General features: G+C 39.2%; 4 protein-coding genes across 5 annotated transcripts; all 4 read right to left on the reverse strand.

Moving 5' to 3' along the window:
* Positions 1-909: 909 nt before the first annotated feature.
* Positions 910-2,136, reverse strand: LOC142177236 (uncharacterized). The gene is made up of 2 exons (XM_075245707.1): positions 1,637-2,136; positions 910-1,408 (listed from the first exon to the last, which is right to left on the reverse strand). The coding sequence occupies exons 1-2, from the start codon at positions 2,134-2,136 to the stop codon at positions 910-912; spliced, it is 999 nt and encodes a 332-aa protein (XP_075101808.1).
* Positions 2,137-19,170: 17,034 nt separating this feature from the next.
* Positions 19,171-33,248, reverse strand: LOC107832588 (tryptophan--tRNA ligase, cytoplasmic). 2 transcript variants are annotated; one of them, XM_075245386.1, is made up of 12 exons: positions 32,761-33,248; positions 28,359-28,810; positions 28,075-28,260; positions 27,469-27,520; positions 27,320-27,385; positions 26,883-26,969; positions 24,127-24,219; positions 22,425-22,505; positions 20,716-20,787; positions 20,438-20,506; positions 20,183-20,293; positions 19,171-19,581 (listed from the first exon to the last, which is right to left on the reverse strand). In XM_075245386.1, exons 2-12 carry the CDS (start codon positions 28,697-28,699, stop codon positions 19,531-19,533), a joined length of 1,209 nt encoding a protein of 402 aa, XP_075101487.1. In that variant the 5' UTR covers positions 28,700-28,810; positions 32,761-33,248; the 3' UTR covers positions 19,171-19,530. The 2 variants fall into 2 exon arrangements, with proteins under 2 accessions (XP_075101487.1, XP_075101488.1); XM_075245387.1 differs by lacking the exon at positions 26,883-26,969.
* Positions 33,249-38,456: 5,208 nt separating this feature from the next.
* On the reverse strand, positions 38,457-43,586 carry LOC107830564 (tryptophan--tRNA ligase, cytoplasmic-like). The gene is made up of 6 exons (XM_075245388.1): positions 43,453-43,586; positions 41,768-41,848; positions 40,006-40,077; positions 39,728-39,796; positions 39,473-39,583; positions 38,457-38,867 (listed from the first exon to the last, which is right to left on the reverse strand). The coding sequence occupies exons 1-6, from the start codon at positions 43,555-43,557 to the stop codon at positions 38,817-38,819; spliced, it is 489 nt and encodes a 162-aa protein (XP_075101489.1). The 5' UTR covers positions 43,558-43,586; the 3' UTR covers positions 38,457-38,816.
* Positions 43,587-57,442: 13,856 nt separating this feature from the next.
* LOC107796179 (DDB1- and CUL4-associated factor homolog 1) lies at positions 57,443-71,184 on the reverse strand. Its single transcript, XM_016618923.2, has 14 exons — positions 70,699-71,184; positions 68,011-68,092; positions 67,792-67,908; positions 67,525-67,703; positions 66,557-67,439; positions 66,376-66,473; positions 65,826-66,246; positions 65,057-65,653; positions 64,795-64,974; positions 64,123-64,719; positions 61,080-61,190; positions 60,093-60,211; positions 58,380-59,994; positions 57,443-58,245 (listed from the first exon to the last, which is right to left on the reverse strand). The coding sequence occupies exons 1-14, from the start codon at positions 70,959-70,961 to the stop codon at positions 57,562-57,564; spliced, it is 5,946 nt and encodes a 1,981-aa protein (XP_016474409.2). The 5' UTR covers positions 70,962-71,184; the 3' UTR covers positions 57,443-57,561.
* Positions 71,185-144,179: the final 72,995 nt, after the last annotated feature.

The following is a 144,179-nucleotide window of genomic DNA, read 5'->3' on the forward strand; positions in this document are numbered from 1 at the left end:
CTAGTTTGCTAATATACTTCTAGGGCCCTACTCCATGGGATGCACCGACAATTTTGGTGCTCCAATTGTCTTTAATCCCATGTTTTGCATTGATCACCTCTTTCCATAGACTTGGTTTACATGTGCCATTTCTCCATAGCCATTTCATTAGCAAACCTTTATTGTGCTTGTCTAGATATCTGACCCCCAGTCCACCTTTGCATTTAGGTTGCAAGACCTTATCCCATTTAATCAAGTGATACTTGTGAGAGCTGTTGTTTCCTTCCCATAGAAAGTCCCTCTTGATCTTGTCCAGCCATTTAAGTACCTTTTTAGGGATGGAAAACAATGACATAAAATAAGTGGGTATATTGTCAAGCACACTACTGATGAGAGTGAGTCTTCCTCCCATAGAAAGGTATTGTTGTTGCCATGAAGTCAGTCTTTTCTCAAAGTTCTCCACTACACCATTCCAGATATCATAGCTTTTGAATTTAGATCCCAATGGAAGACCCAAATAGGTAGTAGGCAATGACCCTATGCTGCAACCGATGATCCCTGCCAACTCCTCAATGTTGCTCACATGATTAACTGGATATATAATACTTTTCTGCTTGTTGATGTAAAGTCCTGATAATGCTTCAAATAGCTGGAGTGTAAGATTCAGGTACAGGATTTGGAATATATTTGCCTCACAGAAGATCAGTGTGTCATGAGCATATAATAAATGGGAGATAGTGACTGAGTTTTCAGTGTTTGTGCCTACACTGAATCCTTGAATCCATTGCATCTGTCTGTCTTTTTCCATCATTTTACTTAAACCCTCCATGGCCAGTATGAATAAGAAGGGAAAAAGAGGATCCCCTTGCCTAATTCCTTTCTGAGGTGAAAAGAAACCATCACGACCTCTAAATAGATAGGAAGACCAGTTTAATTGATCAAATGCCTTTTGTATATCCAGTTTACACATAACACCATGTGTGTCAATTTTAAGCCTCCAGTCCAACACTTATTAGCTATGAGAGCTGCATCAGTAATATGTCTGTGTTTAATGAAAGCATTTTGATGAGAAGAAACCAGCTTCCCAATAACCTTTTTCAATCTCTCTGCTAACACCTTGGCCACAATCTTATAAACACTACCAATAAGGCTTATTGGTATGTATTCCATAAGCTCAATAGATCCCTTCTTCTTAGGTATCAAGGCAATGAAAGAGGCATTGCATGATCTCTCTATGTAACAGTGTTGGTGGAAGTAATTTAGTGTTGCCATAATCTCTGGTTTGATGAAATCCCATGACTTCTGAAAGAATGACATAGTAAAGCCATCTAGACCTGGGGCTTTATCAGGGGCACATGATTGAATGATAGCATAAACTTCATCTTCCTCAAAACCTTTTTCAAGCAGCTCACTTTCCTTCTCTGATAGTCTGGCAACATCTTCAAAGTTGGAAGATGGCCTCCACTCTTCATTCTTTGTGTAAAGAGATTGCTAATAATTTAATATCTCCCCCTTGATCAATTATTTATCTTCTGTAATCTCATCGTTTATCTTGAGCTTGTCAATTGAGTTGCATCTCCTGTGAGAGTTGGCCAAAGTCTGAAAGTATTTAGTGTTCCTGTCCCCTTCTTTTAACCATCAGCATCAAGATTTTTGCCTCCAAGAGATTTCTTCAGCTTTAGCGATCTCTTCCAACTCCATTCTTAAAGTCAGAAACCTTTGTTTTTCTGCTTGAGCTGGAGCTCTGCTTTCAGTTGCTTGTTCTAAGGCTAAGAATTCATCAAGAGCCATGCTTATCTTAGTGTCTAACATGCCATAAACTTCTTTGTTCCATTTGGAGATGTCTTTCTTCAAGCTCCTCAACTTTTGAATTAGCACAAAGTCTGGGTTGCCACTTATTGTGTAATTTTGCCACCACCCTTTCACCATATCAATGAATCCCTCTCTTTGAAGCCACATGTTCTCAAATTTAAAGTAAGATGTTGTTGAGTCCCATTCTCCACTTTCTAGCAATAAAGGTTTGTGATCTAAGATGACTCCTGGGGATGCTAGTTGCTTGATGGATCTAAAACTTTCATTCTGTAGAGACCAAGAACCTGTCAATTCTTGAGGCTTGGAAAATATCATCCCCTCTTGACCACGTGTATTGGTCTCCATGTAAAGGCAAATCCATTAGCTGTAGGTCCTCAATTGCTTCAGAGAAGCATCTCACAGCTTTGGTCCTTCTATAACAGTTCAATCTTTCAGATTCATACATACATACATTGAAATCCCCTCCAACAACCCATTGCTCCTCCCAAATGCCTCTGGCTGATCCCAATTCCTACCAAAAATCTTCCCTTTCAGCATTGGAGTGAGGACCATAAACACTTGTAAACCCCATCTGAAGTCCTCATGAAGGCTTTCAAGAAAGCAAGTATTAGTAAAGCACCCCTGGTGAGAGTCAATACACCTACACAATCTCTTATCCCATAGAATAAGAATGCCACCCCTAGTGCCACTAGCCTTCAACTCTGTCCATTCAGTCCACCTATTCCCCCAAATTTGGTAAAGCATATTGGTTGGGATATTCTCCATTTTGGTTGCTTGGAGACAAAGAATGTCAGCTTTCCACTTCCCAACTAGTGATGTGATAGTGCTCCTTTTATCCCTGGTATTGAGGCCCCTAATGTTCCAACTTAGAATTTTAAATTTCATCTGGAAAGAGTCTTGACTTGCCTGCCCCTTTCCTTTTTATTACTTCCTTCATAGTTGATGCCACAGATTAAGTTCTGAACCTCACTTTTCCCTCTTTTCCTCCCTTCCCCTTCTTACTAGTTGAAGAGGGTGATCCCCTTTGTTGTAATTGAACCTGTCTTTTCTGGCCCATTCTCATGATTAAATCAAACATTTTGTGCTCAAATCCAGCTCCTTTGATCTCGAAAGCCTTGCATACTTTACCCAGCACCAATTTGGTCCATTTAGAGGTTTCTACTGTTGTAGGTTGTTGAATTCCTTGCCGGAATCCCTGTAATTCCAGTTTTTCATCATCGTGCCATGGTAGAGAAAGTGACTCAGTGTATGAATCTGTTTCTGAGCGCACTAATGCAGTAGAGGCAGCATCAGACCAGCCCAGTTGTTGAGGAAGACCCCTTAGATTAGAAAGAAAATTTTCCGGTTCATCATCAGCTTTCAGCTTCTGAGTGTGTTACAGGGGTTGCATGCGTGACTAGAGAATGGCACTATGGATTGGGTCTGCTGATAGAAGGTTGAAGAGGAAGAAGGAATAACCATGTTGGAATTAAGTCGTAGATCCAGTAGAGGCCCTTTAGCACGCCATTCCTAAATAATAGTGGGTTTAGTTGCCTTCATCTTTTGTTGGGCCTGATTTTTGGGGTTTTGTAATAATTAAAAGTTTGTCCCACCATCGTCTCTTTAATGACTCCTGAGGTGCTTTCTTTACTGGGCCTGCGCTGGCTAATATTATTATTAGTCTGTGTATTGAGAAGGGATGGAAGTGGGCCCAAAAGATTTGAATTACAGTGATCCTTTGACAGTTGTCCCTCCACGTGCTTTGAACTGATAGAACACCCGTCGTTTTCCCCCAAACACATCGCTGAGGTTTTGGCCTCTGTTTTTGCACCGGCTGGCCGGAAAGGTTTTGGCGACGCTGCTACCTCCTTCATAATTGATATTTCGAAACTCGAACACTCCACATCGAGCTCTATCTTATCTGGACATTCATTGTTAACACAGATTCTTGCCCAGAGATAGTGATTCTGGTGCCTCGTATCTTCGTCAATGTCTATGAAGCCACCACATATGTCGCTAATGATTCTAAATGTCTCGAGTTTCCAAGCATTAATGGGAATTCCGAAAGCCTTAATCTATTTTTGACCGATCTCTGCGAGCCTAACTCGGTTCCCGCCACCGGCGACCACCACTCCAATGAAAGGCGTCGACCGTTCCAGAACCAATCTCCAGCATGGACTCTCGCTGCTTCTTTTCTTGATGGAAATTCAAAGAGGAATTAATTGTGGGAGATTGGAATTACTTTTAGACCCTCGCAAACCTTCCACCTATTCAGAAATTATTTTTGTATCACCTCAAGGTTGGGGCTGTAGTTGAAGGGATCGTTGAAAGTGTCGACTAAGCACCTTGAGAGAAAATAGTGATTCCTATAATCTGCGCGTGGGTTAGCTGCATTGACAATGTTAACCATCCTGTCAATTCTACCACATACATTTCTCATTATCTGTCAATTGTATTACTAGCGGCACTTTAAATGCATCCTGGAAATATCTAAACACAACAAAAACAAAATAAATTCACACAAAAAAGAAAAAAACTTCTTTCTAAAAAAAATTGCAAACACGTCCTCCCGTTTAATTTAAATACTTGGTGAACATGAAGGGGATAAGGTGACCCAAATGCAACGCTTCAGAAGAAGGTCCTCTGCATGAGTATAAATAGAACTTTTGCCTTTTTTTCATAAGCATCCAATATATCATTGAAATCACGATGTGCGAAGAAAACTCCGCGGCGGAGGAAAACGTGAGTCTGTCGATTCGTGAGGCGTTGAACACGCTGGATTAAGGAGTCGACGAGCCTCTAGAAACCAAATTTATCGATTAATTTGTCGTAGTCAATCTTGCCGCCGTCTTTTGTTGATACTTCCCATGGGTTCACTACTTACTCCTCGTCATCCACCACCTCTTTCGCCTCCTCCCTTTTCTCCATTGTTGTAATGTTGTTCGAGTGGGTTCGGAGATATAGAGAGAAAGTGGAAAACCCTTAGAATGGCTGAAGGTTAATAGTTAAGAAGGTTTTAAGTGTCACAAACTGAAACCTGTGGGGGGAAAGGGAGCGTCATTAAACTTTGTTATAATATAAACGGCAAAGGGTCAAATATACCCTTTCTAAAATGATCTAAGAATACCCCCCGTTATACTATTGGGTTATCTATACCCCTGCAATCATACTTTGGGTTCAAATATAACCCCTCATTTAAACGGAGGGACACGTGTCATAGTCTTGTTGCTCAATTCTAAATATCTCCTAATCTATATCCATATTATATTAAAATTACGAATGCCCTTAGCGAAATATCGTTCGCTTTTATACCCTTGAAAAACTAATTCCAGTTTGGACAACGTAGTAATTTAAGTTATTTTCCTAATATATAGGTATAGTTATTTAATTATTTCTCTAATATTTAGGACGTAGAAATTAACTAAATATGCATACTAAATCTTTCCTTATTTAAACTATTATATATGCGAAAATTCTAATATTTAAGGTTTAAATTAATTAAAAATATACCTGTATAAATTTTGTTCCTATTTGAACAAATAGCTAAATTTGGACGTTACCTTCAGGGATGTATATCACATTTTAAAGGGATGCTATTGATTTATGAAACAAAATATAGACCATATTTAGATGTAATTAGAAAACCTTAAAATTGTAAAACTAGAACTTTAGGACACAAATTGGTAGCAAATTTTTTGTTTCTAACAATATTGATTTCATCATATTTTTCTCTATTTCTATCTAGATATTTTATCAACCAACTTATAAAAATATTTTCTACATTTTTCTTTCGTACTTTGACACCGAAGAATTGATATTTTCTTACGAAACGATTACAAATTTACTTTAAGACCTACATTCTTTAAAGTTACAGAAATTTAAATTTCCAATGGACTACAACATACGTTGGACATTGAAGTAAATTAAAAATTTCTCAGAACTATTGGTGCTAAAAAGAGTAATATATATATATATATATATATATATATATATATATATATATATATATATATATTATTTATTTTTTTAAAATCCCTTGCGGTCTCTCTGTTATAAGTTTAGTTTTAGTATAGCTTTTACAAAAACAATATCATATATTTTCTGTACTTATAATGTAATATGCATTTATAAATCCATTGTCTTGGCATATACTCTTTTAAAATGATATACGTGAGATGATACGTGCCTTTTTTATCCTTTAAAAATAAATTTTATATATTTTCAAAAAAATAATTATAGACAAAATTATAATTTAAATTACTTATTAAATATTTAAGTCTTTAAAACTAACTAAAATTTTTCTTATTCAAGCGTTCCTTATTTGAATTAATATGTAAGAACTAATAACTCTGGTATCAAAAAGTTGTGATGACCCAAAATGTCATCTTTAAATTTAATGATTAATTATGTGATCTAAGCACTATTTACCATTACTCGACTTGCGTGTGCAGTCCGTATAAATTTTTCGGGAAATTTTCAGGTGAAGAATGAATTAAAATGTGAATTTGATGTTTAAAACACAACTGAGTTGACTTTGGTCAAGCGTTCCTAATTTGAATTAATATGTAAGAACTAATATTTATGATTTTAAAATCAATCAAAGTTCATCTTATATAAACCTTTTGCTAGAATTTCAGTACCATAATTGTATTCTTTCTAGGACAGCCAAAGAACTTTCTAAAAATTGGTATTTTTAAGTTTAATAAATTGTTACTTCCATGCTACTTTGTAATTTATTTAGGTTTAGACGTTTAGTTTGTTTTGTGTATATTTAGGGCATTGCACGTTATACGTGGCAAAACAAAAATTACGCTTAAAATTGCAATAGCTACTAAATAATTTAATTTTATTAAAACAAATACCTTAACATACTCAAAATATATCAAGCAGACATATATTCTCAAAGGAATATATTAAGTTTAATTTTTTTCCTAATTGAAAATATTACTTCTTCTATGTTTGAATATTCCTTTTCATAGAATTACAACCCATTAATTCTTAATTATGGATTTAGAGACGACCATAGAATTAAAATAAATTAATTCTATATAATCGATTATCTTAGTAAAAATAAAAAATAAAAATAGAAAAATATTTTTTTTGTAGCAACTTGTTTGCCGTATTTTTTGTGGAGTTCAACTATTGTTTTCTCGATCAATCCATCTCATATTCTTATTACTTTAATAATTTATTTTTTATTAATTATAAGTTTAATAATATATATAAAGAAAAATAATTATTATTTTCCTTCATAATTACACTTAAATATTTTTAAATTGGGATGAGCTAATATAAGAATCTGAAAAAGGTAAAGAATTATTCTTTAGTGTGGAAAACAAATATAGTTACTTTTTTAATTAACTGATTAGCAAAAGAATTCAATTCAATTGAACTACATATTAAGACCTAATATTTAGGAGTTTAAAATTATTTAAGATTAAAAATGTTCATTATGATATTTCCATAAATGCGATAATAATTTATTTACATATGACTTTCTACATATATTCCAATACATGAGGTATTAATGATACTCTAGGTTTAGTATTCTTTTACCATAACCGAATAAAATTCTTCGAAGCTACATGATATTTGGTTGGTTGCAAGTTGCGATAATACAAAATATATAGAATTAATTTCTCAAAACGCTATATCATCTTTTCATCTAATTTAAGAATACCCCTCGTTATATATATTATTGCTTTTACCTAACCCGCTTTTCTTTAATAATAATAAATTATATGATAAATAGTCGTGAGTGTGGATAAAATTTCTATCTTTCTTTTCAAACTTAATACAATAAATAGAGGGCATCATGTTGGAAGACGTTTAATTGTATAGGAGTTACACGAAATTGTAAAAGTTGGTGCAATAAAAATTGAAGTTGAAAAGATAGAAAGCAAAAAACATATCAAGTAGACCAAAAGAGAGGAAACAATAACAAAGTCTCAATTTAGGACAATAGAGATAATAAAGTCCAACAGGTATCATGTACTATTTATGGGGGACAACTTCGTCCAGCAAAAAAGATTGAGCAGGCATTTAGATTTGAGTAAGTGGTTTGGGGTTGAGGTGCCATCAAAGTATCTTCTATTCCTCTTGTTCCATAAACACCAAAGAATAGTTGCAGGGATCATAAGCCAGATCTTCTTGATGACCTTATCAACCTCCCAAACACTCCAGCTTATATGTGCCTCTATCAGGCTCTGTGGCATGACCCAACTTAAGCCAAAAATACAAAAGAACATGTTCCATAGGTCTGTGGCTACTGGTAGTGTAGAAGTAGGTGATTAATTATTTCCTGGTGTCTCATGCAAAGGTAACATCTGTTGACCAACTGAAATCCCCTTCTGCATAGGTTATCTTATGTTAAGCAAGCTTCGTGAAGGGCAATCCAGTTGAAGCATGTCCCTTTCACAGGTAATTTTGTCCTCCATATCAGTTTTCAAGGCCATGAATGCAATACCTGATTCTGATTGTTAAGTTGCATGTAACAATCTTTAACAGTATAAAGACCTTTACAATCCTATCTCATACTGTCTGGAACATTCTCATCAATGTTGTAGGCCTCAAATCAGCTAGCATTTCCATCAAGTCTTTTATCTCCGAGTCTTGAACAGCTCTCCTGAGATGCACATCCCAATTATCATTTGCCCAGTTATGAGCAATTGAAGAATTATTGTCCAAAGCAATGTTGAATAAGCTAGGATAGTCCTCCATGAGAGTAGTGTTGTTTAGCCATTTATACTTCCAGGGCCCTACTCCATGGGATGCATTGACAATTTTGGTGTTCCAATTGTCTTTAATCCCATGTTTTGCATTGATCACCTCTTTCCATAGACTTGGTTTACATGTGCCATGTCTCCATAGCCATTTCATTAGCAAACCTTTATTGTGCTTGTCTAGATATCCGACCCCCAGTCCACCTTTGCATTTAGGTTGCAAGACCTTATCCCATTTAATCAAGTGATACTTGTGAGAGCTGTTATTTCCTTCCCATAGAAAGTCCCTCCTGATCTTGTCCAGCCATTTAAGTACCTTTTAAGGAATGGGAAACAATGACATAAAATAAGTGGGTATATTGTCAAGCACACTACTGATGAGAGTGAGTCTTCCTCCCATAGAAAGGTATTGTTATTGCCATGAAGCCAGTCTTTTCTCAAAGTTCTCCACTACACCATTCCAGATATCACAGCTTTTGAATTTAGCTCCCAATGGAAGACCCAAATAGGTAGTAGGCAATGACCCTATGCTGCAACCGATGATCCCTGCCAACTCCTCAATGTTGCTCACCTGATTGACTGGATATATAATACTTTTCTGCTTGTTGATGTGAAGTCCTGATAATGCTTCGAATAGCTGGAGTGTAAGATTCAGGTACAAGATTTGGAATATATTTGCCTCACAGAAGATCAGTGTGTCATGAGCATATAATAAATGGGAGATAGCGACTGAGTTTTCAGTGTTTGTGCCTACACTGAATCCTTGAATCCATTGCATCTGTCTGTCTTTTTCCATCATTTTACTTAAACCCTCCATGGCCAGTATGAATAAGAAGGGAAAAAGAGGATCCCCTTGCCTAATTCCTTTCTGAGGTGAAAAGAAACCATCACGACCTCTAAATAGATAGCAAGACCAGTTTAATTGATCAAATGCCTTTTGTATATCCAGTTTACACATAACACCATGTGTGTCAATTTTAAGCCTCCAGTCCAACACTTATTAGCTATGAGAGCTGCATCAGTAATATGTCTGTGTTTAATGAAAGCATTTTGATGAGAAGAAACCAGCTTCCCAATAACCTTTTTCAATCTCTCTGCTAACACCTTGGCCACAATCTTATAAACACTACCAATAAGGCTTATTGGTATGTATTCCATAAGCTCAATAGATCCCTTCTTCTTAGGTATCAAGGCAATGAAAGAGGCATTGCATGATCTCTCTATGTAACAGTGTTGGTGGAAGTAATTTAGTGTTGCCATAATCTCTGGTTTGATGAAATCCCATGACTTCTGAAAGAATGACATAGTAAAGCCATCTGGACCTAGGGCTTTATCAGGGGCACATGATTGAATGATAGCATAAACTTCATCTTCCTCAAAACCTTTTTCAAGCAGCTCACTTTCCTTCTCTGATAGTCTGGCAACATCTTTAAAGTTGGAAGATGGCCTCCACTCTTCATTCTTTGTGTAAAGAGATTGGTAATAATTTAATATCTCCCCCTTGATCAATTATTTATCTTCTGTAATCTCATCGTTTATCTTGAGCTTGTCAATTGAGTTGCATCTCCTGTGAGAGTTGGCCAAAGTCTGAAAGTATTTAGTGTTCCTGTCCCCTTCTTTTAACCATAAGCATCAAGATTTTTGCCTCCAAGAAATTTCTTCAGCTTTAGCGATCTCTTCCAACTCCATTCTTAAAGTCAGAAACCTTTGTTTTTCTGCTTGAGCTGGAGCTCTGCTTTCAGTTGCTTGTTCTAAGGCTAAGAATTCATCAAGAGCCATGCTTATCTTAGTGTCTAACATGCCATAAACTTCTTTGTTCCATTTGGAGATGTCTTTCTTCAAGCTCCTCAACTTTTGAATTAGCACAAAGTCTGGGTTGCCACTTATTGTGTAATTTTGCCACCACCCTTTCACCATATCAATGAATCCCTCTCTTTGAAGCCACATGTTCTCAAATTTAAAGTAAGATGTTGTTGAGTCCCATTCTCCACTTTCTAGCAATAAAGGTTTGTGATCTAAGATGACTCTTGGGGATGCTAGTTGCTTGATGGATCTAAAACTTTCATTCTGTAGAGACCAAGAACCTGTTAATTCTTGAGGCTTGGAAAATATCATCCCCTCTTGACCACGTGTATTGGTCTCCATGTAAAGGCAAATCCATTAGCTGTAGGTCCTCAATTGCTTCAGAGAAGCATCTCACAGCTTTGGTCCTTCTAGAGAATGGAATTATGGATTGGGTCTGCTGATAGAAGGTTGAAGAGGAAGAAGGAATAACTATGTTGGAATTAAGTCGTAGATCCAGTAGAGGCCCTTTAGCCATTCGAGAGGCTATGGAACTGTGCGCCTTTGTTGATTTCAAGGTTCTAAACAATTGTCTTTATATTCTATCACAGATGGTGAGGACACGCACAACTGGATCTTATGATCAGACACCTGTGCCCCCTGTTGGAGCCGCAAGAGGTCGGGGTCGGGCTAGAGGTCGAGCCAAAGGCCGAGGAAGATCACGTGGTGCAGCCAGAGCACCTGTACGAGCTGCTGTCCCAAAGCCGCCGGTAGCTCCAATTGGTGAGCAGGCACCTGAGACGCCTGTTACTACTCCTGCACTCCACGAGACTCTTGCCCTGTTTTGAGCATGTTTGGCACTCTAGATCAGGCAAGGTTAATTCCACTTGCTCCTGCCACATCTCAGGCCGGGGGAGGAGCACAGACTCCCGCCGCCCGTACTCCAGAATCACGGGCCCAAGTTGACCATGCCCCAAAGGTTATACCAGTGCATCCAGTTGTCCCAATTCGGCCTGAGATTAGAACAACAGTTTCAGAGGGAGAGCAGCTCTGGCTCGAGAGGTATAAGAAGTACCACCCTCCCACTTTCAGCGGTCTAGCTTCAGAGGACGCTCAGGGTTTTCTAGAGGAATGTCACCGTATCTTTCGTACTATGGGTATTATGGATTCCAGTGGGGTTTCTTTCACGGTATTCCAGTTTAGAGGAGCAACCTACCAGTGGTGGCGTGCATATGAGTTGGATAGTCCAGCTGAGGCAGCTTCACTTACTTGAACTCAATTTTCAGATATGTTCTTGAGAGAGTATGTTCCTCAGAGTCTTAGCGATACTTGGCGCACAGAGATTGAGCAGCTGCGCCAGGGTTCTATGACCGTGTCAGAATATGCGGTCTGATTTAGTGATTTGGCTAGGCATGCACCGCCTTAGTTGCCGCTGTTTGAGAGCGGGTTCGTAGATTTATTGAGGGTGTTCACCCTAGTATCAGATACAGTATGGCTCGGGAGCTAGATATGGACATCACATATCAACATGTGGTGTCAATTGCTAGGAGATTGGAAGGTATGCGGACTCGGGAGAGGGAAGAGAGGGAAGCTAAGAGACCCCGAGATTATGGCACATATAATAATTCTCGTGCCCCAGTTGCAGCCCGTCATGGTAGAGGTTATGTGAGTCATCCTATTCATTCAGCACTTCCAGCTTCCAGTGGTATTCCGACTACTCCCAGACCTTAGGTTCCATATTATGCACCACCAGTGTCTTTTGTACCTCCTGTACGGGGTGCTTTAAGCGGGCAGTCTAGTAGATCAGGCCCAAGCCAGTCCCAGCAGCCACGTCCTCCGAGTGCTTGGTAGTCCTCCGAGGGCTTGTTTTGTACCTCCACAGATTTCTCAGGCCCCACCTATTCCATAGGGTCCTCCGGCTTCTCAAGCCATGATTACTGCACCAGTTGCCACTTCACCTGCACAACCAGCTAGAGGTGGAGGTCGGGCAAGTATAGGTCACCCTAGAGGGGGAGGCCGGGCCAGATATTATTCCCTTCCTGCTAGGACAGATGTTGTTACATCCGATCCGTTATCACAGGTATTATTCCGGTCTGTCATAAAGATGCATCAGTCTTATTTGATTCAGGATCCACTTATTCTTATGTGTCATCTTATTTTGCCCCGTATTTGGGTGTATCACGTGATTCCTTGAGTTATTCTGTTTATGTATCTACACCCGTGGATGAATCTATTATTGTGGACCGTGTGTATCAGTCGTGTTTAATTGTTATCAGTGGTTTTGAGACCATAGCTAATTTATTATTGCTCAGTATGGTGGATTTCGATATTATTTTGGGCATGGACTTGTTGTCGCCCTATCACGCTATTCTTGATTATTACGCCAAGACGATGACATTGGCTATGCCAGGTCTACCGCTGCTAGAGTGGAGAGGTACCTCGGATCATGTTCCTAGCAGGGTTGTTTTATTTCTTAAAGCTCAACGAATGGTTGAGAAGGGGTGTGATGCGTATCTGGCCTATGTGAAAGATGTTAGTATTGATGCTCCTACTGTAGAGTCAATTCCTGTAGTAAGGGATTTTCCTGATGTATTTCCACCAGATCTTCCGAGTATGCCACCTGACAGGGATATTGATTTTGGTATTGATTTATTACCGGGTACTCAGCCGATTTCTATTCCACCATACCGCATGGCCCTACCATAGTTGAAAGAATTAAAAAAACAGTTACAGGAATTGCTTGATAAGGGTTTCATTCGGACTAGTGTATCGCCTTGGGGTGCTCCTGTCTTATTTGTAAAGAAGAAGGATGGTTCTATGCGGATGTGTATCGATTATCGCCAGTTGAATAAGGTTACAGTGAAGAACATGTATCCATTGCCACGTATTGATGACTTATTTGATCAGCTCCAGGGTGCTAGGGTATTCTCTAAAATTGACTTGCGTTCAGGCTATCATCAGTTGAAGATTCGGGAGCCAGATATTCCGAAGACTGCTTTCAGGACTCGGTACGGTCATTACGAGTTCCTTGTGATGTCTTTTTGGCTGACCAACGCCCCAGCAACATTTATGCACTTAATCAGGCTATCTTGATTTCTTCATCATTGTGTTTATTGACGACATTCTGGTGTATTCCCGAAGTCGGGAGAATCATGAACAACACTTGAGGACTGTGCTTCAGATTTTGAGGGAAAAAATGTTAAATGCAAAATTTTCAAAGTGTGAATTCTGGCTTAATTCAGTGGGATTTTTGGGTCATATAGTTTCGTGTGAGGGGATCAAGGTTGATCCAAAAAAGATTGAAGCAGTACGGAGTTGGTCCAGACCGTCCTCAGTTACGGAAATTCGGAGTTTCCTTGGTTTGGCTGGGTATTATCGCCGATTTGTAATGGGTTTCTCTTCTATTTGCTGCATCTATGACCAAATTGACCCAGAAGGGTGCTCCGTTCAGGTGGACCGAGGAATGTGAGGAGAGCTTCCAATAGCTCAAGACAGCTTTGACTACAGCCCCAGTATTGGTATTACCTACAGGTACAGGATCTTATACTGTGTATTGTAACGCGTCGCGTATTGGTCTTGGCGCAGTGTTGATGCAAGACGGTAGGGTGATTGTTTACGCATCCAGACAGTTAAAGGTGCACGAGAAGAATTATCCCGTGCATGACCTAGAGTTAGCCACTATTGTTCATGCCTTAAAACTTTGGCGGCATTATTTGTACGGTGTCCATTGTGAGATCTACACCGATCACCGGAGTCTACAGCATCTGTTTAAACAAAAGGATCTTAATTTGCAGCAGCGAAGATGGTTGGAGTTGCTTAAGGATTATGATATCACCATTCTCTATCATCCTGGGAAGGCCAATGTGGTGGACGATGCCTTGAGTCGTAAGGTGGAGAGTTTGGGCAGCTTAGCATATTTACCGGTAGCAGAGAGGCCTTTAGCCTTGGATGTTCAGGCCTTGGCCAACCAATTTGTTAGATTGGATGTTTCCGAGCCAAGTCGAGTTTTTGCTTGCGTGGTTTCTCAGTCTTCTCTTTATGATCGTATCAAGGAACGTCAGTATGATGACCCCCATCCGCTTGTCCTTAAGGATACAGTTCAGCACAGTGATGCCAAGGAAGTCACTATTGGAGATGACGATGTATTACGGATGCAGGGCATGCTATGTGTACCTAATGTGGACGGCAGCTCACAGTTCGCGGTACTCCATTCATCCAGGTGCTGCGAAGATGTATCAGGACTTGAGACAACACTATTGGTGGAGGGGGATGAAGAAAGACATAGTGGGGGTATGTATCTCGGTGTCTAAATATCAACAGGTAAAATATGAGCATCAACGACCGGATGGATTACTTCAGAAGTTAGAGATTCCAGAATGTAAATGGGAGCGGATCACTATGGATTTCGTTGCTGGGCTCCCACGAACTCAGCGGAAGTTTGACACATTTTGGGTGATTATGGATAGGCTGATCAAATCAGCTCATTTCATTCCTGTGATTAATACTTACTCTTCAGAGCAACTGGCTCAGGTTTATATTCGCGATATTGTCAGACTTCACGGTGTACCAGTATCTATCATCTCTGACCGGGGTACACAATTTACCTCACGATTTTGGAGGGCAGTACAACGTGAGTTGGGTACTCAGGTAGAGTTGAGTACAACATTTCACCCTCAGACGGACGGGCAGTCCAAACGCACTATTCAGATACTGGAGGATATGCTTCGTGCATGTGTGATAGATTTTGGGGGTGCTTGGGATCAATTCTTACCACTTGCGGAGTTTGCTTACAACAACAGTTACCAGTCAAGCATTCAGATGGCTTCGTATGAGGCTTTGTATGGTAGGCGGTGCCGGTCTCCAGTGGGTTGGTTCGAACCGGGCGAGGCTAGACTAGACTATTGGGTACAGACTTGGTTCAGTATTCCTTGGAAAAGGTTAAGTTGATTCAGGATCGACTTCGTACAGCCCAATCTAGACAGAAGAGTTATGCGGATCGGAAGGTCCGTGATGTTGCATTCATGGTTGGTGAACGGGTATTACTCCGGGTTTCGCCTATGAAGGGTGTGATGAGGTTCCGGAAGAGGGCAAGTTGAGCCCTAGGTATATTGGGCCTTTTGAGATTCTTGAAAGAGCTGGAGAGGTGGCTTACAGTCTTGCGCTACCACCTAGTCTCTCTGCGGTTCATCGAGTATTCCATGTTTCTATGCTTCAAAAATATCACGGCGATCCGTCTCATGTGTTAGACTTCAGTTCGGTTCAGTTGGAAAGGATCTATCTTATGTTGAGGAACTAATGACAATTTTAGATAGGCAGGTTCGAAAGCTGAGGTCAAAGAACATTGCTTCCGTGAATGTTCAGTGGAAGGGTCATCCGGTCGAGGAGGCGACTTGGGAGGCCGAGCATGATATGCACAGCCGTTATCCACACTTATTCACCATCTCAGGTATTTTTTTTTCTAACTCCGTTCGAGGACGAACGTTTGTTTTAGAGGTGGAGAATGTGATGACCTAAAATGTCATATTTAAATTTAATGATTAATTCTATGATCTAAGACATCGAAAAGCACTATTTTTTATTACTCGACTTGCGTGCGCAATCCGTTAAATTTTTCGAAAAGTTTTTATGGGAAAATGGATTAAAATATGAATTTGAGCTTTAAAACTCAATCTTTGTTAGATTATCCGAATCTATCGCTGTTTTTAACAATTAATTGGTGATTTAAGTTGGAAAAATTCGAAAACCCTCTTGGATAGATTTGAGGATTTGGGGGCCGAACTATTATTAGAATTTGGTCATTTTGGTATGGTTAGGCTCGTGGTTGAATGGGCGTTCATATTTCGTAACTTTCGTCGGATTCCGAGACGTGGGCCCCACGGGCCATTTTTGAGTTAATTTCGGATCTTTATTGAAAAATATAGTATTTTCTTACAGAATTAATTCTATAATTTTTGTTGACTATATCGAATTATTTATGACTAAATACGAGTCGAACAGAATCGAAAAATTGAGGAAAAAGCATATTACTTAGTTAAATTGGAGCAAGTCGAGGTAAGTGACTTGTCTAACCTTGTGCGAGGAAAATTACCCTAGGATTGGTATTAATTGTAATGTGATGAAAGTCGTGTATACGAGGTGACGAGTGTGTACACAGACTCAATGTGAAGGATTATGTGTTTAAATTATGAAGATCACTGTTACATATTAATTAAATTATTAAATCATGTTATATTCTCTATTATTGATTGATTTATATATCTTAAATTTGCTTGACCTTTCCCTGCTAATTGTTTTACATGTTTAATTAAAACTTGATTTCTTTTATACTGTGCATTATTTGAATGTTGATTATCTTTAAATTAAGTATTATTAATATGAAGTATTTGACATTCTAAATTTGATATTGAAACAACGTATTAAAGATTTTGAATTATTATTTTCCTGAATTATTTATTCCTAAATATTTCGTAAGATTTTTGGTACTCATTGTGATGGAGCTGTGAGCTCTTTATTGTGCAAAAATATTATTGTTGAATTATTTTGGCATGAGCCGTGAGCACTTTATTATTGAAAAATATTATTGTTGATTTATTTTTTGAAAATTGAAATATTGGGCACTTGAGGTGCAAATTGTGAGATATTGTGATATTGATACGCATGCGGTGGTATAAGGTCTGGGTATTGAAACACATGTGGTGAGATAAGGGTGGCTTGATACGCGTGACTAGCAGGGGTGACTACTAGAATTCATGCGGTGTGATAAGGGTGGCTAAAACGCGGGATGCTATTTCGGGAAAAATATTTTTTTTAAATAAATTGTGAAGGCTCCCGCAGTGATATAAGGAAATGAGATATTGTGAATTTATTTATGATTTGGGACTACGAGGCGGTACCTCGGTAGTACCCTTGTTGATATTGATTTATGGCCTTAGTTGCCTTCGATTAATTGTTGTGATTTTCATAAAGCTAAAAGGAAATTGTTGTGATACATAGAAATATTGAGAATAAATTTTAGAAGCTTGTGACTTATTTCTACCGGTTTTTGAAAGTTGTAATTATTTGAATTATAGTTTATTTATTTTAGATATTTATGATTATTCCGCATTGATAGGCTTACCTAGTCTTAGAGACTAGGTGCATCACGACCTCCTACAGAGGGAATTTGGGGTCGTGACATATATACTTCTCATTACAGAAGTAGCAGAGACCCTTAGTTCTTTTTTCATGCATTTCCTCCAAACTCAACGTCCTCTTGTTAAATCCCTTGGAGCTTGTAGAGTTACTATAGTTGGGAGTTGGTAATAAGGCCCTACTGCTAATCCTTTGGTCTCCACTTCTTCTGGAGGAATTTATCGGTGAAATTGCCATAAGTGAGAGTTGCCTGATAGCAGCAAGATAAGCTTCTTGCGTTCTGGCATTCTTATAGACTTGTGACAATGTGGTGGGATGTGTGATTTTTACTGCAATGTTCAATTTGTGTTTCAAACCATCAAGGAAACAACTGATGGCTTTCCTTCAAATAGATTGACCATGGTGAGATGCCTTTCAAATATAGCTTGATACTCCTTGACATTACCTGTATGTCTAACCTTCTTGAGTTCTTCCATAGGATCATCAAAGTCCACTCCAAGCCTTTCCACCAAAGCCACCATATATCCAGTCCATGTAGCGGGTTGGAGGTATTATATGTACCTCATATATGCTAAATGCTACTGAATGACTTCTCCTTCCATCTGCATTGCAGCCACTTCCACTTTTTCTTCAGTTGCAACATTCTACATGGAGAAGAATTGTTCGATTTTGAACAACCAAGACATTAAATCTTCACATGAGAATCTCAAAAATCCATTCAAGACCATCTAATGAAGTTTGAATTATGGTGATTGCAACTGGCAGGGCTCTTTTCCGTCTAAGGTTTCCATCAAATGGTTTATCCTCCTGTTGCAATGAAGTCTTATCACTTCGATGTTCTTCTAAAGTTGCAATTTGTTCCTATAAATAATGCACTTTTTGATCCAACCTTTTGAGGTTAGACAACTCTCCAGCAATAACCCCATTATCAGAGATCAACTTTTCCATTATTTCACGTAATTCTCCTACTGCTATCGATAGAAGAAAACTAAAGAGAGAGAAATTGCCACTGGAAAGACAATGAGGAAAAAAAACAACAAATGAATGTTCCATTACTAATCTCCCATAGATTGTTATTCTCGATCGTCCCCCTTTATATTCATTTCAATCTTATTCGTCTTCTTTATTTATCTTGTGTTTTTTTACAACTAGTGTTTGCCTTTGTTTTTCAGTCAACTAAAAAGTTGTAGTCCGTATTAATATTTTTGTAATTTGATACAATGGTTGGAGTTTCTTTCATGTGTATATTCTTATTAATACTGATATTCTCTCATTTCTGCGATGCAGTATTATGATTTAATGATTAAAATAATCAAGGGATCATTTTAGGGCATCTAATTTTAATGTGTTTAGGGGTCGGGTTGTCTTTGTGCAGGAATTAATACTGTACAGATCAATAATACATAAATTGTAAGGATTAGTAATGCATGAACTAATTCTAGTTGAATAACTAATTTGATATCTACATTATATGCTTTGTCTAGTTTAAAATATCTGTTACCTTTCAAACAAAATAAAAAAAATTGTTATCATTATGAGAGTTAGTTTTTTCATTTTAGCATTTTAACCCATGTATTACCAATACTCATTATTATTCCCCATTTTACACTGCATCCAAGTAATATCTCGATTCACACATAACTTGTGCATATTTTATTTTTGCTATATTGCTAAAGAATTTTTCAAGAAGTCTCACGGCGTGCATCTTATAATTGCAGTAACTTTAAGTAAAGGCAGAAAAATGCTCTCCGAAGTTCAAATAAACTAGCCAGAAAAACAAGAGACTTCATTAAAAATAGGGAAAAGGGCCACAAATGCAAGAAAAAAAGAGATACAAGTGATAAGAAAATAAATCATGTTAAAGTTACCACAAACCCATCTACCAAGCTTGGGTTGTGGTAGAAAATATAGTACTTGACCAAACTTGAACCATTAGGGTCCTCAAATGGTGTAAATTTCAACAAGGAAGAGTAATGACACCTTCATGACTTTTAATTTACGAGTTATAAAAATGCATGAAAAAAAGAAATTACAATTAAAGAAGAAACACCTCTCAGTAAATCGAGAGAAACAATGACTAGTTGCCTCAAGAAAGAACATATCGACGTGACGAAAATTCCCCTATTCAGTTGAACATATTAGGAAGAGGTCTAACGGCCATGAAAGCATCTACCATCTGCAGGAAAGACCATTCAACAAGCAAGTAAATTAGTGGAATTGAAAACATAAAGAAATAGCAAGAAAAACATAGAGCACGTCGAAAGTGAGAAGCATAAAAAGGAAAATGGGATACAGTAATTCGGACCAGCAAAAGATGCACTAAAGAAGAACACTTTGAAAAAGAAGAACCTCACAACCCCCTTAGTTTTTTTATCCCTGAGCGCACATAATCGAAGAGGCAGCAAATTGAGTGTTGAAATAACTGTGAAGGAATGTCATGCTCATAAGAGGAGCAATTTACACCCTTGAAATATCTAGTGACTTGTCCGAGGAAGAGTAAACAGTGAACACCACTCAGCAACAATGAGTTAGGTAAATGATCCTATGTAGTTAAAGAAAATGGAGAACTGGCGCTAATTTCAATCTCTGTGTTCACTTAAGCTAGCAGACCAAGCTGTATTTTTTGGCCCCTAAAGAGAAAATTATGTCATTTGAAATTGAGATAGTCAAGACAAATTGACTTGATAATCTAAGGGAATTTGAAATGGAGAATGAGTACTTTAAAATTTGGAAGAGCTAGTTCACTTCAGGTTACACCAGAAGTTAGTGTTAGTTACCTCATCAGTCACCAACGCCCTAGCCCGTCGATGTCTTTCAACTAGATCTGTTAGAACTTCAGTAAGCCTCTTTTTCACTTCACCTGTTAGCATACGTCCAGACCCATATTCCTGATAGCGAGCGTACGACCATTATTGGTAACTTCAACTACTGGTTAGTCCTTGTGTGAACTAAATTAAACACCAAATGCTGGAGTTCTACCAATGAAAGTTTTGAATTGTAAAGAAATGAGATGACAAAATATGTACACTAACCTCTCTAATGCGTTCCAGCTCAGCATCATCGTCCAGGAAAAAGCCTAGATACTTAAATGGTATATCAACCTGGACAATATCCAAGATGAGAGGTTTTACTTTGCTTTCTTCTTTTTTTCCCGTGGCTAAAGATGATACAAAATTATAGCGATCCAATCGAGAAGAGAACAGGCAGAGACAACCCGCAGTCTTAAGATGCTATATTCAGGCACATACAGTTATTTGATAGAAATGCAAGTCCTAGGAATTAGCTAGTGGGCCCATATAAATTTGGTTACCTCCAAGTTCGCTCCGTACTTTCTGTGCAACTCAATTGAGTCTTGCCCACCAGAGAATGCATATCTGTTTATCTGCACATAGTTACAATTTAAAGGATCATTTATTCTGCTTTGTCGAGATAAGTTATTTAGCATAGAGTAATCAATCTGGATAATATCCATGCTAGGGCACAGTCCCCCCCCCCCCCCCACACACACACACACAACCCCCACCCCAAAAAAAAAAAAGAAAGAAAGAAAAAACCCAGCTCTTCCCTCCCCGCGAACAAGAACTTTAAAAAGAACACATTGATTACAATTATTGTTTAAAGTCATCTACTATTTAGAAGTATCTTTATCATCAATTGTCTGACAAGATTCTTCTCAAGAGTGCCCATCATAAATATCATTTTTACTCAACATAGTGCAGGTTCTTCATCTAAAAGGCATCGAGGGTCAAAATTCACTATCAAGCACAGCAACAGCAATTGCTCGCATTTACAGAGAGACTTCTTAACATCTAGGATTGGAACCATAGAGTAACTTGACTAAATCCGAGTTCTCACCCTAGCTTCTTAACTTCTCCCCTATCTTAGCTTATTTTATCTATTTGTTTAATTAGTGGTAGCTGAAACCTGATCAGTAGCTAACCAAATGTTGAAATGGGTTAATTTTATTTTGAGAAGGTAACGGATTTTATTATATTAAAAGGTAGTCCTTCGCACAAAGACTGTGCTAAGGAGTGAAATCAGTGTTACAAGACCCAAAAAGTTGCAAAAACAATCTTGTAACAGCTACAAGGAACCAACGAAATCTACTAGAGAATCTACATCTTATACAAGGTCCCGTGTTGAAATGGGTTATTAATCGGGTGTATGGAGATGGCGAGAGAGTAGAGGTGGATTATTAGTTTATTAGGTAGAGAGGAATGTATTTTTCCTCATTGCTCTGTTGGATCCCTACAACACAGAGAAATGTGTGTTTCTTGGCATGGTTGGCAGCAAGGGGAGTGATTTTGACAGCAGAAAATCTGCGAAAGAAGAGGATCACATATATCAGTTGGTGTTTCGCGTGGAAAAGCTCGGGTGAAAATGCAGATCATCTCCTATTGCACTGTCAAGTGGCAACTCGTTTATGGAGGATGGCCCTTAATTTGTTTGGGCTGGAATGGGTGATGTCAGGCACAGTAAAGGAAGCATTGCTTAGTTGGGCTCATAGCAGGGGAAAGAGAACTCCGAGGGCTTGGATTCTTGCTCCATTAGCAATCATGTGGGTTATTTGGAAAGAGAGAAATAAGAGGGCTTTTGAAGGGGTGGGACAAGATTTTGTAAAATTGCAAAGTAGTCTTTTGTTTCTAGTTTCTTTTTGGGGTACTTATGAGATCCCAACTTGTATAGAGGATAGGGCCTCTTTTATTGAGAATCATATTTCGGTGTAGGTTCTCTTCTTTTTGGTATACGGCTTGTATATGGGGCTTCCTCAATTGTAATGAAATTATTTACCTTTATAAAAAAAAACTGTACAATGTGTTAGATACCAAAAGTAAGAGAGCAGCAAAAGAACAAAAAAGCATATCCTTCCTAAGCATGTAGGGGTTCTAACAAATCTAGAACTGCTAACTCATTATATGGTGATGAATGTGAGATGTGTAAAATATATTTTTTTCGGAAGGAATTATTTTCTGAGAAGGTGTGTAATAATATAGTTCACATCATAAAAAAAAACCCAACCTTGTTTGTTATCTCTTTTGCTGAATCGGTCACATAAATGGCAGAATTTGGATCACTAGCAGACATTTTTCCATTCTCCCCCTGCAAATGTTCAGCAAAATGTAGAATATTAACAGAAAGGCAATGCAGAAGAATTTTTACAAGCAGACACATTAAAAATCAGAAGCTGAAACATGTGTGCACAAACTAATTAGACAAGTAACAAGGATGAGAAACAGTTGTATTTCTACTTATTTGGAATCAGACAGATTACAAGCACGGAAGTGGGCACATCAGAAAAAGAACAAAGATGAAATGAAACAACCGTTATATAGTTAGTAATCCATTTCATTTAAGTTGGAACTCAAGAATCATCTACAATTGCACTAATTAAGAACCAAATTCCACTAAGAAGAGCGTGAAAGTGGTAAAAAGAAAGGGAAAAATGAAAAAAAAATGTATAGATTTTATTTTGACATTTTGGAAATGTGAAAGATGATTTATTAGTCAACACACATTTCCATCTGTTAGTAGAAGACAAACATTTATATGGAGACTATTTGCAATATGGACAACAATGGTTCTAGCAAACAGTGTTCCAACTAGGACGGATCCTTTGTGAAAAGGTTATTGAAGATGTGGGGCTTTGCTCGACTGAATTGAACATCTAACAAGGAAATTCTTTCTTGAGTTTCCTTGGGGACTGTCTTACACAGGCTTTATGGAATTTTCATTAAACAGTTTTTTGTAATCCAGAAATAACATTCTGAATAGATTAGCTTAGTCTCTTATTTATTTTGTAACTTGTTAGCTTCCTGCTATAGCACAGACAAATGTAATGAAGCAACACCTCTTTTGTACAATTTGCACCTTCTTGATGCCAGCAATGAATCTACTTACTTCATCAACAAAAAAAGAAGAAGATTAATATCGATTGAGAAGTTGATGTCTTATGGTAAGCTTAAATGTTTTTAACTTCTTTGCATATCAATTCTATGCAGGAGGCAACTAGTTTTCCTAGTCGAGAACTACTTCTCTAGCATGAAGAATCATGATCCAGATGCTAGGCACAAGCAGAATTCCAGGGAGAGAATAAAGCTTTCAGGAATGCTGCATTACTCGGTCTATACAAAAATTAAATGAATAAATTAACAAACTAGATTTATGTTTTACAGGTCTAAGACCAAAATATGCTACATTTATTGGTCTATAAGCTATGACGAAGCACATGCAGTGAACTTTCAATTTTTTGTCAATCAGAAAGATGAGAAGTTAAACAGTTCCAACTTAGACGCTGAAATACTCATATATAACCAGAATGAAGCACCAAAGCAGAACATAACTTTCATTTGTAAGAAATTAGGGTCTAAAGACTGTCGCAGCTCAAAAAGATCATACCACAGGGCACAGACAGGTGCTTTAGATTCCAGAATGATGGGTATGTGAGAATGATGGGCGATAATGATTCTATCTAACTGTTTGATTATTGATGACGCAATATCTTTTTTTAATTATAGTAGTGTCTGGGCCAGCTTGCAGCCAGAAAAGTTAAAACCTTGTACCAACAAGAAGTTGAGGACGGATAAATAAATGTCATAGAACAAATTACTAATTAATTGTAAAAGGCGAAGTCACAGAAGCATCGTCGTAGTGAAACTTCATTGTAAATTTGTAACAGAACTAATATTGTTCAGTCACTGGTCTATAAGAAAGGAAAAAAAACCTGAAGGGCAGGAAAGAAAGATGATTCAATCAAAGCAGGCTTGTGATAACCTATCCGGGGAGCGACATCTCGAGTCATTCGGAAATAAGGATCCTGAAAAATCATTTACCGATGTTAGTTTTAGTTTTTCAGTAGAAAGGGGGGGGGGGGGAATCTATCAATAAAAAAAAACATGGCAGACATTGCAGAGAGAAAAAAAGAAAGAAATGAAGCAGCAAAAACCCAGCATGATTCCATCTTTTTTTTAAGTAACATGATATTGTCTATCTAGCATCTAACCAGTTTAATTTCAAGCAAACTAGGAGATTTCCGACCTATGCGACCTACTTAATTAAGCAGATCTACATCAAAGATTGAACTTGCTAAATGATGTATCAATAAGCACAGCCCACGAACTAGCCAATTTACAATTGTTAAAGAGTATTTGAGCGTAACTGTAAGGTTAAGAAGTATAGTTGAATCAACAGTTTAATACTTAAAAAATTAATTCTTTTCCGAATCAGGGAGACAAGCAACATAGTTCACAATTCTTGAGCAGAGATCAACCAAAGATCGTACTGGTATTAGAAAAAGCATTAAACCATCTCTCTGATTTTCATTTTGTTTTACCGTCGCATAGACCGAAAAGGAACGTTACTTTGTATTTGATCAATGTTCATCTTATATGATCTCGTATTTACAACAGTTCTTTGTCTGCCAACTTCTAGAAAATATAACGAGACAATAACTCGAATCCTAGAAATATTATACCATCATTTGAGCAGGAATATGACATGGCCCATCCGTCATTTTCCTTTGACAAGTCAAATATCTTTAGCAGAACATGTTGAAGAGCATCATCTATCCGGTCAATTCAGTTCCAAACTTGGAAGAGCTTGCGGAAGTAATGTGTTGTAAGGTGGGCTCTTTCCCTAAAACATATCTTGGTCTTCCACTGGGAGCTAGACACAAAGCTCTGGGTATTTGGAATGAAGTAATTGAAAATTTTGAAAAAAATTGGCTTCCTGGAAAATGCAGTATCTCTCTTTGGGTGGTAGAATTACACTCATCAACAGTGTGTTGGATAGCATTCTTACCTACTTCTTGTCCCTGTTTTCAATCCCAGCAAAGGTCCAGAGGAGACTTGATCAATTAAGGAGAGATTTTTTATGGGAAGAAAATAGTTAAACTCACAAATTCCATTTAGTTAAATGGCCTCCCCAGAGTGCATGGAGGGCTAGGAATAAAAGATCTCACTTTACACAACAAGAGTTTGTTAATGAAATGGCACCAGAGGTGCAACATGGACAACCCTGGGCTGTGGATAGTTGTAATACAAGCAAAATATGGGGTGGCAAATAACTGGTGTACTAGACAGAGTAGACTGCCACATGGTTCTAAGCCATGGAAACACATTTCAAAGTTATGGGGTGACTTCCAACTCAAGTCATCACTCAAGCTTGGGAATTCTCATATTTCTTTCTGGAAAGCCAGATGGTTAGGGACAGAGATCCTGAAAAACGAACACCCAAATCTATTTTTACTGGTCAGCAACAAGGAATCCACTATTGGCAAGATAACACATGGGCACTGCAGTTCAGAAGAGATATCAAAGATTGGGAACTAAATGACCTGCTGAGATTGCTTTCAAAATTATCAAATGATAAGGTCAACCCTCAGGTGAAGGACAAGCTGGAATGGGGGGATTCCAAAGATAAAACTTATATTGTCAAAAGAGGATATGACAATCTATGCTCCAATAAAGAGCTGATTGACAAATGGCCATGGAAGCTTATATGGAGAACCAAACTCCCTATAAAAGTAATTGGTTTTATCTGGACAAGCCTGTATGAAGCCTGCCTCACTCAAGACAACCTCAGTAGAAGAAGCATTCCGACAGTGAACGGATGTATTATGTTTTATGTGCCAGGAGGAATTTGAGAGTGTGAGACATCTGTTTCTCATTGCACAGTAGCAGCTGACATATGGAACATGTTTTTATCAGTTTTTGGACTTGATTGGGTCATGCCTTACAATATCAAGGATGCTTATGAGAGTTGGTGCTCATGGAGAGTTGGGAAATCCATCAAGAAAACTTAGCAAATGGTGCCTGCTTCTAATTTTTGGTGCATCTGCAATGAGAGAAATCGTAAATGTTTTGATGGGATTTCAACTCTTAATCACTCTCTTAAAGCAACTTGTCTAATTAATTTATTTAGTTGGTTCAAACAGGCCCATGTAACTAGTTTTGAATTTTTTTTGGATTGTGTCTGCTCCTTAGTTATGCAGTAAGTTTTTGTATATGAGCAGCCACAATTTTGTTGTATATTTTTTGCAATGCATCTTCTTGATGCCATTTAATAAAATTATCTTACTACTTCATAAAAAAAAAAAAGATATCACATAAAGATGTTGCCAACTTAACAGTACAATCAATAAAAGCCTCTCAATAAAACGCATAAATCAAAGAAGAACTCTTTACATGAGCTCAATGGTTTATTTCATAGTGGAGGTTATAATTAGGATGTTATGAGGAGATCCTTGTGCCAATCAAGATTGCTTCTAATGATTGGGAAATAACCATCACTCTCAGACAAAAGACACTCATCCGACTATATAACCAAAACTATTTTATTAACAACAAAACATATTGCTCCACTTTATAATAATTGCAAAACAAATTGCTTAATCATTCAAATATAATTAGAAATTTGAAGGAACCACAGGTCAAAAAAATTGAAGAAATCCGACAAAGAAATATAGGAGCAAGAACAAACCTGGTCTATGGCACATGGAATCAAGCAACGAATGTTATTATTGCCAGAAAACAGATGAGGAAATGAACTTGGGAAGGATGGAACAGCCTGCAATTTTGTAATTCAGCTGTCTAAGTTTCTCCATCATTCTAAACCAAATTCAAATTCCTCAATTTTGAGCCGAGGACAAGTCCATATAAAATTCAAAGGCTACTATTCAGCTTTTTCTTTTTTGGTTAGAGTAAGTTAATAGACAGACTATGGCTATCACATGGATAAGGTATACTATTCCAACTTCTTCAGGCTCTCAACTTATCTATTTGACATGAAAATAAGAAAACAAATACGAAACATAAGGCACATATACTTCACTAACTTTGGTATTATAACAAAATCTAAAAAAAAGTTAGAGTAAGTTAATAGACAGACTATGGCTATCACATTGAGGAGTAGGCTACCTGAACTGGTGGAAAACTAACTTTCCCAATGTGATCTTCACCTGTGAAACCAAAAATGCCAACCACCTGAAAAACAAACCGCATAGCGTAATAGGTTATAGCCTTTTAACATAAGATGCTCATGTAGATGTAAAGGAAGCAGTAATCACCTTATTGTATGTGACACATTTTGCAACCTTCACCATGTTCTTGTAAAAGGCACTGTGCAAAAAGTTCTTGTTAGAAACGGACCATAAAACTATGTAAATACAACTCCTGGAGATGTACGCACACCTTTATCTCTACCTTACGAAGGTGGAGAGGCTGTTTCCGATAGACCCTCGGCTCAAGATTAAATTCTACTTATGACATACCATGTAACGCTAAAATTATCATTCTAAAAGGCAACTTTCAGTCTATTCACTTTCATAGCAACAAATGTAAACATGATAACCAAATAACAAATTCACCTCCTCTCCCCGCCCCCCTAAAGAAAAAATATTGTTACAATGAGGACACTTTCCATAAAAAAATATCCCAACTCTCATGTCATGCTTTATCAATTGCTTCAATCATCTGTTAGACATTATTTTCAACTTTTTAACTCAAAATATCACCAAAACAGTATCTTTATAATGTATACAACTCCTTGTATGATTACCATATATATCCTTGCTTGCCTACTAAACACTTAGAAATATCAAAAAAGGATTCTCAAGATAAACAATTTCCGTAAGAGTACCAAACACAATCGGGAAAAAAACAAAGTTACTTACCCACCAACATAATCGAAATCTGAGAAAATGAAAGTCTTGGAAACATCAAATCCACAAGCTATAATATCTTTAGCATTCTCACGAGCAAGTCTTTGGCTTTCTTCCACTGACAAATTCTTCCACATACATTTCTCATCATCTGTCAATTGTATTACTAGCGGCACTTTAAATGCATCCTGCAAATATCTAAACACAACAAAAACAAAATAAAATCACACAAAAAAAAGAAAAAAACTTCTTTCTAAAAAAAATTGCATACACGTCCTCCCGTTTAATTTAATTACTTGGTGAACATGAAGGGGATAAGGTGACCCAAATGCAAGGCTTCAGAAGAAGGTCCTCTGCCTGTGTATAAATAGAACTTTTGCCCTTTTTCATAAGCATCCAATATATCGCTGAAATCACGATGAGCGAAGAAAACACCGCGGCGGAGAAAAACGTGAGCCGGCCGATTCGTGAGGCGTTGAACACGCTGGATTAAGGAGTCGTCGAGCCTCTGGCAACCGAATTTATCGATTAATTTGTCGTAGTCAATCTTGCCGCCGTCTTTTGCTGATACTTCCCATGGGTTCACTACTTGCTCCTCGTCTTCCACCACCTCTTTCGCCTCCTCCCTTTTCTCCATTATTGTAATGTTGTTCAAAAGTGGGTTCGGAGATTTAGAGAGAAAGTGCAAAAACCTTAGAATGGCTGAAGGCTGATAGTTAAGAAGGTTTTAAGTGCCACAAACTGAAACCTGTGGGGGAAAGGGGAGTGTCATTAAACTTTGTTATAATATAAACGGCAAAGGGTTAAATATGCCTCTCTACTTTCGAAAATGATCTAAGAATACCCCTCGTTATATATATTATTGCTTTTACCTAACCCGCTTTTCTTTAATAATAATAAATTATATGATAAATAGTCATGTGTGGATAAAATTTCTATCTTTCTTTTCAAACATAATACAATAAATGGAGGGCATCATGTTGGAAGACGTTTAATTGTATAGGAGTTACACGAAATTGTAAAAGTTGGTGCAATAAAAATTGAAGTTGAAAAGAAAGAAAGCAAAAAACATATCAAGTAGACCAAAAGAGAGGAAACAATGAAAACCTAATAACTTATAAAAAATTAAAATTGGAAAGTAAAATTATTATTCTTTAAATAGCATAAGCTCTAACTCTTTTTTTTGCCAAAAATTTACAATTTTTTGTAAATACGAAGCAACTTGTGCTGACACATTATTTAACATTTTTAATCAAAACTATTTCAATTCGATTAAAACACGACATTAATATTATTTATATGATAGAAGAATATAGTTTATCAACAATTTTTTATTATTGACGCAACAAACACGTGCAACGCACGTACTCTAAGACTAGTATGTGTATAAATATATTTGTTCTTTTGTTCTCTTTATTCTAGTTTATATATTATATTAAAAGCACGAAGGCCCTTAGCGAAATGTCGTTCGCCTTTTTTGCCTTTTAAAACATAGAGTTCCCATAGGACAATATAGTAATTTAAGTATTTCATAAATATTTAAAAATATTCACTTAATTAATTTAGTTTTTCGAGATTTTTTGGTAAATATTTCTTCAATTATTTCTTAGTAAACTTTGCCTTAATTAATTGGTTAAATTTTCTTCACGTTTCTTACACAAGGAAACTTAATAAAAAAAAATTCCTAAACTTTCACTCTCATTAAGTAACAGATCCCCTTTACTCTTTGGAGTATTAAATGAGTTATTATGTTGCCTTAATTATTTGGTAATACATATTTTCTACACGACTGTTGCACAAGGAATGTTTTTTAAAGAATTTGACTAGGAGGACGATGCAGTGGGAAGCCATAATTGTGATTCTGTTGCACAAGGAAAGTTTTTTAAAGAATTTGACTAGGAGGACGACCTTTAATGCAGTGAGAAGCCATAATTGTGGTTCCGTGTGGTTACACAAGGAAATATTTTGGTAGAAGTTTTTATTATTTGGTAAATTTTTCTTGTCTCTTTGACCTACACATAAATTTACTTTATATAATTTCTTTCATGTGTCAAATTGTGTACCATAATACTTCTATAAATGAAGCTACAATGTCACAATTTAATCGTCAAAGTTCGCCATATTCCAACATCGTGATTTCAGGTGTTGTTTCTTTTACTAATATCAACATCTTTTGCTACTTCGTATTTTGCAAGCACGTTTGCATGCACCAGTTTTTAGTGTTGCATCAACAATTTATTTTTATTGTTGCATCAACAAATTTTTATTATATAGTTTTTGTTTCATGTTTTGGACTTGGCTAATTTCACATCTCACGTAATTTACAAATTTAATACGGGTTATTGAACAATTGCAATTCATCACTGAAAATCGGTTAGACATTCGATCTAAGTCTTATTACTTAAATATTAGTATTATTTTTTCCTTTGTTTTATAATTGATAATACTTATAATTTCTATGCCAGCTCAAGTTGCTTGTTTTAAAAAGAATTAAAAATTAGATAGTCTGCTTTAATTCTGTGTGATATTAATACTACATGATTTGCGTCATTGCAATTGCCATGCTTGAATCACTTAGATTTCAACAATTACATCCGTTCAGGTAAACAATCTTCCTTATATCATAAAAATAATCAATTATTGAATTAGTCACTTTGATAACTTATAAACCTCTTATGCATGCTTTATTTTAGGTACACCTGCAATGGCAAGTGAAAAGGAATTATTAGACCAATGTGTCTCAATTAATAGTCTAAGAGTATCTGATTCATGTTGGGTAATACGAGTGTTAGTATTTGGGAGTGGAATAGTAAAAGAGTTCAACAATAAAACAAATCAAGGCACCCGAAAAATTGTGACATTAGTTGACGAAGAGGTAATTATTATTTTATATCAATATTTTATTTCATGTCTTATCATATTATAGCTTTAACCATCAGATTAACTTACAGTGAAACTTTTTTACAGGGAACAAAAATTCACGCTAAACTTTTCAATGGTTATATTGAGTTGTGGAAAAATTATTTACAACAAAACAAGATCTGTTATTTCATAAACGGACACATCAATAGTGTTAATCCTAATTTTCAATCAGTGCACAAGGAGCTTGAGATTGAATTTAAGGAAAATACTTTAGTTGAAGAAAGCAATAGTCACTTTTCGGCCATTGGTTTTTCAAATAATTTTATTTCATTCGATGAGGCATCAAAGTGCACCAATGGAACAATTTTTGGTAAGTTGTTTAGATTTCATCCAGTAATCTTTCACTAAATATACAAAAATAAAAATAAAAATTTACTTCTACTCGCCTTATTATTTTTTGGGTAATATACATATATTTGTTTTGATATTCTTTCTAGATATAGTTGGAATTTTAGTGGATGTTAAACCCTCCATGGGAGAGGGTTCAAAGAAACGAAGGGAGATAGTGATTATCAACGAGATGTAAGTTGGAAGTTTTAGTTCAGCATGTTAAATGTTTCTTCGTAATTAAGATGTTAATGGTTTAATATATTTAATTGTAAATCTCAGGGTTGATAGAAAGAATGTAACCTTATGGAATGATTTCTCAGAGATAGACGGTCAAGTGCTACAAAAAATGATTGATGAAAAACCTGTTGTTGAGGCATTGTCACACCCCTTTTTTTCCTCACTTAACCCTCTTAGAAATGATAAAAAGATTTGTAACCTCAAAAGGGTTTTCCAATTGAAAGTGACAAAGTTGTGTTTTAAAAGATATTTCAGAGTCACCACCTGACATTTGGTTTCGGTGTGCCGGGTCACCATTTTAAAAAAAACAATTCTCCTTCAAAACACATTTGACTCTAAAACTGACTGCACCAGAAATTCCAAGTAAGGGGGTTCATTTGACTCGGGGAAAATGTGTTAGGCACTCCCCAAGTCCCGTAACTAGTACGGTTGCATACTTAATCTAGTTAGTTTTAAAGAATACTCAAACTGAGGCAAAAACGCACAAAAGAGAAAACAAACACACAAGAGGCTCGAGGTTGTCCCCACCGAAATAAAAGAAAAAATAAAAATAAAAATATACTCAAATTCTATAATAGCACATACCAAAGCTTCCTCGATGATGTCCTCCTTTACTTCTATTTACATATACTACGGGCCATTCCCCTGAATAAAATAATATTTACAGATTTTTCGGGGCATTCCCCTGAATATAAACTAAAGGAACAGCCTCTCACCTCGAATAAAAATGAAATAAAAGACCTAAGGTTTGCCTACCCAAGTGGCCGGCCTAAACATACTCCTAGCATCTTAAAAATTCTATCAACAAACAAATATGCAACTCAAAACGTCACATACCAAACAAAAATCCAATTGAAATTGTCACTGAACCCAATATCATTTTAGCCTAATACACTTTCATGTTTACCTACAAACCCCACGATCCAATTAGTTTAGTAATCCAAACCAGTTTATCTACTCATGTAATTTGAACTATCTACTCATGTTAATTATTAATTTCCTAATTTTTACTATCTACTCATGTAATTTGAACTATAACAGAAGAGTATCAAGAGTTGAGTACAATCTGCAAATAACTCATTTAACATTCATTTCAATTGATCTAAAGCAAACAAAAATTAAAAGAAATCATCAACTCATTTAAATAAATCATGTAGTCACACAAAATATATATTAAAAAAATAAAAGAAAGAAGGTAAGAAATTTGACCTTCAAGGGTTTTCGCCAAACAGAAATTCGGATCTAATTTTAGACCGCGATTGGAACCTCAACGAACAACCTCGATCTCGACCGCATCTCAACCACGGCGGATGAAAATGAATTCGAAAATGAAGAGCAACTTCTTTATTGTGTCCCTGTATTCGACCCCTTTGAAGCAGAACTTTGTACTGTCCCAAATGAAGTGGTAGATGAAACTACTACAATTAATGACTTAGACATTTTGTTGAACAGTGATGATGCATGTGATGATTTAGGGATTCCTTAGTTTCTTTCTTCTAAAATTGAACTTGCTGAATTTGCAAAGAAGAAAACTAAGGTTTTGTCTTTGTGAGTTTGTTAGGCGAAGAGTTTAAAGTCGTAGAAGAAGATGAGCGATGGGTGCGGCGCTGATGGTGTGCGGCACGAGGGGGAATTCTGCTAGGTTGGAGGAAAAATTGGGTATTATTGGGTATTTTATATGAAAGTGGTAAAGTACCATGGCCATATTGTATTAGAAGTAAATAAATGGCTAATATTAAATCTTCTATTTTAAGCTAAGAGTGGGCTAATGGGTTATAAATAATGGGTATTTGTCTTGTTGGGCCACTAAAATTCAAAAATGAGCTCTCAATTCTCAATGAACAAAAATAAAATTAAAAATACTATTAAAATATACGAATTAATCTTAGTTAATAAGAATAAACTATTAAAGTGAACTATATATAAAAATGAAAATATTTTTGGTATTGTTTTTAAATGTTATAAAAAGATAGAGAAAACTATGTTAAAGTAATGGTAAAATTAAAATATTATCGTTGTAAAATACTAATAAGCTTAAATAAATAAAAAAGAATAAAATAAAAAGATATATAATAAGAGAAGAAATATTATAAAACTATTTTTTGCGTTTTTAAACTTATGTTTTAGAATTAAAATTAAAAGTTGACAGAAATCCGATTAAAATAAAGATAAGTAAATATTTTTAAAATACTGCTTTCAAAAGTTGCGCGGGTCAAAAATTACGTGCTTACAACTGTCCCTCTTTGCTTAGAAACACGAAGAGTTTTCGGAGCAAAGAACAATAAGCAACGTAATTGATTTATGACCCGACGCTTATTCAAAAGAAAATAAAGATGACTAAATAGATTGTGACCGAGCCCTGGTATTTGAGCTGCCTACATATCCTTGGCTATAAAGGAATCAGGTCACGTGTAGTTCAAAAGTGAATGAAATGATGGAGTATGTAGAGATGATGAGAGAGTCGAGTGAGGTACCGTTCGAGGTTCCGTTCCGATCTGCGATTTCTGCCATTACATCAAAAATAAAAGAGAAAATTACAACAAAAATAAAAGAAAAAATAAAAGATCCTATCTACTTATTGTCTCGAATATTCCTTGAATCTCCACTTGATCATTCAACATGAAACTGAAAATTCACCTTATTTTTCAGGTGGGCATCCTGCTCACTTGAATTTGAAGAAAACTAAAAGTTGACCATGTTCTTCAGGCGAGCATCCTGCTACTTCTAACTTGAACTTGAAAACTGAAAGTTGACCCTGTTCTTCAGGCGAGCTCCCGATGCTTCTATGACTTGAACTTGAAAACTGAATGTTGACCCTGTTTTTCAGGCGGATCCTAATGCTTCTTGATCTTGAAAATTGAAAGTTGACACTATTCTTCAGGTGGGCTCCTTATGCCTCTCTCACTTGAACTTGAAAATTGAATGTTGACCTTGTTCTTCAAGCGGGCTCATGATGCTTCTTGAACTTGAAAATTGAAAGTTGACCCTGTTTTTCAGGCGGGCTCCTAGTGTCTTTCTCACTCGAACTTGAAAACTGAATGTTGACCCTATTCTTCAGGCGGGATCCTGATGCTTCTTGAACTTGAAAACTGAATGTTGACCCTATTCTTCGGGCGAGCTCTTGATGCCTCTCTGACTTGAAATTGTAAGTTGACCCTGTTCTTCAGGCGAGCTCCTGATACTTCTCTAACTCGAACTCGAAAACTGAATGTTGACCCTATTCTTCAGGCGGGATCCTTGTGTTTCTTGAACTTGAAAATTGAAAGTTGACCCTGTTTTTCAGGTGGTCTCCTGATGCCTCTCTCACTTGAAATTGTAAGTTGACCATGTTCTTCAAGCGGGCTCCTGGTGCCTCTCTGACTCGAACTTGAAAACTGAATGTTGACCCTATTCTTCTCGCGGGATTGTGATGCTTCTTGAACTTGAAAATTGAAAGTTGACCCTGTTTTTCAGACGGGCTCCTGATGCCGACCTGACTTGAATTTGTAAGTTGACCTTGTTCTTCAGGCGGGCTCCTGATGCCTTTCTAACTTGAACTTGAAAATTAAAAGTTTCCTTGTTCTTCAGGCGGGCTCCCGATGCTTCTTTGAACTTGAAATTGTAAGTTGACCGTGTTCTCCAGACGAGCTCCTGATGACTCTCTAACTTGAACTTGAAAACTGAATGCTGACCATGTTCTTCATGCGGGCTCCTGATGCTTCTTGACTTGGACCAATTTCTGAAATATTGCCCGTCGTTCTCCAGGTGGGTGCATGCAATCAAAACAACACAACAAACAAATTTTTCTGCCTCAATTTATACTAGGAAGATTTCTGAGTTGTTAACAAAACTGTAAATCACCTATGCTATTGATACAATGTTGAGAGTAAAACTAAAGACTCGACTAGGATGTGCGTCTCATGTGAGTAAAACCAGGAAAATTTGGCTAGCAAGTGCGTCTGTTAAAAATAAAACTTGAATGATCTGAACTAGGAAGTGTATCTCCTAGGGATGAGCTCAAATGACCCATACTAGGAAGTGCGTCTCCTAGGAGTGAAATCTCAATTGAACCAAACTAGGAAGTGCGTCTCCTAGAGGTGAAACTTGAATGACTCAAACTAGAAAGTGTGTATCATAAGGATGAACCTGAATGACCAAACTAGGAAGTGCGTTTCCTAGTGGTGAAATCTCAATTTAGGAAGTGCGTCTCCTAAAAGATTAACCTGAAAGACCTAGACTAGGATGTGCGTCTCCTAGGGGTAAAACTTGAATGAACTAAACTAGGAAGTGCATCTCCTATAGGTGAAACTTGAATGACTCAAACTATGAAGTTTGTCTCATAGGGATGAAATCTCAATTTAGGAAGTGCGTCTTCTAAAAGTATATCCTGAAAGACCCATACTAGGAAGTGCGTCTCCTAGGGGTGAAACCTTTAACCTAAATAATAATAATAAATAAATTTAAAATAAAACATAGTACTAACATTAAAAGTTCTCTAACAAATTTAAAGCCTATTCCTAACTAGTAAGTATCACCTATATAGATCTTTTTCTTCCTTTGTGTCCTATCTTTAGCTAAGTCTGCACCGATTCCAAAAGATTTGTAGGTTTTTTAAGACAACTTCCAAGGATTTGTAGGTCTCCATTGTGCCATATGTTTAGCTAAGTCTACATGGACCATCTGATTTTTTTTCCTGATTTGTGGACCATGTGATTATTTTTTGTATGCTATTTGTACCTGCAAGTGCTAAAAATAAAAAATAAGACACTAACTTCAAAGTTACGACTAACTCAAGAGGATGTAGCAAATTGTTTGTGTCTGATCTACTGAACAAAATAGGAACTTGTTTACAAATGATACGAAAGCAGGCGGAAAGTTTGTACATGCCATAAGGATAATCACATAGATAAACTGTAGATCTCACTTGCTTGATGCCTATCGCCAAAGGCAACTACGACATTAATGTATGGTACTTTCTTGGTATTCAAACCCCATGAACAAAGCATAATTCATAAACGATATTTATTAAAGTCTATTTTGTATAGAAGCAGGTTAAAGCACTTGCTCCTTTGGTTGACTCAATTCAAGGCACTTGCTCCGTGGTATTCAAGGCATGGATGGATATCTCCACTCGCTCCTTTGGTTGACTCAATTCCAACCATTGTTCCTCTAGTTCACCCACCACTTCTTCTACTGGCAATTGCTCTCCCTCATACTCTTATAATTCAAGTAGGTATAATTGTTTCAGATTCTTGCATTTGTGGCCAACTACATACTTCTCATTACAGAAGTAGCAGAGACCCTTAGTTCTTTTTTCATTCATTTCCTCCAAACTCAACGTCCTCTTGTTAAATCCCTTGGAGCTTGTAGAGTTACTATAGTTGGGAGTTGGTAACAAGGCCCTACTGCTATTCCTTTGGTCTCCACTTCTTTTGGAGGAATTTATCGGTGAATTTTTCATAAGTGAGGGTTGTCTGATAGCAGCAAGATAAGCTTCTTGCGTTCTGGCATTCTTATAGACTTGTGACAATGTGGTGGGGTGTGTGATTTTTACTGCAATGTTCAATTTGTGTTTCAAACCATCAAGGAAACAACTGATGGCTTTCCTTCAAATAGATTGACCATGGTGAGATGCCTTTCAAATATAGCTTGATACTCCTTGACATTACCTGTATGTCTAACCTTCTTGAGTTCTTCCATAAGATCATCAAAGTCCACTCCAGACCTTTCAACAGAAGCCACCATATATCCAGTCCATGTAGCAGGTTGGAGGTATTATATGTACCTCATATACGCTAAATGCTACTGAATGACTTCTCCTTCCATCTGCATTGCAGCCACTTCCACTTTTTCTTCATCTGCAACATTCTACATTGAGAAGAATTGTTCGATTTTGAACAACCAAGACATTAAATCTTCACATGAGAATCTCAAAAATCCATTCAAGACCATCTAATGAAGTTTGAATTATGGTGATTGCAACTAGCAGGGCCCTTTTCCGGAGGTCTTCCATCAAATTGTTTATCCTCCTGTTTCAATGAAGTCTTATCACTTCGATGTTCTTCTAAAGTTGCAATTTGTTCCTATAAATAATGCACTTTTTGATCCAACCTTTTGAGGTTAGACATTTCTCCAGCAATAACCCCATTATTAGAGATCAACTTTTCCATTAATTCACGTAATTCTCCTACTTCTGTCGATAAAAGAAAACCAAAGAGAGAGAAACCGCCACTAGAAAGACAATGAGGAAAAGAAACAACAAATGAATGTTCCTTTACTAATCTCCCATAGATTGTTATGCTCGGTCGTCCCCCCTTTATATTCATTTCAATCTTATTCGTATTCTCTATTTATCTTGTGTTTTTTTACAACCAGTGTTTGCCTTTGGTTGGAGTTTCTTTCATGTGTATATTCTTATTAATACTGATATTCTCTTTTCTGCGATGCATCATTATGATTTAATGATTAAAATAATCAGGGGATCATTTTAGGGCATCTAATTTTAATGTGTTTAGGGGTCAGGTCGTCTTTGTGTAGGAATTAATACTGTAGAGATCAATAATACATAAATTGTAAGGATTAGTAATGCATGAATTAATTCTAGTTGAATAGCTAATTTGATATCTACATTATATGCTTTGTCAAGTTTAAAATATCTGTTACCTTTCAAACAAAATAAAAAATTTGTTATCATTATGAGAGTTAGTTTTGTCATTTTAGCATTTTAATCCACGTATTACCAATACTCATTATTATTCTCCATTTTACACCGCATCCAAATAATATCTTGATTCACACATAACTTGTGCATATTTTATTTTTGCTATATTGCTAAAGAATTTTTCAAGAAGTCCCATGGCGTGCATCTTATAATTGCAGTAACTTTAAGTAAAGGCAGAAAAATGCTCTCCGGAGTTCAAATAAACTAGCCAGAAAAACAAGAGACTTCATTAAAAATAGGGAAAAGGGCCACAAATGCAAGACAAAAAGAGATACAAGTGATAAGAAAATAAATCATGTTAAAGTTACAACAAATACATCTACCAAGCTGGGGTTGTGGTAGAAAATCTAGTACTTGACCAAACTTGAACCATTAGGGTCCTCAAATGGTGTAAATTTCAACAAGGAAGAGTAATGACACCTTCATGACTTTTAATTTACGAGTTATAAAAATACACGAAAAAAAGAAATTACAATTAAAGAAGAAACACCTCTCAGTAAATCGAGAGAAACAATGACTAGTTGCCTCAAGAAAGAACATATCGACGTGATGAAAATTCCCCTATTCAGTTGAACATATTAGGAAGAGGTCTAACGGCCATGAAAGCATCTACCATCTGCAGGAAAGACCATTCAACAAGCAAGTAAATTAGTGGAATTGAAAACATAAAGAAATAGCAAGAAAAGCATAGAGCACGTCGAAAGAGAGAGAAGCATAAAAAGGAAAATGGGATACAGTAATTCGGACCAGCAAAAGATGCACTAAAGAAGAACACTTTGAAAAAGAAGAACCTCACAACCCCCTTAGTTTTTTTATCCCTGAGCACACATAATCGAAGAGGCAGCAAATTGAGTGTTGAAATAACTGTGAAGGAATGTCATGCTCTCATAAGAGGAGCAATTCACACCCTTGAAATATCTAGTGACTTGTCCGAGGAAGAGTAAACAGTGAACACCACTCAGCAACAATGAGTTAGGTAAATGATCCTATGTAGTTAAAGAAAATGGAGAACTGGCGCTAATTTCAATCTCTGTGTTCACTTAAGCTAGCAGACCAAGCTGTATTTTTTGGCCCCTAAAGAGAAAATTATGTCATTTGAAATTGAGAAAGTCAAGACAAATTGACTTGATAATCTAATCGAATTTGAAATGGAGAATGAGTACTTTAAAATTTGGAAGAGCTAGTTCACTTCAGGTTACACCAGAAGTTAGTGTTAGTTACCTCATCAGTCACCAACGCCCTAGCCCGTCGATGTCTTTCAACTAGATCTGTTAGAACTTCAGTAAGCCTCTTTTTCACTTCACATGTTAGCATACGTCCAGACCCATATTCCTGATAGTGAGCATACGACCATTATTGGTAACTTCAACTACTGGTTAGTCCTTGTGTGAACTAAATTAAACACCAAATGCTGGAGTTCTACCAATGAAAGTTTTGAATTGTAAAGAAATGAAATGACAAAATATGTACACTAACCTCTCTAATGCGTTCCAACTCAGCATCATCGTCCAGGAAAAAGCCAAGATACTTAAATGGTATATCAACCTGGACAATATCCAAGATGAGAGGTTTTACTTTGCTTTCTTCTTTTTTTCCCATGGCTAAAGATGATACAAAATTATAGCGATCCAATCGAGAAGAGAACAGGCAGAGACAACCCGCAGTCTTAAGATGCTATATTCAGGCACATACAGTTATTTGATAGAAATGCAAGTCCTAGGAATTAGCTAGTGGGCCCATATAAATTTGGTTACCTCCAAGTTCGCTCCGTACTTTCTGTGCAACTCAATTGAGTCTTGCCCACCAGAGAATGCATATCTGTTTATCTGCACATAGTTACAATTTAAAGGATCATTTATTCTGCTTTGTCGAGATAAGTTATTTAGCATAGAGTAATCAATCTGGATAATATCCATCTAGGAAACCTATATAAGAACTTCTAAAGGGAAGCAAACTCCAGTAGCCTCAGTTTCCGGTGTTACCTAGCTCAAAAGTACTGTAGTGGGACTGGACTCCTATGCTAGGGCAAAGTCACCCCTCCCCCCCCTCCCCAAAAAAAAAAAGAAAGAAAGAAAAAACCCAGCTCTTCCCTCCCCGCGAACAAGAACTTTAAAAAGAACACATTGATTACAATTATTGTTTAAAGTCATCTACTATTTAGAAGTATCTTTATCATCAATTGTCTAACAAGATTCTTCTCAAGAGTGCCCATCATAAATATCATTTTTTACTCAACATAGTGCAGGTTCTTCATCTAAAAGGCATCGAGGGTCAAAATTCACTATCAAGCACAGCAACAGCAATTGCTCGCATTTACAGAGAGACTTCTTAACATCTAGGATTGGAACCATAGAGTAACTTGACTAAATCCGAGTTCTCACCCTAGCTTCTTAACTTCTCCCCTATCTTAGATTATTTTATTTTATCTATTTGTTTAATTAGTGGTAGCTGAAACCTGATCAGTAGCTAACCAAATGTTGAAATGGGTTAATTTTCTTTTGAGAAGGTAACGGATTTCATTATATTAAAAGGAAGTCCTTCGCACAAAGATTGTGCTAAGGAGTGAAATCAGTGTTACAAGACCCAAAAAGTTGCAAAAATAATCTTGTAACAGCTACAAGGAACCAACGAAATCTACTAGAGAATCTACATCTTATACAAGGTCCCGCGTTGAAATGGGTTATTAATCGGGTGTATGGAGATGGCGAGAGAGTAGAGGTGGATTATTAGTTTATTAGGTAGAGAGGAATGTATTTTTCCTCATTGCTCTGTTGGATCCCTACAACATAGAGAAATGTGTGTTTCTTGGCATGGTTGGCAGCAAGGGGAGTGATTTTAACAGCGGAAAATCTGCGAAAGAAGAGGATCGGGTAAAAATACAGATCATCTCCTATTGCATTGTCAAGTGGCAACTAGTTTATGGAGGATGGTCCTTAATTTGTTTGGGCTGGAATGGGTGATGTCAGGCACAGTAAAGGAAGCATTGCTTAGTTGGGCTCATAGGAGGGGAAAGAGAACTCCGAGGGCTTGGATTCTTGCTCCATTAGCAATCATGTGGGTTATTTGGAAAGAGAGAAATAAGAGGGCTTTTGAAGGGGTGGGACAAGATTTTGTAAAATTGCAAAGTAGTCTTTTGTTTCTAGTTTCTTTTTTGGGGTACTTATGAGATCCCAACTTGTATAGAGGATAGGGCCTCTTTTATTGAGGATCATATTTCGGTGTAGGTTCTCTTCTTTTTGGTATACGGCTTGTATATGGGGCTTCCCCAATTGTAATGAAATTATTTACCTTTATAAAAAAAATCTGTACAATGTGTTAGATACCAAAAGTAAGAGAGCAGCAAAAGCACAAAAAAGCATATCCTTCCTAAGCATGTAGGGGTTCTAACAAATCTAGAACTGCTAACTCATTATATGGTGATGAATGTGAGATGTGTAAAATATATTTTTTCGGAAGGAATTATTTTCCGAGAAGGTGTGTAATAATATGGTTCACATCATAAAAAAAAACCCCAACCTTGTTTGTTATCTCTTTTGCTGAATCGGTCACATAAATGGCAGAATTTGGATCACTAGCAGACATTTTTCCATTCTCCCCCTGCAAATGTTCAACAAAATGTAGAATATTAACAGAAAGGCAATGCAGAAGAATTTTTACAAGCAGACACATTAAAAATCAGAAGCTGAAACATGTGTGCACAAACTAATTTGACAAGTAACAAGGATGAGAAACAGTTGTATTTCTACTTATTTGGAATCAGACAGATTACAAGCACGGAAGTGGGCACATCAGAAAAAGAACAAAGATGAAATGAAACAACCGTTATATAGTTAGTAATCCATTTCATTTAAGTTGGAACTCAAGAATCATCTACAATTGCACTAATTAAGAACCAAATTCCACTAAGAAGAGCGTGAAAGTGGTAAAAAGAAAGGGAAAAATGAAAAAAAATATATAGATTTTATTTTGACATTTTGGAAATGTGAAAGATGATTTATTAGTCAACACACATTTCCATCTGTTAGTAGAAGACAAACATTTATATGGAGACTATTTGCAATATGGACAACAATGGTTCTAGCAAACAGTGTTCGTCCTTTGTGAAAAGGTTATTGAAGATGTGGGGCTTTGCTCGACTGAATTGAACATCTAACAAGGAAATTCTTTCTTGAGTTTCCTTGGGGACTGTCTTACACAGGCTTTATGGAATTTTCATTAAACAGTTTTTTGTAATCCAGAACTAACATTCTGAATAGATTAGCTTATTCTCTTATTTTGTAACTGTTAGCTTCCTGCTATAGCACAGACAAATGTAATGAAGCTAACAACACCTCTTTTGTACAATTTGCACCTTCTTGATGCCAGCAATGAATCTACTTACTTCATCAACAAAAAAAGAAGAAGATTAATATCGATTGAGAAGTTGATGTCTTATGGTAAGCTTAAATGTTTTTAACTTCTTTGCACATCAATTCTATGCAGGAGGCAACTAGTTTTCCTAGTCGAGAAATACTTCTCTAGCATGAAGAATCATGATCCAGACGCTAGGCACAAGCAGAATTCCAGGGAGAGAATAAAGCTTTCAGGAATGCTGCATTACTCGGTCTATGCAAAAATTAAATGAATAAATTAACAAACTAGATTTATGTTTTACAGGTCTAAGACCAAAATATGCTACATTTATTGGTCTATAAGCTATGACGAAGCACATGCAGCGAACTTCAATTTTTTGTCAATCAGAAAGATGAGAAGTTAACAGTTCCAACTTAGACGCTGAAATACTCATATATAACCAGAATGAAGCACCAAAGCAGAACATAACTTTCATTTGTAAGAAATTAGGGTCTAAAGACTGTCGCAGCTCAAAAAGATCATACCACAGGGCACAGACAGGTGCTTTAGATTCCAGAATGATGGGTATGTGAGAATGATGGGCGATAATGATTCTATCTAACTGTTTGATTATTGATGACGCAATATCTTTTTTTAATTATAGTAGTGTCTGGGCCAGCTTGCAGCCAGAAAAGTTAAAACCTTGTACCAACAAGAAGTTGAGGACGGATAAATAAATGTCATAGAACAAATTACTAATTAATTGTAAAAGGCGAAGTCACAGAAGCATCGTCGTAGTGAAACTTCATTGTAAATTTGTAACAGAACTAATATTGTTCAGTCACTGGTCTATAAGAAAGGAAAAAAACCTGAAGGGCAGGAAAGAAAGATGATTCAATCAAAGCAGGCTTGTGATAACCTATCCGGGGAGCGACATCTCGAGTCATTCGGAAATAAGGATCCTGAAAAATCATTTACCGATGTTAGTTTTAGTTTTTCAGTAGAAAGGGGGGGGGGGGAATCTATCAATAAAAAAGATCATGGCACACATTTCAGAGAGAAAAAAGAAAGAAACGAAGCAGCAAAACCCTGCATGATTCCATCTTTTTTTTAAGTAACATGATATTGTCTATCTATCATCTAACCAGTTTAATTTCAAGCAAACTAGGAGATTTCCGACCTATGCGACCTACTTAATTAAGCAGATCTACATCAAAGATTGAACTTGCTAAATGATGTATCAATAAGCACAGCCCACGAACTAGCCAATTTACAATTGTTAAAGAGTATTTGAGCGTAACTGTAAGGTTAAGAAGTATAGTTGAATCAAAAGTTTCATAATTAAAAAATTAATCCTTTTCCGAATCAGGGAGACAAGCAACATTGTTCACAATTCTTGAGCAGAGATCAACCAAAGATCGTACTTGTATTAGAAAAAGCATTAAACCATCTCTCTGATTTTCATTTTGTTTTACCGCCACATAGACAAAAAAGAAACTTTACTCTGTATTTGATCAATGTTCATCTTATATGATCTCGTATTTACAACAGTTCTTTGTCTGCCAACTTCTAGAAAATATAACGAGACAATAACTCGAATCCTAGAAATATTATACCATCATTTGAACAGGAATATGACATGGCCCATCCGGCATTTTCCTTTGACAAGTCAAATATCTTTAGTAGAACATGTTGAAGAGCATCATCTATCCGGTCAATTCAGTTCCAAACTTGGAAGAGCTTGCGGAAGTAATGTGTTGTAAGGTGGGCTCTTTCCCTAAAACATATCTTGGTCTTCCACTGGGAGCTAGACACAAAGCTCTAGGTATTTGGAATGAAGTAATTGAAAATTTTGAAAAAAATTAGCTTCTTGGAAAATGCAGTATCTCTCTTTGGGTGGTAGAATTACACTCATCAACAGTGTGTTGGATAGCATTCCTACCTACTTCTTGTCCCTGTTTTCAATCCCAGCAAAGGTCCAGAGGAGACTTGATCAATTAAGTAGAGATTTTTTATGGGAAGAAAATAGTTAAACTCACAAATTCCATTTGGTTAAATGGCCTCCCCAGAGTGCATGGAGGGCTAGGAATAAAAGATCTCACTTTACACAACAAGAGTTTGTTAATGAAATCGCACCGGAGGTACAACATGGACAACCCTGGGCTGTGGTAAGTTGTAATACAAGCAAAATATGGGGTAGCAAATAACTGGTGTTCTAGACAAAGTAGACTGCCACATTGTTCTAAGCCATGGAAACACATTTCAAAGTTATGGGGTGACTTCCAACTCAAGTCATCACTCAAGCTTGGGAATTCTCATATTTTTTTCTGGAAAGCCAGATGGTTAGGGTCAGAGATCCTGAAAGACGAACACCCAAGTCTATTTTTACTGGCCAGCAACAAGGAATCCACTATTGGCAAATTGGTGTTGAGTCGGGAAAAAGAGTTCACCTTTCTTGTCAAAATTGATTCCAAAAATGGCGGCGATCGAGATGGAAGATGATTTATTGCGGAGGAGATCCAGGAAGTTGAAAAAATTGCTGCAATTGAAATACTAGATGAAGAGATAAAAACGGAAACAGGAATCAAGAAGACCAAAAAAGTTGAAGACATCAACAACCCAATAACTTACAAAAAAAAGTGAAAATTGAAAAGGATTAGTGTTGTTGCATTCTCTAAGAAATATAAGCTCAATTTGTTTTTTCGTATTCGAGATAGTTATTGATCGTTGAGGTTTCTATTTTCTTTTAAACAAGGAACAACTTTTGCTGGCATAATACATATAATATTTAGATATCAATTTTACTCTATGTATGCTTTGTATTGCGTGTGTTTTAGCTGAATTAGAATACGACATTAACAACTAATTATATTCCACAGGATATTATTCACACATGTGTCACGATTCGAAATTCCCATATTCGGACCGTGATGGCGCCTAACATTTCACTTGCTAGGCAAGCCAACGTTAGAATAATATTAACCAATTTTTAAATAAATTATTAATAATCAAAGAAATAAATGCGGAAGCAAAGTTTGAAATATAGTAAAATAACCTATAAAAACAACGGTGTCTAAATACCATCCCAGATTTTGTGTCACAAGTGCACGAGCTTCTAGAATAAATACAAATAAAGGTCTGAATAAAATAAAGTTGTCTGAAAATAAACACACGGCTAATGTAAAATAGACAGAGACTTCAGAACTGCGGACGCCATGCAGTTATACCTCAAGTCTCCTCTGGTAGCTAAAATCCGAGCAAGTCTATGGTACGCCGCTGGGACCAACTCCAAAATCTGCACAAGAAGTGCAGAGTGTAGTATCAGTACAACCGACCCCATGTACTGGTAAGTGCTGAGCCTAACCTCGACAAAGTAGTGACGAGGCTAAGGCGGTTCACTTACATTAACCTGTACGCAATATTAGTAATAACAACAAATAATAGAAATAAATCAGGTAACTCATTTATAATAATTGAAGCCAACTCAACAGTCATAATCCGTTATTATTTTAACCAATTTTGTTGCAGCGTGCTACCCGCTCTCACAATATATCCACATTCGGTTCTGTTGCAGCGTGCAACCCGCTCTCACAATATATTCATTTTAATCAAGTCTGTCATATATTTATTTCAATCAAGTATATATATAGACTTTTAAATAAGTCTGTTGCGGCGTGCAATTCGATCCCCCAATATTGACTTTTAAATAAGTCTATTACAGTATATATATATATATATATATATATATATATATATATATATATATATATATATATATATATATATATATATATATATATATATATATATATATATATATATATATATATATATATATATATATATGACTTTCATTTCCGTTGCGGCGTGCAACCCGTTCCCCCAATATAATTTTAAACAACTCATAAATGTAATAAAACTTACTCCAATAAATACCACATCCAATGAGAAATTATTAAGCATCAAGGCACACAATAGTTATAATTTATTTATGAACCAAAAAATGACAAATAAAAATTTATTATGAAAATTATAGAAAAAATAGGTAGTTTAATATTTAATATGCTAAATGTCAAATAACAATTAAAACACATAATTCAAATAGCATGTAACAATTAATGCAGGAATTCAATAATTAATATTTAACAAAGAATAGGAGAGAAATAATTATTATAATAATTAATTTATGATTTAAAATAATTTATGATTTTTCAAGTAAGCATGCAAATAATTAATTAGACCACGTATAGATACTCGTCACCTCGCCTATACGTCGTTCACATGCAATTCACATAACAAATAATTTAAGGGTTCTATTCTCTCAAATCAAGGTTAACCACGACACTTACCTCGCTTTGCAAATTCTAATCAATTACTCGACCACATCTTTTCCTTTTAAATTTATCTCCAAAAGCTTCAAATCTATTCACAAACAATTCGATATACTCAATACGAATCATAGGAATTAATTCCATATGAATTTATAAATTTTCCGGATAAAAATCCGAATTTCATTAAAATATTTGGTAATGGCCGCCAATGGGACCCACATCTCAAATCCCGAAAAAAACTTACGAAATCCAAACACACATTTCTAGACGAGTCCAACCATATAAAAATTATCCAATTCCGATGTCAAATGGACCTTCAAATCTTAAATTTTCGTTTTTGAAAGATTTTATAAAAATCTGTTTTTTCTTCCAAACTTTCACGGATTCATGATATAAATGAGTATGAAATCATGAAATATAATCAATATAGGATAAGGAACACTTACCCCAATATTTTTCAGTAAAAATCGCCCAAATATTGCCTTATCCGAGCTCAAAAATTGGAAATGATTGAAAATGGGTCGAAACCCCATTTACATAACTTAAGTTCTGTTTTTTCAGATTTTTATTCATCGCGATCGCGAAAATTCGTTCGCGATCGCGTAGAACAACTTTGCCCAGATTCATTTTACTCTTCGCGATCGCGGGAATGGCTTCGTGATCGCAAATCACATTTTTGCACATGCTGCCACTTTGCTCTACGCGAATGCGACATCACACATGCGAACGCGAAGCATAACCCCATAGACCTATGCGATCGCGGAACGTTTCATGCGAACGCGAAGATCAAATTTGAGTACCCCAGCTTCTGCCTTATTTCCTCTTCGCGATAGCAGGAATGGCTTCGCGATCGCGAAGCACAAAACACCAGATGACAGCAGAAGCTAGAAACCATATTTTTCTAAGTTCAAAATCATCCCGTAGCCTATCCGAAACTCACCCGAGCCCTCGGGGCTCCAAACCAAACATGCACACAAGTTCTAAAATTTCATACGAACTTACTCGCGCGATCAAATCGCCAAAATAACACCTAGAATTACGAATCGGATACCAAATCAAAAGAAGTTTTCAAGAAACTTTAAAACTTATATTTTTACAACCGGACGTCCGAATCACATCAAATCAACTCTGATTCTTACCAAATTCGGCAGACAAGTTATAAATATTATTGTGGACCTTTACCGGGCTCTAGAACCAAAATACGAACCCAAGGTCAATAAATCCAACATCAATAATTTCTTAAAAATCATTAAGCTTTCAAGCTTTTAATTTTTCATCAAAATTCCATATCTCGGGTTAGGGACCTCGAAATTCGATTTCGGGCATCCGCCCAAGTCCCAAATCACGATACGGACCTACCGGCTACCGAAACTGTCAAAACACTGATCCGGGTTTATTTTCTCAAAATGTTGACCAAAGTCAACTTAGTTGAGTTTTAAAGCTCTATTTCGCATTTTAATCTAATTTTTTTTCACATAAAAACTTTTCGGAAATTTTTTTGGACTGCGTACGCAAGTTATGGAATGAAAAATGGTGCTTTTCGAGGTCTTAGAACACATAATTACTTATTAAATTTAAAGATGACATTTTGGGTCATCACATTCTCCACCTCTAAAACAAACGTTCGTCCTCGAACGGAGTTAGAAAAAGTACCTGAGCTAGAGAAAAGGTGTGGATATTTACTCTGCATGTCCGACTCGGACTCCCAGGTAGATGCCTCTACTGGCTGACCTCTCCATTGCACCCGAACTGAAGGATAACTCTTAGACTTCAACTGTCGAACCTGCCGTGCTAGAATAGCCACCGGCTCCTCCTTGTAAGTCAAATCTTTGTCCAATTGGACTGAGCTGAAATCTAACACATGGGACGGATCACCATGATATTTTCGGAGCATAGACACATGGAACACCAGATGAACCACTGATAAATTAGGTGGTAATGCAAGCCTGTAGGCTACTTCACCCACCCTTTCAAGAATTTCAAAGGGTCTGATATACCTAGGGCTCAACTTGCCCTTCTTTCCGAACCTCATTACACCTTTCATAGGTGAAACCCGGAGCAATATTCTTTCTCCAACCATGAATGCAATATCACGAACTTTAAGGTCGGCATAATTCTTTTGCCTAGACTGAGCTGTGCGAAGTCGATCCTGAATAATCTTGACCATATCCCAGGCATCTTGTGCCAAATCGGTACCCAACAACCGAGCCTCTCCCGGTTCAAACTAACCAACTGGCGATCGGCATCGCCTTCCGTATAATTCCTTTTATGGAGCCATCTGAATGCTCGACTAGTAGCTATTATTATAAGCAAACTCCACAAGTGGCAAGAAATGATCCCAATAACCTCCAAAGTTTATAACACAAGCGCGAAGAATATCTTCCAATATCTGGATAGTGCGCTCTGACTGTCCGTCTGACTGTGGATGAAATGTTGTACTCGACTCCACCCGCGTGCCGAACTCACGTTGTACAACCCTCCAGAAATGTGAGATAAACTGCGTACCTCGATCTGAAATAATAGACACGGGCACACCGTGAAGGCGAACAATCTCACGAATGTAAATTTCAGCTAACCTCTCTGAAGAATAGGTAACTGCCACTGGAATAAAATGTGCTGACTTGGTCAACCTATCCACAATGACCCAAACTGCGTCAAATTTTCTCTGATTTAGTGGGAGCCCAACAACAAAATCCATAGTGATACGCTCCCACTTCTACTCAGGAATTTCTAACTTCTGAAGCAAACCACCAGGTCTCTGATGCTCGTACTTTACTTATTGACAATTCAGACACTGAGCTACATATGCAACTATATCCTTTTTTATTCTCCTCCACCAATAATGTTGCAGCAAATCTTGATACATTTTGGCGGTACCTATATGAATAGAATACCTGGAACCGTGTGCTTCTTCATGAATTAATTCACGAAGCCCATCCATATTAGGCACACAAATACGCCCATGCATTCGCAGAACCCCATCTTCCCCCACAGTAACCTGTTTGGCATCACCGTACCACACCGTGTCCTTAAGAACAAGTAAATGAGGATCATCATATTGCCTCTCTCTGATGCGCTCATATAAAGAAGATCGAGCGACTGTGCAAGCTAGAACCCAACTGGGTTCTGAAATATCTAACCTCACGAACTGATTAGCCAAAGTCTGAACATTTGCAGCTAATGGCCTCTCACCAACCGAAATATATGCAAGACTGCCCATACTCACAGCCTTTCTACTCAAAGCATCGGTCACCACATTGGCCTTTCCGGGATGATACAAAATGGTGATATCATAGTCTTTCAACAACTCCAACCATCTTCTCTGCCTCAAATTAAGATCTTTTTGTTTGAACAGGTACTGAAGGCTGCGATGATCAGTAAATACCTCACACGAGACACTGTAGAGGTAATGCCTCCAAATCTTCAGCGCATGAACAATGGTTGTCAGTTCTAAGTCATGAACAGGATAATTATTCTCGTGAACTTTCAACTGCCGCAACGCATATGCAATCACCTTGCCATCTTGCATTAATACTGCACCAAGCCCAATATGAGATGCGTCACAATATACCGTATACGATCCTGAACCTGTGGGTAATACCAACATTGGCGCCGTAGTCAAAGCGGTCTTAAGCTTCTGAAAGCTCATCTCACACTCATCTGACCATCTGAATGGGACACCTTTCTGGGTCAATCTGGTCAATGGTCTTGTTATAGATGAAAATCCTTCCACGAACCGACGATAATAACGTGCTAAACCTAGGAAACTCCGGATCTCTATAACTGAAGTAGGTCTAGGCCAATTCTAAACAACCTCAATCTTCTTAGGATCCACCTTTATGCCTTTTGCAGATACAACATGCCCCAATAAGGCAACGCCCCAAAAGCATTCATTTATCTGATGAATAGTGTATTTCAGCCATATCTTGATTCGTTTGTCATAGTATTCATTGATGATATCCTGGTGTACTCACGGAGCCAAGAGGAGCATGCACATCATTTGAGGATTGTACTACAACGGTTGAGGGAGGAGAAACTTTATGCCAAGTTCTCTAAGTGTGAGTTTTGGCTCAGTTCGGTGGCGTTCTTGGGGCATATGGTGTCCAGTGAGAGGATTAAGGTGGATCCAAAGAAGATAGAGGCGGTTCAGAGTTGGCCTAGACCGTCTTCAGCTACTGAGATTCGGAGTTTTCTCGGCTTGGCCGGATATTGTCATCGCTTTATGAATGATTTCTCGTCTCTTGCAGCGGGTCAGATGAGTGTGAGGAGAGCTTTCAGAAGCTCAAGACTTCCTTGACCACAACTCCAATTTTTTGCCTTCAGCTTCTGGGTCTTATACAGCGTTGTGATGCTTCTCGTATTGGTATTGGGTGTGTCTTGATGCAGGAGGGTAGAATGATTGCTTATTCTTCGCATTAGTTGAAGCCCCATAAGAAGAACTACCATGTTCATGATTTGGAGTTGGCAGCCATCGTTCATGCATTGAAGATTTGGAGGCACTATCTCTGCGGTGTGTCTTGTGAAGTATTTACGAATCATCGGAGTCTCCAACACTTATTCAAATAAAATGATAAAAGTTTGAGGCAACGGAGATGGTTGGAGTTGCTAAAGGACTATGATATTACCATTCTATATCATCCCGGGAAGGCCAATGTGGTGGCCGATGCCTTGAGTAGGAAGGCGGTGAGTATAGGTAGCCTTGTATTTATTCATGTTGGTGAGAGACCATTTGCAGCTGATGTTCAGGCCTTGGCCAACCAGTTCGTGAGATTAGATGTTTCAGAGCCCAATCGAGTTCTAGCTTGTGTGGTTTCTCAGTCTTCCTTATATGATCGCATCAGAGAGCGTCAGTATGATGATCCTCATTTGCTTGTCCTTAAGGACATAGTTCAGCACGATGATGCCAAGGATGTTACTATTGAAGATGATGGGGTGTTGCTGATGCAGAGTCGGATTTGTGTGCCCAATGTGGATGGGCTACATGATATGATTCTTGAAAAGGCCCACAGTTCGCGGTATTCCAATCATCCGGGCGCCGCAAAGATGTATCAGGACTTGAGGCAGCACTATTGGTGGAAGAGGATAAAGAAAGACATAATGAGTTTTATAGCTCGGTGCATAAATTGTCAGCAGGTGAAGTATGAGCATCAGAGACCGGGCAGATTGCTTCAGAGTCTTGAGATTCCGGAGTGAAAATGGGAGCGTATCACCATAGATTTCGTAGTTGGGCTCCCATGGACTTTGAGGAAGTTTGATATTATTTGGGTGATTGTGGATCAGCTGACCAAGTCCGCGCATTTCATTCCAGTTGGGACTACTTATTCTTCGAAGCAGTTGAATAAGATCTACATCCAAGAGATTGTTCGCATTCACGGTGTGCTGGTGTCCATCATTTCAGATCGGGGCACGCATTTTACATCACAGTTTTGGAGAGAAGTGTAGTGAGAGTTGGGCACACAGGTTGAGTTGAGTACAACATTCCACCCTCAAACAGACGGACAGTTCAAGCGCACTATTCAGATATTGGAGGATATGCCACATTTTTGTGTCATAGATTTCGGGGGTTTATGGGATCCATTTCTATCACTTGCAAAGTTTGCCTACAACAACAACTATCAATCGAGCATTCAGATGGCTCCATATGAGACTTTGTATGGGAGGCAGTGTCGGTCTCTGGTGGGTTAGTTTGAGTCGGGTGAGGCCAAGCTATTGGGTACTGACTTAGTTCAGGATGCTTTGGACAAGGTTAAATTGATTCAGGATCGGCTTCGCATAGCGCAGTCTAGACAGAAGAGTTACACCGATTGAAAGGTCTGCGACATTGCTTTCATGGTTAGGGAGAATGTACTACTCAAGGTTTCACCCATGAAGAGTTTTATGAGGTTCGGGAAGAAGGGCAAGTTGAGCCCTTGGTACATTGGTCCGTTTGAGGTGCTTAAGAGGATTGGAGATGTGGCTTACAAGCTTTCTTCACTGCTTAGTCTGTCGAGCGTTCATCCAGTGTTTCATGTTTCCATGCTCCGAAAATATATCGGCGATCCGTCTCATGTTTTGGACTTCAGCATAGTTCAGTTGGATGGTGATTTGACTTATGATGTGGAGCCGGTGGCCATTTTAGATCGACATATTCGAAAGTTGAGGTCAAGGGACATAACTATAGTGAAGGTGTAGTGGAGAGGTCAGCTAGTTGAAGAGGCTACTTGGGAGACCGAGCGGGAGATGCGGAGCAGATATTCATGCCTATTTGAGACTCCATGTATGATTCTAGACCCGTTCGAGGATGAACGTTTGTTTAAGAGGGGGATGATGTAATGACGCGACCGGTCATTTTGAGTGTTATAGCCTCGTTCCCCCATTTACTGCTTATTCTTTGCTTAATTGATGTTATGTGACTTTCCAGGGTAGTTGGTTTGGTTCCGGGGATGTTTCAGAATGAGTTGAGACATTTAGTCTCAAGGTTATAGCTTAAGTTAAAAAGGTTGACCGGATGTTGACTTATGTGTAAATAGATATGGAATTGAGTTTTGATGGTTCTGATAGCTCTGTTGGTTGATTTGGACTTAGGGTGTGTCAGGATAGTGATTTGGATGTCTGTAGTTGATTTTGGCTTGAAACGGCAAAAGATGGAAATTTAGAAGTTTGGAAAGTTGAGGAGTTTGACTGAGAGTAGAATTTGTGGTTACCGGGATCGAATTTTGGTTTCGGAAGTTGGTATAGGTCCGTTGTGTCATTTATGACTTGTGTGCAAAATTTGAGGTCAATCGAACTTGATTTGATAGGTTTCGGCATCGAATGTATAAGTTAGAAGTTCATAAGTTCATTAGGCTTGAATCGATGCACAATTCGTGATTTTAGTGTTGTTTGATGTGATTTTACACTTCGAGCGATTTCGTATGATGTTTTAGGACTTATTGGTATGTTTAATTGAGGTCCCGGGGGCCTTGAGTAGATTTCGGATGGTTATCGGGTTGGAATTGGGACTTAGAAATTTCTGATGTTGCACGCCTGGTTTCCTTATTCGCGATCGCGAAGGCTTATTTGGGCAGCTAAGGTTTTTTCTTTATGCGCTCGCGAGCAGGAGTTTGTGATCGTGTAGGATAGTCAGGTAGTGAATCGCGAATGCGCGGGTCTAGTCACGTTCGTGAAGAGGAAAAGAGGAGACTGGGTTCACGCGGATTTGTTAATCATGATCGCATGATGATGTTTGTGATTGCATAGGTCTGGGAAGGCAGTGCATCGCGTTCACGTGGTCTTATCCTCGTTCGCGTAGGGTAAAGTTTGGCAGCTTAGGATTTGTGCTTCGCGATCGCGAAGAAGGACATCTGGGCATACTTAAATATTTCAAATACGAGGGTTAGAGTAAAATTTCACAATTTGATTTTGGGAGCTCGCATTGAGGCGGTGTGTGGAACTTGTATTTTCTTGATCATTTATCTGATTTACTTGTTTCCTTCCTCTACATGCCATAACATTGTCTGAGCAGGGTATTTGAGAAACTATGCACACACGGTTATTCTTCTCACGAAGCTTGATGAGTTAGTTCTAAATATTATTCTGTGTTGGTTTAAAAAGGCAGAATTACACTGGAATAACCAGTATCCTCAATAATTTAAGCTTCTCTTACCTTGCCTTGTTTATTTACGATACTTATTGAGTTGGTTGTACTCACGCTATACCCTGCACCTCGTGTGCATATCCAGGTATTTTCGGGCACGGTGGTTGCTGGTCGTGGAGTTTTACCTGTTCGGAGATTATCGAGGTAGATGATTTGGCATCCGTAGACCTTGACCCTCCTCCCCTGTCTCTTAGTTTTACTTATTCTGTTCTACTTTCTTAGACAGTGTACCGGACTATGTTATTAAATAGATGATCATGTACTTAGTGACACCCGGGTTTTGGAAAATTTTGTATTAAGTTGTGGCGTTTTCATCCATTTTTTATGAGATTCTTACATACTTAAACCTATTTCAGTATATTTTGAATTTAAGATGTTGGTATGTGTGAGTTATCGGCTTTCGTAGTATCATGACAAGCACCATCACGACATTTGTGATTTGGGATCGTGACAATGAAAACATTGGGCTGAGGCAAAACTGAGAAAAAGCCAGCGAAACAAAAAGCCCAATACTTTGCTGAAGGACTTTGTGTAGAATCTGGAAGGACAGGTGTCAAGAGATTAGTGGTAGCCAAGAGAATGTCGTTATTATTAGTAGCAGAATAGTAGTGGAACAAGTAGGCTATTTTGTATTCAGTTTCGTATGTTTTTCTCTCATCCCCTTTTCCTCTGTCAGAGTCTGTTTCCCATCCTCCTCTTATTCTTTTTATGCATTTCTGGTTCTTCCTAAGTTCTATTGTAATTTTGCTCTCAGTTTGCAATAGAAACTCCGTTAATCGTTTGTAATATTTGGAGTGTGTTACAATATATTTTCTTCGGGAGTATGTTCTCATTCTTTTATGTTTTTGGTCAATCAAAGTTTGAATCTTGTTCACTTTTGCACTAGTATTGACATGAGCAAGAATCACTGTTGTCCTATGCCCCAGAATCTTTTAAAATTTAAAATTAAGAAATAAAGGAAGAATTTTAAAATTTATGGAGTGTGAGTTATCATCCTTGCATAACATTTTATTAGAATCACTGTTGCCCTATGCCCCAGAATCTTGATTTGTCTTATCCAAACGCCATTTAGCAGAGAAGGACAGGTGACACCAAAAATACCAACGGAAGAATCGAGTTTTATTCCCCTTAGGTTGGCAGATCTGTGACTTTTCCTCAATTTCAGCAGATTTCAAGCTTCTTTTTCTTCCTTTTTTTTTGGATTGAAATTGGGATGGCAATGGGGCGGGGCGGTTCAACCTCAACCCGCAAAAATAACCTGCCCCACACCGCGCCGCATAACAAAATTTCCAATTTCTATAATGGATATCACGAAAACTAAAACATATTTTCTCCGTTTCTTTTTTTTCTCGAATTGGTTTTTTTTTTCAAACTCACATACCAGTATTGACTAGTTTAAAAGGTGTAAAATAAAAATGACTAAACATAAGTTAACTTATAATGGATAAGACTAAATATGAATTTTTTAAGTGCATGTAATATCAATTTTACCGCATAAACTATCAATCTGATCATTTAGTGACCTTTAATGTGTCGATGAGAGAGTATATAATATATTTAAATATTGAACGTGTATATGTATGTTTGATTTCTCAAACTAACTTTTTAACTTAATAATTTTAAATTTTCTTTTAGTATTAATAATATAATACCTCAATAAATAAATAAATTAAATTTTATGTTCAATCATAGATTGCAAGAACATTTACTTTCCGCATTTTTCTTATATTACTGCATCGTATAGAGTTTAATGAAAAGTCTAAAGAAGAAAAGGAAATTAGAACAGAAATGAGAAGTACAAACACTCAGATCTATGAGATTTGAAGATAATTTAATCGTTTCATTTTTGGTTAAATGAGATAATTAAAAGAGAGAAAAGAAGTGAGAAAATGTAAAAAAAAAAAAAAAAAAAACAGGTCCGTTTCATAGAGTATAAGGGATGGAACAAGTCTGTGAGCTTTATCACATCGTCGGAGATGGCAGGCTAGGTGCTGAGTGATATAAATTGGCAGGAAGGAGCAACGCTGAAACATATCTAACCCGCAATCGCATTAAATTTTTTTAAAATGTTTTTAACCCGCCCCTCCCCGCATTTATCCATCCCCGCCCCACATAAGCTCAAACACGCACCGCCCCATTGCCATCCCTAATTGAAATAGTATTTATATTGTTACGATGGAATAATTGGTGGTACGATGCTTTTGTGGTGGTGATATGGTAGATGGTGTGTGAAAATGGACGTTTGAAGTGGTGTATATCATGTATACATGTGTGTGTATTCCGTTGTATATCCTCATATACCGTACAACATCCTCATACACATTGTTGGATGTGTGATATACAATGATAACAAGTATATACAACGCGATATACATAGTCGGAAAAAGTGTTGAAGATGGAACTTTCCGACGGTGTGTCATTTTCTCCGGCTAAAAAGAAGTACATCTTCCATGTATATCTTTCCCGTATACCGTGTATGAAAAATGTGTCAAAAATGGAACTTTTCAGCGACCTGCTAGTTTTTCTGGCTATAAAAGACCACCTAAAAATTTTAATGGGTAACCAAGGGGTTAATGAAAAAGATGTCTAAGGCGGGTTAAGAAAAATGTAAAGAAAGAGGGGCAAAATTATATGTAGGAGTTATTCATTGCCAATTTTTTTAGGCTGCGGATACTAATGCCAAATATTGGCTAAATGAGTGTCAATTGTTCTTTAGAGCTGTATATATGTGCCATTGTCTTAAATCCAAAATATAAGTGTACCGGTAAACAAAGAGATTTCTGTATCTTCTGATCACTTGACACCAAAACAAATCTCCAAACATGAAGTGGACCAAAAAGCATAATCTCTTTCATTTCTGACTCATATGCACAGAAGCCTCGCCATGGATAAAACAGGAAAAGAACTCGAAACTGGCGGAAAAAAATATTAACTTTGCCCTTCCTAAAATACATGAAAAATGTTACATTGCCAAGCAAATTATATGATAATTTATCCATTGATTACATCTATTTTCCAGCAACCTAAATCAACTACAAGAGATCATCATCATCATCATCCCCACTACTAAAAGATTCAACAAGCTCACTGTCATCATCATCTTCACCGTCCGTTACAATCTCCAATATACCAGCTCCACCACCAAAGTCTACACCATCTACAATGAAGTCTCCGTCTTCATCCTCTTCGTCATCAAGCTCGCTCACGCTATCATCATCATTGCTCATATCATCAGCATCGCTTTCACCATCCCCATCAAGATCCGTTCCAAGGATTGCTTCCTCGTCAATGTCATCATCATCTTCTTCCTCCTCTTCGCTTTCAGCATCATCAGGGTCTGAATCATCATCTGTTGGCCGCCTCCGACCAATTTCATACACCCTAGCAGAAGAATACATCTCATCCTGGTCATCCATGGTGACTAGCCCAACAAAAGAATCAGTTGGCTCCGTCGCGAAGTCAAGGACACAACGGTCTACTGGAATGGTTGCAATGTCGGAGTAGTTAACAGCATCTACCGTACGGAAAGCAGCAAAGAGTGGGTGTTTAACACGACGTGTCTGGAAAGCGGACATGACATCCTCAAGATTTCTCCTCAAGATGGCATATATCACATCACCACTCGCATTAAATGTTATTACTGTCTGGTCCAAAGAAGGTACACTTCGCAGAAGCCTGAAGTTCCGCAAATCCCATACCTCAGAGTTTATTATGACCTATACAGAGATGAGAGTTTCAGCAAAGTTAAAACTAAAGATCCACAAAGGTGACAATGAACTACTGTTTAAAAGATTTACCATCAGGCTTACAATATTATCCACCCAAAGGAAAATAAGTGAAATATCTTTACCTCATTGCCAGCAGGATGAAAGCCCCCGCCGCCATAGTCAGTAAATTGATCAAAACGATGTATTGGGCCAGAACCACGACGATCCCATAAAACCCCGTTCCAGAGAAGCATATTGTCTGATGGGCTAAAATGCACTAAAGAATACATATGTCCACGACCCGAAGGGATACTGGATGTGTCTGTAAGTTTCAAGTCCACTTGGCAGGTCTGAACGTCATATAGAAGAATCTCACGCCGGGATGGTTCTGCAGATAATGCAGCAAATGTTGTACCGGAATTGCTAAATCGTGCAGCTTTACAACCTTCAAATGAATGCCTAGGCCCAGCTGAAACAGAAGTTGCATCCCATAACCGCACATCATGAGCACTTGAAGACAGGAGCATCTGAGTCTCACCAGAAAGGTATGACTGTAGAAGTGTCAAAGGTGCCTGGTGGCTGGTGAAGCTTTCCAAGATACTGTTGCTGTTAGAGTCAAAAATTTTCAGCTCCCCCGAATGGGTGCCAGCAGCAATTTGCGAAGAATCTCCCATAAAAGAGACACATGTCAATAAGACACCAGCATCATCCCGACAAGTTCGCCAAGGTCTAAATCTACTGTAGACAAATTGTCGATCCTTACGCCTTCCATGTGTCCCACCATTCAAACTTCTATATTCACGAGTACTAAGCCGGGATGTCACATTTGATGGTGCATCAAGGCTTCGTTTTGGTTCAGGACAGACATGAGGGTGCAAGAGCGAAAGGGGAGGTAACGTTGTGATAGGAGCAGGACATTGGCGATGCTGGTGCTTCAAGTACTGAACAACCACAGAGTCCAAGGTCAAACGCTCTGCATTCAAGGGTTGTATATCACTTAGAAGACCGTGTTGAGAAGACGACACCATTGGAGTCAGCATACCATTGCTGCACAGGCTATCATCACCCTCAGTTGGAAAAGTACTTGAACCAGGTCGATTATGGATCTCTCTCACAGTAGAATTTGGTGTTGAAGGCACATTAGGATCCGATTGTAGACCGCTTCTACGGACCGCATTTGGAGTAACACAGACTGGAGACCTGATTGCATGTTCACCAGTATTGAGTCGCTTACCTAATGGTACTGATGCACCTTCCTTCTGATCAGTTAACTTACGTTTCATTGGCAATACAATGGGAGTTTTAAACATGATGTCTGGATCTCCACCAGATTTTATTGAAGATAGAGATGGAGTTTCTGCTGTGGCTGTAGGTGTGACACACTTTCTCGCACCGAACCTGCAACCTGATGTCATTGGAGAGGTTTCACCAGGAAGAGTTTTTGAGGACTGATTACGTGCAGATGAAAAGGCCAACGGTTTCCTTTTTGAAGAACAGAGAATCGACTCAGATTTTTGTTCGCTATCCTCATCGAGTGATGCAAGTTTCGGTTTAACTGATATGAAGCCCCTAGGTGCACGACCAGAAGGCCACTGAATTTGAACTGACGACGTCTCCTGCCCAGATGTTTGATGTGCCAGAGATGACGGAGCAGCTAAAGATGGCAAAGGTGTCAGCTGAGCCTCCTGTAGAAGCATAGTTGCAGTATCTGTCAAACCAGAAGCTTGTAGGTGTTCATGGATGAGGAGTAGAAGTTCCCTGAACTCAAAGACAAAGGAGGTCAGAAACTAGTAAAGGAAAAAAGAAGTAAACCATGATCCTCAAATTTAATTGGGTTGGAGCAAACACCAATTTACCTTGCATGATATGTGATTGGAGTAGCAGCAGCGATAGCAGCTCTCTCTATACGCCTTAATGTTGGGGTAGCAGCATCTGTAGCAGCTAGCGAACTTGCACGCCCGGAATTAGTTACAACCTATCAAATTACAAAAGACACCATTGCACCTCAATTAACAAAAAAAAAAAAAGGAAAGGAATGATAGGCAACTCTGCAGAGCACACTTGCAAGATCACTCGGTATAAGCATTCCAAAAAACTAATATATCACTCTCGCCATCCCAAATGTCTTGACCTACTTTTTGGATTTTTGTTAACCCTGATCCTTAAATCGTAACTCCCTTTCTCCAAAAATTAAACTCAAATAAACTGATACAACTGCGCATAATGATAATGAGATGCAGCATCTTTTCCAATTAGTAGTCCATAATCTATTCAAATTCTCTCCTCATCATTTGCTTGCTAATCAAACCAACTACTCTATTCAGCGCGAATTTAGTACTTAACATACAAGTGTGAGTGTGTGTTAATCTAAGCCAACATTAGAGCTACACATGTATTCTTACAAAATTATTAGTGTAATGCACATAATCACATGTAGTCATACCTAAGAAGCATGGATTAACAAAGAGTTAACAATGGAGGGGGAAATACTTAATAAGATTGACACTAGATAGCCGACAAAACAAAATCCAGATGTGAAGGAGTAGAAATACTTAATTGCAGGAGAAAGCCAGTGAAATTTCTCTATCTCTCCTCTCATTTCCCATCCCCCAAAGAGACCATCAAAATGATCGTCCAATTTGTTTGCTTAAACACAGGAGAAAACCTGTGAAAATGCATCCCTGTCATAGTCCCTACCTCCCCTGCCCCCAAAAAAAAAAAGAGAGAGAGAGAGAGAGAGATCATAAAACTCAAAATTATCATCCAACTTCTTCGTATCCAAGCCCCTATTTCCAATTCAAGTATTAAAAATTGTACAGAAAGAGATAGAAGTGTTTTCTTACCCCAATAAGCTCAATGGCCACCTGGGCAAGTTCTGCTTGCCATCGATTCTGTTCACTGCTGGGAGTCTGGTTTCCTGAATCCCGGATGAGTTCTGACAACTTTTTCCCAACCTAAAACCACAAAAAGAACAATGTAACTAAGTACATTTCAACATCACCAACACCAGAAGACCAAATCTTTTGCACTGATGTTGCATAAGGGCATCCACGATGAATCTTGGACATTGATTTTCAAGTATACAGAAACTAGAGAAAGGTTAAATGTTTGTGCTAACTGGAAAATTATCTACATATCTGCAACATGGAACTAAGACATAAAGCAAATTTATTACAGTCAAGTCACTGCCTAGCATATCCCCTTGAAAATGAGAACAATAAAGAAAATCAATAACCCACGACCTTATTTGCAACAACTCGCATCTAGGATTTGTCTTCCACCCACAAATGCCCCAACTTAGTGATGTTGCAAGTACCCATGCAATGATGTTGTAAATATTGCTACTACGATAATAGGTCAATAATTCTTTTCATCCATTGCAAAATCCAAAGTGGAGTCTGGCTACAAGTTGTATCCTCTTTTTCTGGGATAGAGTAAGTACCTCATTTATATAGACACTTCTATTTTAATGCCCCTTCATGCATAGGTCTGGTTCTTTTTCTTGGCAAAGAATGTGAAATATTTTGTTGATGAACCATTCAAAATTTCACAAACTAAAACCATACTTACACATCTGGAAGCTGCTTTTTCCGACAGCTTAACATTTAGATGAGGTGGCTACGAACATGATATTAGAGCATGCAGAGGTCCTAACGAGTATTACTAGCACCCGCTATTAAAAAAAAGGGAGACATGATTGACCCATAAAAAGGTATCAGAGCCACACCTGAAGGCGTGGGAAAGACCCAAAAATAAATAAATTAAAATGTATCATGTCTAACAGATTAAAGTTTCAGATGACGTGGGTTATACAATAACAAAACAATGACTAAGGAGTTAAGGCTTCTTTCAAGATGCAACACCGCTAAGAATCCTCTAAGAATAAGAAAACATCAACTTACACCACTTCCCAAAAACAGTGGGAGAAGGCAAGAGTGAAACCATTACTACCGTGCCATGTCCCTAGCACAACTCCACACCGCTTCCTGCACCCTCTCTCAAAAATCCGCCCTAAGAGCTTAATTCTTCATCGAAATTGATTTCCTTAAAGGTAATGCATTCAATACTTGGTCTCCCCTCCTCGTGTTCTTCATAGCTGGACGGGTAGTAATATGTGATACCTTCTTTGATTCACTCTCCCCTTCCAACATGTTTTAATCTATCTAGAGTTTTAAATAAAGTTGTTTATCCTTTGTGCATTTTGGCGGTGTAAGAACCTGGTATTCTTGACACGACTTCTGCTCCCAGCTTATCTCTAGAGCTATCAACATCCATCCTACTTTGCCCTTTAACCTCGTTTAATCCAACGATCTTAATTCTTGCATCAGACTTAAATGTATGTGTTTCACCTTACCAAACAATTCCACATTCCACTGTTTGGATATCAGGTGAAGCCCCTGTTTGTCCCCCTTCTCGTTGGCACTGATCGGTTCCTACCACCACCAAGTCAAGAACATTTCAGATAAACTCACCTTTAACCTAGGACGGAATGGACCCTGCAAGACTCTATCCTTTTTTTTTTTTGGGGGGGGGGGGGGGGATGGATAAGGACTCCTATCGAGGAAATGAAAAGCGATGTGATATCATCATCAACAAAAAACCCAGTGTAATCCCACAAGGAAAAGCTATGTGACATAAAAGGAGAAAAAGGTCGCACCTCCTCAGTAGACTAAAACGAAAGAATTTCTCGGAGCACAGAGTCTAGCAAGTCTAGCTTTGCCGCTAATCTAGACTAGGTCACCCCTGGATTGTAAATCTCTCGGACTATAATTTCACCAATTCTTAAACCCTTCCGGTTACAACCACATATTTTTGGTTCAAAAAAGGAGATTCTCCAACTTATTCTACCAGTATCTAAAAGCATAGGACAATGATCTGAAACAAGTCCAGCAGCTTTCTCCTTTTACTTGCCTCGTCTTTTTCCTTTTGTTGGATGCATACCCTTTCCCTTGTCCATTGGACCATCTCCTGGTTTAACACCATACGTTACATTAAGCACCAGTGTATCAAACTATAATCTTTTACTGAGTTCCAGTCAAGCCAGCACTATAACTTCATGAGAGCAACTAGTGCAGATAGCGGTGGTTTCAGATATAGCAAATGGTTGGAAACGCATCCACGGGTAGCTTCCAATTGAGTATTTATTTTCAAGCCCAATATTTCCACGATTGAAATCCCTTACTCGGCTCAATGTTCTTAAGAATTTAGCACTTCTCCAAGGGATAGATAAAAGGCAGCAACAGTTTTGGAGAACTGTCCCTCCATGCATCATTGCATCTTTTGGATGATATGGTTGGAAAGTAACAAGTCATGCTTTGAAGGACAGGGAAGTGATGTCTCTAGAATTAAGAACAAAAGGATCTTCACAATTTATACTTTTGGTGTAAGAGTAGCATACTGGAAAATGTAGAAGAATACTAGGATTTTCTAGAGATGCTAGGGGGGATACTGTAATAGGCTCTTTTGAGCCTTCTGTCATGTACCTTTGTGTACCATCTTGGTACTTTATTCATTGATACCTTTACCTTATAAAAAAAATAAGAAGAAATTAGCAGCTTTCCATTTGCTGAACTGACTGATTTCAACTAAGGATCAACCCTTTAACCATTTCAAGAAACATTGAAGGTAAGAAATGTAAGAATAAATATAACAACAGACAAAATCACATACACCAGTTATTACAATCAACCCTTGAAATCAATGATGTCAACCACGCGGGAAATTGGAGACAGAAAAATGAATATAGATTCTTTTAAAAGGCAGAAAATGCAAACATTCAAATAGGTATATTGTGCATGGTACTTCACGTTCATTTTCATTTTCCTTTCTTAGTTTATTTAGCAGAGGTCAAAATGAGTAGAGCAATCATGCCCAAGGCAAGCCTACCTGAAGTTTTGTTAATATGTGTGCAATTGTATCATCTCTTGCTAAACCAAGAAGTACTCGGCAAGCAAGAGCACGAAGACAGTCAATTGCAGCTGGAGGAGTAACAATCCGGGGTTGGAGGAGCTGCAGGAGGACCTTAATACCGTTGTTGGCCCGAACAGCTTCTCTCGCTTGGCGGTATCCTTGTTCCAGCTGAGCAGCAAGGCCAGCACAACCAGCTCCAACACCTAATGAAATTCTCCGTTCTCCAACTAATCCTGATGCCACTGTAGACACAGGCGCTTGAGAAGTACCACTGACCGCGGATGTGCCAGGAACTGCTGCGCTTCCACGGTCAGGTATAGTAGATTCTGCACTCCTTTCTCTATTTTCATTCTGGCTGGAGACATTAACAGCTCGATCTGGAATAAACCGCTCAGCATTTCTGTCCCTGGTCTCGCTCCTTTCTGGATTCCGTTCTCTGGTCTCCCCACCAGGAACATTTGCAGATTGGTTAGCAATGGTTTGCTGTGCTTGCGTAGATACAGATGGTTTGTTGCTGATTGAAGGTGGAGGACACACGAGACAGACCAACACATTCAATGCTGCTTCAACAATCTACCAATATCAAAATAAATGGATAAGCATCGAATCGCATTATGAGAGAATGAGAAGAGTTCATTGAGACCATACCTCAGGTTCTACATAACCAACACTGTTTGCTGCATCCAATATAACAGCTATACCCACGCGATCATTGCTTAATGTTGCATTTACAATAAGTTTACGGCTATAAGGTACTAAAGTGACAATATGAAGTACACCGAGCGCATACTGAAGCAAGTCATGCAAATAACGCTCAACAGGTGGAGCCTACATTTGAAAATATAGTAAGTAAAGCAGAAAGCATATGCAAGTACAAAAGAATGAACGGTTTTATAGAAGCATGTACTACCTGACATAATTCCAACATCGTAATATGCCCATTGGAACTTAAAAACGTGTCGACTACAGGCCAGCGGACCCTGACAAATGCAGGACCAAGTTTTCGATCTTTCTGTATTAAACGGTAAACTGCATCCATAGCCTCATTACTAATGTCAAGGGGCTTATACGCAGCCCTAACACTTGGGATATTTCGAGCAGCACTGCGAACACTTTTATTAGGACGAATTGAATCCGCCAGCAAGAGAAGATGTGCTCTGAAGTACTGGCGAAGAGCGATACAGGTGTGATATGCTATCTGCTTCTCAGATGCTGTCAGCACCTCTGGTGGTGATCTATCACTTCGTAATGACCCTGAAGCAGTTAATGCCCCAGAAGAAACTCCAGATCTCACTGCTGCAGCATCATGCAAAAGATTAAGCATTTTCTGTAATCCATCCTGAGCATCAAAAGCATCTAGAACAGCTCTGAAAACAAATGCAGCCGCAAAAAATAAAGCAGCATTTTTTCTGGCTAGATCTTGAGGACATTCAAGAAGCTGAAGCGCCACCTCAACCATCTGATGAATAATGTTTGAAGGAAGGGCACAAACACGTTCCATTATTCCCTGTGAAATCATTTTTCAGAAGTTACGGACTTCATTCAGTCAGCAACTAAAATTTCTAGAGCCATAATGAATCAAGATTTATTTTAATAAGTCATTATTAATCAAGATTCAGGGTATACCCAACCAAAATATAACATTAAAAGGAGTAAAGTGATGGATGAGAGACAGTTACCTGAATTGACCCTATAGCGAATAAGCATGAAGAAAGACCACAGAAAGTCTGAGGAGCTCTTGGGACAGCAAGCAATTTTTGCATGCCACCACGATCCACAAATACTGCAGCAAATTTCCGATGTGCGGCCAAAGCGCATATTAGCTTCAGAACATCAGGCAAAAGAAGCGAAATCTTGCCCCCCTCTTTATGTTTGGAATTGCGCTGCAACAGCGCAATACACACGTCGACTCCTTTTTCGTGCAACACAGGTCCAAGTACTTCAACATACTCTCCCAAAATAACAAGACACTGGATGCAGAACTTCTCTCTCAACTTTGCAAGAGAGTCGCTATCCAATATGAAGAATTCATCGACATCCTCATTTGCTTCTTGTGTTGTTGCTTTAATATCATGTGATTCAGCTTCAGAAATAACACTCCTACAATGTCTCAGCACCACATTACTATAAGTTAACTGTAAATCACGGAAAGTCGCAGATGAAGGCAAAATAAAATGTTTTTCCAGTCATCAATTGGGGATGGCTCATACACAAAAATAACACACCAACCTTGAAGCTTCAACTGCAATACCAGCATCAATGACTGTGGATGCAGCTTTTGAAGCAGCCAAAACTGCAGCCTCGTCATCATTTGTCTTCTTAAACTCCTGAGATACGTAGGGATGGTGTTAAGATAAAAATCAACAAAGACTTCGTAAAATACTACACAGGATAAGAACTGAAGACAAACCTCATAAGCAGCACTCTTGACTACTTCTGCAGCAGCATCACCAGCTACTTTAATGGCTTCGATTGGAGCATTAGCTGCTTTTGCTTCTGTTTCAGCAGCTATAACAGCTTTTTTCACCAGGTCAGTGATATCCTTGGAGCCGACTTTACATTCTAGGAAACATTCATCATTTTCATCCCTCTCCATCACAAAACCATCAACATTAGTCCTACTCAGATTCTTCTTGCTATCTGGTGCTCTTATCGATTCTTGATTTCGGAATAAATTTCTGTTCCGAGATTGCCCACCCAATCTATTTGTGGACCCTGGAGAGGTCAAAGCTGCTTCATTCTCTGGAACACCCTCAGTAACCCTTCCTCGTCCTCTGTGTCTTGTCCACCCACGATTCACCCTGCGTCTTGATAAGTCATCTCTAGCATTCTCATCATGATCTTCTTCCCTTAGGGATCTGTTACCAGGTTTTGCCTTTCCCTCGCGTAAATCTCTGATGTGCCATCTTTCTTCACCATCTACATCTGCCTGATAATTATCCTCATCAACAGCCATAGAATCAGGTGGCTCTTCATCAGTCCAACGTTCATCCCCACGTATATGCCTACTGGCACTTCTATCGCGGTCCTTATCCATAACTTGATCACCATGAAATCCATCTTCCGCTACTCTGGTAATATCCAAGTGAGAACTTTCTGCAACTTGACGCAATCTACTTCTACACTCCTCTCTAGCTCTTACGCCAGTACCTGTAGATGATGCTTTGCCATCCACCAATGCCGTTGCATCTCTTTGGCTTGTGGTGGTCTCCCCCAAAATTCTAATCCGAAGATAGCGCATAACTTTTGCTGGGAGCCCAGATGTTAACACATCTTCAACTACTTGACCACCACTACCATCAATGGAGCAAATAATGAACATGACTGAAACAGGAGATGTGTCATAAAACCAATAAAGATATGGGCCTAAGAGCATACCTCGCCAAGCATACAGCAAGAAGTCCAGTAGAGTAGGTCTTCAGCATCTCAGAATCGAAGGACCTCCGATCACCTGTCTCATGCTTCCAATAATGATCATCACCGGACAATCTGGTTGTGTCATCCATTGTCCAGCTTTTTAGATTTTCCAGCACAGTGTCTTCAAAAACATGTGGATACTGGATTCCATTTGCGATGTATTAATCTACATGCATAACAATGACAAAAACAATCCTTTAAATAAAATAATCAAGAATAGAACTTTACCATCCAAGTTAGTGAACAGCTAAAAAGCAGCCTTGTAGCAGCAGCCTGCACAGAAACTGAATATCTCCTCTCAGATAGGAACTTTGAAGATATCAGTTCAAAGAATTCATCATTGTCCTGCAGGATGATGGGAAGTGAGTAGTTAATATTGCGACACACTAGTATACGAGGTGCAGATACAAATGTCAAAGAAGAAAAGCAAGAGCTACTATAGCTTACCCGGATAAGGTTTCCTAGTCGTCCAACATTATGGGAAGACCGACTGTTATTAGAGGCAGAATGACCACTCTCTTCCATGTATCTGCACTTGAAAAAGTGAACAAATCTGTCATTGTCTTGTTCCAACGGGTGAGACAAAGCATTGATGTGTTTACCTCTGACAAGAGGTGGATGTATTGAATAATGCAAGCAGGAAACAAGACCTAGCCCCACTATGTTAAAGTTGATTAAGGTCAACTATCATGTTTTTTCAATATATTTCCTGAAGTAGGGAATAATCGTAGGAAGGCACTGACTTAAACTTAAATAAATTTGATAATAAAAAAGGAAGAGAAAAGAGGCAAAGGTAGAAAATTATTCATAATATCATGTAGCACTTGCTACAGGATAGAGGCCATGGTTATCTTTGTTAGTTCTCTACAAATCTGTGAGAATTAATTTTTATGTATACAGATGTTTCATACCAGCATCCTCTTGATGCTGATATATAAAACTTCACCTTACTTATCAAAAGAAAATGTCATGTAGCACTTCAGTAGTATCCTACTACATACAATTATCAAATTGCTAGCGATAACTTCCGGATAACCATCTTAAAACTGTGATGAAATAAAATAGCACTCTACCTTTCAACTTGCTGGTCCAAACACATCATGCAACGTAACACGGATTTACAGCAGTTTCTAACAAGCATAATCCGCATTCTCTTTTTTTAATGAAAAGGTAGAGACCATCCGCATAATTTTAAACATAGAAACAATTAAAAAAAATGAATATAATGCGGCACTAATATAAAACCACAACAAAGACAAGATCCCCATACTCCAATATATAGCATTCTTCATCATAAAAAAGGACACTGGGCGCAACTATACTAAAAATGAAATTGAACTAGTTCCACCTCCCCCATTCCCTTCATTACTGATGGGTACCAGTGCTCAGGTCCTTTAATGAAGCCAGCATAAAACCTTTACACAGAAAGGAAGAAATTAAAAGAAGTCAACTTAAAGATCAAAAAGTATCAGTCAAACTGACCACTGCAGCAAGAAACTAAAAGCAATGCCAATTGTCACAAAGAACCCAAAGTTTAGGAAAATGCAGTTAGACTTCCAATATCCTGCAAGCACTACGTATACACGATACTAGTCATGATTAGCATTTTGATTCAAAATTCACAACTTTGGGTTCACATATTTTAGCAAAGGCCCAAGGCTAATTGGTTTAAAAAGCCCTTCTCATTATCATAAAACAGCAGGGAATATGGTTGTACGTTGCGCAATCGGGAAAAATCACTCAATCACTCAATGACAATAAAGAATGGTGCATTCTCTAAAAGTGGCGTAGCAACATCAAAAGGCCTCTCTCTAATACATTCCCCACTAAGTATCCAAGTTTCATAATTGAAATTTCTCTAAAAATAATGACACTTCAATATACTGGTTAGGAAGGAATTATAGAATTGACCTTTCTCATTCCCTGTGCTAGATGCTCTGTGAAACAACTTCCAGCGATAACAAAAGAAAGAAACATAGAGAATGTAAACCCATTTGATAGCTAAGGCAATTAGGTGCAGTTCAACTCATTGATTAAAAAATAATTAAGCTGTAGCTCCAAATCTCTCTGGGAAGAGAAGATAATAAACCGTAGGGGGGAATAGAAATCTAAACAGTCCAGAAACATTTACTATGTTGACAGCATAATCTTGTAACTGGTCAACAAATAAAACAGTAGATGATATCTAAGTTCATAACTTCATATCATGGTAAAAGAATCCAAAAGCTGTACTCTAATATGGAGGTACAATTATAGTAAAATATTCATCTCTTCAAGCTACATGTTGTTTGTTAATACACACACACACGAATTGGGTGAATTAGAAATGTTCTCAAGACAACAGATTTGGTCTCCTCCTTTAGATATGGAAGGGCAGATTGAGAGGCAGAAGACTACAATTGACCCAATTCCAAATAGCAAAATGGTTTCACAAAGATGAGTAAGTTCACTATTTCACGCCAATATAGAAGACATGTTGCACTAAGAACCCAATAACAAACCAAATCATTTCGCAACCACCACTGAAAACATTAAAACTAAATAAAATCATATCGGACCAGTGTGCCCCAATAATCATAACTAGAAACAAGATAATTAGCAAAGGCACGACATCACAACTCCCAATAATCCACTATATTGTTATTTTTCTGTTATAAGGCTTCTTACTGTTTTTTAAAAGGCTTGTTTACTACATTTAGATTATCTTTTATTTTTTATGATCATGCTGTCTAGGCATTAACCAGGCAAAATTCAGAAGAAAGAAAAAAATAAAAAACAAAGACCAGCATAGGTGCATGTAACAGAACTTAACTACCCTGTTATTATATATAGGAGGTATTAAAATGACATTCATGTGTCTCATTGCTTATCTGCTTGCTAAATGCTAAACCATCTGTACCATTTTGAACGATTAAAAAATTCTATAGATTAAAATTCTAAATCAATAGCCACACATACACACATACTGCCGAGTAGAATTTTTTCTGTGCATCAATATAATCCCTAAAACCCACAAAATCGAACTTCACTTCAAATATAACACAAAATTCACTTCACTAAAACCCCACAATTCTGAATACCCAAAGAAATCAACAAATGATACTGTACCAAAGAAATCAACAAATGAAACTGTACCTGGATTCTTGAGTTTCAAAAAGAGAAGAAAGGGCATGGATAGTATTAGGGTTAGGGTTATCAGGCGCAGCAGTGATTTTCTCCATTAAAGCTTGTGCTTTCATGATCAACTCATCATTCTCCGCCTCTTCTTCATCTTCATCTCCTCCTCCTCCCGTTTCTTCTTCTTCCTCCTGGTCCTCCGCTGGCGTCGTCTCCGGATGCCGCTCCTCCTCCCCCTCCGCCGCCGCCACTGATTGTTGTTGGGGCCGCTCCTCCTCCATATTAAAATAAAATCAACAAAAAATTCAAAAAACTAGATTTTTCAAATAGAGTATGAGAAAGCGTTTGCTTTAGGTTTGAAGTGATTCTGTAAATGCAAGTGTTTTTTCTAGTGTAGAAGAAAAGAGTACAAAAAAAGCCCACGCCACCAGCTTCTTCTGTGTTATATGAACACGGGGGGAGGAAAGTCTCGAAGAATCATTCGAGCCGAATTCTTCTTGACCCGACCCTTAATAAAAAGCCCAACTTCGTAAGCCCAATGCTTTTAATAGGGAAACTGCAAAAATAGCCGTTCCTAGGGGGTGAAATTCAAAAATAGTTAAATTTACAAGTGGTATTTGAAAAATAGCTAAAATTTCAAAAATAATCGAAATTTAGCCACTTTTCATGTAAGATAAATCTGAACGAAAATACTGTTCAAAATTCGAAAAATATTCCATCATAATATACTGGAGTTCCAGCTAATATACTGGTTCAGCATAATATGATGGAAGTTCATACATAGGTGCTCCAATCTCTAGTATATTATGATGTAACTTTTCGTGTGCTGAAGTTCCAGCATAATATGCCGGAAGTTCATACACATGTGCATCAATCTCCAGTATATTATACTGAAACTTTTCGTGTTGCAGCAAAATAGTGGCTATTTTTTAATGACTTTGCAAACGCTGGCTATTTTTTAATTACCAGTCCGAAAATTGGCTAGCCAATGCTATTTTCACGTTTTTAGGACTAAAGTTGTTCAAAACCGAACCATAACCGTTAACCGAACCGCAAATGGCTTAATGGCTTATTGGCTTATTGGTATCGGATTCTCGGGATAATGGTTGGTGAACGGATTAAAATTTTATAATTAACGGCTTAATGGTTTGGGGGCGGATTACTTAACTTCCTTATCGGATAAACCGTTAACTCGTTAAGAATTTTTATATTTATACTTTTACTTTTATGTATATAAATAATATTTTTGGTCGGTCCAAGGTATATGGAACCCATCATGATCCGGTAACAGATATAGACCCTTGATGTAGGATTGGATTTGAGTTAGTTAGGGCAGAGTAGTACTGCTAGTCTGCTACTATATATATATATATATATATATATATATATATATATATATATATATATATATATATATATATATATATGATAAAAGCTAAAGGTGGTTGATAATATCGTTGCCCAAATACTACACTCACTCCAACTTTGAATGAATTTGATTTGCAAAGACAAAGCAAAGTCAAGAAATTTTAGCCTTATTCGGTTAGTTCAGCTTTGAAGAGTGCCTTTATTGGGGTTCAATTTCTATTTTCTAGTTTTACTTAGTATATTTCAATTTTTACTTCGTCCAGAATCATTGCAAAGACAAAAGCAAATGTGATGCTTTACTCCAAATTTTTTCTTAATCGATAATCTGATAAACAGCCCCATAATCGCTCGATAATCGCTAGTCCGATACCAATCCGCCCGATGTCTTATTGGTTGGCTAGCGGATTACTATATTTATAAACCAATAATCGATTACCCAAACGGTTAGCGTAAATATCCGCTCAATTCGCCCGATAAGCACCCCCATATTTAGGATCCTTATTTAATGGGAGAATTTTCAGAAATGGCTACCTTTTAAGGAATTTTTAACAATCCATAGCTACATTATATATTTTTACATTTCGTAGCTAGTTTTGACAATGCATTGTATTTGAGTATATTTGAATACATTGTTCAATTGTATTTGTTTAAAAAAAATTGCAGGTCTTCGAGTGTATTTGAATATACTGTTCGGTTGTATCCAACCTTATTTGGTGTCGCAAGGTTGAACGTATTCGACTGTATTGAAATATATTTACACTAAAAATGACGAAATGAAGAATACAGTCAAATCTTCATACAAAAATACACTATATTGACAGAATACACTATATTTAAAAAGAAAGAATACAATCAAACCCGGTCGGATCTCCTGCAAAATGCAAAATACCACTACATTTACACTTTAAAAAATAAAAAATACATTCAAATCCTTTTTAAAATACAATGTATTTACACTAAAAATAAAGAATACAGTCAAATTCGATCAAATCTTCGACGAGAATACAAAATACACTGTATTTATACTAAAAATAAAGAATACAGTCAAATCTTGTCAAATCTCTAATGAGAATACAAAATACAGTGTATTTATACTAAAAATAAAGAATACAGTCAAATTCGATCAAATCTCTGACCAAAATACACTGTATTTAAAAAATAAAAAATACAATCAAATCCCGTCGGATTTCCGGCGAAAATAAAAAATTCACTTTGTGGCTATGAAAAGTAACCAAATTAAAAGGTAGCTATCATCCATAAATAGATCTTAGATTCAGCTATGGCAGGTAAATTTTCCTATTTCATAAGAATTTAAATCTATATTGTATAGTCGCCCTCCAAAATATTTGTATATTAATATATAATATATATTTTGTATGCCTGCAAGTAAAGGTGTCAAACGGTCCGGCCTGGCCCGGTTTCGGACCGGCCCTGATCGGTTTTAAATCGGATCGGCCCAGCCCGGACCGATTTTAGGTCAGACCGACCCAGCCTGGTAGTAAGGGCACTGGACAGGGCTGGGTTGGGACGGGAACCGGCCTGTGCCGGGTAGAATTTTGGTACCAGTTAACCGGATCGGTTCAACGGCTAGTTCAATTTTTTTTTTTAATAAAGTTAACCATTGGCAACGGTTAGCTGCCATTTTGACTGTTGCCCAACGGCTAACTTGTAAGAATAGCCCTTTTTGGACATTATTTTTCAAAAATAACACTTTTATTATTTACTAATTTAGCCCTTTGAAAAACTATAAATAGACCTCCTCATCTTCTTCATTTCTTCACTCATCTCTCAATTCTCAAACCCAAATTCTCAATTGTCATTCTATCATTTTTCACCTGAATTGCAATCAACTATTTGGCTCTTCTTTTTTTTTTTTTGGAATTTTATTTATGATATTATTTGAAGTTTGAACTTTGGACAATTGATGTTTCTTCGTGGTAACATCGAAGTTGCGAAATTCAATTTCAAGACTTCAAAAATCATCAAGTGTTCAATTTATTGCGGAATTCGGTGCATTCGTTCCAACACTTTCTCCTATTTAATATTTTATGTGCATATTTAATTTTTATTAATAGTTAAATTTTCACAATATGTTTAATGCTGCAAAATAAGTTTGTAATAAGGTTGCTAATCGGGTTAATCGGAAAAATAGAAAAAGAGGTACTACTTCAACTTCTAGTAGTAATTTAGATGACTTTACATATGTTTCTGAAACATCACCTAATAATAATATAGATTATAAATAATTACGGGAAGATTACGGTATAGAAGATAATTAATTAGAAATTGAAGATGAGACACCACTTATACCTAGTAGTGTTGGAGTTGGTAGCAGGGGTGGTGGTCGTGGCACTAGTAGTAGATCACCTATGGCCTCGACTAGTAATCGGAGAAGGAGAAGGAGAAGTAAAGTTTGGAAATATTTTGACAAAATAGAGAATACTGATAGAGTTAGATGCAAATTTTGTAAAGATGATTTTAAACACAAGACTGGAGGAAGTTTTTTTTGGGGGTGGGTGGGGGGTGGGGTGGGGTGGGACACTTAGTAGACATATGGGAATTACTCATCCTATAGAATGGGGCTCTGATTTAGATGAAAATCAAGGAACTCTAAACCCTAGTACTGGAGGACTTATGAAATATGATAAAATGAAGGATCGTGAGGAGTTAGCAAAAATGATTGCTTTAGGTTGTCTACCTTTTTATTTTGCTCATCATATCTTATTATGTATATTCAAAGGATTTATCATCCTTTATTTAAAGGTATCCCTAGAAGTACTTGTAGATCTGATATCTTTAGACTTCATGGACAATATCATACATACATACATTATTTGTTTGACCGTCTTCCTTGTAGAGTTTCTCTAACTTCTGATATTGGCCATGCTGTTAATGGAAATGATTATTTGACAATTACATGTCATTGTGTCATTGGATAGATGATAATTATTGTATGCAAAAACGTATTATCATTTTTAAATACGATAAAGATCAAAGTCATACTGCTATTTTTATAAATACTACTATTTGCGAAGTTGTTGCATTTTACAATCTTAATAAAAAAGTATTGTGTATGTCTTTTGATAATGCTTCTAACAATAATTTCGTTATTTCAATATTAAGACTACATTTGAAACCAGCACCTGACGAAATTTTTCATGTTAGGTGTGCATGTCATGTTTATAATTTAATTGTTAAAAGTGGCCTTGATTTATTTTTGACTGAGATTACTTGTGTTAGAAGAGCAGTTGGTGTTATTTAACGAAATAATAGACAATCTAGAAATAGGGAATTTAAGACTAAGTGTACCGAACATAACCTTAAATCCAAATTCATGTCAGATGAAATTGTTACTAGATGGAATTATACATACTTATTTTTAAAATGTTGCTACAAATATAGATTGTTGATAACTGAAGTTGCTAATGATGTTGTTAAATTTTTACATAAATTTTATACAATTACTGTTGAGTTTTCTGGAGCATATTACCCTACTGTTACTATGGCTTTATGTAATGACCCGGTCGGTCGTTTTGAGAGTTGTAGCCCCGTTTTTCCCACTTCTGCTTATTTACGTGTTGTTCAGCAGTGTTGAGTTGTATCGAGTTGGTAGGTTTGAGTTCGAAGTAGTTTTGGAGTGAAATAAGACACTTAGTCTCTTAGTTAGAAAGCTAAGTTAGAAAAGTCAACCAGAAGTTGACTTATGAGTAAACGAGTTCGGACTTGGATTTTTATGATTCGGTTAGCTTTGTTGAGTGATTTTAGACTAAGAAGTATGTCCGGAATGTTATTTGGAGGTCCGTGGTAGAATTAGACTTGAATTTGTGAAGGTTGGAAATTTGGCGATTTTGGTCGGCAGTGGAAAATTAGGTATCAAGATCGGAATGGAATTTTGGAAGTTGGAGTAGGTTCGTAGTGTCATTTGTGATGTGTGTGCAAACTTTGAGGTCATCAGACGTGGTTTGATAGGTTTCGGCGTCGTTGGCAAATTTTGGAAGTTTAGAAGTTCTTAGGCTTGAATCCATGGTTGATTTGGTGTTTTGGTGGTGTTTTGGGAGTTCCGAAGGTTCGACTAAATTTGGGTAGTGGTATATGACTTGTTTGAATTATTGGTTGAGGTCCCGAGGGACTCGGGATGATTTCGGATGGGTATTGGGGAGTTTGGAAGTTGGAAATTTCATAAGACTAAAGTTTCAAGTGAGTTCGCACAAGACCTAACTTCAAATAATTATAACTCTCATGATACAAAGTTTTATATGGTGTATTACTTATCAAAAGAAAGGTCTATCTGTCTAGTTTTCAACGCTTCAAACCGTTTGTCATTTGGATATTTCTACAAGAAGTTATGACCAAATTACCAAAGTCTGGAAAAGTGCAATTCTGCGACCAATTCTGCGATTGCAGAATCATTATGCGATCGCAGAAGTAGTTATGCGACCGCAAAATGGTCGCAGACCTGTCCAGTGAAGCCCATTCCTGGGCATCGATTTTGTGGTGCATTTTGCGACCCGCATACCCATTTTTCGATCCATTATACGACCGCAGACCTGCTTTCGGAGGGTTAATTTTTCTGTTTTCATAACTCGAACCCATTTTGATAAATAGGCTTTGGGACTCATTTTGGGGCAAAAATCTGACATTTTTTAGAGAGAAGGGAGAGTTTTCTAGAGAGAGGAAGAATCTCAAGTGCTTTGTTCATCAAGATCTTGTTCAAGCTTTGAAATCCAACAAAGAAATATCACAAGATCTTTACCCAAGAGGCAAGGTTCTAACTCCTAGTCTTCAATTTCGAGTTTGGGTAAAAATGGGTGATTAAGAGTATGATCCTAGGGCATAATAGTATCATTTATACATATCAATAAGGTTTGTGAAAAGATTGTTGAGTTCAAATGGGTATAGATTGGGTTGAAAATGGTAGAAATCTTCAAAGACTTTAATTGAAGATTTGAGGGTCGAGTTGATGTCAGAATTTGGTGAAATTTATATGGTTGGACTCAGGTGAGGATGAGGTTTTTTATTCTGCCATTTTTGACTGGTTTTGAGACGAGGGCCCGGGGGCTGGGTTTTGGCCGATTTCAGATTTTTGGCCTATTTATGTAATTTTTATTGTGGAATTCGATTCTTTAGCCTATGTTAATAGTAATATTTTGATTTTGGTTAGATTCAGAGCTTTTGGAGACCGAGTCTAGAGACGAGGGCATCTCGGAGTAGGATTTTACGCTGTTAAGGTAAACAACAATTTTAACTCTGGCTATGAGGGTATAAACCCGGAGATTTGACATCATGTGATTGTTTGGAAGTGATACCCATGCTGGGTAACGGGCGTGTGGGTGTGCACCGTGAGGGATTGAGACTTGGTCAGTCCCGAGAGGCTATGAGGCCTAATGGCTATTATGTGTGGTTATATGTTTATTTGTTGTTAAACTTGTTTGCCTTCATGTTAGAGATCATGCTTAGGCTTTATTCATGCTCACATTAATTGCACTTAATCATAGATATTATTGTACATGTTTACCTCAGTCCCTATTATGTTGTTGATATGCTATGATACTTGATGTGGGCTATGTTTCTCTTATTTGTTGGTGATAGTGAGGCTAGAGAGGTACATGACTGAGTGAGGCCGAGGGCCTATTGTGAGGTATTTGATTAAGGCACGCGAGTTGTCCGTGCAAAATGTGAGTTGTCCGTGCGGATCCAGGTATTGATACCATAGCGCGTGAGTTGTCCGCGTAGCACGTGACTTGACCGTGCAGATCCAGGGATTGATATTATGGCATGTGAGTTGTTCGTGCAGCACGTGAGTTGTTCGTGCTTAGCGCTTGGGCTTTGGGAGCCCCTCCGGAGTCTGTACATACACCCAGTGAGCGCAGGTACCTATTGAGTGTTGAGTGCTGAGTGCGGTGCCGAGAGCCGAGTGCTGAGTGATGGAGTGACATTGCTGTGAGGATTCATTGCTTTTGCTGTTGCTGCATTTTACCCGTTAATTTCTTTGTAGCATTTATTGAGTTGATGGAATTTACCTGTTTATTTCTGTTTATTTTAAATTGTGATAAAGAAATAATTGAATTGTTCTACTTAGCTCGTCACTACTACTCAGTTCCTTAGTTATTTCTGTTACTACTGAGTCGGTTGTACTCATACTACACCCTGTACTTTATGTGCAGATCCAGGTGAGTTAGAACGCGGTGATTGTTGAGTTCATGCCGGCTATATTTGGAGACTGCAAGGTAGTTACTAGCATCCACAGGACCTTGTTACTCCTTTTGTCATTTCTTTTTTTGGACAGTTAGACAGTTTATATATCTTAGTTCATAGTTTTAGACGCCTATGACTTAGTGACACCTCGATGTTTGGGGCTCGTTTCCGTATTTTCTATAATTATATTTAGAGTTGATTTAGTTTATGAAAAATTCAAATGTTGGAAATATTTTATTAAATTCTTATAATTGATTTAGTAGTAATATTTTGGGAAATAGGCTTTCCTTGTAACACGATAGGCGCCATCACGACCATGGTTAGATTTTGGGTCGTGACACTTTAGTACATATAACTGAAATTTCTTTTATGCTCTCTGAATTTAAGAAGAAAGAAAAATATAAGGATGCTGTTGAAAAAAGGCAAGCAAAATTCAAAAAATATTTCTTTCCAATTCCTCATATTTACTTAATTGGTGTTGTTTTAAATTCTTCTATTAAGATGTTTAATTGTCACCAATTAATCAATGCTTTATATACTTATATGGAGATTAGACCAACTGGGTCTCGCTCCCAGGTTACGCCCCAAACCTGAAGAGGCGTGGCCAACTGAAACCCCAGATATATATGTCACGACCCAAAACCAACACATCGTGATGGCGCATATCGTGGTACTAGGCAAGCGTGACCCCTTTCAGCCTCTCTCATTCTCCACTTCTGTGATCAACTGTGATGACCCAAAAGGTTATTTTATGTTTTAAAACTCTAATCTGCACTCTTAAGCCTTAAAAATCTCATTTTTATCCTTCTCGATTTGCGTGCACAGTTCGGACAGGTTTTCGGAAAGCTTTTATGTTGAAAACTGATGAAAATAAGAATTTTTGCCTTAAAAGTTAATTTTAGTCGACTTCGGTCAACATTTTTGGTAAACGGGCCCGGATCCATACTTTGACGGTCTCGGTAGGTCCGTATCGAATTATGGGACCTGGGCGTATGCCCGGAATCGAATTTGGAGGTCCCTAGCTTGAGTTATGAATTTTTGATAAAAATTAAAAGTTTGAAAATTAATTGTTTTTATGAATTGATTGATATTTGGCATTGTTAGTATCGGGTCTGTATTTTGGTTCCAGAGCCCGATACAGGTTCATTATGATATTTAAGACATGTGTGTGAAATTTGGTGAGAAATGGAGTTGATTTGACGTGATTCGGACGTCCAGTTGAGAAATTAGAAGTTTTAAAGTGTTCTTGAAAATTTCATTTGAATTGGTGCTAAATTTAGAGTTCTAGGTGTTATTTTGGCGATTTGATCACGCGAGCAAGTTTGTATGATATTTTTAGACTTGTGTGCATGTTTGGGTTGGAGCCCCGAGGGCTCGGGTGAGTTTCGGATAGGCCACAGATGTTTTGGACTTTGGAAGTCTGGTTTTTCTGCAGAATCTGTGTTCTGGCATGTCCTTCTTCGCATTCGCGAAGGTCCTCTTGCGAACGCGAAGAGTAAACTGGGCAGTTGAGGATTTCTTCTTCGCGAACGCGACAAGCCCATCGCGAACGCGTAGTGTTAGGCACTGGGGAGGGGGGAGTCAACCTTTTCTTCATCACGAACGCGAGCAATGTCTCGCGAACGCGAAGGCCAGGGAAGGGTAGCCTATGCGAACGCGAGCACTGCCTCGCAAACGTGAAGGCTTGGCAGCCCATACACTTCGCGAACGCGATAGTGCTCTCGCGAACGCGATGAACACTGTCACCCAGCACTTAACAGAATCCAAAACGGGATTTTTGCCAAAAAAGTCATTTTTCTCAAAAACCAAACGGTGAGAGGCAATTTTTCAAGAATCATTCCTTCCCCAAATTGTTGGTAAGTGATTCTAAACCATTTTCTTTCAATTACCCATTACATTTCATGAATTTTCAACCTAAAATCTAGAGTTTTCATGGTAGAATTAGGGGTTAGGATAGAAAATAGGGATTTCGGGAATTTGGGGATTTAGACCTCAATTTGAGGTCGGATTCCAAAACTAATTACATATTCGGGCTCGGGGGTGAATGAGTAAAAAGATTTTGGTCCGAACCTCGAGTTTTGACCAAGCGGGCCCGAGGTCGATTTTTCGACTTTTTGGAGGAAAATTTGGAAAATATAATTTATGCAATATAATTGATTCCTTTAGAAATATTTGATATTATTGAGTCAATTTTGAATAGACACGAGTGGTTTGGAGGTGAATTCCAAAGGAAAAGCTATGATTGAGAATTAAATGGCCTTCGGAGCAAGGTAAGTATTGTGTCTAACCCTGACTTGAGGGAATTAGGAACCTTAGATTATTTGCTAAGTGAAATTCATGTGAGCGGCGTATATGTGAGGTGACGAGTACCTATGCGTCGCCAATTTACCTGTTTTTTCATGTTTCTCTGTTATTTTCTGATATTGTCTCATTCCTATGCCAAATTGCTACGTGTTATACTATTGTTGTCCAAATTGTCGTTCTTATTATGTTTACGGATTTTTTTGGTGATAACTGAGTTTTTATTTCAAAGTTGAGATTGATATTATGGAATCAAATGTTGAAGTAAGGTTTGTACTTGTTATTCTATCTCCCTGTTGTTATTTATGCATTGCATTATGGTAAGGGAGAGTGTTAATGCACGAAGGGTGATGCCGTGCCATATTGTGAGTATTAATGCACGAAGGGTGATGCCGTGCCATATTGTGAGTGTTAATGCACAAAGGGTGATGCTGTGCCATATTGTGAGTGTTAATGCACGAAGGGTGATGTCGTGCCATATTGTGAGTGTTAATGCACGAAGGGTGATGCCGTGCCATGATATGAAAGTAAAATCACGAAGGGTGATGTCGTGCCGTTTCTATAAATTTTATGGTGAGATTGAGAGTAAAAGCACGAAGGGTGATGCAGTGTATTTTTCCTTACTATATTCGCTATTCCAGTTGATTCATGGTATATTGACTGCTCCGATGATAATTCTGTTGTAGTTCTTTATTTGTATTCCCCTCAGTATGACTCCTCTCCCGACATTTCCTGTTTAGTTCTTCATTCATGTTATTTGTGTATACACTATTAAATTGTACAGGTTGATTGTAGGTGCCTTGCCTTAGCCTCGTCTCTACTTCGTCAAGGTTAGGCTCGACACTTACTAGTACATGGGGTCGGTTGTACTGATGCTGCACTCTGTACTTTCTGTGCAGATTTTGATACCGGCTCAGGTTGATCGAGATTTGCTATTGGTCCGCTGTCCGGAGACTCAAGGTAGATCTGTCGGCATTCACAGACCTTGAAGTCCCCGTCTATCTTTTTATGTCCTACTGTTTTCTTTCACTCAGACAATTGTATTTCTTTCAGACTATTACTTGTAGTAAATTCTAGAACGCTCGTGAATTGTGACTCAAGATTCGGGTGGTAGTAATTAATACAGTTTTATGATATTCCGCACTTATTATCTTTCATTTTAGTTAATTATTGTTATTTACTGAATGAAAATAAGGAATTTGTTTAATGATTCTCTAACGTTGGCTTGCCCCGCAAGTGAAATGTTAGGCGCCATCACGGTTCCGTCGGTGGAAAATTTTGGGTCGTGACAGTTGATATCAGAGCACTAGGTTACATAGGTCTCACGATTCACGAGCAAGTTTAGTAGAGTCTGGAGGATCGGTACGGAGACGTCTGTGCTTATCTTCCAAAGGCTATAAAGTTTAGGAACAAGTTTCACTTCTATTATTCCTTGTCGTGCGATTTTTCTTTCTCAATACTGATTGAACTCTTCTACTCTTATTCTCTCACAGATGGCGAGAACACGTACTGCTTCCTCAACTGAGCAGCAACCAGAGTCTCCAGTGATAGCTCCTACGTGGGGCAGAGGTCGAGGCCGTGCCAGAGGACGAGGCAGGGGCAGGGCTCAGCCTAGGGCCCGAGCAGCAGCCCCAGCAATGGAGCCTCAGATAAAGATTGATGAGGAGGTTCCAGTCCAGACTGTTCCTGTCGGACCAGCTCAAGTTCCGGAGGGGTTCATTGCTACCCCAGTACTTCAGGACGCTTTGGTCCATTTGGTGGGCCTTATGGAGAGTGTGGCCCAGACTGGCGCATTTCCCATGGCACCAGCAGTCTCTTAGGCTGGAGGAGGAGCCCAGACTCCTACCACTCCCGCTCCGGAGCAGATAGCTCCCCAGTATCAGGCTCCAGCAGCTTAGCCAGTCGGATTGGTTCAGCTGATTATTGCGGCACAGGTCGAAAATCGGCCAACCATGTCTTCTGATGCTTTATGGAGATTGGGCAAGTTTACCAAGCTCTTTCCTGTTCACTTCAGTGGTGCTCCTTCAGAGGACCCCCAGGAGTATCTTGACAACTATCACGAGGTTCTACGGAACATGGGTATAGTGGAGACCAATGGGGTCGATTTTGCTGCATTTCAGATGACTGGTTCCGCCAATAAATGGTGGAGAAATCCAGATGCTTAGCAACCTCGTGGTCCCCCAGTCAGAGGATGTGGAGATCCAGTTAGAGGACACGGAGGGAGCTGATGATCCTATGCACTCTGAGGACCCCACTCATGTTCCTGACCCAATGCAGACAGAGACCACATAGGGAGTTCTCTTTACTCTCTAACCTTTCCGTGATCTTATTTTGGTATTAGCATAGAGGACAATGCTATTTTATATTTTTTTGGGGTGGTGGGGGGGTGGGGTGGTGGTGGTGGTGGTGGTCCATTTTGATTTGTGATGACATTTGGTATGTAATAACTATGATACTATTTTTCTTTATCTTTATTTACCGTTATTTTCACTTTTGGTATGTATATAATTTTACCATTCGATGTATATATTCATTTTCATTATGTATATATTCGTTTACTCCATTTTGTACATATTCAGTTTATTTTTCGTAGTTTACTTCATAACTTCTTTCGTTATTTTTCCTTAATAGCTTAGCTTCTTATTTCCTCTAGTAGCTTCTTTTTACATTCTGTGTGAACAATAAGCCTTTGGTTTTCTTAATGCCACAATTCTTCCAAAGGTGGATGCTGTGTGAATCAGGTGGCTCTTCCCAACTATGGATGGCGTGACAACCTTCTTAAGGGATCGAGTCCATTTTCTTTTTATTTTGGTGTATATAGTAGTAATAATGAATAAAAGTGTCTTAAGCAGGCTTCACTTGTTACTAACCCATTTACCTTCGATCTCATGGTTAGAGACAAGTTGATTGGCAAAGATTAACTCTAGTTGTGACCTTTAGACTCTTGAGTTGACTAAAACAATCATCAAGTGGTTTCCTTGAGCCATTTGTAATTTTCAATCTTAGCTAGGGTTGTTGTGGGACCTCGACTCTGTTCTCTTTAACAATCCAGCAGCTTGAGAGGTGAGGTATTAAATTGCAAGTCCAAGTCCCGTGCCAATAAGTCTAGAACTTGCCCTGAATATTTGTTTAGGCAAAATTCTAAGTGTAGCTCGACTTGAGAAATGATTGTAGGATATCCTTGGTCCAATTTGAACTTTGAAAGCATCCGTAGACTACCAATATGATATCCCTAGTCAACCCCTTTGAGCCTAAGCCTTTTTCATTCAATAGCCACATTACAGGCCTTTATCCGTTCTATAATGACCCTCTCTTGGCACCCAATCTTTCCTTAGCATTCATGATGAACAATTGGCAAAACCATAAGTTTGGAGGAGAGACGAAGAATTTGAAAGTGATAAAAGGTTCAAAGAAGAAAAAGAATTGATGAAAAGGAAAGGCAAAGAAAAGGAAGAAAAGCCAAAAAGAAATACGTCAAAAAGAAAGTGAAGGTTGAAGGGATTCAAAGAACGCAATGATGAAAGGCATGGAATGATGAGAAAAGGAGAAAAATAATTGTCATGAGTAAGAAAGAGTGACGGTGTGTCTCTCTAGTTCCCCTAAGGAAGAAGAAAATGACTCAAAGAGTCAAGAAAGTATGAGCCGAAATGAGAAAATGGAGTGCTTAAGGAAAGATGAAACCATCATAGTTCGATAAGTCCTACCTTGATCCAAAAGACTTCATTATATCCCATTAAAGCCCTATACGAATTCAAGTTGAGTGAGCTTACATTAGTGGTGATTTACATAAGGGACAAGCTTATGGTACTTAGAGCCGGACTTGTGGCATTCTTTTGAGAGTGATGAGCACACTTCTTCACAATCCTTGTTTTGAGTGGTACATTCTAAAAAGTGAGATTTGCTCATGGAGAGTAGAGAAGGAAGAGTTTGGGATCCACAATGACCTACGTGATATAGCGAGCTTCCTTGATGAATTGAGTCAACTCTTGATGCTCTAGTGTCACATTAGAACTATAGTACTCAAAAGTCATAACATGATGTTGTTGATAATTCATTTGTGTTGAGGGTAATTGTTAGTCCCAATTGATGCTTGATGGAGTCACCTCAGGCCAGCTGAAATATCCTTTTCTTTTTCTTGTGGAGGTGGGAATTACCCTATTTGCTCGAGGACAAGCAAAATCTTAAGTTTGGGGGAGTTGATAAGTAGGGATTTTAACCTATTATTTACTCTCTTTTACTTGTGTTTAGGGCCAAAAATGCGTGAAGGTATTCCCGAAAACTAATGCAATATGCTTGCTTGCAGGGATTGTTCAAAATGAGCCAAAGGAGTCATAATCAACTCATAAAGGAGTCAAAACTTGAACAAAAAAACCAAGATTGGGCCAAAAGATGTGAAACGCGGACCGCACAAATATTGTTCGGCCGCGAAAGCTACAACGCGGTCGCGGGCACTATTTCGAGGCCCGCGAAAAGACGATTCAGAGAGATGGACTTTTGGGCCAAAACATGAATGCGGACCGCATCAGAAATGTGCGGCCGCGAAAGTACCTGCGCGATCGCGATTGGAATTACACGGACCGTGGTTGCTGAGGTTCAGAGAGCTTATATTTTAAGCAAAAACAAGAAGTGCGGTCCGTGTCATGATTATGCGGCCGCAAAAGTTTCCTACGCGATTGTGATAGAAATTATGCGGTCAGCAAAACCATGCTCAACCCAGATCCAGAAGTGAAGAACACGGACCGCGATCAGAATTATGCGGCCGCTAAAGCAAGAGTGCGGCGGCGGTAGCCGCGTAACCTCTACAGGGGTACTTTTGTATGGAAATTTTAACTTAGTATAAATAGAACTTTTTATCATTTTTAGAGGATGTTGTGTATTTGCTGAGCACGTGAGATGGATGGAACTTCAATTTTGGACAATTTTGTATTAGATTCACCTTATAACATTAGATTTTCATTTTTTAATCTAGTATTATGAATTTTATCTTCTTTTCATCTTTGATTTATGCTATTTCTATGAGTAGCTAGACCCATATCTAGGGTTGTGACCCAACCTTAGTGTGGGTATTTAGTGTGTACTGAATTTTAGGGCTTGAATGTTTATGGGTTAGTGATATTTAGCCTAGTTCTTGCTAGAATTGTAGAATTAGTGGTTGCAAACACTGATTTATGCCTTTATGATTTAGTCTCTTCTTGAGAAAGAGGGGCTAAGTCTAGGACAACTAGGCTAACAAGGAATTGGGGTGAACTCAAGAAATTGATAGCCCCAATTCAAGGGTTAAACCTAGAGATAGTAATACCCGACTTGAGCTAATATCACGTGACTTGCATGAATACCCATTTGGACTTGAGAAAGCTAAATTGGGCAAAATCACTCAAACTATGGAGAGGTATAGAGTGAGTACTTGGGTATGATAGCTATATTACAACTCCAAATTAATCAAGCTTGCCCTAGATTCTTGCTACCCGTTAGATATCCACCTAGGCGGAAGTCACTACCCTAGTCCTTTTAAACACTTGAAAACCAACATCAAAAAAATATTGTACTTAACTTTAATCATTGAATATAATAGAATAGAATTAGAATCAAAACCAAAATGTGTGGAAGCGTAATTAGGAATAAAACACGCATCTAGACTTAGATATAAACCTAATTCCAAATCAATTAACTCCATGTGGATTCGATCCCAACCTTGTTGGGTAAAACTGCATCGACCATCCTCGCTACTCAATAGTAGTACAGGCTTGGACCCGATCAGGCGACCTCTAGCTGCCTGACCCCCACCCTGAGCTGGGTGAGCGAGTTGTGAAGTAACTAGTGCGGAAGTCATAACCTGACCCCTCTACTGAATTGGACTTCCAAAATGACAAGGACACTTCCTCCATACATGTCCAAACTTCCGGCACTCAAAGCAACTTCCCGATGGCGGTGGAGACTGAATCGGACCTCGAGAGCCAGAATAGCTACTAGAAGGACCTGGTACAGATGAACCCTAAACTGATAGAGCATGAGATGAACTCTGAGCTGGGAGGGAATTGAGAGATGACTGACCCGGACGAGCACTGTATGAACCATGGCTAACTAATGCACCATGATTAACCGGATGAGTCATCTGAGCGGGCCTTTAAATACGACCCCTATTATGGTGGGTCTTCCCTCTAGAAGAAACACCACTGAAAGCACCCGAACCATGAGGCCTCTTGGCCTCCCTCTCCTCACACTCCTGACTACGGACCTGCTCTAGCTACCTAGCAATATCAACCACTTCGTCGAACCTAGCACCTGATGCAATCTCCCGAGTCATGACGAAGTACAGTCCATAGTTCAGGCAATCAATGAACCTTCTAATCCTCTTCCTCTACGTGGGAACCAACTAGATCGCGTAACGAGCCAACTCTAAAAATCTCATCTCATACTGGGTCTTGGACATACCCTCTTGGCGTAGCTGTTCAAACTACCTACGCAACTCTTCACGATGAGTCTGTGGGGCAGACTTCTCCAAGAATATAACATAGAACTCGTGCCACGTAAGTGGTGTAGCACCGACTGGCTTGCTCAACTCATAGGCCTCCTACCATCTGAAGGCTGCCCTTGACAGATGAAAAGTAGTAAATAAGACTCCACTAGTCTCGAGAATACCTGACGTGCGACGAATCTACTGGCACCTGTCTAAGAAGTCCGGGGCATCCTCTGACTCAGCCCCACTGAATGATGGAGGCCTAAGCTTCTAAATTGCTCTAGCCTCTTATGCTCCTCGTCACTCATCGGTGGACCCACCTGGGCCTAAGCAACTGCAACCAGATGGGCTGGTAGTGCCCCTGGTGTCTGAAGTCCCTGAACCATTTTCTCTAGAGTATGAGAAACGGGAGTCTGAGCACCTCCCCTGGCCTGAGAAGTGGCTGGTGCCGCCTGAACTGAAACTGCCTGAGCAAGGCTAGTGCATATAGTCAATATCTGAGCCAAAGCTTCCTGAATGCCTGGAATCATAATGGGCACAACTGGTGCCTGAGCTGGTCCCACCGGCTCAACTACATCTGGGATCTGCTTCTGAGCTGGAGCAACTGGTGGCTCTGCAGGTGCTGCTCTGGCTGCTGTATGAGCTGTACTCGGCCTCTATCACGGCCCTATCCTCTCATGGACCTAGTTGATGGTACTGGTGGCCGTCCGCCCGATCCGGTGACATGTGTCCTCACCATCTACGAGAGAATAGAATAATAGAAGTTTAGTGTCCGGAATCAACAAATCTGTATGACAAGAATACAAGAAAGTGAAGTTTTCTTAATAGTTAGGTAGCCTCTTGAAGATAAGTACAGACGTCTTTGTACCGATTCGTAAGACTCTACTAAACCTTCTCATGACTCGTGAGACCTATGTAACGTAGGCTCTGATATCAACTTGTCACGACCCAAAACTCAACATGTCTTGATGTCGCCTATCACAGAACTAGGCAATCTGATAATCACAATTAACTATGTATTTTGAATTGAAAACATGGTGAAATAAGTTTAACAGTGACATATTCTCATAAATAACCGGTAATAAAATACCGTGACTCAATACAAAATTCCCAAAATTCGGGTGTCACTGAGTACACGAGCTACTATAATGTCAACACGACCAAATTGCTAATACAACTGTCTAGAAAGATAAAACAATGCTAAATGACTGAAAAGAAGGAGAGTCGATGTTTGCGGATGCCAAAGCAGCTACCTCAAAAGTCTCGAAGTAGATGAAGCTCCAAAGCTAGCAACCATCGTGCCCAAAAGTACCTGGATCTACACACAAAGTGCAGAGTGTAGCATGAGTACAACCGACTAATGTACTCAATAAATAACAGGACTAACCCTGGGCTGAAAGCAGTGACAAGATTAGAAATGTACAGTCTATGTCCAGATAATAACAGTAATAACTCAAAGAGAAATCACATAATTAGTTGTAGACAGTACAGAAATATAGACACGCTTTCTAGTTTTTAACAGTTTAAGCACAACACAGATAAAATATGCCAAGTATGACTAATATGAGATATGTCACATCTCGATATCTACATGTCACGTATGCATGACAACTGTAATGCAATACAGTGATAACGTCATATACTCATACTCTCCGAGTATTTATCCTCACTCAGCATGCTCAATCACAAGGCACTCCCAATCGCTCAGTACTCTCAATCACTCAGCACTCTCAATCACTCGGCACTCGCACTCAGCACTCATCGGTACCTACACTCACTGTTAGTATGTCAGACACCGGAGGGGCGGATCCTGCCCAAGTGCTAACTATAAGCCAACATAGCATGTTGCGGCGTGCAACCTTATCCCATAAATAATACTCACAATCAGGCTCTCGGTCTTACTCAGTCATCAATCTTTGCAGTCTCTCGGGCTCACAAAACTCATGCCAATTAACCCAAACAATGATATATGATGTAACAACAAATAATAACAGAGACTGAGATATGATATGCAGATGATCAAGGTGACTGAGTACATAATTGCAATTTAAGCAAATAACTCAACAACATAAACAACCTCTGTGGGTTCTAACAGTACCAATATATAGCCTAAATATGATTTCTAATATGAATCACATCTCAATTTCTCTAACTCATGGAGAATACATGAATAATAACAAGATTAGATAACTACACGGGTCCACGGAATCAACCGGGTCACAATTACTATGGTGCATGCCCACACGTTTGTCACCTAGTATGTGCGTCACCTCAATACCAACCACATAACACGTAGTTCGAGGATTCATACCCTCAGAGTCAAGTTTAGATCAAGTTTAGAAGTGTTACTTACCTCAAACTGCGCAAATCCCTACTCCAACAAGCCCTTGCCTCGCGAATCAGCCTCCGAACGACTCGAATCGAGCTACAAGCAACTTAATACAATCAATAAAAGCTATAGGAATCAATTCCATTCAATAAAGATAAGTTCTTTAATCAAAGTCAAAAGTCAACTCTGGGCCTACATCTCGGAATCCAACAAAATTAACAAAATCCGAACACCCATTCAATAATGAGTCCAACCACAACAAAATCATCCAATTCCGGCCACAAATCGTCACTCAAATCCCCAAATATTACTCTCTAATCCCTAGTCCAGAACCCCCCAAATTCCACCTTAAAAACACATAATCTAGGTGGGAAATTGAATGGGTATTCGATATTAATGAATAAAAATGATCAAAAATTGTTTACCTCCTGAAATCTAGTGAAAACCCTCTCAAAAACCGCCTCTAACCGAGCTTGCAAAGTCCAAAAATGAGAAAATAACTCAAACTCTCGACTTATTAATCTGCCAGGCATCTCGCACCTGCAGTTCACTTAACCTCTTCTGTGGCCCCACAGGTGCGTCCAAAACTCCGCTTCTACGGTTTTCGTGAAGGTCCCATACCTTCGCTGTTGCGGAGTCGCACCTACGACCTAGGCTCCTCTTCTGCGGAAACTCCTGCCCCTCGCCACATTCGCACTTGCGCTTCACTTCCCGCATATGCAATCCCACAGATGTAGACAAAACCTCGCACCTGCGCATCCCCTCAACCCCAAAAAAATCCGCACTTGCGATGCAATGACCGGTTCTGTGGTCGCGTTCCTGCGATTAATTCTTCGCACAGACCAGCAGCAAATCAGAAATTCCTCAAGTCCACAACTCATTCCGATTCCTACCCGAATCACTCCCGAGGCCCCCGAGACCCCATCCAAACATTCCAACACATCCCAAAATATTATACGAACTTAGTCGAGGCCTCAAATCACGTCAAAAAATATCAAAACACGAATCACACCCTAATTCAACCCTAATAAAGCTAATGAATTTCCAACTTCTACAATCGATGCTGAAACCTATCAAACCAACTCCGATTGACCTCAAATTTTGCACACAAGTCATAAATCACACAACGGGCCTATTACAACCCCCAAAACCAAAATTTGAGCCCGGTAATAGCAAAGTTAACTTTCGGTCAAACTTCTCAACCCTCCAAACTTCAACTTTTCCAACTTTCTCCACTTCAAGCCAAAATCATATACGAACCTTCAAATCAATATCCAGACACACTTCTAAGTACAAAATCACCATACGGAGCTATCAGAACCAACAAAACTCCATTTTGGGGTCATTTACAAATAAGTTAACATTTGATCAACTCTTTCAACTTAGGCTTCTAACCTTGGGGCTAAGTATGCCAATCCATTTTGAAACATCCTCGAAACCAAACCAACTACCTTGGACATAATAACGAATGAGTATAGAATAAGCAATAAATGGGGGAACGGGGCTATAATACTCAAAACGACCAGCTGGGTTATTACAAGTACCTTGTGACATAGGAAGGCGAATTGCTCCATAGAGCATCATGGATAATGGACAAAGATCTTCGGCGACGCCAAGGCAAGGTGCGCGCGTACGTGTCGATATTTGTGCCAAGGGCAGCACAAAATTGGGTGGGGGAGAGTGTCATGGCCCACCACATCATCATGCGACGTAGGTACCACTTGGCATACATTTTTTTTCCATATGAAAAGCTTACATATGAAATAGACTAGCCCATGTGGTAAGGTTCTAGAGAAATATAGAGGTTTCCCTAGGAAGACCCTAGACCCTATGGATTTTCTTGGAAAGTCCTTGAAAGATTCTAGTTATGTAGAGAATTCTAGAGAGGGGACTTACTTATAAATAATGAGGGACTTGTGTAACAATTAATATTTACACACTAGCCCCTGCAAGACTAGTATATAAATGGGGCCATTCATTTGCAAATTCTTCAAGCAACACAATCAAGTTCTCTATAATAAAAAGCTTCCTTTGGCAAATTTCTCTTGTCTTTCTTATCTAACATTCCCTTAGCAGTCTTGAGTATAGTATTTTAGGCCGATTTGGCATAGCAAGACCGTGAGCAAGTTATCAAGTATCGTACGTGTTCTTAGTTCAAGACTAAGGACGTGACACCGTGGTAGTTAATGGAGGAGTAAGGTCTTGTCCTCGGGTGAGGTGGGGGACGGGGGGCAAAGGTGGCAAGGGAACTTCGAGGCTGAGAGTTGGGTCGTAGAACATAGGAAGTTTGACTGGCAAATCTATAGAGTTAGCGAAGATCCTCTAGAAGAGGAAGATTAGTATAGATTGCATCCAAGAGACTAAGTGGGTGGGGTCTAAGGCACGGGATGCTGACAGGTACAAACTGTGGTACTCAGGAAGCGTAAGAGGCAAGAACGGGGTAGGTATTTTGGTGGATAGGGATCTCCAAAAACTAGTAGTATAGGTTAGGAGGGTGGACGACAGGCTGATGGCTATTACGTTAGTTGTTGGAAGGTTTACCTTGAACATAATTAGTTCCTACATTCCTCAAGAGGGATTAGGCGAGGAGGTCAAAAGACATTTCTGGGATAAGCTAGACGAGGTTGTGCGTGGTATCCCGCTTAACGGGAAGCTTTTTGTAGGAGGGGACTTCAATGGACACATTGGGTTGACTTCCAAGGGTTATGATGATGTGCATGACGACTTCGGTTTTGGGGTTAGAAATGGAGGTGGTACTTCACTGCTGGATGTTTCAAAGGCTTTTGATTGGTGATAGCTAACTCGGGTTTTCGGAAGAAGGAAGAGCACTTGGTTACCTTTCAGAGTATGGTGGCCAAGACCCCGATTGACTACCTACTCCTTAGGAAGTACGATAGAGGTCTTTGTACGGATTGCAAGGTTATTCCAAATGAGAGTCTCTCAACCCAAGATAGGCTCTTGGTGATGGACTTGGAGATCAAGAGGAAGAAGAAGAAGAGGGTTGTGTACGATCTACCCAGGATCAAGTGGGGAGCCTTGACTACGGACAAAGCTTGGGATCTAGGAGAGAAGTTAGAGGCTATGGAGGCATGGAGGAGTAGTGGGGACGTGAGTGGTATGTGGACCTTGATAGCGAACCTGCATTAGGGAAGCTACTAGGGATCTCGAAAGGATACACTGGAGGACACAAGAGGGATTGCTAGTGGAATAGAGAAGTCCAAGAAAAGGTTAAAGCCAAGAAAACGGCATACTTGAATCTGGTGGAGAGAAAGGACAAGGAGGAGAAGAGGACGAATTAGGAGTGGTATGAGACGGCCATGAAAGAGGCGAAGTTAGCGGTTACGGTGGCTAAGACGACTTATTTGGACATTTGTACAAAGAAATTAGTGACAAGGGTAGAGATAAGAAGTTTTATAGGCTAGCCAAGGTGAGAGAAAGGAAGACCCGTGACCTGGATCAGGTGAAGTGCATCAAAGACAAGGATGACATAGTATTGATGGATGAGGCGCATATTAGACGTAGATAGGAGACATACTTCCATAAACTCCTAAATGAAAAGAGGGATAGGGATATTGTGTTGGATGATTTGATGCACTCTTAGAGTCATCGTGACTTTGGTTTTTGCAGGCGTAATAAAATAGGGGAGGCCGAGGGGGCTATGCGTAAGATGTGCAGGGGAAGAGTGATTGGGCCAGATGAAATTTCGGTAGAATTTTGGAAGAGCATGGGTAGAGCAGGCTTGGAATAACTCACTGAGTTGTTTAACATCATCTTTAGGATGAAGAAAATGTCTGAGGAATGGAGGTGGAGTATGATTATCTCGGGATAAAAGAATAAGGGGTATATCTAAAATTGCAATAAATATAAGGGTATCAAGCTGCTGATCCACACTATGAAAGTCTGGGAGAGAGTGGTGGAAGCGAGGGTGAGGAGAAACGTGTCTATTTTTGAAAAATAGTTCGGATTCATGATGGGTTATTCAACTACGAAAGCCATTTACCTTAAAATGAGGTTGGTGGAGCAGTATAGAGAGAGGAAGAGAGACTTATATATGGCGTTCATTGATTTAGAGAGAGCATGCGACAAAGTCCTGAGGGAGTTTCTATGGAGATATTTGGAGGCTAGGGGTGTTCTGGTGGCTTACACTAGGGCAATTAAGTACATGTATGATGGAGCTAAAACATGAGTGAGGACCGGGGGTGGGGGAGTCGAACCACTTTTCAGTTGTGATGGGGTTGCACCAGGGGTCGACTCTTAGCTTATTCTTATTTGCCTTGGCATTGGACACACTGACACGCCATATTCAAGGGGCGGTGCCATGGTGTATGTTATTTGCGGATTATATTGTACTGATTGACGAGACGCGAGGTGGTGTTAACGTGAGACTGGAGGTTTGGAGACAAAACCTGGAGTCTAAAGGTTTCAAGTTGAGTAAGACCAAGACTGAGTATTTAGATGCAAGTTTAGTGATGAGATCTATGGAGCGGACGTGGATGTGAGGCTTGATACACAAGTCATCCTTAAGAGAGATACTTTCAAGTACCTTGGACCTATTATCCAAGAAAATGGGGAGATTGATGAGGATGTTACTCATCGTATTGGAGCAGGGTGGGTGAAATGAAGACTCACATGCAGTGTTTTATGTGATAAGAATGTGCCACCTAAACTTAAGGGTAAGTCTTACAGAGTGGCTGTTAGACCTACCATGTTGTATGGAGCAGAGTGTTGGCCAGTCAAGAACTCTTCTAGAAGATGAAAGTAGCATAAGTGAGGATGTTGAGATGGATGTGCGAACAAACCGGGATTGTTAAGATTAGAAATAAAGATATTCGGTACATGGTAGGAGTAGCCTCGGTGGAGGACAAGATGCGAGAAGCGAGGCTTAGGTGGTTTGGGCATGTGAAAAGGAGAAGCACAGATGCCCCAGTGTGGAGGTGTGATAGGTTAAACTCGGTTTCTCTGAAGAGAGGTAGAGGTAGGCCAAAGAAGTATTGGGGGTAAGGTAATTAGGAAGGATTTGGCGTTGCTTCAGCTCACTGAGGACATGACCCTTTATAGGAAGGTGTGGAGGTCGAGATTTAGGGTAGAAGGTTAGTAGGTAGTCGAGTGTGTGTCTTTCCTATACCAGTAGTATAAGTAGTTAGCCTTGAATTTTGTTATTGATAATCTCTATTACTACATGTTTTCTTATTATCTTGTTGTTGTTACTGCATATTTTCTTATTATCTTGCTATTGTTACTGCTTTCTTTTTTCTTTCATTGAGCCAGAGGTCTATCAGAAACAACCTCTCTACCCTCAAGGTAGGGGTAAGGTCTGCGTACACACTACCCTCCCCAAACCCCACTCGTAGGATTATACTGAGTTTTGTTGTTATTGTTGTTGTTGTTGTTATTATTGATAATTCATGAAATTCAACAGTAGTTTGGGTTTTGTTGTCTCTAATGTTTTACCTTAAAAGGTTTAGTCTCCTCATGCCTTGCACTTATTGCATGGTAATTTTTATAAATGGTTATATAAATATATTTTTTAACCAAAGTCATGTAACTATATTTTCTAACACCAAAATTACAAGACGTTTACCTATTCACATAAAAGTCACAACTGCCGGAAAATCTAATTTCTCGATGCAATTATGTTTATTTTTCTTTTCAAGATTTTTTCTAGTGGTATTGCTGAGTAAGTAAAATTTGACAAGTTTTATATATATATATATATATATATATATATATATATATATAGGAATTTACTAAGCTCACTACATAGTTATAGTAGGTTAGTATTGTATACATCTTTATTTTTCTTTTATGTCCTCAGCATACCTAAAAACACATTAGTAGAAGAGGCTTTATTGAAACTGAAGCCTACACAATCCTTCTTCTCCCTCTTTTCTTTTCTTCTCACGTCAATGGTGCTACCATAACAAGAAAAAAAAATTAAACTGATAAAATGGCCACAACCTAAAGACAAAAGAGAAACTAGAATATCATCTGGACAAATATCCATTACTTTCTCCTTGATTATTGTCATTCCCTTTGAGTTCTTTTAGAAGAAGCTTCAACAATAAGATTAATATATAATCAAATTCAGACGGAACTAAATCATTATTTTTTCAGATCTAAACATTTCAGATGGCATTCTTGTATCACAGATAAAGATGAAAACTGTATTTTGGGTTGTCTTACTGATATTGGTGGTGCACATTTGATAAATGATGAAAAGTGCATATTTTTGAGTATGTTTGCGTATTGTTACTTATATGAGTTGCGGCAGATTACATAATTTTTCAATTAAAAATATGCTCATTACGGGTGTCTTATATATAGGAATAAACTTGCACGAAAAGGGACCAAATAGGAGAATATTTTGGTGAAAAAAGAGTTGAAGATAAAAATTTTGGATAGCGAAGCGAGGTTCACTTTGCCAGACCGGGACCAGAGCAAAAGAGAACAACAACTGGGAGCGGTCTGGGTCGCGCGTCCAGACGCGCCCCAGCATTTCCAATTCAAAATAGAAGTATTAAATCCGCACCATACAAATCCTAATGGATATAAATACATCCTAAAAACATCTTTTTGAGGGGAGACGCTACTTTGGAGGGGCAAGAACACGCCTGGAGTAAGGAGAATGATTCAACTTTACGTTTTCCCCCTTTCTTCCTATTTTCCATTGGTATGAATTCTAGTATTGTATTTTTACATACTAGTATGAGTAGCTAATTTCTTAGTTTGATTGAACTTTTTGGAGGATGAATTCTTGTTACGTTTTTATATAATTTAGTCTTTGGATTTTTTACTTGTTTAACTACGTGTTTATTTCAGTTGGTTGAATGACCATCGATTGACTGTGCCTATTTATTATGTATTGCTTGGGAAAATGGTACACATTTAGGTAGTTGTTAAACAACGTCACTCCTAACATAGGTGTGGAATCAATACGACGTGTTTAAAGGTGGGTTTAAGAATAACAAAGCACTGGCGTGGTCATAGTGAGCGGTAAGATAGTTCTAACTAGCGTAGATTGGGAGAATATATTTAGTAAATTGTTGTAATTACTCAAGAAAAGAATTACGGCACCTAAAGCGCTCACGGTCAATAGAGAATAATTAGGTAAAATTATAGGAGATGTAGAGAAAAATATTAACTCTAGGCCTCCTTAATCTTGTCTCAAATCTTTAGTCTATTTTGTTGATAAAGTTTTAGTGCTTTTTAATAATCATTGGTTAATTAGTTTATAACAAGACTATTAATCTTTATGATTTAGAAGTTTTTTGAGCTTGCATTGTTAGTTATATTGAACAGTTATAGCAAAATCTTAGTTCTCTGTGGGATTCGACTCCGGACTTTTAGACCGAATTATATTTGGAGCGACCACATAGCCCTTTTTATAAAGCATAGTTGGACGTGATCAAATTTTGGCGCCGTTGCATGGGAATTAAGAGTGTAGCTATAGGTGTATATATTTCTTGAGTTCAAGTTTGGTAATTAATTTTATTTTGTTATATTTATATTTTTGTGATACGAGAAACATGACATCTTGGAATTATAGGAGTTTGGATGTTGGTAGTTCTTATTTTGATATTCCTAATGCTTATTATGGAGGAAATCACCCATGAAAAAATTATCAAAATATTCCAGGGAGCGAGTTATGAGCACCAACTCAATCTTATGTGTGAAATTTATGTGATGTTTGTCATGGTCAAGATGATAACTTTTATGGTTGTGCTTATATTTATTATCCTCCCCCAACCCCTTATTATGATGGTTTTACTTTTTCTTATGAGGTTAACCGAAACAAAGAACCCAGGAAGCTGGCCTGAAGGAGATCAAAGATATGTTAAAGTGCTTCATGGAACAAAGTAATGAGAAATGACTACAAATACAAAGGCAATGGGATACTATCCAAAGGCAAGAGGCAACTACTCATAACCCGGAGGCACAAATGAGTCAATTGGTTGATGCTTTAAATACTCGACAAGCTAATATTGCGGATAATATCCAAAAAGAGCGTGAATTAGAGGCAGAAATTGAGGCGCTAATGGAGGAATTCAGAGTAGAACACCAATAAACTAACCAACTAGAATTTGATGATGCCGATGTTGAAGATGTGATACTAAAGTCAGCCAAGGATAGTGAGAATACAAATTTTGCTGACTCTAGTGTCATTGATGTTGAAGATGTTGAAAGTCCCGAAGTACATGTTTTTGAGTGCATTGGTCCTCACTCCAAGCATTTTTCACATTGTGTTTGGATGATGATATGAAAATAGAATCATTCGAGCCAATTGAGGAGTCAAGGGATGAAGAACAAAGTGGCTACATTCTGACATTTTTGGTGCCAGAAAGACATGATTACACATCTCATCTAAAGGGAAAGAAGCGTAGAAAAAATATAGTTGTTTCCTTATGCCAAATAGATTTGTTCCACCATCACTGGATCATAACAAAAAACTTGAAGCAAAACTTGGGGTTCGATTCATAAGCTCGAGGTGGAGGAAAAAGTGATTCATGTCGTGCCGTGATGTTAAATCAAGCGCTTGTTGGAAGGCAACCCAGCTTTACTTCTTTCTTTTATTTTTAATCTTTTTTATTTTTTTGTATTATTTTTGTAGTGTCGTTTTCTATTTCCTAGGAGCATGTGAAGCAAAGTCACTGGAAGAAGGAAAAATCAAGTGAGATGGTTGGAACTAAGTGTGAGGTGCCCGCACAAAAACCCAAGTCTGGGAGAAGTGTGAGTACCCCATGAGCTGTTAATGCTTCGATCTTTGGCCTACCTGGGAATTTTTTTTACCCTCTTGTGATTTATGGGTGTGCATTGAGGATAATGTATAATTTTAACTGTGGGGTAAAGATACTGTTTGTGTGATTTCCTATGCTATTTTAGTTGTATTATTTTATGTGTGTTGAAAAAAATAAAAACAATTAGTAAAAATAATCTCCCTTGGTTTTTCTTATGGCCACGGTTCTTTTCCAAGGGATGACTCTTTGAACCGGGTAGTCATTTATTTTAGGTAGAATTTTCAAAAAACAAATTGGACTTTTCTTGACGATGGACTTCCTAGACAGTTTTCTTGAGGGTATTAAAGTCTAACGAAAAATACAAAAAGATTTTCTTTTCTTCTTTTTGAACTGATAATGGAATGAGAATAACTTGAGTATTTATGCCTTTTGACATGTTTTATATGGGGGCTTAGAGCTAGAGCATTTGCGATGAGCACTTTCTTCGTGATTCTTGTGATTATATGCCTTGATATATATGTGACTTTATTTTGACTTTTGGGCTCATCTTTTGACTCCTATTGTGTACTTTCTGTCACGACCCAAAACCTATAATAGGTCGCTATGACGCCTAACGCCGCCGTTAGGCAAGCCCACATGTGAACCTCGAATTTCATTATCCCGTTTTAACTTTTAAAAACAGAAGTTTCCTTAAATACACCCAATAAAAGTAAAATCTCATGGAACCGTACATACTTCTTTCCAAAAAAATATCAAGTGTGAATAATATATAAACTACGGTGATAGTAATGATAAGTACAACAATGCATAAACGCTAAATACCCAGAACCCGATGCCACAAGTGCATGAACAATCTAGAGAATATACAAAATTACTACAACTATTGTCCGAAGTAAAATAGACAGAAACAGTAAACAAGGTATAGGGAGACTCCGGTGCTGCAGATCAAAGCAAGGCAAATATCTTACCACTAAGTCTCTGTGGAAGTGCGGTTACACGCGCAGGAAACAACTGGAAGTACCTGTCTTAGTACCTACACATTCAATGCAGAAGTGTAGCGTGAGTACGTAAAATAATATGTACCCAGTAAGTATCTAGTCTAACCTCGAAGAAGTAGCGATGAAGGGTATACTTGACACTTACTAGTGGTCAAACAATAATAAAAAACATACAGTAGACATGTAGGACGTACAACAAGTAGCAACGAAACAGATAAAAATTAATAGTAAATTTCCAACATGGATCGGTATCAAACCACTAAAATATCATAACCGGCCATGAAGACGCTAAATCAGTTTTTACCAAAACCAAATTAAATCTCAAGTATTAAGCACAAGTCTGCCGAGGCGAACGACTCGATCCCATAGGAAAAGTGATACTCAGTACTGCCAAGGCGAACGACCTGATCCCATAAGAATAGTGATACACAGTAGCACCGAAGCGAACGACCAAATCCCATAAGAATAGTGTTACCATACTGCCGAGGCAAACAGACCGATCCCATAAGAGTAATTTACAATATTGCCGAGGCGAACGACCCGATCCCATAAGAGTAGAGAAATTACCTCTCTCGCAAAAGTACATGCGAGTAGAAAAGACACGGATCTAAAGTTTATCAAATATTTCCCAATTTTCCAAAGTAAGAGGCTAAATCAATATTTTTATTCTAACCTCAATCTTAGTCATAAATTATGGAAATCAAATACATAGGATAAATACAAATAGCACAATTAAGGCATGATGTGAATCTAAGTCTACCCGGACATAACATAAATAAAGCTACGTACAGACTTTTATCATCTCGTGCGTACGTAGCTCCCTACAACAAGTAGCATACAATAATTAATACACCTAAGGGGATAAATTACCTCTTACAAGGTTAGGCAAGAGACTTACCTCGCTTCCAAGTTCACTATCCGGTTCTTTAACCTCACTAAAACTCCTCAAAAGACACTGAACAATCAGAAACTAATCAAAAGTTGTATAAACTAATCAACATATGCTCAAAAATTCATAATATTACTATTAAACTAATTTCCAATCAAATTCGGAAGGTCCATGAAAGTCACCCCCGGGCCCACGTACCCGGATTCCAAAATATTTTGAAGATAAATGTTACCCATGACCTCCCAAACTCAAATATATAATTTATTTTCAATTCCATAATCAATTTCGTGGTCAAATCTCATTTTTACCAAACCCTAGGTTCCAACAAAAATTCCACAAATTTTCTCTAATTCCATGTTAAATCTACCCATAATCCGTATATTTAACTCAAGAATTGATAGGGATCACTTACCTCGTGATGTTGATGAAAATCCCTGACAAAATGCTCTCAAATTCGTCCATGACCAAGTGGAAAATGAGAGAAAAGAGACTAATTCCCGCAATAAATCCAAGTCTGCCCAGTGATTCCTTTTTCGCGATCGCGAAAAATGCCTCGCGATTTCGAAGGCCAAAATCTGCCACTGCGAAAAACACTCTTCGCGTTGCAGCACTTCCCATCCTTCCGCATTCGCGATCCCCAGGTCTCGTTCGCGAAGTCCAAATGCCTTCCTACCCAGCTCAACCCTTTTCCTTCTTCGCGATCGTGGTTGGGCCTCCTTGTTAGCGAAGCACAGCCAGTCCACCTTCGCGTTCGTGTAGGGCAACCGTTGCCCTTCCAAAATTACTTCTTTGCGATTGCAAAGCATACGAGCACACTAGCAGTTTTCAGCCTACTCCAACTTGCTCTGGGTGGTCCAAAACACACCCGAGCCATCTGGGACCCCGTCCAAATGTGCTAACCAGTCGATAAACATATTGAGGACTTACTCGAAGACTTAGAATACATAAAACAACACCGGAATCAAGAATAACACCTCAAAAACTTATTAATCAACTTCTATGCTTTAAAATTCATTTCATCCAACTCTGAACGCAATGAAACATACTTAGGCAACTCGGAATGACGCCAAATTTTACACACAAATCATAAATCACAATACGAACCTATTCCCAGGCTTGGAATCCTAAAGGAACATAGATAGCACAAAAATCCACTTTAAGTCAAACGTAGAACTAAAACTATCAAAAAGCCAACTTTCAACAATAAGCGCCGAAATGCTCTCGGCCAACCCAAAACTCAATCCGAACATACAACCAAGTCCAAATCATCATACAAACCTATTGGACCCCTCAAATCCCTATTCTGAGGTTGTTTACTAAAAGTGTTGACTCAAGTCAAAATTGGCCACTATTATGGAACTAAGTGTTCCGAATTCAACCCGAACCATTCCAAAACCAAACCAACCATCCCCGCAGGTCATAAAACAGTAAAAGCACATACGGAAAGTCTTAAATAAGATAACGATTATCCATAAAGCAAAACAACCGGTCGGGTTGTTACATTCTCCACCTCATAAACAAACGTTCATCCTCGAACGAGTTTAGAATCATACCTGGAGTGCTGAGTAAGTGTGGATATCTGCTTTGCATGTCCTCATCGACCTCCCAAGTCGCCTCCTCGACTGGTTGGACCCTCCACTGTACCTTCACTTCTTAAATCTTCTTAGATCTCAACTAGTGAACCTGCTGGTCAACAATAGCAATTGGATCCTCTTCATAATCCAAGCTCTCATCAAGCTGCATTGTACTGTAATCTAACACATGCGACATTTCAGCATGGTACCTCCAGAGCATAGACAAGTGGAAAACTGAATGAACTCCCGATAGACTAGGAGGCAAATCAAGCTCATAAGCAACCTCCCCAGCTCGCTTCAACACCTCAAATGGGCCAATAAATCTCGGACCCAGTTTACCCTTTTTTCCGAACCTCCTGATACCCTTCATCGACGAGACTTTCAAGAGAACTTTCTCTCCTACCATAAATGATAAATCATGCACTTTCTATTCCGCATAACTCTTCTGTCTGGACTGTGCCGTGTGAAGTCGCTCTTGAATCAACTTCACCTTTTCCAAAGCATCCTTTACCAAATCAGTACCATATAACCTAGCCTCGCTAGGCTTAAACCAACCAATGGGGGAACGATATCGCCGACCATATAAAGCCTCATATGGAGCCATCTCGATACTGGACTAATAACTGTTGTTATAAGCAAACTCGGCCAATGACAATAATCTATCCCACTGCCCTCCAAAGTCAATAACACATGCTCTAAGCATATCCTCCAGAATCTGAACTGTCCGCTCTGGCTGCCCGTCTATCTGCGGATGAAAGGCTGTGCTGAGCTTTGTACTGCTCTACAGAAATGTGAAGTGAATTAAGGGCCTCTATATGAAATGTTGGAAATAGGCACACTATGCAGCCGAACAATATTCTAAATGAAAATCTAGGCCAACCTCTCCGAAGAGTACGTAGGCACCACTGGAATAAAGTGTGCAAACTTGGTTAGCCTATTGACAATGACCCAAACCACATCAAATTTCCTTAACGTCCGTGGCAACCCAACTAAGAAGTCCATAGTGATGCACTACCACTTCCACTCCGGTATAACCATCTGCTGAAGTAGGCCACCTGGCCTCTGATGCTTATACTTAAGCTACTAGCAATTAAGCCACCTCAACACATACTCAAATATGTACTTCTTCATCCGCCGCCACCAGTAATTCTGCCTCAGGTCACGATACATCTTCATAGCACCGGGATGAATAGAATACCGCAAACTGTGTGCCTCTTTTAGAATCATCTCCTTCAGACCATCAACATTAGGGATGCATAAGCGACCCTGGAGTCGCAAAACACCATCATCACCAATAGTAACCTCCTTGGCATCACCCTGTAGCACTGTCTCTCTAAGGACCAGCAAGTGTGGATCATCATATTGGCGAGCCTTGATCCGCTCGAATAAAGAAGATTGATCCACAACACACGCAAGAACTCGATTGGGCTCAGAAATATCCAACCTCACAAGTCGGTTGGCTATGGACTGGATATCCAAAGCCAATGGCCTATCCTCTACTAAAATGAATGCCAAACTACCCATACTCTCAGCTTTTCTGCTCAAGGTATCCTCAACCACATTCGCCTCGCCTGGATGATAAAGGATAGTAATATCATAATCCTTCAGTAACTCAATCCACCTGCATTGCCCTAGATTAAGATCCCTCTGCTTAAACAAATTATGCAAACTACGATAATCGGTGTAAACCTCGTAAGACACCCCGTAAAGATAATGCCTCCAAATCTTGAGGGCATGAACTATCGTGGCCAACTCCAAGTCATGCACAGGATAATTCTTCTCGTGGGGTTTCAGCTAAAGTAAAGAATATGAAATAACTTGCCCCTCATACATCAATACACAACCCAAGCCAAAGCGCAAAGCATCACAATACACAATATACATCCCTGATGCGGAGGGCAACACTAACATCGACACTATAGTCAATGTGGTCTTGAGCTTCTAAAAGCTCACCTCGCACTCATCGGACCATCTGAACGGAGCACCCTTCTGGGTCAATCTAGTCAAAGGAGCTGCAGTAGATGAGAAGCCCTCCATAAACCGACGATAATAACCTGCTAACCCTAAGAAACTCCTGATCTCGGTCGCTATGGTGGGACGAGGCCAACTTTGAACTACCTCGATCTTCCTGGTATCCACCTTAAAACCCTCACCTGATACAACATGCCCCAAGAAGGCCACAGAATCTAACCAAAACTCGAACTTGGAGAACTTAGCATATAGCTTCTGTTTCTGCAAGGTTTCACGCACTAACCTCAACTGTAGCTGATCAAACAAATCATCAATACGCGGTAGTGGGTACTTATTTTTGATGGTGACTTTGTTCAACTGGCGGTAATCAATGTACATCCGCATACTCCCATCCTTTTTCTTCACAAACAACACCGATGCACCCCAAGTCTAAATACTTGGCCCGATGAACCCCTTCTCAAGCAACTCTTGAGATAGGCTAGGTGTCTGGCACTAAATCAATTCCGAAATAGATATCTCAATCCAGTGGCATACCTGGTAAATCAGCAAGAAATACATCAGAAAACTCTCGTACCAGCGACACTGAATCTATCACGAGAGTCTCTGCAGTAGTATTTTAAACAAAGGCCAAATAGGCCAAACAACCCTTCTTGACCATTTGCCGAGCCTTCAAAAAAGAAATAATCTGACTGGAAGTACCAATAGATGAACCCCTCTACTCTAATATGGGGAACTCAGGCATCGCCAAGGTAAAAGTATTGGCATAGCAATCAAGAATGGCATGGTACGGAGAAAATCAATCCATGCCCAAGATAACCTCGAAATCAACCATATCGAGTAACAGAAGATCCACTATGGTCTCATAACCATAGAAAGTCATTACACAAGACCGGTAGACCCGATCCACAATAATAGAATCATCCATTGACATAGACACATATACAAGAACACCCAAGGACTCACGAAATACATCTAGATAAGGAGCAAATAGAGAAGAGACATAGGAATAAGTAGATACTAGATCAAATAGTACCACCTGACTGGACTACAGCTCTATGGCGGCCCCTACCTACCTTCCCTTCAACTCTGTCAGGCAGGCAAACGGTGTGGTAGCTGGTGCGGTAATCATGGGCTGATGGGCCTGCTGTACTACCTTGCACCGAAGTCTGGGACAAAACCTCTTCACGTGGACCAACTCCCTGCACTTAAAACAACCCCTCGAAGTCGTGAATTGCTGACCCAAAGTCTGACCTTGATGCCTTGAATACCCACTGGAGTAACCCTGAATAGCTGGCGGGCGGTAAGTACTCTCTGGAATAGAACTGAAGTAGGGTCGTGCTGGAGCACTCCAAGTAGGCGATGGTGTTGAATGCATGGGCCTACTAGACTGACCCCTCATGAACTGACCTCTGCCCCCAGGTGGGGCGCCACTGAATCCACCAAAATGCCAGGGCCGCTCATCCTTCGGCACAAACTCTCCATTGCGGTTGCAGATACGCTTGATCCTCCGAGCTATATCCACAACCTAATGAAAGGAAGTCCCCATCTCTACCTCACGAGCCATAAAAACTTGAATCTCAAGGTGTAGATCTGCAATAAACCTTTACACCCTCTCTGCATACGTATGGAGTATAATAGCTACATGGAGAGACAAGTCAGTGAATCTCGGCTCATAGTCGGTCACAGACATATGACCCTGATGGAGCCGCTTGAACTGACCCCGAATCTCCTCTCTCTCTAAAGGTGGTATGTACTTCTCCAAGAAAAGATGCGTAAACTGATCCCAAGTCAAGGGAGGTGAATCGACTGGCCTACTATGATGGTGAGCCTCTCACCATCTACGCGCCTTGCCCTCAAGCTGAAATGTGGTGAAGTCCACCCTGTTAGACTCCAATATTCCCATGTTGCGTAGCCTCTCCTTGCACCGATCAATGAAATCCTGTGGGTCCTCTGACCACTCACTACCAAAAATAGGAGGACAAAGCCTAGTCTATCTGTCCAGCCGCTTCTGCTGCTCAACGGTCGCGACTGGTCTGGGCTCTGGCACAACCGCTGAAACTAGCTGGACCCTACCCGCAGGTATTGCACTTGGTGTCTGATAAACGACAACAACATGCCCTGGAGGCTGAGCGGTAGGGGTCTGTGCTCCCCTTCCCGCTTGAGATGTGGCTGGGTCCGCTAAAAATAAATTAGCCTCCATCATAGCGTCCATGAACCGCAACATGCGACCCATGACCTCCTGAAATCCCAGTGCAATCATGAAATCTACCGGGGCTGGCTCAGCTGCAGGTGCCTCATCCTGCTCCTCAATAACAGGATCCTCCACTGGATCCACTGGTGCTATAACAGGAGCAACTCTAGGACGCCCTCGCCCTTTAACAGGCGCTGGAGCCCTCCGCTGGCCTCTGCCTCGACCTCTAGCAACGGGGGGAGCAACTCTTTTACCGCTAGGTACATCTGCCGCGCGCGTTCTTACCATTTGTGAGAGAATAAGGGAAAGGTACTTAGCACAATATCAACTGTACGATAGGAGATGAAGAAGGAGAGGTTTCCTAACACCCTATTGCCTCTCGAGGATAAGTACAGGCGTCTCCGTACCGATCCACAAGACTCTACTTGGCCTTCTCATGACTCGTGAGACCTACGTGAACCTAAAGCTCTGATACTAAACTGTCACGACCCAAAACCTATAATAGGTTACGATGGTGCCTAACACCGTCGTTAGTCAAGCTCACACGTGAACCTCCAATTTAATTATCCCTTTTTAACTTTTAAAAATAGAAGTTTCCTTAAAAACACCCAATAAAAGTAAAATCTCATGGAGCCATACAGACTTTCCAAAAAAATATCAAGTGTGAATAATACATAAACCATGGTGATAGTTATGATAAGTACAACAGAACATAAACGCTAGAAGCCCCAAAACCCGGTGCCACAAGTGCATGAGCAATCTAGGGAATGTACAAAACTATTACAACTCCCGTTTGAAGTAAAATAGACAGAACAGTAAACAAGGTAGAGGGAGACTCCGGTGCTGCAGATCGAAGCAAGGCAAGCAGCTCACCACTAAGTCTCCGTGGAAGTGCGGCCACGCGCCCGGGGGACCACTAGAAGTACCTATTTTAGTACCTGCACATTAAGTGCAGAAGTGTAGCATGAGTATGTTAAACAATGCGTACCCAGTAAGTATCTAGTCTAATCTCAAAGAAGTAGTGACGAGGGGTCAACTTGACACTTACTAGTGATAAAACAGTAATAGAATACATAAAGTATACATAGAGGACATACAACAAGTAGCAATGAAATAGATATAACATTAATAGTAAATTTCCAACATGGATCTATATCAAACCACTAAAATGTCATAACCGGCCTCGAAGGCGCTAACTCAACTGTTATCATAACCAAATCCATCTCAAGAATTAAGCATGAGTCTGCTGAGTCAAACAACCCAATCTTATAGGAAAAGTGATACTCAGTACTGCCGAGGCGAACGACCAGATCCCATAAGAATAGTGATACATAGTACCGCCGAGGCGAACGACCCGATCCCATAAGAATATTATTACCATACAGTCGAGGCTAACGACCCGATACCATGAGAGTAATTTACAACACTACCGAGGCGAACATACTGATACCATAAGAGTTGAGGAATTACCTCGCTCGTGGAAGGACATGCGAGTCGAGAAGACACAGATCTGTAGTTCATCAAATATTTCCTAGTTTTCCAAAGTAAGAGGGTAAATAAATATTTTTATTCTAACCTCAATCTCAGTCATAAATTAAGGAAATCAAATACACATGATAAATACAAATAGCATAATTAAGGTATGATGTGAATCTAAGTCTACCCGGACATAACATAAATAAAGCTACGTACAGACTCTCGTCACCTCGTGCGTATGTAGCTCCCCACAACAAGTAGCACACAAAAATTAATACACCTAAGGGGATAAATCCCCTCTTACAAGGTTAGGCAAGAGACTTACCTCACTTCCAAGTTCACTATCCGGCTCTTTAACCTCACAAAAATTCCTCATATGACGCCGAGCAATCCGCAACTAATCAAAAGTCGTATAAACTAATCAACATATGCTCAAAATTTTATAATTTAACTATTAAACTAATTTTCCAACCAAATTCGGTAGGTCCATGAAAGTCACCCCCGGGCCCATGTGCCCGGATTCCAAAAATGTTTGAAGATAAATGTTACCCATGACCTCCCGAACCCAAATATATAATTTATTCCCATTTTCATAATCAATTTCGTGGTCAAATGCCCTTTTTACCAAACCCAGGTTCCAACAAAAATCACACAAATATTCTCTAGTTCCATGTTAAATCTACCCATAGTTCGTGTATTTAACTCAAGAATTGATAGGGATCACTTACCTCGTGATGTTGATGAAAATCCCTAATAAAATTCTCTCAAATTCGCTAAGACCAAGTGGAAAATGATAGAAAAGAGACTAGGTCCCGTAATAAATCCAACTCTACCCAGTTATTCCTTCTTCGAGATCGCGGGAAATGCCTCGCTATCGCAAAGGCCAATTTCTGCCACATCCAAAAACACTCTTCACGTTCGTGACCAGATGGTCGTGTTGGCGATAAAGAACTTCCCAGCCTTCCACGTTCGCAATCCTCAGGTCGCGTTTGTGAAGGCCAAATGCCTTCCTACCCAGCTTCGTCCATTTCCTTTTTGCGATCGCGGTAGCCTCCGCGTTTTAGAAGCACAACCAGGTCCACCTTCGCGTTTGCTGACCCTTCTTCGCGTTCGCGTAGGGCAATCAGCTGCCCCTCCAAAATTCCTTCTTCACGATCGCGGGACTACTTTCACGATCGCGAATTACACCAACACACCAACAATGTTCAGCTAACTCCAACTTGCTCCGGGTTGTCCGAAACACACCCGAGCCACCCGGAACTCCGTTCAAATGTGACAACTCGGAATGATGCCAAATTTTATGCACAAGTAATAAATCACAATACGAACCTATTCTCAGGCTCGGAATCCCAAACGGACATTGATAACACCAAAATCCACTTCAAGTAAAACTTAGGAAATTCTAAAATCTTCAAAATGCCAGCATACAACAATAAGCGCCGAAACACTCCCGACCTACTTGAAACTCAATCGGAACATACGTCCAAGTCCAAAATCATCATACAAATCTATTGGAACCCTCAAATCTTGGTTCTGAGGTCATTTACTAAAAGTGTTGAGTCAAGTCAATCTTGGCCACCTTAGGCCACTATTATGGAACTAAGTGTTCCGAATTCAACCCGAACCCTTCCAAAACCAAACCAGCCATCTCCGCAAAGCATAAAATAGTAAAAGTACATAAGGAAAGTCTTAAATAAGGGAACGGGGATACATAAAGTAAAACAACCCGTCGGGTCATTACACTTTTTATGTGGTTGAATTTTATGATGTCTGCGCTAGCTGCGTTAACTGGAGAGTCGGGTCCGAGCCGCCCTTAGTAAGTTATGTGCATTGTGTGAGGTGAGATATTTGGTTGTACTATGTGTCATCCCTGGCTAGTCTATAACTTGCCCCGTGTATGAGTCAAAGCGAAAAGGTTAAGTCCTGTAAGTTTGAAAAGTGATATAGGCTTTCTTTGATTGACCATTTAGCGTATATGCCTACGAGTGCTAATATTATTTGTAGTCACCCCTTTTGAGCTTGTAGACCTTTTCTTTGGCAACCACATTATAAGACGAATCCCCTTTGTTCTTAATCATATCTTGGTGAACTTTTACCTCCAAAATCACTTAAACTAGAAGAGTAAAGAAAGAGATTGGTAGCTTTTGAGTTGAACCATAGAAACACCGACAAGGTGAACTTCTGTTTAAACAAAAAAAAGGTACTAGCCAGAAATACCAAATTAAGGAGAGAGTGAATAAAAAGAAAAGAAAAAGAATAACACCTCTCATATCTTTGTCTGGGCTAGTGAGTATCTATATGTTAATGTGCATAATAAAGAAGGGCTTAAATGTGTATTGTCACGATCCAATTTCTTCTATAGGCCGTGATGGCGCCCAACGTCGCCGCTGGGTAAGCCAACGGTGAACTAGTTCTCTGTTTATTCTTTTAATAATTTCAAAGCAGTTGATTTTTATTTATTAAGTAGATGAGAAGTGGAAAATTATTGTAAAGTAAGGTGTAAACTAATAAAAGAGAAAATACAGAGAATAAATACTCAAAACCATAAAGTGTCTACTAGCATGTTTCCAAGACCCGGTGTCACAAGTGTATGAGCAACTAGTAGAATATACAAAATACCTATGCTACTGTCCGAAATAAAATAAACAGAAGGTAAATACAAAAGAGAGACTGTAGGTGCTGTAGAATGCACTCTAAGAGCAACTCACCACTATGCCTCAAGGTAACGGGGGTGCGCGCCTGAATGAATGCCACATGCACCTGCCTCAGATCCTACGCGATTAGTGCAGAAGTGTAGCGTGAGTACATAAATAACATGTACCCAGTAAGTATCTAGTCTAACCTCGAAGAAGTAGTGATGAGGGGTCGACATCAACACTTACTATGGGCCAACAATTTAAAATACAAAAATTCTAAATAGGCATGGAATACGTGAATAATAATAATAACACAATAGCAAGCAGTGAATAAATGATTCCTTAACTGATAATCAATTTAAAAATCTCCAACTGACACGAACTAACTCCAACTAGTTTCGGGCCAATAAATAAGTTATAACCTCTCAAGTCATAAATATAATATCAAGTGTAATCGGGTTCCGAGCATTATCACGCAAGATTTATGCTGAGGTCGTACGACCTGATCCAGAATAATATGTACACTGCCGAGGGTCGAACAACACGAACCATAGATGCATCTATTATACTGCCGAGGCATTCGGCCCGCTCCACAAGAAGAGAGAATACTCTACGAATATCCGATTTAAAAGCTATTACAAGATTAATACACAAAGGAGCACAATTTCTATTAATGGTCAAGTAACCCGTCAAAATTCAAAGTAAGTGAAATTCGGTCTTTACGAACCCTTTATCATGTTTCAATATAATTTAAGCACTTAAATTAACAAGTAGAGTGCAAACAATACAAGTATTTCATGATTGGGGGTCCTAAAACTACCCCGGACTTAAGCATGGTTTGTAGCTTTGCAAGGACTCTCGTCACCTCGTGCTTACGTTGCCCCTACAATTAGAAGCAAATAGTAATTTAAAATATCTATGGGGTGAATTCTCTCTTACAAGGTTAGGCGGGAGACTTACCTCGCCCCAAAGCTCACTTTCTGGCCCACAAATTCACTCTAAGGCCTCAACTTGGTGCCGAACAATCCGAAGCTATCCAAATATTATATAAATTAATCAATATACACTCACGAGTTCATAATTTAGCTATTAGAGTGATTACCCAACCCAAATTGGAAGATTCCTAAATTTACCCCCGGACCCACGTGCTCGGATTCCGGAAATCTTTGAAGATAAGTGTTACCCATAACCTCACGAACTCAAATATATAATTTCTACTCAATTTCATAATCATTTTTGTGGTTAAATCTCATTTTTATCAAAATCTAGGTTTTTCAACTAAACTCATAATTTCTTCAATTTATATGTTAAGAATCTACCCAAAATGCATGTATTAAATTCATATTATTTAGCAATTCCTTAACTCAAAGTGCTAGGTGAAAACCACTCTTCATAGAGCTCTAAAATCGTCCAACAAGTGAAAGAAATGAAACAAAAAGCCTAAGTCCCGACATTTTTAAAAGACACTGCCCAAGCGTCCTTTCTTTGCGATCACGGAAAAGCATCGCGATCATGAAGGCAATCTGCCCAGGGACCAGGAAAGAGATCATCGCGAACGCGAGGACCCACACGCGAACCAAATTGAATCAAGTTATGAACTTCAAACTTCTCAACTAGCTCCGAACGCACCGAATCATACTTAGACTACTCGGAATGACGCCAATTTTGCATGCAAGTCTAAAATCCCCATACGGGACTATTCCCAGGCTCGGAATCCCACTCGAACCTCGATAACACCAAAACCTACTCCCAATCAAACTTAAAGAACTTGAAAACCTTCAATGCGCCAACTTCAATAGTAAGCGCTAAAATGCTCCCGGGTCATCCGAAACCCGATCCGAGCATACGTCCAAGTCCAAAATTATCATACGAACCTATTGGGACCATCAAATCCCAGTTCCGAGGCCGTTTACTCAAAATGTTGACTCAAGAAAAACTTGACCATTTTAAGCTGCTATTAAGGAACTAAGTGTTTCGATTGCAACCCGAACCCTTCCGAACCCAAACTAACCATCCTCGCAAGTCATAAAACAGTAAAAGCACATACGAGGAGTCTTAATTAGGGGAATGGGGATCTAGAGAGCAAAATGACCGGTCGGGTCGTTATATTCTCCACCTCTTAAACAAACGTTCGTCCTCGAACGGGTCTAGGTCATAGCTGAAGTGCTGAATAGGTGTGGATATCTGCTCCGCATGTCCTCTTCGGTCTCCCGTTCCACTTGGACCTCAACAGGCGAACCTGTCTATCAACAATAGCCACTGGCTCCTCCTCATAACCAGACTCTCATCTAGCTGAACTGTGTTGTAGTCTAACACATGTAACCTGTCGGCACGATACTTCTGAAGCATAGACACGTGGAAAACTCGATGAATTTCCGATAGATTGAGAGGCAAAGCAATCTCATAAGCAACCTACCCAACTCGTCTCAACACCTCAAATGGGCCTATAAACCTTGGGATCAACTTGCCTTTATTCCCGAACCTCATGATTCCCGTCATCGGCGAGACTTTCAAGAGAACCTTCTCGCCCACCATGAATGATAAATATGTGCCTTTCGATTCACGTAACTCTTCTGTCTGGACTGTGCTGTGCTGTGCGAAGTCGCTATTGAATCAACTTCACTTTCTCCAAGACATCCTTCACTAAATCAGTACTATATAACCTAGCCTCGCCTGGCTCAAACCATCCGATGGGCGAACGACATCGCCGACCATACAAAGCCTCAAATGGAGCCATCTTGATGTTGGATTGATAATTGTTGGTATAAGTAAACTCGGCCAAAAGAAAGAATCGATTCCACTACCCTCTGAAGTCAATCACACATGCTCTGAGCATATTCTCCAAGATCTGAACCGTCCGCTCCGACTGCCCGTCTATCTATGGATGAAAGGCTGTGCTGAGCTCTACCCGGGTCCCCAACTCGCTCTGTACTGCCCTCTAGAAGTGCAAAGTAAACTGAGGGCCTCTATCTGATATGATGGAAATAGGCCCACCATGCAACCAAACAATCTTATGAATGTAAATCTGGTCTCTCTGAAGAATACATAGTCACAACCGGAACGAAGTGTGATGACTTAGTCAACCAGTCGACAATGACCCAAACTGCATCAAACTTCCTCAAGGTCCGCGGTAACCCGACTACGAAGTCCATAATGATGCGCTCCTATTTCCACTCAGGTATAACCATCTGCTAAAGTAGTCCACCTGGCCTCTGGTGCTCATACTTGACCTCTTGCCAATTTAGACATCTCGACACATACTCAACTATGTCCTTCTTCATCCACCACCACCAACTTCGTAGCCCCTGGATGAATAAAATACCGAGAACTGTGTGCCTCCTCTAGAGTCATCTCCCTCAAGCCATCAACATTAGGAACACATAGGCGACCCTGGAGCCGCAGAATACCATCCTCACCGATAGTAACCTCCTTGGTACCACCCTATAGTACTGTTTCTCTGAGAACTAGCAGGTGCAGATCATCGTACTGACGAGCCTTGATCCGCTCGAGTAAGGAAGACTGAGCCACCATGCACGCAAGAAATCAACTGGGCTTAGAAATATACAACCTCACAAGTCTATTAGCTAAGGACTGAATATCCAAAGCCAATGGCCTCTCCTCTGTTGAAATGAATGGCAAATTGCCCATACTCTCGGCCTTTCTGCTCAAGGCATCCCCAACCACATTTGCCTTGCCCGGATGATAAAGGATAATAATATTATAGTCCTTTAGTAACTCAAGCCACCTGCGTTGCCTCAAATTAAAATCCCTCTGTTTGAACAAATGCTGCAAGTTGCGATGATCGGCGTAAACCTCACAGGACACCCCATAAAGATAATGCCTCCAGATCTAAGAGCATGAACTATTGCAGCCAACTCCAAATTATGTAGGGGATAATTCTTCTCGTGGGGCTTCAGCTGACGTGAAGCATATGCAATAACTCGCCCCTTCTGCATTAATACATAACCCAGACTAATGCGCGAAGCGTCGCAATATACCGTATACATCCCTGAACTAGAAGGCAACACTAACACCGGTGCTGTAGTCAATGCGGTCTTGAGATTCTGAAAGCTCGCCTCGCAATCATCGGACCATCGGAACGGAGCACCCTTCTGGGTCAAAGGTGCTACGAGAAGCCCTACACAAATCGGCGATAGAAACCTGCTAACCCCAAGAAGCTCCTGATCTCGATCGCTGTGGTAGGACGAGGCTAACTCTAACCTTCCTCGATCTTCCTAGGATCTACCTTAATACCCTCGCCTGACACAACATGCCCCAAGAATGCCACATATTCTAATCAAAACTCGTATTTGGAGAACTTAGCATATAGCTTCTATTCCCGCAAGGTCTGAAGCACCACTCTCAAATGCTGCTCGTGCTCCTCCATGGTACGCGAGTAGATCAATATGTCATCAATGAAGACAATGACAAACGAGTAAATATATGGCCCGAACACCTGATTCATCAAATCTATAATGCTGCCGGGGTTTGGTCAAGCTGAAGGACATCACTAGAAACTCATAGTGGCCATATCTAGTCCGGAAAGCCGTCTTCGGAACATCCGAATCACGAATCTTCAACTGATGATACCCCAATCTCAAGTCGATTTTAAAGAACACCCTGGCACCTTGCAACTGGTTAAACAAATCATCAATATGCGGCAACGGGTATTTGTTCTTAATGGTAACTTTGTTCAACTGGCGGTAATCAATGCACATCCGCATAGTCCCATCCTTCTTCTTCACGAACAACACCGGTGCACCCCAAGGTGACACACTCAGTCTGACGAACCCCTTTGCTAGAAACTCCTCAAGCTGTTCTTTCAACTCCTTCAACTCTTTTTAGGCCATGAGGTACGGTGGAATGGAGATAGGCTGGGTACCTGGAGCCAAATCAATACAGAAATCGATATCACGATCTGGTGGCATGCCTGGTAGATCAGAAGGAAACACATCAGAGAACTCCCGAACCACAAGCACTAAATCAATCCCCATAGTCTCTGCAATCATATCCCGAACATAAGCTAGATTAGCCAAACAACCCTTCTTGACCATGTGTCGAGCCTTCAGAAAAGAGATAACCTGACTAGATGCACTGAAAGATGAACCCTTCCACTTCAATCTAGGCAACTCTGGCATTGCCAAGGTAACAGTTTTGGCATGGCAATAAAGGATGACATGATATGGAGACAGCCAGTCCATGCCTAGGATGACCTCAAAATCGATCATATCGAGCAACAAAAGATCCGCTCTAATCTCATAACCATAGAAAGTCACGATACAAGACCGGTAGATCCGATCCACAACAACAGAATAGCCCACTAGTGTGGACACATATACAGGAGTACCCAAGGACTCGCGAGGAACACCCAGTAAATGAGCAAATAGAGATGAAACATACGAATACATAGACCCTGGATCAAATAGTACCGAAGCATCCCTACCGCAGACAAAAATAATACCCGTGATCACGACATCCGAGGCTACTGCATCTAGTATGGCTGGAAAATCATAGAACCTAGCTGGAGCACCACCTGACTGGCCTCTACCTCTAGGACGGCCTCTACCCACCTGCCCTCTGCCTCTGGGTGGCCGGACAACTGGTGTGGCAACTGGTGCTATAATTATAGGCTGATGACCCTGCTATACTGCCTTGCCTCAAAGCCTGGGGCAGAATCTCCTCACATGACCAAGATCCCCGCACTCAAAACAACCCCTCAGTGCAGAGAATGACTGACCTTGAGTTTGACTCTTGGGACCTGAACTCCCACTGGAGAAACCCTGACTGGCCGGTGGATGGTAGGAGCTCTCTGGGATGGCGCTCAAATAGGGCCGCACTGGAGCATCCCAAGGAGGCGACAATGTTGAATATGTGGGCCTGCTAGACTGACCCCTCACAAACTAACCTCTGCCCCCAGACGGAGCACCACTGAACCCTCCATAAAATTGAAACCGCTTGTCCCTCAGCATCTTCTCTTGGCCCTGCTGACGAACACCCTTGATCCTCCGAGCTATCTCCACAACCTACCCGTAAGGAGTCCCCATCTCAACCTCTCAGGCCATAGTGGCCTGGATACCAGAGTGCAAACCCGTAACAAACCTCTGCACCCTCTCTGCATCAGTGGGGAGTATCATAAGTGCATGGCGAGACAACTCAGAGAATCTCGCCTCATAGTCAGTCACCAACATCTGACCCTGCTGAAGCTACTCAAACTGACCCCGAAACTCTTCCCTCTAATAGGGTGGAATATATCTCTTTAGAAAGAGACTTCTGAACTGGTCCCAAGTCAAGGGAGGAGAACTTGCCGGTTCACTAGGAAGATAGGACTTCCACCATCTACGGGCCCTGCCCTCTAGCTGAAAGATGGTAAAGTCCACACCGTGGGACTCCAATATCCTCATGTTGTACAGTTTGTCCCTGCAATGATCAATAAAGTCTTGGGGTCCTCATGTCCCTCGCCTCCAAAGGCAGGAGGATGTAGCCTGGTTCATCTATCCAATAGCTTCTGCGGCTCGCCGACCGCAGCTGGTCTGGGCTCTGGTATAACTACTGCAACTGGTTGAGCTCCGCCGACGGGTAGTGCGCCCGGGGTCTGATACACTACAGCTGCATGCCCGGGAGCCTGAGCAGTAGGGGTCTGTGCTCCCCCTCCCGCCTGAGATGTGGCTGGATCTGCTGGAAATAAACCAGCCTGGGTTATAGAATCCATAAACCGTAGCATACGGCCCATGACCTCCTGAAAGCCCGGTGCTGTCATGAAATCCAATGGGGCCGGCTCCGTGACAGGCACCTCTCCCTTCTCCTAAATAATAAGATCCTTCACTAGATCCACTGGTGGCACGACTGGAGCAACTATAGGACACCCTCGTCCTCTAGCACGAGCTAGAGCCCCCCTCGGCCTCCACCTCGGCCTCTAGCAACAGGGGGAGCAGTTCTTCCACGGTCGGGTACATCTTCCACGCGTGTTCTCACCATCTATGAGAGAATAAGAAAAAGATACTTAACACAACATCAAATACATGATAAGATATGAAAAAAGAGTAGTTTCCTAACACCCTATAGCCTTTCGAAGATAAGTACGGATGTCTCCGCACCGATCCGCAAGACTCTATTAGGCTTGATCATGATTTGTGAGACCTACGTGAACCTAGTGCTCTGATACCATGTTGTCATGACCTAATTTCTCCTATAGGCCGTGATGGCGCCCAACATCACCGTTGGGCAAGCCAACGGTGAATTAGTTCTGTGTTTATTCTTTAAATAATTTCATAATAATTGATTTTTATTATTAAGTAGATGAGAAGTGGAAAATTATAGTAAAGTAAGGATTAAACTAATGAAAGAGCAAATACGGAGAATAAATACTCAAAACCATATTATGTCTACTAGCATATTTCCAAGACCGGTGTCATAAGTATATGAGCAACTAGTAGAATATACAAAACACCTATGCTATTGTCCGAAATAAGATAGATAGAAAGTAAATACAAAAGAGAGACTGCGGGTGCTGCATAACGGACTCAAAGAGCAGCTCACTACTATGGCTTAGGGTAATGGGGGTGCGCGCCTGAATGAATGCTAGATGCACCTACCTCAGATCCTGCACGATTAGTGCAGAAGTGTAGTATGAGGACATAAACAATATGTACCCAGTAGGTATCTAGTCTAACCTCGAAGAAGTAATGACGAGGGGCCGACATCGACACTTACTATTGGCCAATAAATAAAAATACAGAAATTCTAAATAGGCATGGAATACGTGAATAATAATAATAACATATTAGCAAGCAGTGAATAAATGATTCTTTAACTGATAGTAAATTTAAAAATCTCCAACCAACACATACTAACTCCAACAATTTCGGGCAAATAAATAAATTATAACCTCTCAAGTCATAAATATAATATCAAGTGCAATCGAGCTCCGAGCATTATCATGCACGATTTATGTCGAGGTCGTACGGCCCGATCTAGAATAATGTGTACTCTGCTAGGGTCCAACGGCAAGAACCATAGATGCATCTATTATATTGCCGAGGCATTCGGCCCACTCCACAAAAACAGAAAATACTCTACGAATATCCGATTTAAAAGCTATTACAAGATAAATACACAAGGGAGCACAATTTCTATTAACGGTCAAGTAACCCGCCAAAATTCAAAGTAAGTGAAATTCGGTCTTTACGAACCCTTTATCAAGTTTCAATATAATTTAAGCACTTAAATTAACAAGTAGAGTGCAAACAATACCAGTATTTCATGATTAGGTCCTAAAACTACCCGGACATAAGCATGATTTATAGCTACGCACGGACTCTCGTCACCTCGTGCGTACGTAGCCCTCACAATTAGAAGAAAATAGTAATTTAAAATACCTATGGGGTGAATTATCTCATACAAGGTTAGGCGGGAGATTTACCTCGTCCCAAAACTCACTTTCCGGCCCACAAATTCACTCTAAGGCCTCAACTTGGTGCCGAACAATCCGAAGCTAGCCAAATATCGTATAAATTAATCAAAATACACTCACAAGTTCATAATTTAGCTATTAGAGTGATTATCCAACCCAAATTGGAAGATTCCTAAAATTTACCCCCAGACCCACATGCTCGGATTTCGAATATTTTCAAAGATAAATGTTACCCATAACCTCACGAATTCAAATATATAATTTCTACCCAATTTCATAATTATTTTTTTAAAATTTTATTTTTTTAAAATTTTATTTTTATCAAAACCTAGGTTTTTCAACTAAACCCATAATTTCTTCAATTTATATATTACGAATCTACCCAAAATGCATGTATTAAACTCATATTGTTTAGAAATTACTTACCTCAAAGTTCTAGGTGAAAACCTCTCTTCAAAGAGCACTAAAATCGTCCAACAAGTAAAATAAATGAACCAAAAAGCCTAAGTCCCGACATGGGCCCCTTCACGCGAACTCGGAGGCCACATGTCCCAGACCTTCGCGAACGCGGGCAAGGGGTCACAAACGCGTTGAGCAAATCTCAACCCATCACCTTTTCTTTCTCCGCGGACGCGACACAGCCCTCGCGATCGCGAAGAAGGAAACTAGAACCAGCACACCAGATTTTTGGGACTTAGCTCCGAGCGGTCCGAAACTCACACGAGCCACCCGGGACCCCGTCCAAATGCATCAATAAGTCCATAACCATAATACGGTACTGCTCAAACTCTCGAAACACGTAAAACAATATCGAAAATAAGAATCGCACCCCAAAACCAAATTGAATCAAGTTATGAACTTCAAACTTCTAAACTAGCTCCGAACGCGAAGAATCATACTTAGACTACTCAGAATGATGCTAAATTTTGTGTGCAAGTATTAAATCATCATACGAGACTATTCACAGGCTCATAATTCCAAACGGACCTAGATAACACCGAAACCTACTCCAAACTAAACTTTAAGAACTTGAAAACCTTCAATGCGCCAACTTCAATATTAAGCGCCGAAACGCTCCCTGGTCATCCGAAACCCGATCCGAGCATATGCCCAAGTTTAAAATCATCATACAAACTTATTAGAATCGTCAAATCCCAGTTTTGAGGTCATTTACTCAAAATGTTGACTCAAGTCGAACTTGACCATTTTAAGCCACTATTAAGGAACTAAGTGTTCCGATTGTAACCCGAACCCTTCTGAACTCGAACTAACCATCCTCTTTATTACTAAAAGCACATACGGGGAGTCTTAATTAGGGGAACAAAGATCTAGAAATCAAAACAACCTGTCGGGTAGTTACATGTATGGTTTCATGGCAAGACATTGAATTGATCATGACAAGAAGGTACTTGGAAGTGAAGTATAGTGTATTGAAGTACTTAGGAGGGTTAGTCACTATTTTATTAAATATATCCTACCCATACTTTAGCCTACATTACAAGCTTTAAAGTCCTACTTGATCCTAGATTTTGCAAGCTTAAATTAGTCAAGTCTTACACTACGGGCAAGCCTTTGGTATGAACTTGGGTGGCATAAGAGTTTTCTTTGCGAGAGTGAGCAAACTCTTCTGATTTGAGAGTCCTTAAATATACTTAAGCTTATATTGAGTATGTGGACTACTTTCTCTATGGTTTTTTGGTGAGGGCACATGATTTGAAAAGAATTGATAGAGACCTTAATTTTTAAGTTGGCACAAGGATTGAGTCATAGTGTGGAATGCATTGGAGTCAAGTTTTGAGTCGAGGATGTTAGAAAGAGTCACATGAATATTTTAAATAATCTTGGCATTAGTTAAAACTTGAGGAAAGGTATGAATAGTCCTTATGCTGGATTTTAAGCATTGATATAAATCATTGTTGTTGGTATGATGCTTGAGTATGTTTTGAAATTGTTTTACTTGCCTATGTGCTTCATTTTAAGTTGCTCAAGGACGAGAGATAATTTGAGAGCGGGGTGATAATAACTGATAAAAAGGGCATGTTTTTAGTATGTTTTCATATTATTACTTATGTGAGTTGCCGGAGATCGCACGGTTTTTTGAGTAAAAATATGCTCATTACGTGTGTCTTATGTGTAGGAATAAACTTGCACGAAAAGGGATCAAAACGGAGAAAAATTGGTGAAAAAGAGCTGAAGAGAAAAATTTTGGACAACGAAGCGAGGGTCACTTCGCCAGACCGGGACCGGAGCAGAAGAAAACAACAAGTGGGAGCGGTTTGGGTCGCGCGTCTAGACGTGCCCCAGTGTTTCTAATTTGAAATACAAGTGTTAAATCCGCCTCATACAATCCCAGGATATAAATACATCATAAAAACATCCTTTGCAGGGGAGACATTATTTTGGAGGAAAAAAAAGACTTTGAAGAGGCAAGAACACGCTTGGAGCAAGGAGAAGGATTCAACTTCACGTTTTTTTTTTCCTCTTTCTTCCTATTTTCCATTGTTATAAATGCTAGTGTTATATTTTTATATACTAGCATGAGTAGCTAATTTCTTATCTAGGATTTTGATTGAACTTTTTGGAGGATGAATTCTTGTTATGTTTTTATATAATTTAGTGTTTGGATTTTCAACTTCGTTTAACTACGTGCTTATTTTAGTTGATTGAATGACAATCGATTGACTGTACCTATTTATTATGTATTGCTTGGGAAAGGGTACATTTTTAGATAGTTGTTGGACAACGTCACTCCTAACATATGTGAGGAATCAATATGACATGTTTAAAGGTGGGTTTAGGAATAACAAAGCCTTGACGTGGTCATAGTAAGCGGTAAGATAGTGTCAACTAGCATAGTTCGGGAGAATATGTCTAGTAAATTATTGTAGTTACTTGGGAGAGAATTACAATACCTGAAGTGCTCACGATCAGTAGAGAATAATTAGACAAATTTATAGGAGATGTAGTAGGAAAGATTCCGAAAATTAGGGAAATCATAACTCTAGGCCTCCTTAATCTTGTCTCCAACCCTTAGTCTCTTTTGTTGATAAATATTTATTACTTTTTAATAATCATTGGTTAATTAATTTATAACAAGACTCTTAATCTTTATAACTTCGAAGTTGTTTGAGCTTGCCTTCTTAGTGATATTTAACAATTATAGCGAAATCTTAGTTCTCTGTTGGATTCGACTCCGGACTTTTAGACCGGATTATATTTGCAGTAACCACTTAGTTAGTTTTTATTAAGCATAATTGGGCGTGATCAATAATCTTAAATTTCAGTTGACACATCGCATAATGAGAGAAGGAGAGACAGAAAGCTTAACAAGTTCAAATTCTTGAGTGTCTATGGCGTTGGGGAAAGGAGGGAGAATGAGAGTTTCTGAAGAGAAGAGAGAGAAGTTGGAATATTGGGGAGAGAGGGATGGGGGATAGGGTAAGAAAGACAAAAAGGTCTCTCTTATTACCGCATGTCAATTAACTATTAGAGGTATTTAAGGAAAATAAAAGATATATACAATGCTAACCTACTAGTCTTAAGTACGCGCTTTGCGCGTGTATCTCTATCAGTGAGTATATAATTTTAAAGAATTAGATAAGTATTATCCATATTTTTCAGTTCATATTGCGTAGTTTGACTGGATACAATATTTAACAAAGTAGAAAATGAAGACTTTTGAAACTTCTGATCATAGATATACTATAATATTTGAGTGACTAGTTTGTCATTAAATATAATGAAATGTTCATGCTGAATAATTTTCAAACTAAAAAAGGCTTTATTAATTTTTTAAACGTATTAAAAAAGAAATAGTGTCATTATTTTGCAATAAATGGTGTATTAAATAATGTATTTGAGCTTGATAAATAAAAAAATCTGACACCACAAAAGTCACCTGATGTCTAGTTATAATTTCTGAGAACTTTTGCGGGAACACCCATACAAATTGTTGTTATTTTTAAAATCTAATCCTAACAAAACAATAACATAAAAAATACTGTTATCACGACTCTTCAAAAAACTACCAAATAGAACAAATTAAAAAACTTAATATTTTGATTCTTTAGAAATTTGAAAATGACGATGTTGCCTTCTGGCTCATAAAAAAATTGATAAGTGATAATATAAAATGACTAAAATTTAGTTACTAATATTTTACAATAAATAACTTAATATAAAAAAAAAATAGGAAGGTGTCATTTGTTAGGACAAATGTAAAAAATATAAAAACTTATAATTAGTAGCAACTAATTTAGAATATATTGTCTTCTTCTATTTCATCCTTTTTTATTCAAGTTTGTTTTGTCAATTTGATTCTCAATCCTATACTATAACCAAGTTTGTTGTATTTTCCCACATCTTTATCATCAATACTCTTCTTATGAAAATAAATTTATGTATCATAAGAGTTCCGTTAATTGAAAAATTATCTTACTTATGTGATGAATTTGGAAAAGAATTAATGTCACGATCTAATTCCCACTATAGGCCGTGATGGTGCCCAACATCTTCGCCAGGCAAGTCAACGATGAACTATCCATGTAATTGTTTATTTTAATATTTTCAAAGTCATTGATTTTATTTAATAAGATAACGATTAATAGGTGATTGTAATAATGTAAAACATGAAATAAACGAAAGAGCGAAGTGGTGAATTTAATAATCAAAACCATAAAAATATCTACTAAATTCTACCAAAATTCGGTGTCACAAGTGCACGAGCAAACTTGTAGAATATACAAAACCCTTATACTACTGTCTGGAGTATGATAGACAGAAAAATAAATACAACAAGAAGAGACTCCGGGCGCTGCAGAATAGCATAGAGAGCAGATCACCACTGAGTCTTCGGGTAGAGAGGGTACGCGCCTGAATGGCCGCCAGATGCACCTGCCTCAGATCTTGCACGTTTAGTGCAGAAGTGTAGCGTAAGTACATAAACAAAGTGTACCCAGTAAGTATCTAGTCTAACCTCGAAGAAGTAGTGACGAGGGGTCGACATCGACACTTACTAAGGGTCAATAAATAAAGTGCACAAATTATAAATAGGCATGGAATACATTAGTAGTAATGAATTAATCAACAATAAATAAGTGGTTCTTTAACTAAGTATCAATTAAAATCTCCAACTATCATATACTAATCTCATCAAATAAGTGCCATCAAGTAAATATAAATTCTCAAGCCATGGAAGAGATATCGAGTATAATCAGACTCAGAGTAATATCACGTACGATTTATGCCGAGGTCGTACAGCCCGATCCAGAATAATATGTACACTGACGAGGGTCGACCGATGCGAACCATAGTGTACTGACCCGGCCGATCATTTTGAGGGAATTAGCCCAATACCCTAATTATCGCTCCCTCTACTTTATTTTGTAGTTATGCGACTTGCTGGGGCGCTTGGTGTCGGGTTCGGGAGAGTTTTGGAGTGATATGGGACACATAGTCCCTAAATTGAAAGTTTAAGTTGTAGGAGTTGATCGTAGTTTGACTTGTGTGAAGATGACTCCGGAATGGAGTTTTGGTGGTTCAAATAGCTTCGTGGTGTGATTTTGGTCTTAGGAGCGTGTCCGTATGTTAATTTGGAGGTCCGTATGTCATTTCAGCGTTAATTGGTGAAAGTTGGAATGTTGGAAGAATTTTAAGAAATTTTACCGGAAGTGGACTTTTTGATATCAGGGTCGGATTTTGATTCCGGAAGTTAGAATAGGTCCGTAATATCAATTATGACTTGTGTGCAAAATTTGGTGTCAATCAGGGTTGTTTCGATATGAATTGGCGTCGGTTCTGGAATTTGGGAGTTCATAGTTGCTAAGCTTTAATCTGGGTTGCGACTCGTTGAATTCGTGTTGTTTGATGTGTTTTTGGGCCTTGAGTAGGTCCGTTAGGTGTTCTGGAACTAGTTGGTATACTCAGATGAGGTCCCGGGGGGCCCCGAGAGTGATTTTGATCGATATCGGAACAATTGTTGGACCAGCTGATCAAATAGGTCATCAATGCGTGGAAATGGATACATGTTCTTCACTGTAACCTTGTTCAACTGGCGATAATCAATACACATGCGCATAGAACCATTCTTCTTCTTTACAAACAAGACCGGAGCACCCCAAGACGATACACTAGGCAGAATGAAACCCTTATCAAGCAACTCTTGCAAATGCTCCTTTAACTCCTTCAACTCTGCTGGGGCTATATGATATGGTGGAATAGAAATGGACTGAGTGCGCGGTAACAAATCAATACCAAAATCGATATCCCTGTCGGGCGGCATGCCCGGGAAGATCCGCCAAAAATATATCTGGATAATCCCTCACTACCGGAACTGACTCAACGGTAGGAGTATCAATACTAAGATCCCTCACATATGCTAGATACACATCACATCCCTTTCCAACCATCCGATGTGCCTTAAGGAAAGACACCACTCTGCTAGGAACATAATCTAAAGTACCTCTCCACTCTAACCGCGACAAACCTGGCATATCCAACATCGCCGTCTTGGAGTGATAATCAAGGATAGCATGATAAGGCGACAACCAGCCTATGCCCAAAATAACATCAAAATCTACCATACTGAGCAACAATAGATTGACTCTAGTCTCAAACCACCAAGAAAAAATAAACACGACCGATACACACGGTCAACAATAATGGAATCTCCCACAGGCGTGGACACATAGACAGAAGAACTCAAAGAATCATGGGATTTACCCAAATACGGAGCAAAATAAGATGATACATAGGAATAAGTGGAGCCTGGATCAAATAGGAATGATGCATCTCTATGACAAACTGGAACAATACCTGTGATAACTGAGTCAGATGCAACCACCTTCGTCCTAGCAGGAAGAGCATAATATATGGCCTAGCCTCCCTCTCTAGGGAGACCTCTACCTACCCGACCTCCACCCCTGGCTGGCTGTGCAGGTGGAGTGGCAACTGGTGCGGTAACCACAACCTGAGAAGCCTGAGGACCAGGTGGAATACGTGGAGCCTGAGTAGTCTGTGGAGGTGCACCCCTCCTAAGTCTGGTACAATCCCTTACCATATGGCGAGGGTTACCATACTCAAAACAAGCTCTCAGAGTACGTGACTGCTGAGACTGACTCGGGCTTGGTCGGGTGGACTGACCGCTGAAATCACCCCATACATGAGGTGCACTAGACTATGGAGGTGCATAATGGAGAACCTGAGGCCTGGGAGTGGCTGGAATACCGCTAGAAGCTGGAAGTGCTGAATAAACAGGGCGGCTCACACAGCCCCTACCAGGACGGGTTGCAACTGGGGCACGGGCACCACATATCACTACGTATCACAAATCGTACCCCAAGTGACCAATATCACAACTTGCTAGAGAAACCAGACAATAATAGTATTTTCACATTAAAGAGCCCGTGGCCCAACCACAATGTACACAAGAATCTCAACAATAACAACCGGAAATCAACAACTCAATATAATGGTATTTCACAGCTTAACACTTTGCCTCAATGTGAATCACTACCTTTATATCTCAATACCAATTTCAACAACCAGATATTCCATAATTTAACAACTTCAAGTAAAGGGTTCAACTATTAAATAATGAATACGGAATAAAGGAAACAAGAACTTCAACTAAACATGTTGAGCAATTTAGCAAGTAAGAGATAAGACAAGTAGACACATGAAAATTGACTAGAAATAATGACTATAACATACTAAGGTTACCCAATTAAGGCATGAAAGGAACTCTACATAGTTAAAACCGGTAATTTCCACATTTAACCCGTGTACATACTCGTCACCTTGCGTACACGGCTTTCACATATCACAATTATCATAACCATCACAAATCCTAAGGGGTAATTCTCCCACACAAGGTTAGGCAAGCCACTTACCTCAAATCACGGTAAATCAATCCACTAGTAGGCCTTTCCCTAGATTATTACACTTCGAACGGCTCGAATCTAGCAAAAATAACTTTATACCATAAATATAAACTATAGGAAACTAATTCGAATAATAAAATCACGTTCTTTGCAAAGAAATAAAAAGTCAACTTAAAAGTCAACCTAGGCCCGCATCTTGGAACCCGACCAAAATTACAAAATCCGAATACCCATTCGATAACGAGTCCAACCATACAAGATTTACTCAAACCCGACCTCTAATTGCCTTTCAAATCCCCAAATTTTTGCTAAGGAGTTTTACAAATTTTTTCCCAAATTTTCAACTCAAATCTCTAATTAGATGATAAAAACAACAATAGATTCATGTAATTTAACCAAAATTAAGTTAGGAATTCTTACCCTAATAATCTCTCTGAAACTCTCCCAAAGCTTCTCCTCACACCGAGCTCTCTAAGTCCAAATTATGCAATATGAGATAGAACCCTCATTTTAAAATTTAAGTTCTGCTGCAAGTGATTTCTTCTTCGCGAACGCAGAAAATGCCTCACATTCGCGAAGCACAAAAATGCTGCTGCCCAAATTTCGTCTTACGCGAACACGAGAACCCACTCGCGAACGCGACGCCCAAAGCTCCCAAGCTTCGCGATCGCGAAGCCTTACTCGCGAATGCGTAGACCAACCGTCGCGTGAGGTCCCCCCAGCCCGCTTTTTCTCTTCGCGAACGCGGTTCCCTGTTAACTTATGAGAGAGAACTCAATCCTCGCAATAAGAGAATCCAGAATATCAGACCTCAAAATATCACATAAAAGGCTGAAAACTAACACAATCACAACAATGAGTACAACATACACAATCTGTTGCGGCGCGCAACCTTATCCCACCTTACACACACAATCCCCCCTTATTTCACCATAGCACCATTTATCAATATCAAGAATCACATATAAAATCCGTTGCGGCGCGCAATCCGATCCCACCATAACATCATAATCAAAGTCTTAATCCTCCCTTATTTCACCATATCACAATCTATCAATAACAAGTACTACGTACATAACTGTTGCGGCGCGTAACCCGATACCACCATATTATTATAATCAACATCAAAATCCTCCCTTATTCCACCATATCACAACTATTACGGCGTGCAACCCGATCCAATAGCTCAATTTACAAGAATCTCTACAATTTAGAATATGAAAGCAAAGCAATAAAGGAACCACGTAGTAATCAAAAGAATGCTACAAATAATACAAAAGCAACAAAATAAGTCAAGTACACGACAATTAATGTGTGCAAGTAAGATAATTAAGGCAAGTAGCAATTAATCACTGAGTCATGGAAGGAACGAATAATTCATTACAAGAATAATTGATAACAAGTAACAAGTTACGACATAGAAAGCAATTAAAGCATGTAACAGTTAAGGCAAAGAGTGAGATAATTCATGAAATACGAGAAAATTTGGAAACAATCATTTTGATGGCGTATATACACTCGTCACCTTGCATATACGCCGTTACAAACATAATTCACATAACATATAGTTCAGGGTTCCTAATTTCCTCAAATCAAGGTTAGACCCAATACTTACCTTGCTCCACAACCAAATCAAAGCTCAACCAGGGCGTTTCCTTTCAAATTCGCTTCCAAACCAATCGAATCTAACCAAAATCGACATAACATTAACAAACAATTCTAGGGAAATCAATTATAATATATAAAGCTAAGATCTTTACACTTTTTCCAAAAAGTCAACAAAATTCAACTCGGGATTCGCCCGATCAAAATCCAGGTCCAATGGTAGATTCCGATTACCCATGACCCCACGAGTTCATATATGTGATTAGTTTCAAAATCCGAGTCCAAATCGACTCACAAAACTCAATTTCTTATTTTTCAAAAACTTAACAAGGTTTCACAAATTTTCACTTTGATTCACATGATTTTGATGTTAAAATCTAAGATAAGTTGATGGAATATGATTAGAAATGAATTAGAATCAATCATCCAAATTTTTTAGATGAAGTCCCCTCTTCAAATCCACCTCACCGAGCCTAGGGTTCCAAAATATGAAAATGAGGCTAAAAATTTCGTTCCCCAGCTTTTTGTCTAGTCGCAGATGTCGCAAATGCAAATGCGAACCCCGCAAATGTGAAGAATTCCTCGCAAAAGTGAACTCTCCACACCTCTGTTGTCATCGCAAATGCGATGATTTGTTCGCAAATGCGAACATAGGACATTCCGCAAATGCAACCACTTTGATCGCAAATACGAACCAGCTCATTTCAGTACCCCACTGCAAATGCGAATAATCTGTTCGCAAATGTGAACCTGACATATATCATCCTACTATCGCAAATGCAATCCTAAACTCGCAATTGCGAGAACTAAGACCTGTGCAAAAAAACCCAGCAAAATCCTAACTCTATCAAACACTCCGCTACGCGTCTGAAACTCACCCGAGCCCCTTGGGCTCCTAACCAAACATGCACACAAGTCCAAAAATAACATACGAACTTGATCGCGTGATCAAAACACCAAAATAACACCTAGAAATATGAATCGGACAACAAAATGAATGAAATTTTCAAAGAAACTCAAGAACATATAAATTTACAATCGGGCGTCCGAATCACATCAAATCCACTCCGTTTTGCACCAAATTTTGCAGACAAGACATGAATGGTGAAATGAACCTATTCCAAGTTCCGGAATCGAAATCCGAACCCGGTACCAACAAAGTCGACCTACGGTCAAACTTAGGAATTCTTTAAATCTTCAAATTGTTAGTTTTCAACAAATCAAGTTAATTCAAGTTAGGGACTTCCGAATTTAATTACGGGCATACACCCAAGTCCCAAATCACGATACGGATGCACCGGGACCATCAAAACATAGATCCGAGTTCGTTTATATAAAATATTGACCGTAGTCAACTCGAATGAGTTTAAGGCAAAATTTCACATTATTTTTTAATTTTTCACATAAAAACTTTCCAAAACAAGACACGAATTATGCACGCAAATCGAGGATTACTAAACGGAGCAAGTCGAGGTCTCAGAACACGGAAATAAAGGCTAAAACTCAAAGTGACCTATCGGTTCATCACATTCTCCACCTCTAAAACAAATGTTCGTCCCTGAGCGGACATAGAAAGGTACTTGGACTGGTGAAACAGTGTGGATATCTACTTTGCATGTCAGACTCGGACTCCCACATGGCTGCCTTGATCGGCGGACCTCTCCACTACACTCTAACTAAAGGATATTTCTTAGGCCTCAACTTTCGGACCCGCCAGGCTAGAATGGCCACCGGCTCCTCCTCATAAGTCAAATCTTTGTCCAATTGGACTGAGCTAAAATCTAACACATGGTATGGATCACCGTGATACTTCCGGAGCATGGACACATGGAACACCGAATGGACTGCTGATAAACTAGGTGGTAATGCCAGTTTATAGTCCACCTCACCCACTCTCTCAAGAATCTCAAAGGGTCCGATATACTTAGGGCTTGAGTTTCCCTTCTTTTCGAACCTCATCACCCCCTTCATGGGTGAAACCCAGAGCAATACCCTTTCTCCAACCATGAATGCAACATCACGAACTCTATGGTTGGCATAACTCTTCTTCCTAGACTGAGCTGTGCGAAGTCGATCTTGAATTATATTGACATTTTCCAAGCATCCTGAACCAAATCGGTACCCAACAATCGAGCCTCTCCCGGCTCAAACCAACCAACTGGAGAACGACACCGTTTCCCGTACAATGCCTCATAGGGAGCCATCTGAATACTAGATTGGTAGCTGTTGTTGTAGGCAAACTCTGCAAGTGGCAAGAACTGATCCCAAGAACCCCTGAAATCCATAACGCAAGCGCGAAGCATATCCTCCATTATCTAAATGAAGCGCTCAGACTGCCCGTCCGTCTGGGGTGAAATGTTGTACTCACCTCAACACATGTGCCTAACTCATGCTCTACGGCCCTCTAGAAGTGCGATGTGAACTGTGTACCTCAATCAGAAATGATGAACACATGCATGCTGTGAAGACAGATGTAGATGTCAGCTAACCACTCTGAAGAATATGTAACGACCACTGGAATGAAATGTGCCGACTTGGTGAATCTGTCCACAATGACCCATATCGCATCGAACTTCTTCTAAGTCTATGGGAGTCTTACAACAAAATCCATGGTAATACGCTCCCACTTCCACTCAGGAATCTCCAGCCTTTGAAGCAAACCACCAGGCCTATGATGCTCGTACTTTACTTTCTTGACAATTCAGACACCGAGCTACATATGTAACTATATACTTCTTCATTCTTCTCCACCAATAATGTTTTCGCAAGTCTCGATACATCTTGGCGGCACCCAGATGAATGGAATACCAGGAACTATGGGCCTTCTCAAGAATCAACACACGAAGCCTATCCACACTGGGCACACAAATCCAGCCCTACATCCGCAACGCCTCATCATTTCCAATAGTAACCTGCTTGGCACCACCGTGCCGCACCGTGTCCTTAAGGACAAGTAAATTGGGGTCATCATACTGATGCTCTCTGATGCGCTCAAACAAGGAAGATCGAGAAACCGTGAAAGCTAGAACCCGGCTAGGCTCCGAAACTTCTAACCTCACAAACTGGTTGGCCAAATCCTGAACATCTGATACTAGCGGCCTCTCCCAACTGGAATATATGCTAGGCCACCCATACACACATCCTTTCTACTCAAGGCATCAGCCACCACATTGGCCTTCCCGGGATGATATAAAATGGTGATATAATAGTCTTTTAACAGCTCCAACCACCTCCTTTGCCTCAAGTTGAGATCATTTTGCTTGAACAAATACTATAGACTCTGATGATCCACGAAAACCTTACATGACACGCCGTAGAGATAAGGCCTCCAAATCTTCAGTGCAAGAACAATGGCTACTAACTCTAAGTCATGAACAAGGTAATTCTTCTCATGAACCTTCAACTTCCGAGATGCGTATGCAATCACCCTGACATCCTGCATCAATACTGCACTGAGCCCAATATGCGATGCATCATAATACACCGTGTAGGATCCTGAACCTGTGGGCAATACCAACATTGGCACCGTAGTCAAAGCAGTCTTGAGCTTCTGAAAGCTCAACTCGGACTCATCCGACCACCTGAATAGAGCACGATTCTGGGTCAATCTAGTCAATGGGGCTGCTATGGATGAAAATTCCTCCACAAACAAGCGATAATAACCCGCCAAACCTAGGAAACTCTGAATCTCTATAGCTGAAGTAGGTCTAGGCCAATTCTGAACCGCCTCAATCTTCTTAGAATCCACTTTTATGCCCTCGGCTAATATAACATGCCCCAAAAAGGTGACCGAGTCTAACCAAAACTCACACTTTGAAAGCTTGGCATATAACTATCTCTCAGAGTAGATAGTACAATTCGAAGATGCTGCCCATGCTCCTCTTGACTGCGGGAGTAGATCAAGATATCATCAATAAATATGATCACAAAAGAATTCAAATATGGGTTGAATACCCAGTTCATCAAATCCATAAATGCTGCTGGGGCATTTGTCAACCCAAGTGACATCACTAGGAACTCATAATGCCCATACCGAGTCCGAAAAGCAATCTTAGGGACGTCCGATGCCCTAATCTTCAACTGATGGTAGCCAGGCCTCAAATAAAATTCGAAAACACTTTGGCACCTTGAAGATGATCAAATAAGTCATCAATCCTTTGCAACGGATACTTATTCTTGATAGTGACTTTGTTCAACTACCAATAGTCTATACTTCTTCACGAACAACACAGGAACACCACAAGGCGAGACACTAGGTATAATGAATCTCTTATCAAGAAAATATTGCAACTGCTCCTTCAATTCCTTCAACTCCGGCAGGGCCATACGGTATGTTGGAGTGGGAATGGGCTGAGTGCCAGGAGCCAAATCAATACAGAAGTCAATATATCTGTCGGGTGGCATCCCCGGCAGATCTGCAGGAAACACCTCTGGAAACTCGTGCAAAATCGGTACTGAATCCATGGAAAGAACCTCCGCACTTGAATCATGAACATTGGCCAAATATGCTAGACATCCCTTCTTGACCATACGCCGAGGCTTCACATAAGAAATAACCCTGCTGGTAGAATGGCAAGGAGTCCTTCTCCACTCTAATCGAGGCAACCCTGACATGGATAAGGTCACCCTCTTGGCATGACAATCCAATATAGCATGATAAGGTGACAACCATTCCATGCCCAAAATGACATCAAAGTCTACCATATCAAGAAGCGGGAGATCTACACTAGTCTCAAGACTCCCAATAGTAATCACACACGAGCGATAGACACGGTCTACAATAATAGTATCTCCCATAGGCATGGACACATACATAGGAGCACTCAAAGAATCATGAGGCACAACCAGATATAAAGCAAAATAGGATGTCACATAGGAATAAGTATAGCCCGGATCAAATAGAACTGAAGCCTCTCTATGGAAAATCGGAACAATACATGTGATAATGGCGTTAGATGACTCGGCCTCAGGTCTATATAGGAATGCATAAAATTGGGGTTGGGCCCCACTACTCTGACCTCCATATGTCAGACGACCTCTAACGGTTTGACCTCTACCTCTAATGGCCTGAACTCCACCTCTAACGGCCCGACCTCTACTTCTGGCTGCCTGACCCTTACCTCTAGCTGGCTGCGTGGGCAATGGAGCAACCGGTGCCGGGACCATGGCACAAGAACTCCACTGTGGAATGCTGCTCAACAATCTCAGACAGAACCTCCTAATGTAACCAGTACCTCCACACTCAAAACACCCATCCTGCTGCTGTGGCTGCTGAAACTGAAGCTGACCCGAACGGGCAGGATAACCACGGTGGTAGCTTTGGATCGGAGACACACTAATAGGAGATGATGGTGCATTGTAGGTTGGCTATCCAGAATGAGATACTTAAGGGCCATGACTACCCGAAGCACTGTGGGATGCCAGAAGCGCTAACTGAAATGGCTTGGGAGGACGGCCTCTACAAAAAGTACCCCTACCTCTAGATGAAGCACCACTGAAACTACCAGAATAACGAGGCCTCTTATTAGACACCAGCCCCCTCTCTTGTCCATGAACCATCTCGATCCGTCTAGCAATATCTACGGCCCTCTAGAAAGAAATATCATCTCCAGTCTCCTTGGCCATCTGTAGCCTGATAGTGAAAGTGAGCCCATCAATGAATCTCCTGACTCTCTCCCTCTCAGTTGGGAGCAATATAATGGTGTGGCGAGCTAGGTCCACAAATCGAGTCTCATACTGGGTAATAGTCATACTACCCTGCTAAAGACTCTCAAACTGCCTGTGGTAATCCTCTCTCAGAGTGACACGAATGAACTTCTCTAAATATTGTTGTGAAATATGATTCCAGGTAAGTGTAGGCGAACCAGCTAGTCTAGTCAACATATAATATCTCCACCATCTCTTGGCGGAACCAGTCATCTGAAACACTGCAAAGTCGACCTCATTGGTCTTAACTATACCCATGTTTTGCAACACCTCATGGAAACGGTCCAGGTAATCATGTGGGTCCTTATAAGGTGCACTACTAAAATGAACAGGAGAGAACTTGGTAAACTTATCCAACCTCAACAAGGCCTCATAAGACATAACGTGCCTACCACCGGCCTGTGCCGCAACAACCGGCTGAACCACCCTAACTGGCTGGGCTGCTGGAGTCTGATACAAGGGAGCCGCCTGCTCCGGGGTATGATAGCGGGAGTTTGTGCCCCTAGCCCGAGAGACGTATGGTGCTACCGAAATTGCACTAGTCTGAGCCACACTCTCCATAAGGCCCACCTAGTGGACTAGAGCGTCCTGAAGCACTTGAGTGGCTATTAACCCCTCCGGGACCTGGTCTGGTCTGATGGGTACGGTCTGAGATGTGACCTCCTCCTCAAGATCCACCTGACGCTCCACTGCGGGTGCTGCTGCTTGAGCTCTTGGCTAAGCTCTGCCTCTGGCTCGACCTCAGTCTCGGCCTCTACCCCGGGTTGTAGCTGTCATAGGGGGCTCCGACTCCTGTCTGAATGCAGATGTTGTGCGTGTCCTCGCCATCTATGAGAGACAAGAATAAAATGGTTCAATCATCAATGATAGAATAAAATTGCACGATAGATAAGGAAAGAAGTGAAATTTTTCCTAAACTCCATAGCCTTTGGAAGATAAGTATAGACATCTCCGTACCGATCCTCCGGACTCTACTAAGCTTGCTCATGACTCGTGAGACCTAGGCAACCTAGTGCTCTGATACCAACTTGTCATGACCCGAAATTCCCACCCTCGGGATCGTGATGGGGCACAAGAAGTGTAGAGTGTAGTATGAGTACAACCGACCCCATGTACTCTATAAGCACCAAGCCTAACCTCGACAAAGTAGTGACGAGGCTAAGGCGGGTCACTTACAATAACCTGTACGCAGTAATAATAATAACAACATGGAAGGAAAAATAGGAAAATGAAAGTAATGCAGTTAACTTATGAAAGAGGACTCAATCCTCGCAATCAGATAATCCAGAATATCAGACCTCAAAATATCACATAAAAGGCTGAAAACTAACAAAATAGCAACAATGAGTACAACATACACAATCTGTTGCAGTGTGCAACCCGATCCCACTGTACACACACAATCCTCCCTTATTTCACCATAGCATCATTTATCAATATCAAGAATCACATATAAAATCTATTACGGCGCGCAAGCCGATCCCAACATAACATCATAATCAAAGTCTTAATCCTCCCTTATTTCACCATATCACAATCTATCAATAACAAGTACTACGTACATAACTGTTGCGGCGCGTAACCCGATACCACCATATTATTATAATCAACATCAAAATCCTCCCTTATTTCCACCATATCACAACCGTTGCAGCGTGCAACCCGGTCCATAAACAATTTCAATAAATGTAACCAATCAAATAGCTCAATTTATAAGAATCTCTACAATTTAAGAATAGGAAAGCAAAGCAATAAAGGAAGCACGTAGTAATCAAAAGAATGCTACAAATAATACAAAAGCAACAAAACAAGTCAAGTACGCGACAATTAAGGTGTGCAAGTAAGACAATTAAGGCAAGTAGCAGTTAATCATGGAGCCATGAAAGGAACGAACAATTCAATACAAGAATAATTGATGACAAGTAAAAAGTTACGGCATAGAAAGCAATTAAAGCATGTAACAGTTAAGGCAAGGAGTGAGATAATTCATGAAATACGAGAAAGACATGGAAACAATCATTTTGACGACGTATATACACTCGTCACCTCACATATATGCCGTTACACATGTAATTCACATAACATATATTTCTAGGGTTCCTTATTCCCTAACATCAAGGTTAGATCCAACACTTACCTCGCTCCGCAACCAAGTCAAAGCTCAACTGGGGACTTTCCTCTAAAATTCGCCTCCAAACCAATCGAATCTAACTGAAAGCGACTTAATATCAACAAACAATGCTAGGAAATTCAATTACAATAATAAAGCTAAGATCTTTACACTTTTCCTACAATGTCAACAAAAGTCAACTCGGACCCCCACCGGTCTAAACCCGGGTCCAATTGTAGATTTCGACTATCCATGACCCCACGAGTTCATATATGTGATTAATTTCAAAATCTGAGTCCAAATCGACTCTCAAAACTCAATTTCTTATTTTTTAAAAACTTAACAAGGTTTCACAAATTTTCACTTTGATTCACATGATTTTGATGTTAAAATCTAAGATAAGTTGATGGAATATGATTAGAAATGGATTAGAATAATTCACCCAAAGTTTGTAGATGAAATTCCCTTTTCAAAATCGACTCCTACCAAGCCTAGGGTTTCAAAATATGAAAATAAGGCTAAAACCCCCGTCCCTCAACTTTTTCTCCGGTCGCAGATGTCGCAAATGCGAAATGGGGTTTGCAAATAGGGACCCCGCAAATGCGAAGAATTCCTCGCTAAAGCGAATTCCCCACACCTCTGCTGTCTTTGCAAATGCGATGATTTGTTCGCAAATGCGGACATGGGACATTACGCAAATGCGATAACTTTGATTGCAAATGCGAACCAGCTCACCCCAACACCCCATCACAAATACAAATAATCTGTTCGCAAATGCAAACCTGAAAGAGCTCATCCTACTATCGCAAATGTGATCTAAAACTAGCAATTGTGAGAACTGAGACCTGTGCAAAAAAAAAAAACCCAGCAAAATCCTAACTCTATCAAACACTCCGCTACGCGTCCGAAACTCACTCGAGTCCCTCGGGATCCAAACTGAACATGCACACAATTCCAAAAATATCATACGAACTTGCTCGTGCGATCAAAACACATAAAATAATACCTAGAACTATGAATCAGACATCAAAATGAATGAAATTTTCAAAGAAACTCAAGAACATGCAAATTTACAACCGGACGTCCGAATCACGTCAATTCCACTTTGTTTTGCACCAAATTTTGCAGAAAAGTCATGAATGGTGAAATAAACCTATTCCAAGTTCTGGAACCGAAATCCGAAGCCGGTAGCAACAAAGTCGACCTACGGTCAAACTGTTGAATATTTTAAACATTCAAATTGCCAGTTTTCAACAAATCACGTTAATTCAAGATATGGACTTCTAAATTCGATTCCGGGCTTACACACAAGTCTCAAATCACTATACGGACCCATCGGGACTGTCAAAATATATATCCAAGTCCGTTTACATAAAATGTTGACTGTAGTCAACTTGAATGAGTTTAAGGCAAAATTTCACATTTTTATGACTCCCCCTAAATAAGACTCCCCTTATGAGCTTTTACTATTTTATGACTTGCAGGGATAGTTAGTTCGGGATTTGAAAGGGTTCAGGGTGAAATCGGAACACTTGATTCCTTAAGGTTGGCCAAAAAGGCTAAGTTTGAATTCGGTCAACGTTTTGAGTAAACAACCTTGGAATAGGGTTTGATGGTTCCAATAGGTTCACATGATGATTTTGGACTTGGACGTATGTTCGGATCGGGTTTTGGATGACCCAGAAGTGTTTCGGCGCCTAATAGTGAAAGTTGGCTCTTTGAAGGTTTTAAAGTTCTTTAAATTTGGTTTGGAGTAGATATTGGTGTTATCGATGTCCAATTGGGATTCCGAGACCGAGAATAGTTCTGTTTGGTGATTTAATACTTGCCCGCAAAATTTGATGTCATTCTGAGTAGTCTAAGTATGATTCGGCGCGTTCAGAGCGATTTAGAAATTTAAAGTTCATAACTTGATTCGATTTGGTTTTGGGGTGTGATTCTTGGTTTTGTTATTGTTTTACGCATTTTGAGAGTTTGAGCAGGTTCGTATCATATTTATGGACTTGTTGGTGTATTTGGATGGGGTCCCGAGTGGCTCGGGGGTGTTTCAGACTGCCCAGAGTTGAGTTAGGAAAACCAGAAATTCCAGTTCTGGTTTTCTTCTTCGCGGACGCAGAAGGACCCACGTGTTCGCGATGAAGGATTTGGGCAGTGGGGCAATTTTCCCTTCGCGTTCGCGATAAAGGGGTCATGTTTGCGGAGCCTTAAGGTCCCAGGCCTACACGTTCGCGAAGGCCCCATCGCGTTCGCATAGCGGGAAGGGACCTGGGGAGGGTAAGTGCCAATTGCTCTTCGCGTTCGCGAAGGTGCCCTCGCATTCACGTAGGGCTGGGCTGGTAAGACTCCGTGTTCACGTTGCCCTGGTCGTGTTCGAGTAGGCCAAGCTTTTCTGGTCCTGGCCATTTGCCTTCACGAACGCGAGGCTTGTTTCGCGTTCGCGAAGAAGAGGGCAGTTGGGCATTGTGTTTTAAAAATCGGGACTTAGCCATTTTTGGGTTCATTTATTGTACTCTTGGGCGATTTTGGAGCTTCAAAAAGGGGCATTTCAACCTAGCTATTGAAGATAGGTAATTTCTACCTAATGTGAGTTTAATACATAGATTACGGGTAGATTTTAACATGTAAATTTATAAAAATCATGGGTTTAGATGAAAAACTTAGGTTTTTGATAAAAAAATGGATTTAACCACGAAAATGGTTATGGAATTTAGTAAAAAATATATATTTGAGTTCATGATGTTATGGGTAACAACTTTCTTCAAAATTTTCGGAATCCGGGCGCGTGTGGGCCCGGGGGTAAATTTTAGAAATTCTTCAATTAGGATTGGGAAAATCACTTTAATAGCTAGGATATAAACTTTTGAATATGTATTGATTATTTTATATAACATTTGACTAGTTTCGATTCATTTGGCACCGAATTGAGAGTTTAAAGCATAATTCTGTACCGGAAAGTAAGCTTTGAGATGAGGTAAGTCACTTTTCTAACCTTGTAAGAGGGAACTCATCCCCTTAGGTGTGTTTTGTTGTAAATTATTTGTGTGGGGAGCTACGTACGCACTAGGTGACAAGAGCCCGTGTGTAGCTACATTCCATGTGATGTCTGGGTAGTCTTAGATTTACATCATGCTTTGTTGACACCATTATTTGATCATGCTTTTTAATTGCATTGAATAAGAGCTGAGATTGAGGATTTCAAGATTTAAAATTTCATTTTAGATTCCTTATTTTTGGAAAGGATTGAAGAATATTATGATAACTTTGAGAAATCTATGTTTACTCGCATCGCAAGTATTTTTCGCGAGCGTGGTAAAATTCCACTACTCTCATGGGAGCGGGCCGTTCGCCTTGGCAGATTAATAGATGCATCTATAGTTCGCGTCGTTCGACCCTTGGCAGTGCACAGTTTATATATTTGTATGTTGGATCCGGCCGTACGACCTCTTCATAATTCGTGCGTAATAATTCTTGGAGCCCAATTATAATTGATATTGTTTCATTGGCTTGAGAGATTAATTTGTTAAATGATGAAAATTAATTTGGGATTTATTATTAGTGAAAGAATTGTTCATTTATTTCTTGTTATTGAGTTTTCAGCTGTATTTATATAGTCCATGCTTAATTATAATTTCAGTATTTTATTGTTAGCCCATAGTAAGTGTTGTAGTAGACCCCTCGTCACTACTTCTTCGAGGTTAGACTAGATACTTACTGGGCACATGTTGTTTATGTACTCACGCTACACTTCTACACTAATCGTGCAGGATCTGAGGCATGTGCATCTAGCAGTCAGTCAGGCGTGCACCCCCGTTACCCCGAGGCATGGTGGTGAGCTGCCTTCTGAGGCCGTCCTGCAGCACCCGAAGTCTTCCTTTTGCTTTTATTTTCTGTCTATTTCACTTCAGACAGTGGTGTAGTATTTTTGTATATTCTACTAGTAGCTCATACACTTGTGACACCAGGTCTTGAAAATTATGCTAGTAGACACATGATGATTTTTGGGTTATTTTGCTTATCTCATTTGCTCTAAAAAAAATAAATTATTTTCCTCTCATCTTAGTACACTTTTACTTTCTATTTATGCTCTAATTAAAAATCAGCTATTTTTAAAATGTTAAAAGAAACAATCATATGGTTAGTTCACTATTGGCTTGCCTAGCGGTAATGTTGGGCGCTATCACGACCTATAGGAGTATTTGGATCATGACACCGATAGTCTATCGAAAATAATTTTTATACCTGCACAAAGCAAGGGTAAGGTCTGCGTATATTTTATATGAAATTGGTCTGTTTTTGAATATTTCATCGACAATGCTCTTTCTATGAAAATAAATTTATGTATCCTAAAAGTTTCGTCAACTTAAAAAATAAATTTTCTCATATGATTGATTTGAAAAAAATAATAATTTGGATTTTTTTGCATATTAGTTTAAAATTAAAAATATTATCATTAACATTAAGGAAATAATTTATTTTTATTCAAAATTTTAGTATCCTAAGTAAATATTTAGCTGTAATAATTATTTCACTTTGAATCTTTGGGTTTACAAAATTATTAATGTTATTGACTCTTGCCAACTAGTTTTCTTTCTAAATATTTTTAAGCTATTCGTTTTACAAATATTGAGTGTAGTTAACTACAATTCAAATATAATACCAGTGAAGGATGAATAAAAAAGGAACATATTATTTTACAATGAGCAAGTTACTCACTGAGCACTCGAAGAATAGCCGCTACGAATTTCCCAGAAAATTTTACAGAAAAAAACATATTGAAACACTGCAACTAAAGATGTTGCATGTGACGCTTCCCGTTGTGACAAAGAAGTTGCAAGTCCATTCACCAAAATAAAATAAACAATGGGTTAATAACCTTATATGACGTTGTACACGAAGAAAGATCGATTGTCTATTCATATTAGGAAATAATTTATATCAGGTCCTAAATATTAGGGCATCATATATATTTAAAGCAAATAGATATTTAATAATAAAAATTTTGTTGATCTCAATGTACCAATAGGAAAATAATTAGTTAATTTACCATGTAATTAGAGGAAGTTGATTTTACATGAGAAAATTGTTACGACCAAAAATCCATTAAAGGTCGTGATGGCGCCGGACACCGCTGTCAGGCATGCCAAAAATAAATACTTAATTTGGTTTTTATTTTAATATTTTGAAGTAATATTTTCCTTCAATTAAATAGTAAAAGGTGGAATTCACAGTGTAAATAATAATATTCTTAACAATTTCAATATAGATCAACCCATAATCACCCCAAAACCCGGTGTCACAAGTGCATGAGTATCAACTAGGAATGTAAAATAAAATACAACATCTGTCCGAAATACAAATTTGGACAGGAGAAATATAAATATTCTGCAGGAGACTCTGCCGGCTTCGGGTCGTAATGTGGAATGCAACTCACGTAAGTCCCCGCATGCATACATGCCTATGCTCTCACATGGCCACTAGTCACATATGTACCTGCACACAAAAAAATATGCGGCAAGTGTAGTATGAGTACGTAATCAACGTGTACCCAGTAAGTATCTAGTCTAACCCCGGAGAAGTAGTGACGAGGGTCGACATCGACACTCACTAGAGGTCCAATAACATCATGTACAGTAAAGAGGTAAGTAAGTATGAAGCAGAGTAAATAAATGAGATAAACAAGTATAAATCACGTGGTACAAATACCCCCTCTTTACGAGGAAATCAAGATCTCCATTAGAAATTCTCTCCTTAACTGGAGCATATATATATAGATATAGTGAATCTCATCAGATAGATTTGTCATAACTCAAATCGGAAAAACTCACAGATACACTGGCTTCTTGCCAAATATTAGCACGATTCCATGAGGATATGATATAGGAAATGCTGAGGCGTACGACCCGATCCAACATAAATATTTAAACTGTGTACTGCCGAGGGTTGAATGGAACGAACCATAGATACATCTTTCAAACTGCCGAGGCGAACGACATGAGAGTGTGGTACATAAATCCTGTCGAGGCGAACGTCCCGATCCCATAAGAAGTGAAATACAAATTTCTGTCGAGGCAAATGACCCGATCCCATATGAGTGAAATACATAATCCTGCCGAGTTGAACGGCCCGATCCCATAAGAAGTGAAATACAAATTCCTGCCGAGGCGAACGGCCCGATCCCATAAGAAGTGAAATATAAATTCTTGCCGAGGCGAATGACCCGATACCATAAGAAGTGAAATATAAATTCCTGCCGAGGCGAACGACCTGATCCCATAAGAGTATGAAGCTTTGATGGGTCCTTGAACCCACTTACGAATAAACGTGTGAGTTGTAATTAACAAAACCCCTCAATGAAGTGTATATATATCACGGAAACATGCCATAAGAGGAGTAAAGTTATTCGGGGACTAATCGTGAAATCGCGAAGTCTCTATAATAGCAAGTCTAGTCTCAAGTAAAAAGGTAAAATAAAGAATTAAACAAGCAAGGATAATCCCTATAGTACAAGTACAGCATGGTGTGAACCTAAGTCTACCCGGACAATAATATGAATCTAACTATGTACGAACTCTCGTCACCTGGTGCGTATGTAGCCCTCGCAACAAGTTGTACACATCAATATATCACTTAGGGGTAAATCCTCCCTCACAGAGTTAGACAGGAGACTTACTTCGCTCCGAAATTTCATAACCGGGTCCAAAACCTCTCTAACACCTCAAAACGATGCTCGTCGCTCCAAAACTAGTCAAATAAGATGCAACCCAATTAAAATATACTCTAATACTAACAATTAATCAATTTATAATAATTTCAAACTCCGCTTGAAAATCAATAAAGCAACCCTCGGGCCCACGTGCTCGGATTTCGAACATTTTCGAAGACTAACACTACCCATAGCACTACGAACTCAAATATATAATTTATTCTCAATTTCATCCCCAAATTCGTGATAAAAATCAAGAATACCAATTTCTAGGTTTTTCTTCAACGTCCCAAATTTCTATAAATTTTCATGCTTGAATCCATGTATAAATCTTGTATTTAACTCACAATAAGCGAGAATCACTTACCTTGGCGTAGATGATGAAAATCCCTCCTTGAAGCTCTCCAAAATCGCCCCAACCAAGTGAAAAATGAGAGAAGAAGAACCAAATCCCGCTCTTAAAACGATTCTGTCCAGCGATTTTTTTCGCACGTGCAGTGCCTTGGCCGTATCTGCGGTCCTGCACCTGCGGCAGAAATTCTCGCAGGTGCGCATTTCTCTTACCTGGCCAAGTTCCGCATCTGCGGACAAAAAGGACCGCTTCTGCGAGCCCATCCGCTCCTGCGATCACTATTCTCGCACCTGTAGTCACGCAGGTGCGCTAAAACTTCTGCACCTGCGGTGGCTAGGCTGCAATCACTCTTTTGCTTCTGCGGCTCGTAGCTCGCACCTGCGGCTGGCCAAGCGCAGGTGCGATTATGACATCAACTGGGAGTTTCAGCTGTTGCTCCCAATTTCCATCTTGGTCCGAGCCTCGTCCGATTTCCATACGGGACCCCCGGGACCCCGTCCGAACATACCAACAAGTTTAGAATCATAAAACGGACTCGTTCGAACCCTCGGAACGCCCGAAATAACATTAAAACTAAGAATCTCACCCCAATTCAAGCTTAATAAACTTTAGAACTTCAAACCTCTACCCTCGATGCCGAAACCTATCAAATCACGTCCGATTGACTTCAAATTCTGTACACAAGTCATAATTGACATTACGGACCTACTCCAACTTCTGAAATCGGAATCCGACCCCGATATCAAAAAGTTCACTCCCGGTCAAACCCTCCAAAAACCTTCCAATTTCTAACTTTCACCAAATGACCCCGAAATGACCTACGGACCTCCAAATCCACTTCCGGACGCGCTCCCAATACCAGAATCACCATACAGAGCTATTCCCAGACTCGGAATCTCAAACGGACATCGATAACATTGGAATACACTTCAACTCAAATTTATGAAATTCTTCCAAAATGTCAACTTCCATAATAGGCGCCGAAACGTTCCCGGGTCATCCAAAACCCGATCCGGATATACGCCTAAGTCCAAAAATATCATACGAACCTGTTGGAACCTTTAAATCCCGATTCCGAGGTCGTTTACTTAAAATCACACTTTAATCAATTCCACCAACTTAATGCTTCCGAAATTAGAATTTTCTTTCCAATTCAACTCCGAACTTCCCGAAATTAAATTTCGACCACGCGTACAAGTCACAATACCTGAAGTGAAGCTGCTCAGGGCCTCAAACCGCTGAACGGCGCGCTAGAGCTCAAAACGACCGATCGGGTCGTTACAAAAATACCGTAATCTATCTATCTATATCATATCTCTATAATGTATGTATATTTGCTACAAACAAAAAATTTCATCCCAACAAAGTTTATAAATCATTTGTAGACTAAAGTAATGAAACTACCGCTCTATTGAAAATTCGGCCAAAATCGACCGCGGTCAATCTACCAACTTCGGTCGGTCAAAAACCTGGCCGAGAAACCGATCGAAGTCGGTCGATTTTTTAAAATATTTTATTTGTTTAATTTTTTGTTTATGAAATTGACCAACTTTGATTGGTTTCTTTTGGTGTAAAAATGCGAAAAATAATTTTTGTGTCCCACGAAATTTATT

This window comes from Nicotiana tabacum, chromosome 23 (assembly GCF_000715075.1).
Source record: "Nicotiana tabacum cultivar K326 chromosome 23, ASM71507v2, whole genome shotgun sequence".
NCBI lineage: Eukaryota > Viridiplantae > Streptophyta > Magnoliopsida > Solanales > Solanaceae > Nicotiana > Nicotiana tabacum.

What these genes read in the sequence shown, in the direction of transcription:
- LOC142177236 (XM_075245707.1), bottom strand. Translation starts at nt 2,136, where the DNA reads ATGGAGACCAATACACGTGGTCAAGAGGGGATGATATTTTCCAAGCCT. An exon ending in GCTGAAGAAATCTCTTGGAG is followed by an intron (nt 1,409 to 1,636) that starts GCAAAAATCTTG and finishes AGATGTTGCCAG; the next exon opens with ACTATCAGAGAAGGAAAGTG.
- LOC107832588 (XM_075245386.1), bottom strand. Translation starts at nt 28,699, where the DNA reads ATGGAGAAAAGGGAGGAGGCGAAAGAGGTGGTGGAAGACGAGGAGCAA. An exon ending in ATCCCCTTCATGTTCACCAA is followed by an intron (nt 28,261 to 28,358) that starts GTAATTAAATTA and finishes TGTTGTGTTTAG; the next exon opens with ATATTTGCAGGATGCATTTA. An exon ending in TTCCATGTGCCATAGACCAG is followed by an intron (nt 24,220 to 26,882) that starts GTTTGTTCTTGC and finishes ATGATTTTTCAG; the next exon opens with GATCCTTATTTCCGAATGAC.
- LOC107830564 (XM_075245388.1), bottom strand. Translation starts at nt 43,557, where the DNA reads ATGATTTTTCAGGATCCTTATTTCCGAATGACTCGAGATGTCGCTCCC. An exon ending in CTTTCTTTCCTGCCCTTCAG is followed by an intron (nt 41,849 to 43,452) that starts GTTTTTTTCCTT and finishes GAACATTTGCAG; the next exon opens with GGGGAGAATGGAAAAATGTC. An exon ending in CAAAAGAGATAACAAACAAG is followed by an intron (nt 40,078 to 41,767) that starts GTTGGGGTTTTT and finishes AACTATGTGCAG; the next exon opens with ATAAACAGATATGCATTCTC.
- LOC107796179 (XM_016618923.2), bottom strand. Translation starts at nt 70,961, where the DNA reads ATGGAGGAGGAGCGGCCCCAACAACAATCAGTGGCGGCGGCGGAGGGG. An exon ending in ACATATTAACAAAACTTCAG is followed by an intron (nt 61,191 to 64,122) that starts GTAGGCTTGCCT and finishes TTGTGGTTTTAG; the next exon opens with GTTGGGAAAAAGTTGTCAGA. An exon ending in TTCATCCTGCTGGCAATGAG is followed by an intron (nt 58,246 to 58,379) that starts GTAAAGATATTT and finishes ATCTCTGTATAG; the next exon opens with GTCATAATAAACTCTGAGGT.